At 36.2% G+C, this 144,179-nt stretch overlaps 1 long non-coding RNA gene across 1 annotated transcript; it reads left to right on the forward strand.

The window, feature by feature from the left end:
• Window positions 1-23,145: 23,145 nt before the first annotated feature.
• On the forward strand, window positions 23,146-118,263 carry LOC132709131 (uncharacterized). Its single transcript, XR_009620156.2, has 2 exons — window positions 23,146-24,772; window positions 117,723-118,263. It is a non-coding gene; the product is annotated as an uncharacterized LOC132709131 (long non-coding RNA).
• The last annotated feature ends 25,916 nt before the right edge of the window (window positions 118,264-144,179 follow it).

Here is a 144,179-nt window from a genome sequence, read left to right on the forward strand (position 1 = left end):
AAATAAAGAGAAATTTCTTGTTTTGCCTTAGATTTAATTGAAGCATGAGAACACTGGAAAGCTGCAGGTAATTTCTCAGATAGTCCCTTCTCAGTATATATCATTTCTAAAACGAACTATCCTTCATGAATAAGAACTCTATCAAATAAATAAATAAAATAGAATATATAAAAATTCAGAAAGATTTCTCTATTCAGCATCAGTTTCCATAGAAATGAGTCTTGCTTTGGATGTTATCCCAGTCACCACAAAGGTGTAAACTATAAAAAGGCAGCAGCCTATGATCAGAACCAGCAACTCCTCAGAAAGGAAATAAATATATTGTCCAGAAGACATACCAGAGTAAGAGGTCAAGAAGAAGGATTCTTTCTGGCTACTTATTCCCAAAAGAAGCAAATTAATAAAGAAGCTATTCTGTTTATTGTCTTTAATTCAACATTTGACAAATATATTTATATATGCCTAGAGATATTTTTATATAACAACCCTCTAGGCACACATATGCAAATGCACACAAACTCACACACATACCCATCTTCTTTTAATACATTTAAAATCTGATCTATAATGCAGAAAGCAGATTCTAGGCTTGTTCCATAGACAGCTCCATGGATCATCAGTTCCATAAATAATCTTGCAGCATTTTCTGGTAGCTAGCTGGGCCTACCAACATGGATGTTCTGACTTTGCTACCTATATAGTTAAAAGTCACAATTTAGGATTTACCACAAGAATTTGAAGGGACAACACGCTGACTTCCCTATGCCCTTTTCAGGGTAAATTGCTCCAGCTAAGCCTAAAGCCAAGGATCACTAACACAGGAGGTTCCCAAGAACGGATACAGTCCTTTGATTGGATCTATTCAAAACTGACCTTGCCTCTCACTATTCCTGCACAGGATAAATCCTTATAGTCAACAAACTGCTGTCAACAGCCTCCTTTCCAGGTTATGCCTCTTCATGATTAATTCATAGTAGCAATGTGTCCCTGAAACATTTATTTTAAACTCCAGTAATGTGACAAGGAAATTCTCATATCTTTTAGTGTTAATTTAGCTTTTCTCATCTCCCAGATTGATACTCTCCACAAATGCTGGATGATGATGATGATGAAGATTTCATGTTTTCTTCCTCTGGAAGGTTCTCTCTTATGTCATAATGCTACATCTCTTTTCATGTGTTGCATCTCTTTACCAGTCCTCAGAACAGTGATTACAGATGAGAACAGGAATGATAGGTGTAAATGAAAACACACCAGTTTAGAAAAGATACATTAACCATTGTCCAGTATGTTGAGCTGCTCTTATGTGTTTGCCGGTTTTCAAAGAATTGTAAATGCCCCTAGCATCTAGCAGATCCATTCATAATTCATCAGGAATCTCACTAACTATAATTTAAACTGATTTGTGATGGTGTTGGAAGAAAATGAGGGACACTTGCCATGATATACAGTACAAAGGTAAAAAGTACAGTACAGTAAAAATCAGCCAACATTTTTAATAAAAATATACATAGTTATTTTTTGTTTATAGATTTAACAATTCTTTTTAAATGTTTCCTTGTGTCTCTTTTCTTCAGATAGTTATGCATCATGCCATTTTCAAAATATGCACTGAAAACATCCAAGCTATTTAAAAATATTTTAATTAGGTGGCAGCCTTTCAGCTCTGTATAGAATGATCCTAAGACATTTTTCTGCCTGAGGTAAAGAAAATGCTGCTATTTGCCCCTAGTTCACCTGAATGGGTATCTCAAAGCATAAAATCTCATATTTATTTATGATATATCATATCATATTTATTATGCATGCATAATAAATAAAATACGTAATAATTAGACACCTTTTTTAATAATCAAAGATGCCTCAGGAAACTGTCTCAGTTGGCCTCATAGTAGGGCTGGGTTTGGTCCCCTGGCCTGCAGAATGGTTGGATTCCCTCTCCCGAGAAGGGAATTCTGGACATGGGAGTTACTCAGAACTGGACAGCATATGAATTTAAATAATAATAACAATCCAATTAATAAGCACTATCTTGATGTGGTTGTGGGATTTGTGTGCTGTGGGAAAAATCAGAGCTATCCCAGAGGTTCAACCATACTGGCAAGTCTCCTCGGAGGAGCCCGATAAAGAGTGTTTGTCCCATAAATAATATGGTGAGATGTAATTTACAGATACTCATATTGGCTTGTCATCACCCAAGTCAAAAAGGACAGTTGGAGTTTCTGGTGACAAATGGACTACAGGACTCAGGACTGTTGGCTGAGCCACCAGAGCCAGCAGCTGCAGGTCTCCTATAAGAAAAGTTATTATCTGTTGCAAATATACAAAGATTGAAAACAATGAAATGATATGTTATTACAAATCAAGTTGAAGAGAGTACCTGAAAAGAATGCACCAGTTCTGAAAAGAATAACAACCACAATCAGAAATATCAGAATGAGGGCTAGCAGGTCAATGTCAATTCATGAGAAAAAAAGTATGCAGAATTGGAAGAAGTACAAAGATTGTCCAACGACAAAGAAATTGAAGCCTTGCCTGAAATAGTTCAGAGTGTAGAGGCAAACCAGAGTCAGTTGGCAGTAGATGGAGTCAGCATTGTTATTGAATTGTTTTCATTTCCAAACCAAGGTCCTTCTCTGCCTTCTCAGAAAGAACAAAGCCATATAACTAAATAGCAATAGAACTTAGACTTATATACCGCTTTACAATGTTTTATAGCCCTCTCTAAGTGGTTTACAGAGTCAGCATATTGCCCCCAACAATTTGGGTCCTCATTTTACCTGCCTTGGAAGAATGGAAGGCTGAATCAACCTTGAGCCTGGTGAGATTTGATCTGCCAAATTGCAGTCAGCTGGCAGTCAGCAGAAGTAGCCTGCAGTACTGCACACTAACCACTGTGCCACCAAGGCTAAAGGAAGAAAAACTAAAACAAAGAACAGGAGAGCATCTAGAACAGTACAAAAACAACAAAACAAGGTTGCTTTCATTGAAGCTTGTTCCAAAGAAACAGTTAGCACAAGTTTTAAAAAATACTAATACTGTACTATAAAATATAAGCAGCAGCTCATTGCAAGAAACAAACCAACTAATGTTTTACTTGGAAAAACTTACATCTTCAGTGCTATCTGTAACACCATTAAATATCCACACTTACCTATTCGGTCCTTAGGAAGGACTTGATAAATGGATAGAAAAATACCAAATCCAGTCTAAACATTTGGCTGAGTGTGTGTGCAACCAACCATAATAATAATGATAGTAACTGGCTGGCTTATTTTGGACAGCCAGTTCTTATTAGGTACAGCTATTTCTGGATGCTAAGGCATGGTATTCTTCAGGTTGAAAACTCTAACATCAGTTAGAGAGTGAACAGTGCACTTTAGTGATTAGCTGGTGACAAGCCAAATGTTTTGAAAAATCCTGTCTCCTAAGAGGTTGTGAACTTAACTCCCATCATCCCCAGCCAATATAGAGTATCGATAATGTAACTGTAATATCCCAAATATCTGCAGAGAGCAGACTATTTATCCCTAGGTAGGAGCCAGAAGGGCCTGAACTCTTGCAATATCTAAGCACATTGTAAAGTTCCTGGAATAATTAGCCAAGCTTTTGATCTGTGTAATTTAAAGATCTCACATATGTAGGATTTAAAAACAAGAACAACAAAAGGAAAACTCTACTCTTCCAGTACTTCTCCCCTGTTATTCTACAAATTGGCTAGGCACTGGTCTTGTCAGAATACTTTTCCTTGGAATTAAAATTGCTCTTTACCTTTTCCATATGACTACTCCATACTCAACATAAAAGCTGCTGATATTCATGTATACTTTCTTTCAGAATCCAAAATATGTGAAATGGTTGTTAAATTTAAGATAGTTTACAAGGCCATTCCATTTGAATACTAAAATATTTCAACATGTACCTGCTAAATGTAATGTAAGTGTAAATATTTCAACATGTATTAAATAGAAAATGCTGAACTCAACAAATGCTGAAGTCACTGACCTAAGTTCTAGAATGCTAACTTTTTCCTTCTGAGTCAGTAGATGAAATATGGAAATAAGCCACCAGAAAGTCAGTTCTTACTGAAAGCTCATGCTCAACCCTCCAAACTCTTATTGTTGTCCCTCCAAAATTTATAAACATCTTCTTCTTCTTCCTAGCGTATTCCCACAGGTGCAGGGTCCACTTTTTGGATCATTGAGTGCCACTGCATGGTCAGCTGTGTCTTCAAGGTGCAGGCCCATGGCTTGCATATCTTTGTTGATGGTGTCTTGCAATCTCTGTTTTAGATGCCTGTGAGGTCGCCGGCCATTGACTTCTAGTTGGTAGGCAGTCTTGGAAGGTGCTGCTCTCTGGACATATCCATACCAGCAGAGTCGGCCTTCTTTCATCTTCTCTATAATTAGTGCCACACCAATTATCCAAAATGTATAAACAATTTGGAAGAGTTCCCATTATTAGATACTTAAGGCAAGAAGTAAAAACCCATCTCTCTATCATATCTAGCAACACTTCAAATTTTAATTCCTCTAGAAAAAGAAAATACTATTTCTTGACTTGTGAAAATCCCATTTACTATGTTGGTCGATCCTGTACATTTTATTTTACTCTTAATAGAGAAGCATAGGATTAATGTGAAAAGGAATTTGTACAAACTATAGAGATTTCTAAGAACTAATGATAAACAGTGGGAAGAAATATACATGCATAGAGTTGTGTGCATAAATTCATATGCGCGTGCACACACACATACACACTGTGACACTGATCTGACTGGAATGTCAACAGCACTGCAATGCAAAATGCTTTACAGCTTTACTTAATAGATTCATGTGCATTTTCTACACCAGGAAGGCTTAATTAAAGGCATCCTGAGAACCTTCACATGTGAATTCCCTTGGGAAAGCTTAGCTCTTATCAGGCAAAGGCTATTGATTCAGGGGAAGAGTGTTTGGGCAGCATACACCACCACTGGGATGGAGTTGCTTCAAAGATAAGGCAAGGGCAATAAATAATAATGATTATTATTAGCTGTGTGATGACTACTGTATATGAGGAATGCATTTTTGTCTTTTAACCTACTTCCCCTTTGGGGAAAATGAACTAGCATAGACAGGAAAGGTCATCTAATCTAATTGGAGAGCAGAAACGAGACAGTCATAGAGTGCAAACATTAGGAATGCTTCCTGGCTTTGGCATTTTTCTATTCCCTGGATTGTATGCGTGCAAAGTATGTCAAATAAAAGTGAATAAATTAGTGCCACTTGAAATGCAAAAATCCAGATGACCACTAGAGTTAGAACTTTCTGTATCTCTTTGCTGTCCTCTTGTGGTCAGTCAAAAGTTGGCAATCCAGATATAGACATCTTAAAATAAACATTTAAAAGCTCTGCAGAGTTATTTATTTATTAGACTTTTATCCTGTCTTAATTTTTTTTATAAATAACTCAAGGCACCTAATATTTTTTCCTCCCCTTATTTTGCCCACAACAAGAACAATCCTGTGAAGTACACCAGACTGAGAAAGAATGACTGGCCCCAAACCACCTAACTCTAGTCCACCTTAAGGCAGGACTAGAATTCACAGACTCTTGGTTTTAGGCCAATACTTTAACCAAAAGAATTGTGATTTTTACAAGTGGAAACATTCCAATATGTTTTTGCTAAAGTTCTATGGTTTGCCAATCCCTGGTGGGGGACGTCTGGGAAATTCCATATATGGTTTGATGAGTTTCTTTAGGATTCTCAGCAGAGCACGTACAACTATCTATCTTCCCTAATAACCTCATTGCACATGCTGTGCTTATTATTTTAAATGCTATTTTCCCATTGATGCTCTTTCTGTACTAAATGCTGTTTCCCGTTTATAGTCCCTTTCTCAAATGAAAGCTTGCAAATTGTTTCCTCTTTTTTTTTACATTGTCCTGAAATACTGCTTATTGCTATTTCTCCGATATGTGTGTGACCTTCCCATTTACTGTGATTTTTCTGGGAACTTCTGCATCTCTGCTGATTACCTTATGAGTGCTTACATGCTGTCATGGAATAAAATTCAACCTATTTCTCTGAGTTTTGATAACTGCTTTGGCATGTATTGTTTTAAGTCCTTTGTTGTTAAAAGTCTCATTTGTACAAAAGTCCTATCTCCTGCAAGACTATATATCCAGGGGCATCCATGTGAGGATGTTAAAAAAAATAATTAAGATGACAGCCCCAATTGGGCAATTGACCCAAGTAAAAAATGGATCAGGACTTTAATCATCCAGTCATGGCCACCATCTTGACTTTTGGAATCCTCTCCCTGCATATAAACTCAGAATAACAAGTTGCCATCTGATATCCTACTAAACTATGAGAGCTCCCTTCATTCTGGTCTGGTAGATGTCACCTTATTTAGTTTTCCTTTGATGTGCTCCTAAGGAACTGAGTATTCCAGGGAAATGTTAAGTTTACTTGTCCATCCTTCAACTTTTAGTACAGGTGGGAGGTTATTGTGGAGGTGGAGGGATCTCTACTGATGACCGACTACTCTGTGAAAGAAATAGAATTACACCAGCAACCTGCTGCTCCAAGGCAGACATCTAGAGTCTGTACAACAGTTACAGTCTTCTGAAAAGCACAGATATCCCTTAAATCAGTACCTGGTAGTTAGTTAAATTATGAAAAAAAAACCCAATTCCATCCTGTGGCTAGATTCTTCGTAGTTCTAACAAAAACCCATCATGTTTAGTAAAAAGTCATGCAGCTTTAAAGCAGCTAAAGAATTGATTGGGAAAGGAATTAAGGATGAGTGAAATGTCACACTTAGGCAATGCTAACTTTAAAATATCAGTGTCTGAGATAAATGATGTTAGTCACACTATCAGAGGCTTAGAGGTTTGCTCCGCTAAGGGCCTCTCTCTGTTCTTACTTGCATCTCACAGTGCAATAATAAAAGAGCATGTTTTCCCAAGCCACTTTGATAATAGACCACCTTTACAATAGAATGTAACCTCTGTTAACTTGGCCTCTCTGGATGCTTTGGACAATAGCAACCATCATCCCCAGCTAGCTGACACATCATGCTAGCCAGGGATAATGAGACTCACATGGTAAGGTGCTACATTTCCAAAAGAGAAGAAGAAGAACAAAGAAATGGAAACTATAGTCCCAGCTTTTTATTTAGCGACAATCCCAGGGTTAAAATGAAATGTAGATTAAATCCCCCCACCCTTCTTAAAAGAGAGAGAGAGAGAGAGAGAGAGAGAGAGAGAGATTCTTTGTTCTTTCTTTTGCATGTGTCATCCTAACAACTGTCATGTAAGGTTAATGACAGCCTCTTATTACCCTTGTCAAATATATAATAATGTGGTCCAACAACAGAGCTGAATGGCTGCTGCTTGTCAGATCCTTGTTTTGCAGAGCAGATGGTCACTATATTTGGAGCAGCCCTGCTGAAATCTATCAGCACGATCTGAGATACATGTATGCAGGAAGCAGTTTGCTCTTAGCATGGGTTGAATGCTAAGTGGGGCTCTCGTGAGACAAGCAAAGGGCTCTCCTCCTTCATCTTCTTCCCCCTCTTCTTCTTCTTCCTCCTCCTCCCCATATCAACAAAACAAGGAGATGCAACAACTTCTTTGTTTTTTATTACAAACACAGGCACGTCTCACCTTTAAGAGCTCTCGAGGTAGCAACAATAAGAAACAAACACAATTGTTGTATTATATTATAAAATACTTTAAAATCAGCATATACCTTGCCAGATAAAACTCATAGGCCTATTTTCATATTTTAGAGTTTGTATTGACACGTTAACTACATATTGTTTCTGAATATTTTAAAAATGGATATAATTCCACAAGATATAAATATTCTTATATATTTTTTATATTTTTGTTGACATCATGGAAATCCTCAATACCATTTTCTGCTCAAAAGAATCTCACTTTTGTAAATTGTAATATTGTATCAAAGTTCTGAAGATTAATCACACACACACACACACACACACACACACACACACACACACATACATTATATAAAACTAGGAATTAAAATATTGTGAATGTTAAAGTTTCTTAATGTTTTGAACTGATACCTAAAAGATTCTGCTGCAAGAATTTCTCTGAAATACAGCATTATTAATTTCCAAAATATTTTCCATGTAAAATGCATTAATGATCTTGAGTTTTGGTTTTTATTTTGCTGATTTTGCAGATTTCCAAAATCCCTTATTGTGCGACATCTTTAATAGGCCCAGCTAAAATGTCACAACAATTTGCATGCTTTTGATAGATTTGCATATTTTTGTGACCTTTTAGTTGGCTTAATAAAGATATTACCTTAACATGGTTTGGGTTTTTTTTCTTCATGGTGAGATTCAAATTGCTTTGGAGAATTGCAGACAATGCAATGTAATGCATTTTTTTTAAAAAAACCTTTAAATTGAGAAGGTGATGTGCTATTAAATCTGCCATAAAGTATTCCTTGCATAACTTAACTCTCAGAAATGTTCATTTTCTGTGCATGTGTTTTTCTGTGGGTGTATGGGTGTGTATCAACAGCAGAAAGACAAAATGTGCATCTACCATCGCTATGATGTTTTTCTCTGAATGAACAAGTGCTCTTGGGATTGTTGAAGTTACTTATAAGTACATGACAGTTTATTTCTATGGCAACTGCTATGATAAAACACATCATTTCCCTTCCTGTTGCTGCATCCCTTAATGCAGCAAGAAAAATGTAGTAAAAAACCAAACAAACATTGCTGGATGCAGGCTTGATTTCTCATGTGATGTTTGGCAAGTAAAGAACTCTATCACTCCTTACTTATGGGCATTCTATACCATTTTCTATGCTGCAGTTGCCTAGATTTATATTGAGGATACACATGGCCTTTGAAATACAAGGTGAAAAGTTTTTTTAAAAATGTTTTCACTATCATATTTACTATAATATTAAGCCTAGAAGATTAAGAGTTTATGAATCCCTGCATTGGGACTGGCTTTCCAAATTCCACTTTCCATGCCTGAAAAAGATGGACCCTTAAGTCAAGTGTCTGAACTGAAGATAAGAATGCCTGTTGTCTCCTACAATATATATCCCATTGGACAACTGCCATGGTATAGAAATCCTTGTCTCTTTGCATAGTTCAGGATGGGAAGCAGAGGTGGGTTGCTCCCGATTCGGTCCGGTTCTATAGAACCTGTAGTAAAACTGTCAGGAGGCTCCTCCTTCCTGCCATGATGTCATCATGGTTGATCTGCACATGTGCAGAAGCGTGCGTGTTCCCACTGCGAACCGGTAGTAAAGGTAAGTGGAACCCACTCCTGATGGGAAGGCACCTTCTTTGCTGAGTTCTCTATTCAGATGCTGCAAGATGCTGAACGTAGACCATAAATGCTCAAATTCAAATGACAAAAGCAAGGTTACATCAACGCAGTATCATCTTCACACCTTTTGTAGAAGTATGATATTGAATATATGAATGAAAGGAAAGGAGCTTGTGTCATGATGTCATATTAATATTACTTTAAATTTGATGAAAGCCTTTGACTCTGTAGATGCTTCTGCTCTAAACTCATGTTTGATTTTAATAGTTTGGTCCAATTTCCCATCCACTATTACAACAGCCTTGCCACATTTTTAAATCCTGTGAATTATGTTAATTTGAAGTTAGGCCACATGGCATTGGTGACACCTCTATGGCTCACCACGTTCCTGGTGGAAGAGTGGAACTTGGTGGTCTGGGAATCTCTGATTCTCATACCAGAGAAAGTTAGTGTAAGTAGCAATGTGGTCATTTCTTGGCCTTACTAGAATTTAACTTGGAACCGGCCAAATTTAAATTCCTGCAGGATTTAAACATGGGGACTAACATATAGAAAGGTACCCTGTTTTCCCCAAAATAAGACATCCCCTGAAAATAAGCCCAATTGGGCTTTTGAGCGCATAGCAATAAGGCCAAGCACTTATTTCAGGGTTAAAAAAAATATAAGACAGGGTCTTATTTTCAGGGAAACATGGTAGTAGTCTATGGTATAGGTTCACAGTTAAGTTATTGTATCTGTGGCTTTCTGCTGTAATTCTCTGCACCTTTCTGCGTCTGCTCAGAAATGCAAGACAGGAGAGAATTTAATTAGATATTTCATATAGAAGCAAGGAGCTGGCATTTTGCAAAGCAAAGGAGAAACAAATTATAGTTTAAAATTATCCCTTTAGCTTTCTCTGGGTGACAGGAAAAAATTAGTAAAATAAAACTCAATTAGCAAAAAGGTTGGTAGCCACTTAGAACTCTTGAGGAGTGTTTGTGTGTGTTAGTGTATAACACACACACTTCAAAATGTCTTTTCGATAATCTGGTTTATTCTTCCATGTGATATAGATAGAACGCTGTTACATTTCCAGAGGTTTTTTTTTTTCTTGCATGAAGACCTATCAGTTCTGATTCGGCAATGACATTTTCCCCCATATGTTCTAGCCTTTGGAGACTTTAGTCATAAATGTTTTATTGGTAGCTAAGAGCTTTGGCCAAACATTTTCAAAGTTTGTGCAGAACATGATGCATGGTGGCATCATGTTTTTCCCCTTTATCAATCCTCTTGGGAGCCATCAGGAAGTGAGGGCAGTCATAGAGAAAGCTGGATCAGCAGAACCTGGCCTGTTCTCACAGTTCATTTCTTCTACTTTGCTTGCTCTCTTCAGAAAACAATTCTACAGAACATGGTGGTGGTGTTTTTTTAAAACAACAACTTTAAAACACTTTTAAAACAAACCTTAAATTAATTCAGATGTAAAAGAAAATAGCAACAATAGTAATATTTTACAAAAAATTGCAAAATTACACTTAGAATTGAATTACACTTAGAATTAGTGACCAGGACACCATAATAAATCACAATTTCCTATCATTTGATGGCTTAGCTTAAGTCAGTGCTTCTCAGCTTTGGGGACCAAAGACGTGAAGACTTCAACTCCCAGAATTCCCCAGCCAGCAATTTCAGTGGTAGTTGTAGTCCACACATCTTAAACATCTCCAAAGTTGAGAAATACTGGCTTAAGTCATTGGCTAGAATTGGCAGGTAATCCTCTGACCTTTTTTTGGCTAGGTTAAGATCTTTACTATCTTCCCTTACTTCAAAGTGGTATAAACCATTTTAAGCTACTTTTAAAATGCTTCCTGCTCTTGTGCCATTCTTCCCATGGATTTTCTTACGGATGGCAATTATTGTTGTGCCCACATGAGGTACACAAAATATGCTTCAGTATTTGAAATGATCAGATAAGCATATGGTTAAATATATTAAGTCTAGGGTTATTTTAATTATTTTCAGTTTGGATTTTTCTCATACTTTCTTACTTATTTGATCACTGAGATAGAAAATAGATAGAAAGAGATAGAAAAAGAAGGAAAAATGACAATGTTTTAGGATAGTGTTTCTCAACTTGGGCAATCTGACAATGTGCAGACTGTAACTCCCAGAATTCCTCAGCCAAGCATAGCTGGCTGGGGAATTCTGGGAGTTGAAGACCACACATCTTCAAACTGCCGAAGTTGAGAAACATTGGTATAGGACGCAGGAAGAAGAAACTTGGTGAAAGGTTCAAATGAATTTTTTTTGTCCCATTTGACACTTTTCAGAATCTTTCAAAGTCCCTGTCCTGAAGGAGAATCTGGAGCCTACATTCCTTTTCCATCCATAATTTGAGCTCCTGTTGAGTATGAAAAGCAGTTATTAGTCAGGACAGATTTGTAAGAATGTTTAACATGATCTCTATTATCATCTCCACTCCAGGGAAGCTGCGTTCTTAGGCCAATTCAAAATTCTAAAATAGTTTTCAAAGGCATTCCAAGTACTGTGAAGAAGAAGAAAAAAATAAATACCTTACTGGAAGCTGGTCAAGGTTAGGATAACCTCCTTGGAGGACAGGGGTTTGGGGGGAAAGTACTTGCTGTTGAGCACAAATGTGCATGGAATGCTTTTTGAAAAAAATGTGCATTGACCTTTAAAGAATATGCACACTGCTTAGGAAGTGAATTAGCTGCAGGCAACAATAAAAATGCTTCAGGTCAGCTGGGAATTCAGTGGTGTTTTCCTGCCTTTTCTCTCTTGGAGATTTCGACAGAGAAAGTTTGGTTCTCTAGGACCATTCCTCAAAGCTGATGATAAAAAGAATCTTACCTGCAATTTATTATGGATAAAAGTGAATGCAGTGTGGACTCATTCTTCTTTCAAAGAAACTGATCCCAGTTTGGATCAGAACCATGAGACTATGGTGAGGTGTGTGTGTGTGGGGGGGAGAATCTGTGGCCCAGCTGCCCTTTGAAGATCTCCTGATAAGTCCCAACTTCTTTCCCCCTAAACAGTAGAACGGAAAACATTAAGATAAATTATGCATGGATTGCTAATATTAGCTTAAGAAAAGCAATTTTATCCGGGGAACAAATTCTACATGGCGAATAGGTACCTTTTCCCTCAAGTATCACAGGGAGTGAAGGTTCATTGGACATGCTTTGTTATCTTTGTGAGGTAGCCTGCACAACAGGCATGCCCAGTTTATTGTAACTTTATTGTAAAGTTACATTAACAGAATTTTGCAAGCCTGCATCTCTTCCCCCTCTTTTCTTTACAAAGAAACTTTAGTTGAAGAACTTAGGAAGGAGTCATTTTGCAGACTTAGTGGCTGCATGTCTGTATGCCATTGCCTAGTCCGTGACTCTTTTTCCTGCCTATCAAGGTCATTCTCATATACTCTAATGCCTAGATTCATCATTTTGTTGGATGGATCATAAAAGAGAAAGGTTTAGTACATTCCAAGAACTGCTTATTGAAATGTTGCCTTGCTGCTGAATCTGTGTACTATATGAAGCTGGAGCATTTAATCCATTTATATGATTTCCTATCTTGCAAAAGTAACTCTGGGCAGCCAAAAACATGTAAATAAAAACAATTATTATAAGAACTTTTAAATGAATCCTCTTTGAAGTATGTACAGAATCAATATCCTGATCAAAGATGATTCCCAATTATACAGAGCTTCAGACTATTCATCCAAGCACAGATTACAGTTTCCTTTGATCATTGCAATTATTTGTATATTGCAATAATTCTTTCTCAGTTTAACTCTCTATATATTTAGTGCCGCGTAATGGGGTGAGCTCCCATTACTTGTCCCAGGTTTTGCCAACTTAGCAGTCTGAAAGCACATAAAAAATGCAAGTAGAAAAATGGTGGGAAGGTAACAGCATTCCATGCACCTTTGGCATTTAGTCATGCCGGCCACATGATCACAGAGACGTCTTCGGACAGCACTGGCTCTTCAGCTTTGAAACGGAGATAGTTGGGAATGACTAGCACATATGTGCGTGGGGAACCTTTACCTTTACCTTATATTTAGGCTAACCAGGAAGTCTAGCATCGGGAATTGGAAGCTATGGCCTTCCCAGTGTTGCTACTGCTAGTCCCCAACAACCATGCATGTCCAATAGTGAGGAATGCTAAAGGCCATAGCTCCTCACATTCTGGGCTAATATAATAGAAGCTATGCAATTCATTTGCCTTCAGATCTTGCAAAACCAACATGAGTCTAATTTAAGTTGCGCTATCCATATGTCTTTGCATGAAAACAATTTGATAGCATACTAAAGAAGATACAGATGGTCCCCTTTGATTCAGTCATGCAGTCCAGTTTTCTTTTTCTAATAACAGCAGGGAAAATGCCTCTGGACTTGCATAGGAATACGTCTAGATAATTTCTGGAGCAATTCTCATGCTCTTGGCTATGCTCCATAGAAGTCAAGTTGTTGAAAACTCATCTGACTTGAATTTCACTGTATATTTTCTGGCACTTAGTACAACCTGTCCACTTGAATTAATTGCAAAGTGAGATTGCATTTAATTAAATGTGGCAATAAGTTCATCAAATTATCATCCTTTCTGCAGTCTAGTTCAAAGATCCTCAAAAGTTTTGCGTCAGCGGACACATTTGAAAATTTGAGACCATGTTGTAATCTATTCTAAAATGGCCATCATAAGTCAAAGTATAGGTCTTTTGCAGTAGCTCATCTAGACTCTCTTCCTCAAGATATTATTTACTATTTTAGCTTTTGTCCCAAAGGTGCTTTTTCAAAAGGCAACTGACTTTCTTTGTTTTTCCTGGAAAATGTTTCACTTCTCATCCAAGAAGTTTTCTCAGTTCTGAGTCAGTTCTGAAGAAGCTTCTTGGAAGAGAAGCAAAATGTTTTCAAGGAAAAACAAAGTCCAGTTTCCTTTTAAAAAGTATCTTTGGGCCAACTATGACCTGGATGACTGGGAATCTCCATAGGCATATCTCAGCATTTTTCCCTTCTGTGCTTGGATATATATGTCCAAGCCATGCAAATGCCTCGGCATAGAACATAAAATAAAGCTGAAAACCAGAGCTATGCTTCACAATATGCTACCTTGCCAGACAATCAGGTTTTAAATGAAAAGAATATGAAGCAAGGCTAAAAAAAGTTGGGTGGATCAGTCTATGACCACCACGGGAGGCTTTTATAGGCATGCTGGTGTCCCTTTATTACTGAATCAACTTCTAATGTCAAAAATGACATCAAATGAGATGATGAAGAACAAATTACCTGTAATCCAATAAATTATAATTCACTTAGAATTATAAATTATAATTCACTTGGAGCTTTGCTATTGAAGTCAGTGATCTCTGGATGACATTATGTTTAGTAAACAAAATACAAATGTCCTCACTGAACTGCTCATGAAAAAAGAACTTGTGCTATTTGGCAAAGTCCCTGAAGATAGTTTTTGGTTTGTTTGTTTAGTATTTGTAGAAAACAATTTAAAAAGAATACAAGATACTGCTGTATCAGCTACTTTGATAGCAGGCTTCATCTTGCAAAGACCCAGCAATCTATCTCAAGGCAGCAGAACACTGTATTCCTGACTGAAGCAGGGCTAATCTGTTCAATAAGATTCTTTGCATTAAGGTCAGGGCTTTGTGTGTATGCGCAGAGCATGTGCAGATGCAAGCATTAGTTATTTCTGCTCCTTTTAAGGACTAGAGTGCCATATTATTTCAAGATTTTATTTTAAAGAACACTTTCTTTAGCCTACCACAAAACAAAATAGCCATGTACATACATTGGTATGAACTTACCTACAGCCATTTCAAACCCTGAGGTCCTTGACACAGTTATTGTTGTGTTATAAGCAGTGGTGGGATTCAGCTGGTTCTCACCTATTTGGGAGAACTGGTTGTTAACTTTCTAAGCAGTTCGGAGAACCGGTTGTTGGAAGAAATCCTATTTTGTTGTTTTTTCCCCCCCACTTGACAGGGCTAATCCTGTAAGGAAGGCAGGAAGGAAATGTTCTGGTGTTGTTTCTAGCCTAATCTTTATTGCCCTGCTTACAGAAACTGCCTCTCTGGTTAACCCTTTTTACATTGTAACAGCTAAGGCGAAGTGCCCATCGATGTGGCCATGCCTACCCAGCTGGTCATTAGGGCAGAGAACCGGTTGTTAAATTATTTGAATCCCATCACTGGTTATAAGTATGATAGTCCAAGGCACATGGAAAGCATGATGTGGGAAAATGCTATGTACTTCAAAAGGCTATGACTTTAATGGCATTTTCATAAAATACATAAAGTAGGAACTGTTTTAGTAATTTTGCATTGTGGAATGCATTTTTAACATGTCGTTTGCAATCATGTTTATTCCACAGTAGAAATTTGCAGCATGCCTTTTAATTTACATGGGCTGGATATAGTAATTAAGCCATTTTCTCATTTGTAACATAACTGATTGCTTTTCTTGTGTGCGTGCAAAATAATGTGAATACTTGTCTAAGCTAATCATTCTTCATTATTTACGAGCTTGAGTAAAAAAAAAAAACTGAACTATTCTCTATTTGGAAGTTAGAAAGAGCTATTTCCTAACTCAGAAAGACAATAGAGAATATGTTTGCTGTATACATTCTGAACATGGGCAAGCTGGCACGATCAAGGAAGCAAGCACTTCATGAAGTCACAGTTGTCTTTAATGCTAGTCTTGGGATAAGTAAAGAATCTTGGAAACTGCAAGAATTCTCAACCTTTATTTATATAGTGATTTATTAATGGCAGAATTACTTTGAATGGATAGAAGCACTTTCTCCCAAATTTCTAGGTACCTGCGTTGAGTTGCCATTTATAAAATAAGCTAGTAATTGATTCACATTCTGCTCTTTATTGGGTATATCTAATTTTTCTTTCAGCATCCACACAATATCTCACACATGCAAGGTACAAATAGAATGTAAAACATGTACATTACAGGGCAGTTCAGGTTCCAAATATGAAAATTTTCATCTTTGTTGAGTGTCTTTTCATCTTCTTTGATTCGATGCTCATAATCTTCTCCTTCCATGTCCAATCCTTTCCACCCTCTTGGAAGGAGAAGGAAAACCTGAGGTGTAGCTTTTCTTCACCTTACTCCTCCCATTTCTTGCTTTTTCAGAAAGGCTGGTGAATAATACTGCAGGAAGTTCTCAGTTAACAAGCGCAACTGAGCTTGGGATTTTGGTTGTAGTTAAGTATGTGACCATGTGATGTGACTTGATGTTACAGTGATTGTAAAGTGAGCCATTGTGGTTGGTGAGCAAACCACATTGTTGTTAAGCAAAGCCATTCTCCCAAATAGATAGGGTTTTTTTTGCCAGAAACAGCAAAAATGTTGTGAATCACGTCATATGGATTGCACAATGCTGCAATTAATCATAAAAGCAACCCCATTGCCAAAAATATGATCATGTAACCTGTGGGGGCAATAAGCTGACTTTGTATAAAAAAGAACACAACTTGGGGGGGCCGAAAGCCCTACTAAGCAGGTATATACAAAAGTATAAAAGCTATTGCTTAACACATTGTAAGCCGCCCTGAATCTCTGGAGAAGGGTGGCATATAAATTGAACCAATAAATAAAATAAATAAATAACCGTGTGTGTGTGTGTGTGTGTGTGTGTGTGTGTGTTATGGCAATTGTAACTTTAAAGATAAGTCACTAGTAACTCTGATTAATATTCACCCTGACACCAGGCATAAAGCAAGAGGCACATGGAGATACTTCTCATTTAGAGATACATTGAATGATATCCTACATCTGTGATGGCGAATCCATGGCACATGTGTCAGAGGTGGCACGCAAAGCCTTCTCTGTGGGCATGTGCACTGTCGCCAGCAGCTCTTCTGGTTTTCAATATGCGCAAATGCACGGGCCAGCTGGACTTCCAGTTTCTGGGCTCTGGTGTGTGCAAAGACAAGCTGGCCTGTGCGCCTGCGCGTGCCAGAAACCCAAAGACCAGGTGACCTTCTGGGGCTCTGGTGCGCATGCACACACACGCATTCCGATTTGGTCACTCGGTGCTGAAAACGTTTGCCATCACTGTCCTACACTTTTAAAGGAATTATTTTGTGTATCTTCATGAAGTTTTTTTCATGAAGCTTCGGAGATATTTTTCACGGGAGTGATTACTTTCCTTCATTACACGCAATCTTAAAGTTAATGTATTATTTATTTGTCATAAGATGTGGGTGTGAAATTATTGTTGATTGTCCTCCTTATATTGCATTTCTTGCCATGCTGTATTCCTGCAGATCTTTCATCTGCACCTGATACACAAACAGGAGAAGGAATAATGAGTATAGGGGGATAGGGGAAATATTATGCTCCTCGTGGGCGAAAATTTAACCGGTGTGAAGCCATTTAGAGCCTATGTTAAGAAAACCAGCACAAGAGCCCTCAATGTGGAGCAAAGCAACCATCTCTCTTCCACAACTTATGGAGCCTCTGAGTAGGATGTGTGGTACGCAGCTGCAGATTTATTTATTTATAGTACCAAGCACTTGAGGGAGCACAGCAAGCTGTTTGTGACAGAGGCTTTTTCTAAGTCAAATTGCAGTGACACACATATATATGCAAAAAAGGCCACTCACACCTACACCCCATTGCTACTGTCCCATCTTTGCAAGGTACAATGCTTGATTATGCTGTTTGCCTCAGAGGAGACCGGTTTCCTACAATAAAACAATATAATCTCCCAGGCAGTAAATGTCAGAAATCCTCTTCAAAAAACCTTTTATACAGCTGATAAAACTGGGGCACAAAATCAGTGAGCAGCTTGTAAAAGAGGAGGCAAGGGAGACATATTCACAACAGAAAAGGAGAAAATGTGCAGTGAAGCATATCAGCCAATCCTCTTTCATCTTCTTACTTATTCTGCCTCCTCTATAGCTGTATGAAAATGTTGTTTAATTGGGAAAAGCAATGACAAAACCTGGCTGGCAAATTGGGATGCATCTTGCTAACTACTTTTACTTCTTCTTCTTTTTTTTACCTTACTGTAGTTCAGCAGTGAAGGCTGCATGTCCTTGGCTTCTGCAAGCTTTGGTGCTTTCTATGAAATATTTTCATAGACATCCAAGCAGCTAACCAGTAAATCAAACAATTGCAGTAACCTTAGCTCCCTTGCATATTTGCTTATGGCCTGATGTACTATGTATTCTATCCCAGTTTATTCACAGCTATCCATGTGCTTGTGCTGAGTCCCTCTAATTCAGTCAGGCAGAAATACATATTTAATTTAGTTGGGGTGAAACAGTAGATCTTCATAATGCATCCAGAGACCAGTGATTGGTCCAGGCCTTCGCTTCTTTCTTAAAAGGCTTTTTAGTATCCAATATAATGCCAGTTTTAAAGTATGTTTTACATTTTTTAAACATTCAGGTCAGGGGTGGGTACTACTTATCTTTACTACCGGTTCGCATCGTGCCCGCACGCTCTTCGGTGCATGCATAGATCACCTATGATGATGTCCGGGTCAGTGGGCGAAGCCTCCCTCCGGTTTTACTACCAGTTCTTGCAAACCGGTCCAAACCAGGGGCAACCCATTACTGATTCAGATTTTGATCTTAAATTTATTAATTCTCTTGAATGCTACTCAAGGAAGAAAGGCAGAGTAAAAATAAAATAAATATATAAATCAAAGGGAGAAAGGAAGCAAGTAAGTAAGAAAGCAATGGCATTACAACAATACACACACACTCTCTCACACATACATATAGTTGCAATGCCATTGCTTTCTTACTTGCTTCCTTTTGCTGTGTGTCTGTGTGTCTCTGTGTGTGTCTTACCATACATTTAGCATTATCCCCAAGAATTAAGAGTTTTGAGGAACTGCCATTAAAATTCAAAGTCTGACATATTTTAAAGTTTTGCTAAGCAAAATTTCACAATATATTTGCATATTTGATTTTGGCTACTTTCTAGCATTCTAATTATCAAGCACAGATAGATATAATAATATCAATAGATCATATATATATATGTCATATAGTGAATATAATTACATGCTAGGTTTCTCTTACAGTCTAGAAGGGTATCTCGTTATGTTTCAAATTATCTTATGGGGAAAGCAGGATGGTTTAGAAGCTTACCAAAGGTTACTAGTAGCAGTAATTTTCCTAAAAGTCACAGCTCCCAATTAGAAATAATTTGAAATTCTCTCTTAATATATATTGCTTAACGCAGTGGCCAACACATTCCATAATCTTATGAACCACGCAGAAATTCTGTGACTAACTCAAGGGACTTGGCTTAAAAAGAAATTGTTGCAGCCATTTTTAGTTTTTCTTCAAAAGAAAGAATATTTTAAAGATACTATAGGATGTTTAGACGTAGCACTACATTTCAAGTCCACAAGGAAGATGCCATCTGGGACTCCACATAGAATCTTAAACCCCGTTTAAGCAGCTGAAGATCATAGATAAAATGTATGTGTGCATGTATGTGAATGCACATTCTTCATGTGATTTGAATGACCACAGTGTAGAAAAAAGCCAAGCAGTATGAACAATGTCTCATTTCAGCCAAACAACATGCTAATACATTGTGTTGTAGTGAAGCAGTTAATGTGCTGGATTAGAACCAGGTTGAATTTATCACTGACTCAGTCACTGGAGGCTCAACCTCTCTAGAGAGAGGGGCAGAAAATTATATGTATTATCTTGATGACCATTAGGAGTGGAGTATAATTAGAATAAAAGGATCCTGAAAATAACTTCTTCAATGTGTCCCAGGTTTTCTTTGCTAGAAATTAGAAATAGTGAGAAGTATGAGAAATGTGACAATTGTGGCTCCAATATATGGTAAGAAATTAATAGCTTACGCAATGGCCCTGGGACTCGAAGGTCTTTTAATTTTACAAGAATTGTTCATGGTAAAATTGATCCAGCCTTCTGGGTTTCATCCAGTTATACTAAACTACAAGTCTCATGATTCACAATCTTATCATAGTTCCATGAATCAGGACGGTATCTGGTTGAAGATAGCTAAATAATGTGCACAAGCTGAGACCACAGGGCCATGAATATCTCGCTCCCCACAAAGCTTTGGATGTGGTCCCTAGAAAACTCCAAAGTTACTACTAAGTAGTGATGCTGAATGTGACAGAAGGAAAAGTATTAAATAAATTATGTTGAAATATGGTATTAGTTCTTTTTAATTAAAGATAAATATAAAGAAATTCTCTCTCTCTCTCTCTCTCTCTCTCTCCCTCCCTCCCTCCCTCCCTCCCTCCCTCCCTCCCTCCCTCCCTCATCTATCTATCTATCTACACACACACACAAATACATGAACATGTGTGTGTATAACATGAAGGTTGGGGGCCTGCTTTAAAGCCACATGCACACCTTAGCCTGGAAAAGCAACTGAGCATTCCAGACTCTCTTTTTCCACTGATATAAAATCTTGGTATACCTAGGATTTTATGACATACACTGAAGTCATGGTAGGCTCTCTGCCAATACCATTTGTTCGGGAAATGCTTTGGCATAAATTGAAGTTTCTGGAAAGAAGATTACTGTATGTAATAGTAGAAAGTAAGGATGGGAGTTTCATTTATATATATATATAAATGAGGACTGGGGCTATAAAAAGCCCTTTTTGCCAGTGCCACTGAAATGAGAAGTGTGACTGATGTCACTGGAACTAATTTTAGGGACACCCTTGATCAACTTAGCAGCTGGCAATGACAGTTTCAGTTTCAACCAAAAGAGGGCTCCAATGCTTTGATTTAAGCACCAAGTGAAGCTGTTGTATTATTTGGGATTTAATTGTAAAAGTAAATCTCTAAATTTCATTGCACTGGATTCCATGGAATGTGTTATGTAAAGTAATAGTTTTAAGATTATGTTTCCTATTAGGTTAACCTAAAGGAGGGGTAGCTCAGCAATTAAATCTGAGCTAGTAATGGCTTCCAAATATACAATTTTATTTATTTTTTAAAATCTAATTTATATGGCTGTATATCTCAACAAGTGATTCTGGACAGTGAACAAAGTTAAAATAAAATAATTATTTTAACTTAAAATACATTAGCAACAGCAACCCATTTTTAGAGGTGTGTGGCTATCTCTTACATAAATTGGAGCAAAATTATGGAAATTGTAACGAATAAGCCCAAGCCATCTAGTAGCCATCAAAGTGGAGAAGGATGGCCCAGGCAAAGTAATGAAATACTAAAGGTATTAATTAATAGTAAAGACAGAGAAATATATCCCTTCCCCCATCCCATATTCATGGTAATTTATTTCCCAATGTGGAAATTTTGCTACCACTTTACACATACCTGTTCAGTTCTCCTAATGTAAACAAAAGATGGGAATAGCTACTGCAGGATTGTGTAATGTTTTGGTTTGCTGGAGAAGGACAAGGAAGCCCACGATTCAAGGTTCCATTTAGCTAAAGCTCAAATGGGGGATTTTAGGTGAATCACTTTCTCTCAGCCCATCTGCTTCATAGTTCAGACTGACTACAAAATTAATGGGGCCATAATATATCAACCACCTTGAGCATCTTGAGGAAAAAAGATACACAAAATAAACAAATGAAAAATGCCCATTACAAATATCCATTAAACCAGAGATAGAGTCCAGATTTAGTCATATGCACTGTAGATCCACTACAATCAGTGAGACTTCTTTTACTCATGATAGGCAGTACATATCTGTTTTCAAATAAAATTAGAATAAATAAATTTACTGCATTTAAAAAAGATGTACAGTTGACTTCCATGAGATTCTAGATATTCAAAATATTGCTTCACACAAACATTTTCCAGTGACAATCTTCCAGATATGTCAGTCTTTCCCAAATTCCATGTTAGATGGAATTATGGAAGTTGAAGTTCAATTTATATGCAGGCCATCAGGCTGAAAAGGCGTCTTTTGGTACATTGAAAGTGGGATAGAATGGGAATGAGAAGAAGGAATTATTGATTTCTTTTTTGTATAAAATTTCATAGGGGAAATCTGTGATGTATGTGTAAAAAAGAAAAGAAATGAAATAATTTAGACCAGCAGAACAAATCTAAATATCTTTCTCTCTTGTTCTTAAAAATGGATTTTGGGGGGGCGGGATTATGGAACTACTTGCCTAAACATTGATTCTCCCAGTCCTTAATCAAATATTTGCAGTTTAATACAGGCTAAATTTCTGACTTTGATGGTATTAGCCATTTGCTGCATGAATCTAGTGACCATACTATTCATGGTGCTAAAAACACTGTGTGCTTGCTTACTGATGAAAAACAAGATTCCGTGTGGAAATACTTTTCTTTTATCTCAGGAAGCACACAACTTCTAAGACGAAGCTAAATGTTGAAAAAAGGTAATGGATAAGGAGGTAAAATAATCCTATGTAGGGTACCAATTTGCAAATTAATCAGATGAGGCAGCTGATTTGCATGCCTAACCAATATCACCCCATCACACGTAAAACTGTGGACATCTTATCAAGGATTACCCACATTATGTGGCTTGGTACAGAACAAAGAGCATACTGGATTAAATCTTACATAAATGATTTATTGTTGCATTTTTTTTCACCCCACACAATTGTAAAGGCACCTGCCTGCATGTATATACTCTTCAGAATGAAGCATGTGCAGCAGAATCAGATAATCTGGTGTACCTCTGCACAATCTATTTCTTTTTTCTAACCAGGAAGGTCAATGCAAACAGAAAAGTTTTTTTTAAAAAAAGTATAAGAAAGACATTGTTATACAGAGAAGAAAAGATATGCTATAAAACTGACTACCATAATGGTAAATTATTTTGTACTTTGCCATTTTTTAAAACTTGGTATTAGTTTATGCTCTTTCTTACCATCCTAGAATCATTTTTTTCCGGCATTGTAATTTTTTACACAGTTTCATTTAAGAGTGAACGCTACCACTCTGAGTAACAATATATAAGTGAATCAGGAGAAGGGCTGTGAATTCTATTGTGATGCAGACATAATGTGCACAATATCATGTTGGAATTGCTTTCAGAACTTCCTTAAAAAAAAAAAAGACAAATTTATCATTCATTTTTACCGACCTTCCTTCTTAAATATGAGCCATAGCTGTATGTTCATTCAATTAATTTTACATTGACTTCATTGGGATTTAAACTGCTTCAGTACATATGAGAATGAGACCTACACGGGTATGTTCCTTGTGCATGGCACGGATTTTTGGAGCTCCTGAAAAACTAACACAAAGCAGCGCAAAAACAAAAAACAAAAAAAGATTTGGTAAACAGACCATTATTATTTTCTGAATAACATGGACATGATTTAGGCATGAAGTTTGTTGTGTTCACAACAAACAATATGTATATCTGTATTTGCATAGAATGAGGAAAATCAAGTGTGTATTTCCAGGCCACCATGTCAGGGAACAAAGAATAAATTCTACTGGCAATGGAAAACCTCCTATGCAAAATGCCTGGCCAGTTGTTGTTCAGCAAGGCTTTCATTTCCTGCACTTTTTGTATTTCAGAGGGAATGAGGGCCTCACCTTGGGAAAAATATAAAACGATCTTCCTTTCAATATAAATGTCTGCCCCAAAAATCAATTTCAATTTCATCTTTGTTTCATAAAAAAAAAAGAAGAAGAAGAAGAAGAGAGAGGAACGGAGGGAGGGAAAGAAAAGAAAAGACCTACAAGGCTATAAGTAATAGCTACCCACAGTTTTCTTAATAAATATTTCTGGAGCAGTAAAAAGCTATATGAATGCTTTTTTCTACTTGTGAACTGGCTACACTTTAAAAACATCTATAACTAGATGAGCAGATAATGTCTAGATTCTGATTCCATCATTTCTTTTTCCAGAGATGGCTCCTTCCCCTACCCTTCCCTTCCTCTCCCGCTGCTCTATGGCCCGGCATTTTTTCCAAAGCGCCGCTTTTTGAAATGTGCGAGGGATTGTGTGACATTTCAAGAACTGCTATCAATATGCATCCACAGGTACAGTTATGTCCTGTACAATAAATCATCCATCCTTTGTGTTCAAATAAACATTAGAGGGCCCTTCAGTAGCAACTCCTTATCTCGTCTAGGCAGGATTAGAAGATACGCTCCTCAAAGCCCAACTGGATATATTTTGCTTGCAATCTTGTTTAAATTATCCTTGCTGGATATAAACATCCCTTTCTTTCTAATTTCAGAAAGGGGAAACAATGTTCTCATTTTAGGGATGCTAACTCATCACCGGTCCCCGCCTGCAGCATTTACTCTCTCATTTGCTCAAATGCTGCATTCTTTTAAATTTACTTTAAAAAAAACAAAAAAACCCAACACCCTAAACTGGAACCATGAGAGATTTATTATGGAAAGCTACAGCAAGGAGAAATGTATGCCAACCTTCCCCCCTCCTGCTGCTTCAGTGATTCAAGCATTGCCTCTGCAAAGTCAGTGTGCCGTTAAGGTAGGTAAGTTACGCACACAGCCTCTATCGTTCTTTGTGCTATTATGTGGACTGGAAGCTGTGCAGTTGCCTTATTTGCATCTTTTCCTGTATTGGCATATCAAGTGAAAAAGAGATTGTTGGGGTGGGGTGGGGTGGGGTGGGGTGGAAGAAAGGAAATCCACCAGCTTTTAACAGATGATATTGTATTGAAAGCCTAGCTTTTAATGAAACCACATGTTGGAAATTTTAGTCTTCTGTAATGGTTGATGCTTCTCTTTTCTCTGGAGCAGATTGGCTCGTGCTGCATTTTCTTCTTAACCTAGATTCACATTAAAGGGGTGGCAGTTTAAATGCACTGCCCAGTGTTGCTGACTAATACAACCCAGCCTTATTCTTCCAGCTTCTTGCAACTCCCTCCCATCACCATACAATGCAAAGTCACCGCAACCAGTAATGTGGGCCAGATTCTGTTTAGTTTGATTAAGAAACATCCTCAAGGAGAAGGGCAGGGAAGGAGTCTCTTTGAAACTTCCCCACCCCAGCTGATGGCGCAGAGACAACCACTTTCTAGCTAAATTAGAAATGTCAGAAAATGCCATCAAGGGGAAGGCATTCCAAGAAGACTATTGTGGCTTGCTGGCTTCCTCTCATTCGCTCTCATTCTTCATAATATTAGCACCATATAGATTTAATAATGAGATGACTGGCAACATTTTGATGATGGAGCAGTTTCTATGATCTGCAAAAAAGACAGCATCTGCTTTTCCCGTGTACCAATTAATTATTGATGCAACTGAAAATGCAGGAAGATTTTTCTTCTTTTAGTATAAGGGAAGAAGAAGAAAGGTTGAGCATTTTTGCCAATCGGAGGGGAATTACTGGTATATCATCCTGACCTTGGAAGGTGTGTTTGTGTGTGTCTGTGCATGCGTGCGTGTTGTATTGTATAATGCATGTGCATGCTCAGATACACACACACAACATATTTCGTTCTTTTCTTCTCATCACTATCTCTGCCAAGCAGGACGCTGCTGTGAAATTGTCACTCTTATCTCTGATTTCTATTTTCAATCTGTGCTTTATTAGTGCTTTTAAAAAAACAGCACAATTCTCTACTTACTGTTCCGTACAACAGCTTTCTTCCCAGTGCCTTTTTTACAGTGAAATCTTCTGCTGAATGAAAGAGCACTTCTAAATATATAGGGTTTATTTGTTGCTGCTTGTAAGCCAGTTCATAAGGGTTTTTTTTTTTTCCTTTTTGTTTCTCTCTCTCAGGTTACCTGGAGTGAAATGTTACTCTTTGATCTAATGTGATCTCTTTATCATGGGAAAATCATACTCCATATTTAGTATTCTCCAAATATTTCATTTTCAAAAGAACACATGCATATATTTTATACCTTTGCAATCACCTACTTCGCCATTGGCGATTAATCTAAAAAAAGATCGAATAATTCACTGCCCCATGCCATTCACATATCACTTGCTACCATCTGTGCTACTCAGCAGCAGCAAATGATGGGTAATTAACTCAGTGCTTTTGTCTTTCTGCCTCCAAATGTCTGACACATATATAGATTCAGTTCTCGCTTATATAGCTTTCGTTCTCCTTCCCAATTTGTTTCTCCCTCTTCGTATATACTGGAGAAGAAAATAGTGGAGGCTTTAGATAAAGAAATGAAATGATGCTGCATACCTGACCAGCCTGGGGAGAGGGAGGAAGGAAAAGTACACACACACAAAAAAGCAGCGATATAGTGCAAAGGAAAGAAGAGAAGCCCCCTCCCCAACCTCTACCAAATGCTAAATCTAAGAAGGCGAGTATCTCGCCTGACCTTTTGCTCTCCTTAATATCAAAAGAAAAAAAAAGGAGTTGACAGTGGACAATGCCTGCTTCGAATGCAGAGGCTACCTCCTCTAAAGCTTTGAGGTCAAGGTCAAGATGCAACCATGAAGAAAAGGATTTGCAAGCTTCTCTGTCAGCTGGAGCATGAAGGGGAAGCATGAAAGTGGGGCCATATTCAGGGAAAGTAGCAAGCCTGGACACAAGCTAGTGATCTCTCAAATTATATATTCTCTGCTAAGGTGGTGGAGCACCTTAATGCAGGACAATTGTCTGGATATGCAATCTTGCTATTCTAAGGAAAGGGGAAAAGACAGATATCCAGTGTCATGTTTTCAGCATGTACAGGACTGAAAATATCCCTTTGGTAGATTTAACATGGCACATTTATGTACAGGAGGAGGGTGCGGATGGGGGTGGGGACAGAAAAATCTGGTGTACAAAGAATTTTCATTCTCGAAATCTGCTAGCAAAATATGTTTCAGATTTCAGGGGTGTTGATGGTCTTAAACAAACTGTAATTGCATTAAAAATACAATTGAAAACCCCCACAGCGCGGGGATAAATACAAGAAGTGGCCAGAAATAGATCAATGGCTTTGGAAGCTTATTGGATTATCTTGGACCAGGTGTTATTTCTTGATTTTAACCAACTCAGAAGGTTGTTATTAGAAAGGAGATAGAGGGAGGAGATGCTATGCTGAGTTTATTAGAGGAAGAGCACAGTAATAAACACTGGGTGCATTGTTTTGTATAGGTTCTGGTAGGAAAAGAGCATGTCCTACACATGTGGTATGGGTTGCTAAAACTATTTGTTCTTGCAAATTTTCCCAATCTGGTACTCTTTAGATGTACTATGTATGCAACTCCCAGAATTCTTCTTGACTATGTACATGCTTCCTTGGAATTTTGGAATTTAACATTCAGTACATCTAGAAGGTACTTATTATGGGAAGATTGATCTATTACAATAAAATCATCAACATTATCATCATCATCATCATCATCATCATCATCATCATCATCATCCCAGAAGCAATAACTAAAGTTTTGGTAAAGCTTCATGTCAATTACCAATTTATAACAAAGCATGAAAATTTGGCCTGTTACTTTCAGAAAATCCACATACTGGGATATTGTTGTGGCACACCAGACTCAGAAGATGAGGAGGTTGGGGAAGAACCTGGGCTAGTTTTGGAGCCTGGGGAAGGCTCTGATGGATGCTCAGCATCGAACAAGAGATAGAGCCAGGGCCATCTGGCATTTCCCAGCCAGAGAAGCAGCTGCCTTCGGAGTCAGAGATGAGGAAGAACAGTTGGGGCCTGTTCCAGATGCGCATATGTGCAGAGCAGATAGGAGAGGTGAACAACGAAGGACAATGAGCTGGCTCCGGAACCAAAACAAACATGGATGCTGACTGGCCCCTCCCTGGCTGGGGAATAAATAGGAAGCAAAGGGAGATGTTTGGTTGTTGCAGACAACCATTCGCATTTCTGGAAAGTTTGCTCCTTGTGTGTTTCGTGTGACAAAGACTGCCTTGCCAGAACTGAGGTTTGTCTATTTCTCTGTTTGAACTGACTTAATTGGCAGCCTCCTGGCTGGGAACTCACAGCCTTGCATTTATCATAACGAGCTGATAAGGAATATTGTTTCATTTAACTTCTTGCAGGACTCTTGCCTGGACTTTCTGTTGGTGAATGCAGTTAATTCCCAATGTGTAAATAAAGAAGTTTTTTTCTTTGCAGAGAGTCTGTTTCTTGCTTCTGCGAAGGCTGCGAAGGCCGGGTTTCTTGCTTCTGCAAAGATTATTTGTCCATCTTCCTCTCCTCATCAACTGTTTTCAACAGTACCCTACTCTGAATACATAAATTATGTTTAAATATTAAGATAGTAGCTACATCCCTGTTCCATGAAACTTATGGTCTGCTACCAGAACTGTGTGCAACAGTTCTGCACAGCGATGGTACAGTAAATATAAATATTGCCATTGTATCTTCACTCATGGGTGTAGATATAGCTTTATCAATTATATTTACAACATATGCATTTAAAATTATCACAGAAAATTGTCCACATTTTTATTAGAATTTGTGTATTTCCCTGCTTTAAATGAAAACTAAACAGATTTCTCCATCAATCTACATTTCTTCACAATTCTGATATTAGGACAAGGGCAAGAGAGGAATCATACAATTTAACTCCTCCCCACAACAACTACAGGAATTGCGACTATTGTGTGAAGAAGATGGATTCCAGAACCAAGTTGCTTTTAATTTATTTTCAACATACCCTACTTTCTGAAAGTTGCTGCAAAACAATGCTGTAGTGCAGGGGTCGCCAACCTTTCAGACTTCAGGTACCACTAAATTCATAATTTTAAATCCCGCGGACCACTAATATGAATTTTTTAAAAAGATAAATAGTATTTAGTGCAATATAAACAATGCAAATAATTTTTCTGTGGACCACCAAAATTTTCTTGCAGACCACCAGTGGTTGGTGACCGCTGCTTTAGTGCAAAAATGTGCTATATATGGATCTTGATTTTGCACTAAAAGTGGCAAACAAAAATATGCATATTTGCCAACAATCTCTGTTTATTTCTGTACTTGTAAAAATTTGGTTTAAAAAACAAAGTTTATGACATCTGTCATATATGTTTAATTTATATAGTTACTATTGTACCTTTAATTATAACATACACTCTCACTCTTTTTTGTTACATGCAGTTTTCCAACCCTAGCATGAAAATACAAAACAAAAGCTTTGTTGTCTACATCCCACACACACTTGCAGTATTTTCCATCGTAAAAGCACTGCAATTATCCACATTTTTTTTTCCTCCAAAGCCATTTCAAACTGCAGTGTAGGCTTCTCTTCTGCATAGGCATACTGTTTTGCATGCATTCAATTTTTCTGAATTGGGTAGGATGCAGGAATTTATCATATTGCCTTGCATTTTAAATAATACCAAGTTCCCTGGGTTGCATGAACTCTGATGAGAAAAATCGAGAAACTCTATGATTGTAGAGAAAAAGAGTCAGGTACATGTCACCAAACTATCTATGTGACTTCTTGACTTCCTCCAGATTATATGTTCCTCTTTCAATCAAATACATTTCTATTATAGCTTGCTCAATAGAATGACTTGATTTTGTCATTTAGTGAATGAATGAATGAATGAATGTAAACGACCACTTTTCTGCAATTCTTTGGTGGAAATCATTCTGATACTGATAATCTGGCATCCTCTCCCTCTCCCCTCTCCCTCACTCTCCTGCTTCCTTTCCCTCCCTTCCCTCCCTTCCCTCCCATCCCTCCCTTCCGCTCTTCCCTCTCCTCTCCCTCGTCCCCTCCTCCATCTCCCATCTCCCATCCCCTCTCCATTTTCCTCTCAACAATTGATAAGTAATAAAAGTCAGTTTGTACAAATTGCACTTTTAATGGAAAATAGATGTATTGCAGTGAATTGGGCAATCAAATGCAGCTTCTCACAGCCAAGAGACAAACTGCAAGACTGAGAGCAATAATTCCCTCAGAGAAACCAATGCACTGTGCGTTTCACTGAATCAGTACTTGGCAATTTGATGACCTAGTATTTTTTCATTGAAAGAAAGGAAGGAGAACACAGAAAATTAATGGATGCTAAAACAGGCAAAGAATATCTGGCAATTTTGCTCATTGACTGCAACAGGTAAACCCTAGAATGACAACAGAAAAAATATTAAAATTATTATTGTAATGAGTGGAACACACACACACACACACACAATTTAGTTGTACAGATTAAGAACCATCTTTTACATACATGTAGATTTTTTAAAAAGAGTGCAAATTACCTTTTTCCTCACAACTTTGCTGTTCTCTATACAGCAATGTTGTAAGAAAATCTATAGCTTGAGAGAGAAGTAAAACAGATCCTTCTCAACTTCTCTCTTCACTCTTTCTTCTTTCTTTGCCTTCTTTTCTGCACAGTGTTTCTTGATTGTCAGCAAACTTTTCTGCATTCAATAAAAAGTCAACTGGCCATTCTACAACCATCGTCCTGAAGGAGTTTTCTGAGCAAAACAAGGGGGTTGTGGTAGTGACAACAGGATCTCTGATAGTTCTCTTGAACCTTCTCAAAGTCGTCAGGAGGGAGACCCAGCCACTCTAGTGGATGGAGTGCCCCAGGTGACACATTAGGAAGACATTGTTGGATGGTTGTATCCAATTCATTAGCTGTCCCATCTGCTACTCAGAGTGACTTCTTCATTCCATTTAATGGTCAGATTGGAGATAATTGATCTGCCTATTTATTGGAAGGCACCCAGCAGATCATCAATTTCAAGTCCCTGGATATCCAATAGTTAAGAGTTGGGATGGATTGCAGCCTTTGAAATGTGGCTTTTAAGGAGAATCTTTAAAATCTCTTGAAGTCTCAAAAGAACAAATCTTGAAGTCCTAGAGATAGCACAAGAGAAAAGAAATGTCATAAAAACCATCAAAAAAGGAGCTATTTATAAGCTATTTATGTCTACATTTAGAAGTAATTCTCATTCTATGCAAAGGGCCCTGACATTACTAGAAAGAGCAGTGGAGTAAAAAGAGGTAGGAGACAACAAAATCATGAAGAATGTGCAAAAACAGCACAGAGGCAGACATAGTGAAGACTAAGGATAATCAATCTCCTGAAAGGAGAAGCCACTTGAACTGAACTGAACTGAACTCAGGGAAAATTTAATTTCAATAGTTACATCTATTTATGGAATTCTTGGTGGTTTCTGAGCTTGGTTATTTTCTTGCAGATATTCCATTACCCAACTAGGTGAAATAATCAGCCTCACAGTAATGATGTTACCTAGTTGAGTAATGTTGTATGTAAGCATACAACAGAGCTCAGAGAGCATCAAAGACTCCACAGTTCAACCCTGAGCTAAAGATATTGTCTTCTACTACATTTTTGTTAGATTTATATCTCACCATTTTTTCTAGGAGTAAATAACAGCAGATATAATTCTTTCACTTCCATTTTTTTTACAAGTTGCAATAGTAAATTGGACTGAGAGAGGGAGAATGATTTGCACAAAGTCATCCAGTGAATTTTCAGGGCAATGGTGAAGCCCAGTTGTAGCTCAATTACCATATAATGATATTACATACATATAAAGGAACACGTTTTAAAATACACAAAATAGAGAATATTTCACTGATTGATAACAACTTGAATATTGTAACTACTTTAGCAACTGTCTCTGGAATATTGCAATACATGGCTGCTGATGAATAAAAAATATACGAAAGACACGTTTTATTCTTTACATTTATTTTATTTTTATAGGGTTATTTTCTGATGGTGTCTGGAATAGTACATTTTAAACAAAGTAAATGTTTATATAGTGTGTGATCTAAAAAAAGGAGGTAATAAAAATATAGCCATTTTGAGTTTTTACTCTGTACCTCTATATATTATATATATAGTTTGAATTAGGATTCCAGCATGGCCTTCCATAAATATGATATACAGAACTGGTAAAACAAACCTTCAGTGAGAAAATTTGTCAGTGTATAGCTTCGCACTGCATACGAAAAAATGATGAAGGAATTATAAATAGAATACTTCTCATGCATAGCGATTTCACTTCAGATGTGTAAAATCAAGATTTAGAGGGAGGAGGAGGAGGAGGAGGAAAAGAAGAAGAAGAAATAATCCAATGCCTTTCCTTTGCTTCTCTTCATGCACTGATGCTTTGCTTGTATTGATGATTGAGATCATTTGTTCCATCAACCTCATGTGATGCAGATGGGAGACTGATATGTACAAGATGCCAGCAAACAGAGAAGGGAAATGACCAATGAAAGATGTTACACAAGGAGTCCTGACTGATGGAGAGCAAATAAAAGAAAGCAAATGTAATGTTCCCTTTTCCCTGTCTCTGAGCAGTCTGCTAGACAAATTCAGGCCAGCCTCCTTGGAGAGAGAGGGGGGTGGAATCAAGCCATTCAAGATTACCCTACTTACAAATGAGTAAGAGATTACCTTCCTTGACAATGAAATACAATAGCAGCACTGATCTGAAACTGAATTCTTCTCTTGGCATGCTTTAATTTTATTTTGAGACCTTTTCTGAGCTAGTGACGAGTTGATTAAAGAGGAATTGTCTCTCCCACCCCTTCCTTTCTTTCTCTCTCTCTCTCACACAGACTTGATTGCAAGCATGAGAAATGGGGAATAAAAATTCTGTAGGCAATCTTTTCCGAGCTTCAAATTGCAAAGCTACTTGTATTTATTTCATTTGCCCACATTGTTAATATTTTAAAATAGCAGATTACAGAAAGAACATGGATGATGGGGTGAGTGTGCATACATGGCTGTTTGATCTACTTGCAGACTTTTTGAAGTTTATTCATATATTATTGCCAACGTCAGTTTCCTGGGAATCAGTGAAGGGTACAAATTACAGTGGCCATTGCAAACAATACTACGAAAGGCAATAAATCTATTATTATCATCACCACAACCATCAGCGCTACTAATACCATCACCATTACCATCACATCTGGAGCCCACATTTTAAATAAATGAAATTTCAAAGGCCTTCCAGACAATCAAGCTTCTGGAAGGTCATGAAAAGGAAATCATCCTTATATTTATTCCAGAGTAGAAGAACCCTCATAGAGAATGGCCGCTTTCAGAACTCTCATATTACCTCTTGGTAATTGGGCATTTCCTATTCATGTTCCTAGAATTATCTGGAATAGGTAGCCTCATAGATACCGTCACAGAAGACTTGTAAGTCCATCACCGAACTTTATTTATTTATTTATTTTTATTTTATTTTAAATTTATATACCACCCTTCTCCCTGAGGACTCAGGGCGGTGTACAGCCAGAATTAAAAAACATGAAATACAAATATTAAAAACAATTAAAATATATATAAATTTGGCCCAAAATTAAAAATACAAACCAATTAAAACATTTAAAATTTCTTCTTAAGCCAGCCCGGCTTGCTGGAAAAAGTGGGTTTTAAGGGCACGGCGGAAGGCGCTAAGAACTTAGAAGCATGCCAGTCGTTACCGAGCCTCCTGATACAAAAGTGCTACTGCACCTTCCTTATCTTGCAGCTCTTATTTTTTTCTTTCCAAGTCTCCATTATGTTGCTTTCATTTTCTTCTCTCAGTATACAAGTGACATAGCCTTAAGCTAGAGTCCTAGGTTTAAGGATTCAGTTAATATAAATTAATCTCTGGGTTTTGCTGTTGGACTGTGATTGTGAAATCAGAGGCAAATGTAAAGCATCTGGCAGACCATAGGGCTTGGAGTGAATCTACTCACTTATTCTGTGAGATTCCTTGCCATTAGAATAGATGACCTGGGAAGTTTCCAGGCAGATAAAATCTCATTTTAGTTCATTCAGGAAAGATTCAGCGTACAGGAATCTATGAATTTGTGGATATTTGCAGGTGTCACAGAAACTGCAATTGTGAAAGCACCAACATAATTAAGTACAAAGAAAAGAATATAAAACAGCCATCTTACTCTATTATAGATAAACAGGGAGCTGAGGCGGTAGGACCTTTTCTCCTTTGAAGTGAGACAATAAGTTAGGAAGGTTTGAGTGAAAACAAAGTAGAAAATTGGAGGAAAAGAAAGGAGTAGGTGGTGGAAGGGGGCACAAGAGAAGGAAGTCCCATTTCATCAGCCTGTCCTACCTGGTCAGGCAGGGAAGGTATGTTGAAGATCCTGTCAGCCAAAGAATTCTGCCTGGTAGGATCCAGGAAGAGACCTTTCTCTGCTGTTGCCCTCACCCTGTGGAACACTCTCCTCCCCAGTGGTAATGTGGGCCCCCACTTTCCTCACTTTCTGGAAGGCATGAAAACATAGCTTATGGCCTTGCTTGGGGCACCCAGAGAAACAAAAAGCTACGTGGCTGGTCGACATCCTGAAAGCCCTTCTCCATCTTTTAATTAATTTTTAACATTGCTTGCCTCTTTTAAATTTTATATACTATTTTTACACTGTCCAGAATCACTGTGTGAAGGAGATAGGCTGTTTTAAAATTGGGGAAAAAGTCTTTAGTCTTTGCAGAAAGCGTGGAATGGGAGGTATATGAGGCAAATTTATACCTATGGTTCTGCCAGCAGGCCTGGGGAATCCAAAGTAGGATGGAGCCCATTAAATGGCTTGAATAAATATGTGTTGTCACCAGGATGGGGATGGGTAGGGGGCTATTTTATTATTTTTTATTATTTTATTATTTTCTTTTATTATTTTTATATGATGTTTTTATATTCGTGTAAGCCACCTTGAGTCGCCATCGGTTGTTAAAAAATATGGAGCCCACCACTGATTGTATGGAAAAATAAGAGTTAGCTTAAATGGTTGACCAGTATGGCTGTGCTGGAACAGAATAAAAGAGAAGTTTATTATTCCATTAGCTCACAGTATAGAAACATTAAAAGAGACTTGGGGAAATGGCTGTTATCTCCAATACTGTTAACTTTGCTACCCCAAAAGAATTTAAATAGGCATACAGTTTAATGAGATGATAAAACTCCTTGGCTAGCAATTCAAGTCAATATCAGAGAGCCCATAATATATTAGTCACGTTGGCCCCCAGAATTCCCCATAGGTTAGAAGTAACATTTCAAAATTGTATATTAACAAAATCAGCAGCAGCACTCAGCAATACAAAGCATTTTAAACCATCTGACTGACTAGATTCATTGCTTTGAAGCAGGTCAACACTTTGATTCACAAATATGCATTGATGGGGTGATTAACATACCATTGAATTTTATTGTTGCATTGGCTTTGCCTTTCACTCCTGTACACTGCTGTGAAGTAATTGTGTGAAACAGTGAATAAATTAGTAATAAATAAATAATATTTTGTCAAATTAGATAAGTCCTTTTAACTTTAGTTTTAGCTTCAGCTTTAGTATTTACTGGTCCAGATTCTATTCTATTCTGTTCTGTTCTGTTCTACTCCTTTCTCTCTCTCCCTCCCTCTTTCCCTTCCTTTTTCCCAAGCATGTCTTTAGTTATAACCCATCTCTAAGGTTAGCATGTAGCAGAAGACTAAATGCTTTCATTTTTTCTTGTATCATTCTCAAGGAAAATTTTATGAAATTTCATTTTATAGCCTGCACACAGAAATGTTTGTGGCAGAATAACTGTATCAATTGGTCACTCTGGTAGTTAGACTGAAAAAAAAAGGAGAGGATTTGCTCTGGTCATATTGTTTTGTATAGTTTACCTCTCATTTGAAGCGGCAAACATTGCCCTTATTAAATGAAAGGAGCAGACAGTGCCTTGCATGTTTGCCAACATAAGCAAGATCAAATGATTGCTCATTAGGAAGACGCCCAATTATTTCTCTCTTTTTTTTACTAATTAGAAAAATAATGTCAGCTTTATGATTCCTTTGCAAAGGTTTATGACCCATTATCAGGCACCTGCACAAAAACACTGCTGATCAAAACCCACGACTTTATTTAACCCTGGAGTCATGGAACTGGAGGATCTCTGATCATTTTTATGAAGTTTTCTTTGCTCCTGTCTCATTTCTCTAATTGGGGAACAGATGAAACCTGCAATTTTAAAATAAAGTCAATTTTTTTTCTTCAGATTTCACTGAGAAAGTTTTATTTAGAAGTTTGAATGTGGCCACTTTTGGTTATTTAAATTTTGGAAGAGCTCCTAAAATTAATATGAAGTTAAATCATATGTCTGCTTTATTTCACCCCTTAGAACCATGGATGCAAAGCAGTTTCATAAAGGTGTTTGCTCAAAGGATCATTAAAACAATGTAGGGTATGTGTGTGTGTTTTAAATGGAGATGGTGAAGCTGAAGTTTTTTCCTTTCTGTTACATTCTATCACTCAGAAGACTTTCTAGTTACAGGTATTCTTGACTTACAAGCAGTCAATCTTGACTAATAGTCGCTTAGTGACTATTCAAAGTTATGTCATAACTGGGGTACTTACAACCCAGTTCCTAAGTTCCAAAAGCCACCATCTTCCACAGTTGGATGACCACATGTCAGGTGCTCGGCCACCAGCCCACATTTATGGCTGTTTGCAGAATCCCATGGTCACATGACCACATTTAACACCATTTTTGCTAAAATCTGGCATTTACCTTTTTGTCAGATTTTGACAAAACTGGTCCATAGCAAATAATTGGTTCACTGAACAACTGCACATTTGCTTAATGGCTGTCACAAAAAAAAAAAAAAAAGGTTGTAAAATTGGATGGTTGACCTGTTTTATGACTGTCATGACTTACATCCATAATGGATGTATGGTCATACATCGAGGACTATCTGTACCCACAGTTTCTAGTCTAAAAAAGCCCTATAGAATATTTCTCTTATAATGTGTTCCCCTGGGACTTAATGAAAAGCCTGGGAGACTGCATCCTGAGTGAGAGATGATGGGAAAGCAGGGCTTTCATATATATCCCATAATTATCTTATATATAAATAAGTGTAAAAACAATATGTGCCACCCGTGGGAAATATACTGAAATTCTTTCTCTTTTAGAATAAAAAATGTCTTATTAACTGAAAGAAAATTGTAAAAACAATGTAAGAGAATCTTTTTGTGAGGTGTTAATCAAAGCCTCAAGTTTGCGAATTAACAGCAAAATCTTAAGTGAAAATCAAAAAGTTAAAGGTGTTGATATATGACTAAATGAAAATAGAAAACAATCCCATTGTATGTTTCTACAATAGGAACCAATATCCAGAAAAGCAAGTTAATTTCAAGATTCAAAATAGATGGTTAAATACAGTTATACAACAAGAGCAGTAACACTCCCATTGCTATATACTGACAGGCAAGTAACACTAACTAAATATTAGTGTAGTGCTACCAGTGGGATTACATTGTCCATCATATTAAAGGACCAGAAAGAAACATAGAGTAACAAGACATCTATAATGCTGCATTTCAGCATCCCACAGCTGTTCTATCACATGGTATCTACTTCACTAAAATACTCACTTCACTTTGTCCTGGTCCCTATGACTGGATCATTTACCTTTAGAGCTGCACATGTGTATATGTGTATATATGTATATGTGTATGCATGAACGGTGTGTGTGTGTGTGTGTGTGTGTAATAATATAATATAATATAATATAATATAATATAATATAATATAATACAATACAATACAATACAATACAATACAATACAATACAATACAATACAATACAATACAATACAATACAATACAATACAATACAATACAATACAATATAATATAATATAATATAATATAATATAATAATGTATTTGGACCCGAAATGCTGCTTTGAAAGGGTTGCTTTAGCGGGGAAAATAGGAGGAGGAAGGAGTATTATGCCTATTGGTTGCCTTATCCCAGTAGTGAAATCCATTTTTTTATTGGTTCTGTGGGCGTGGCTTGGTGGGCGTGGTGTGGCTTGGTGGTGTGGCTTGGTGGGGGTGGATACTGCAAAATCCCCATTCCCTCCCCACTCTGGGGTCAACCAGAGATAGTATTTGCCGGTTCTCCAAACTACTCAAAATTTCCGCTACCGGTACTCCAGAACCTGTCAGAACCTGCTGGATTTCACTCCTGCCTTATCCCTTTATTTATAATGTAATAAAGGGATAAAAACCAATTCATCCATCCATCCAACCAACAAACAAACCACTGTATTAAAAGAATTGCTCTCTGGTTCACCTATAGGATTTTATTGCTTTTGATCAATAGAAAACTATTGCAAAATCGCAATGCAAGCTCTGCCTCTTTCAGAGATGGGGGCAAGATTGTAATGTATTTAGAAAAGCTGCAACATTGCTTTGATCAAATTGGCTCTTTGTTCCTGGCACACCATGGGCACCACATCCCCTTTCTCTGTTTGGTATTAATATCCTCTGAAAAGGCATTCATAGCACTGTATTTCTTATTTTATATCAAATCAGAAAATATCTGATTTTAGGGGGATCACTTTCAGGATGCTGCCTCCCAGATACCACTGTCAAATCTGAAAATAAGTTAAAAGCATGTGTTAAATGGCTTGTGACTAATGTATTGCCCTTTTAAATAACTGAGTTTACCTCCATTTGAATGAACAGTATTACCTGTCAAATGGAACTATAGTGTTCACTTTCATTGCATATGGGGTAAAACCCATTACCTTTCTTACAGTGCTTTTACATGTATTGTCTTAGCTGTTCCACCAGCACGTTCAATACCAGAGCCTGTGAAGTTTAATTTAAATTAAACTTAGTTTAAATAATTAGATCAGGTTTGTTCTATATAGATTTATATGTCATAAACTACTTCTGGCTATGAAGCATCACCTCTATACTGGGAAGCCTAAAAGATAAGAAAGGAAATAGAGTATAAGGATGTGGCATTACATCCATTGCAACCAGAAAGGTTGTGTTTACTCATTGATTATTCAACTCTATCAAATATTATGCAGATTATAATACAACATAATAAAAACCCCATGTTTTGAACAAACATTTGAAATATTGTAATATATTTTTTCCTTAATAAATAAAAATGGAGCTTCAGATGTAACCTAATTTATTATTTCATTGGCAGTTTTTCTGGATACTGTATAAAAAGTTAGCGTGAAAGTGTTGAATTGCAAACATGGGATAGTTGTGTCTTTATTCATTATTCTCTTATCTTTCTGACTCTCAACATAGTGGAAGAGAGCACAGTATGGGTCCTGAGAGATAGGCTTAAATAACTCAGGCTTTTCTATCACTGTGTTATTTCCTAAATTAAACTTGATTTATGATTTTTTTAAAAAAAACAGAAGCACTAGCATCAAGAATATTTTCTGATAAAAGTTTTATTCTTAACTTTCTCTCTCTAGGCAATCTTTCTGCTTTATAGAGTTATCTGGTTTTTTTCAGCATTAACATATTCTGTTTTTTGTAAACCACTTTTCCCCTTTCCCATGGTGGCCTGCTCCTTTTGGAAGGCTTACAGCTAGATGATCAATGGCTTTGATTCATTTCCTATGGATCAGTTGATCAATAACCACAGTTTGGGGAAATCAGAGTGCTTGCTTATTTTTATAAATGGAACCAAAAAGACAAAAATAGATGCTGCCGTGGTGAGCTTATTTATGCTTTGGTTTCTGGTTGTTTTTGTTAATTTGTATATTGATCTCTATGAAGCAGTAGCAAAAGGATGTAAATTGGTACAGCAGGCCAAAATTACTTTTTATAAAGACAATGGCCCTCCATGTAACTGACAACATTTGGTTAATTCATTTTTCCTTTAGTGGCTTTGGGGGATGCTATGTTGAGCTTCATAGTCTAACACAAATAACCAGTAGTCCATAGCCCAAATGCAATAATAAGAAGCACCTGATAGATGTAGAAAAGCTGTCATTCCCTGGGCAAGCAAGGTCACTTTAAGGACAGTGCAGCACAATATAAATAGCATGACAATCTCCCTTCAGCCAGGATGATATCATGCTGGCAAAATGATGGTACATAAAAAGGATCTATTTCGGAAGACTATAAAGGAATGTAATTTAATTTCAAGCATTGCACTATTTTGCAAAAAGCTATCAATAGCAAGATACCTTCCCAGTTACATTTCAGTAACAGGAAAGGATCTCTGCCTACAATAATTTGTTGGAATAAAGCTGAATATAAATTAGCCCGTAAATGATATTCACATATCAAATAGGTAGGAGCTGTTCTGTTTGGACAGTAATGGGATACAGTCCAAAAACCTCAGTAGTTGTATTCTATCCTTTTAGGTCTATTTTGAGTCTCTTTTCAAATCTACACTGCAAGTTAAAAGCAAGAGACTGCAACTTAGTGGTTGAAGCGCTATTGAGCGTGCTTCTACATAGCCATTCTTTTCACTCTCCTACAGCTCAAACTGACCAGCTTCAAAATGCTGAGACAAGGCTCTGACAGCAAAACTTCAAGGGGGAGGGAGGAGCCAAAACTCAAAATTAAGGGAATGTTTGTCTCAGCAAAGGATTTGTCTTCAAGCTCTTAAGAGCTTCAGCACATCAAGCAAAAGGACTAGATTTTTTGTATTTTCTTTTATATTTACCTATCCAGCAATACACTCTTTTGGCTTTTGGGTACAGCTGAGTTGTGAGATGTGACAGTCAGAGACTGCTTTTGAAGTAACTGAAGGTGCTGTGTGGAAATGTTCCGAAATAAAGCATTAAACTAAGACCACAGCATTAATGAAGCAGCAGAATATTATGTATGACCTAGTCAGGTAAAGAATTGTATTTAATATATTTAATATATTAAATTATTTAATATATGTTTGCATGATTTATTTTTTCAAAAGTTATGAAATGTAAGGCCCATTTTCTTTCAATCCATAAAAAAATATGTTACAGAATGATTTCAGTTAATACCATATTTCTTCTATCTTTTTTTCATGTAGTGCTTAAAATGCTGTAGGGATACTTGAAGTAACAGATTCAATGTTATGTATAGTATATAATATTAACAAATGATATTGCAGTAAGCACTAGACTAAACACAGAGTAGGACCATTGATATCAATAGGACCAGTTAGTTATGGCTAACTTGTGCCATTGATTTCAATAGATCTCTTCTTACTTTTTGTAGCTAACCCAAAGTCTATGATTCCATATCATGGAGTAGGGCGGTATATAAATCTAATAAAACAAACAAACAAACAACAAACATATGCCAAGAAATTTAAATTGTCCATTTCCATGTGTTTATGGCACATTTGGTTCAGGAAAAGGGCAATATTTCATTCGGCTTTATTAAAATGGAGTCTAAAATCAAACTCTCATAAGTTGCTGGTCAGATTCCTATCCATGTGAATGAAAGAATACTACGTGTCTTCATAAAATCCATACTAGAGGTTACTTTCTGCCAGTTTCAAGAGTAATTTTAAATAATATGTATAACCTTTTGTCACACTGCTGAACCAAATATATTATTGTGTATAATAGTTTCCAATCAGCAAATAAATAGAATTTGCATGCAATGGACAATTTCACTTAAAGACTACAAGACTTACATAAATTATTCATCTTCTTCTTCTTAGAAGAAGACTCAGAAAGTTTTTAAAGCAACCCAAGAGCCTTCAAAACTTGCCACTAAATAGTAAAAGTAGATATTGAGACTAACACTTGTATATTACTAAATTTATTACCAATTTACAACTTTGATTCTTGGAAATTAATACAGTTAATTGCTAATAGAGAGCCAGTTTGGTGTAGTAATTAAAGCTTCAAGTTAGAAAGTGGAAGACTGTGCATTCTATAGCTGCCTCAAGCACAAAGCCAGTTGGGTGACCTTGGGCCAGTCACTTTTTCTCAGCCCTAGGAAGCAGGCAATTGCAAAACATTTCTGAAATGACTGATCCAGGCAGATGCTAGGAAGCAAAACTGACTTGAAGGCATTAAATAAGATGTTAGTTAATTTGATCAAAAATAGAATCAAAATGCTATTTTTCCAGTCCATATCCTACTTTATGAAGTATAGCTTTTGCAGGCCATTTACAGGTCAAGTGTGGCATTCAACACTGAAAGCTTGCAACTTTTAGCATAACGGCACCAGAAGGAGAGATCATTTCCCCTCCACACAAGATTTTTCAGTGTACAGATCATGAATTTTATTAAATATCTTTGATACAAGTTGCAAAAAGAGATTATGCAAATTGTTTATCCTCAATGTTTTTCCGCTCCTCATGAATGTATTTTTGCATGCATTGTTCCAGAGAGTGCATTTTTACTCATATTACTTTCCTTGTAATAATGAGCACCTTGTGGGTGCTCCATCACTGGAGGCTTTTAAGAAGAGACTGGACAGACACTTGTGTGGAATGGTGTAGGACCGTGATGGCGAACCTATGGCACGCGTGCCACAGGTGGCACGCAGAGCACTCTCTGCAGGCACACCAGCCGTCGCCCTAGCCCAGTTCCACCACTTGCACCACCTGCCGGTCAGCTGGTCTTCGCGTCACTGCCATGCATGTGCAAGGGCAGGGCACATGTGGCGCTCGCACTGTATTTTGGGAGTGTAGGTGTGCGCGGCCCTCACACACCCCATTTTGGGCCTGGAAAGCCTGCACCAACCTGGAAGCCAAAACGTGGCAACGGGACACACAAACACATGCCTGACGGCGCTCGCATTGCATTTTGGGGGTTCGCGCACATTCGCTTTGGGCACTTGGCACCAAAAAGGTTAACCATCACTGGTGTAGGCTCTCCTACTTGAGCAGGGGGTTGGACTAGAAGACTTCCAATGTCCCTTCAAACTCTGTTATTCTGTATATGAACTTTGGGACATTTTTCTCATGAAGGACACAAACTGTATCACAATATATATCTAAATATGAATTTCAGCACAAATGCATATTTCAGGTTTTATGTTTTGAGAAGGCTGAAAATAATCCATTTATCCTTCGGATGGACCAAATTTCTTATCTATCCCAAATCATTACAGATCTGATGCTATAAATTAGTGTATGAACTCTATTGAATATACCTCAAAATGTTACAAGAGCCAATAGAAACAAGTTTTAAGAAAGCAATAAAATTAAAGTCTCTTTCCTATTTAATTGTTGATTGAAAAAGAATTTGGATACCATATCTTTTGCAACCATGTTTCCCCAAAAATAAGACCCTGTCTTATATTTTTTTTGAACCCCGAAATAAGGTCTCAGCTTTATTTTCAGGGACGTCTTATTATTTTGGGGAGTGTGGAGCAAGATGGGGATCCTCTTGCCAGTTTACTTGATTTTCAGCTCTGTCTCCCTAACCCTAACCAGAGGAAATGGCGGGGAGCGGCTGTGCATGTGTTTAAATATTTTACGGGGGAGGGATTATTTTTTTGGGTAAGGGCTTATTTTCTGGAAAACACGGTACTCAAGACAATAACAGATACCTGTTAATGCATTTAAATATAGCAAAGATGCAAGCTTTCTTTTGAAATTAAAAGGAACTTGAATTACACTGTCATTACTGTTGGAAAAGATATGTGAATAGTTGGATGCAACATAACTCAATCCCAATCAGTTGGGATTGCTTTACATGCATTCAAGCAAACACAACTCTGTATGGAGATCTTCTTTGGTAGTATTTTCTCAGCAACAAAGGGAGAAATGTTTCCCAAGACCAGTTTTCAAAATTTGTTAATTTTAATTTAAATATATGCCACTATATTTTTATGGGCCTTTTTTATAATCTTTTAAAGTTTGTTGGGAAATTACTTTTTAAAATAGACTTACTGGCAGTGTTGTAACTAAAGAACTAAATATGAAGCTAAGATATAACTCATTGAATAGATTCAGACAAGTGACTAGTTTCTCCTAAGCCTAAAGCATTCTTCTATTAATAGCCATTGATTAACTGTTCAAATATTATCTGGAACTTGCTGAATTTAAATAAGGATTTTACTTAATTTGAAAATTATTACCATAATCAGTGATAACAATAATATCAACAGCAGGGGGCAGCACTGGGCAAATATGGCATTTGGGGCTTGTTGTATTTGGATAGGACACCATAGGGAAATTTCAGGTCTATTGACAAGATTGGGAAGTTTGAAAGCCAATTCAGAAAGACAACGAGTAAAATCGTTCTCTATATTGTTGCCAAGGTGAGTATCTTTTATATGTGTATAGGAGTTTGAAGGCATCTTTGTCATTGTTGCTATTTTCTTTTTTCTTTTTTTATTGAAAAAGTTTTTCAAATACAAATTTTTCCCCCTTTTTTCCTCCCCCCTCCCTAACCCCCCTCCCCCTCCCCCCTGGCTTCTGCAAGATGAAATCCAAATTAATATCACACTATATAATACTTTACCACCCTTTTACACCACCCCCTATATGCTAAACATTTCTTTCTAACATTATTATTATGTCCCCCGTATACTATACATTTCAAAACAGCATTCGGCTATAAAACTATATAATAGATCCTAATTTGGCATTTATTCTACTCATAATCTACCCATTTCCTCCACCCCCATACGTATATCTCTTAATTCAAATCTTTTAAGTATATTAATATCTAAACATAACATCCCTTTTCCTAAACTAAGCAATCAGTAACGTTACCTATCACCTTGTACCATATCAATTTTGTTTCACCCACTTTCCTACAGGTCTACCATACATAATATATTTAACATCTTTATTCTTCTGCCCGTATCACTAAAAGATATTTCCATATATAAATAAACCTTCAAATGACTTTAAATTTGTATTCCATATAGTATCTTCTGTAATGTCTTTCAACTAGATTGTTAATTCCATCGACCATGTTAGGGTAACATCAAGTCCTGCTTCCAACAGTATATTCAGTATCTTCAATTACCATCTGCCCCCATCATTAATAAGTGTTTCTGTATATAACACCCCCCCCGAGTGACTTTATATTTATATTCCATATGGTATCTTCTATAATGTCTTTTGTCTAGATTATTAATTCCAACAACCATGTTAGGGTAACAGCCAGATCATCTGCATGCCCCAATTCCATAGTTCTCTTGCCTTATAGCTCAACATATACGTAATCCATTTTTCAGAGAGTCCAAAATAGAAAGTTCCAATCCGCTCAATCATAGGCCATCTTCCACATCCCAAAAACACCAGCACTGCAGAGATCTGTTATTCTTCTCAAAATAGTATAAGTCTGTAATTTGCCTCAGCTATATTTTCATGTATCAGCCTTCTATAAATCCCGCTTATTATATTTAATCATCTCTTAAATAACTGGCATTAATCTGTTGGCTAAAAAAGAATTGTAGTTTAAAAATTTTTAGTTTTGTAGAACCTGCTTCTTCTTTTCTTAACTTGTTGTGGTTTAGATCTCCACCCTGGTTGCCTTTCTAGGACTTGTATATCAGCTGATTGAATTACATGCTGGTCTTTAACTTGATAAGACATCAAATCGAGATCCAAAGCCGCCTCTCTTGTATTTATAGGTGATCCAGCTATAGCTCCTGAAGGAGAATCCAAAAGCGGCTCATCCAAAAAGCCCTCTGTAACTTGTCGTTTTTCCATTACCTCCATCTCCATCTGCTTGGCCTGAGTTTCAATCTCTTGTTCATTTTGCTTTTCTTTATCCCCCTCCTGTATTCCTGACACTGATGACATACGTGGAGATGTTGGGCCCATTTTAAAAACCTTGTAGTAAAATTCTTCCGCTTTTTCAACAGTGTTTAATTTATATCTTTCTCCTTGATATCTCAATATTATACCAACTGGAGCATCCCACCTAAATGGGATGTTTTGTTTCTTTAATTCAGTCACCAAAAATCCAAAGTCCTTTCTATCTTTTAACATCTTGGACGGCAGCTCTTTATATATCCAGATCTTCATTCCATTCATTTCTAGAGTGGAGTTAAAAGACTTTTGCACAATATCATTTCTTATTCCTTTATCAGTAAAATAAATCACCACATCTCTAGGCAATTGTCTTTGCTTTGCCACCCAAGAATTTATTCTGTAGACCTTATCAATCTTACAGAATACTTCTTCAGAGATGACCTTTAAAATCACAGCCAGAACTTCAGCAGACATCTTTCTCAAGTCCTCTCGTTAATTTCCTGTATTCCCCTCATTCTGATCGCAAATTCCATGGATCTGAATTGCATCATTGTAACTTCATTTTCAATCCTTTGCTTTATATTATCTACATTGTAAATCTTGTGATCAGCTTCCTTCATTTTAGACTCTACTTCTGAGCTATTTTCTTGAATCATTGTCAAATCATTTTCAATTCTTTGTATTTTATTATCCAGATTATGAATCTTATAATCAGCTTCCTTCATTTTAGACTCTATTTCTAAATTGATATCTTTATCCATCTTTAGAATTACTTCTGAAAAGCTTTTCAAAGCTGTTACAATATAGCACTTCAGGTTATCATACTTTTGTTGAACCAACTCTTTAATTTCCTGTCTAAATTTTTCAAGATTCTGGTTCATAATCTTATCATGTCTTGCCAAGTCCTCCACAACAAATTCCTTTAAATCTTTAAAACCATTCTTCTGCATCTGCAAGATCAAAAATTGCTCTTGTGATTTATAAATGGGGGAGCCCCCCCCACAGCTTGGTTGTCTGGCTTTGTCAGTTTTAACGCCATCCTGCCACGCAAACAGACACTTTTTAAAGAAAAAGTCTTCTCTCCACACAATATCAATATCAGTCTCTAAGAAGGAAGAAGCATGAAACAGAAATTTTTCTCTTCTCTTGTAGCCAGCGCTATTGCTTCAAATACTTTGTAACATATTAAGCCATTCAAACGGAAAGACTTTCGCTTTCAGCTTTCTTCTCAAGCCTCAGACAGCCGCCATTTTAAACTTTTTTTCTCCTTTTCACTCTTTCTTCATTCTTAAAATCAATCATAGGGTTGTTACAAATACTTGCGATTTAGAGTCCCAAATCCGGATTTCATCCTGCTTATTCAAGCAATCTGTTAGTTTTCGCTGATTAGGTTGGCAAAGCACAGAGTTCTCCCGAAGCCTGGAGCAGCGGTGAGCTGGATATGGAGCCTCATCCTGCTTCCTCCCCAAGAGTAAACAAAAAAACTCTGGGGACTTCGCAGAGGGCTCTACCTACTCTTGCTGGCTGTCCTCACATTTCCTTAAGGAAACGGAATTTTTCGAGCCGCCTCTCAGCTGTGAAGGCAGCTCTTTATGGGCGGCGGGGGTGGCGGTCCCAAAAGACCGTCTAGCGACGACGGAAGCCAAACCGGAAGCCATTGTTGCTATTTTCTGATTCTGTTATTCAACATAGCACAAATATCCAGAAAATTTAAATACATAAAAACATAGGTAATCTCAGAGTATGAATTTCAGTCTTGGCACTGGATACAATTACTGAAAATAATGATAATTTATTGTACAAAGAAACTATCATTTTGACTATCAGGCCACATCAAAAAAGATCTCATGCAAAAACAGTTTTTAAAAACATGATATTATACTTCAGATTAAATTGTCTAAGAAATTTTAAAAATGAATGCTTCCTGCTTATTTTATTTCATTTGTAGATACTTTTACACAGTATAACTTTCAATGATAAACTGAAGATAAAACCTGAGATTTTCTCCATACACAAACATGTTTGGTTTATGGACAACTCTGAAACTCAATAACCTGCCTAATCATTTTGCCAATACAGCTTTAAATTGGACTGTTTCCCCTAGAAAGTAAATAAATAAAAGCTACACTTGGAATTTAAGTCCTTGCCACTATATTGCTTGGTGACTCAAGTATTGTGTCAAAGGGCAAGTTTGATTCAAGGATGGCCTCAGACACCTGCTATCTGAGGTGAAGGACAAATTAGATTATTCCTGTGTCATGAACTGAAATTGACTGGATTGTCTAGTGAATCGTATTTTACCACTCACAATTCAGCATTCTCCTTTGCTGGAATAGAGTTGCAGACTAATTTGGGAACTGCAAATCATTTGAGTGCAGTGTTTCTAAACCTTGGGAACTTTCAGATAGGTGGACCTCAAATTCCAGAATTTCCCAACCAGCATGCTGGCTGGGGAATTCTTCGAGTTGACATTCACAGATTTGAAAGTTGCCAAGGTTGAGAAACATTGGTTTAGTGGTACTCACAGCTCTTTCCTGTTTTATCATAGCACTCTTCCTTATCTTCTGTGGACCCACAAATGCTGCAGTAACAAGGAACTTCACCATCTTCAGCTAAAACATCAATTACTGTTTGTTTTGGTGATATTGGTAATATTACTTACTTATTAATTAATTAATTAATTGATGTATTATTTATTTATTTATTTATTTATTTATTTTCTACACTTTCCATCTCACCTAAGTAACTCTAGATGGTTTACAACAACATAATAAAACAATATTAAAACATGACTGAAAGCAAATTAAAAAGATAATTAAGAAAAAGTTATGAGTACCACAATCAAACTATTACCGTGTTTCCCCGAAAATAAGACCCTGTCTTATATTTTTTTGAACCCTGAAATAAGTGCTTGGCCTTATTGCCATGCGCTCAAAAGCCCAATTAGGCTTATTATCAGGGGATGTCTTATTTTGGGAAAAACAGGGTACTAACCTTGACCTAATATCATATATTTTTTGTGGTTCTACCTTTTTGTGTGGTTCAGAAACAGCAGCTAACACAAAATGCAATTGCAAATAAGTTATGTGGTGCATCTAACTGAATATATATATATATTGTTGTTGTTGTTAGTTGCAAAGTTGTGTCCGATCCATTGCGACCCCATATTTATGACTGTTAAATAGATTGTTTCAATTTCTGGTGATTATCTGTATGGTCCTAAACAAGTTGGGACAAAGATACTCAAAGTAATTTTTTTCCCAGTGCAATTCTGTTTGAACGCTATCAACATCACAATTCAAATTCATGTCACAACCCAGGGGACAGAAGAGCCCCCTTTTCTGTGTTTTTGTGTGTGAAGGTGATATATGTAAAGGGGAAAAAAGTGAGGGCTTGTGGGGAACAATCACATTTTATTGTTACATACATGATCACTGTGAGGGAGTCTGAAATGTATAGGAGAAGAAGAAAGGAAATTGTAACTCCCTGATGACTTCCCCTGGAAGAGAAGGAGACAGATTACAGAAACTAGGTTGTTGCCTTTTGCTTGGTGTGAAAGGACATGGCTTATGTTATAAAGTGCTAGTATCAGTAGAAACAGTGGTGGGATTCAAAAATGTTTACTACCAGTTCTGAGAGTGTGGCTTGGTGGGTGTGGCTTGGTGGGCATGGCAGGGGACTGTAAAATCTCCATTCCCACCCCAGTCCAGTGGAAGGTTACTGCAAAATGCCCATCTCCTCGATCAGCTGGGCAGAGAATAGATGGGGGTGGAGCCATTCAGAGGTGGCATTTACTGGTTCTCCGAACTACTAAAAATTTCCACTACCGGTTCTCCAGAACTGGTCAGAACCTGCTGAATATCACCTCTGAGTAGAAAGGATGGCTTGGGCTGAGGCAGCCCACAGTAAGGTCATCCTATGTTCTCATCAGATGCTACATGACCAGCTGTAAAGGCCATGCTATAATTTACATTGCCTTTGAGAGTCTTATGAAACATTTCCAAGGTAGATAACCAATAAACTTGTTGAAATCTGGCCTTTTTGCATTCTATTGGCTAAGAGCCCAATGATCACTATTGTTGTGCATGACCATAAAAATATTTTGTTGTACCTGCAGTATCTCAGGTTGCTTTTATTCCTTATTTAAATGGTCTCCCCCTCCCCACAATAGGTTACAATTATGTGACTGCAGCCAACATCTTCAATTTTTTTACCCTCTGTTAAAATGCTACTGGCCACATCCATTGGATATTTATTTGGTATCTGCAATGGAAAGTGTTCTTCATGTATAGTTTCCTCTGGGAAATAAAACATCTGCCAATTCTACTGCAGCTGAAAATATTTTTATTTATCTTGGCATCTGGGAATTATAAGGGCCCTCTGTTTACTGATTAGCGATTTAGTGATTAATGATTTAGGCTTACTGATTGAATAGGGTAATTATATAGCTTGTTTTATTTTATCCTACTGATAAAATGTAACATATCTTATATTCTACTTTTAAAGTGTATATTGGTTATTGCAGTTTAGAACAAATGATAAATAAATGTTTTCAGTGACAACCAAGCAAGTTGATTGTTGTATTGGTTATAGTAGAAGGTTCATATTTTTCAGTCAATATGTGGAAAGTTCTGACAGAGTGGTTGAATGGAATGTGTAAGTTTGTGATGCTGGAATGTACTCCAACTGAGAGGTGGAGGCTCATCCTGGACTCGTGGCAGACAACATACATCATTTTGAAGACTGAAGCAGGAGAAAGGAAGAATTGGAGAATTGGACTGTGTCATGCCCCAGCAGAAAAGGACGCACTGCATTGATAAGGAGTTGTGATGGTTGGAACAGGCTTATGGAAAGGTGCCCAATCCATCCAAGCCCTATGGCTGACTGACTAACATTGACCTTCCACATTTGCAATCCAAGTTTCACTTTCCTAAATCATATTGGTGAAATTTCTTATCTGCTGTCTGATGGATTTAACTGTGGGACAGCCTACTAGTCAACCTGGTAGACTATCAAGACTATGCATTAGTGGTTGATTATTAGGTATATAGTATAATGTGTCAGCTACTAGAGTTGGGAGATTAGTGAAAAAAGCAAGAAAAACCTGGAAAAGGTGGTCATTTGGGTTGGGAAGCTTAAAACAGTCAGATCTGTTTGTGCTGTAGCAAACAGTATACTATTGTAGTAGTGACTGCACTACCCGAAACACCTTAAAGGGCCATCCAACTGACATGTAGGTTATTTATATATTTATTTATTAAATTTATATACCACCCATGTTAGCTGTTTAAATATGTAGTTTATTATTGATTAGATCAATAAGTTTTAATCAGATTGCGTTCATCATCCTTTCTTGCCTACTTTAGGCCAGGACAAGATAACCTGCAAATGTTAATTCATTGATAAAAGTGCTATTTCCAAGCAGGCTATCACAAGTATCAAATCGAAATCAAATAATATCTGCTGATTGCATGAGAGTGTATGATTTTTAAAGTTTGAAAGTTTGCACTTTTTTAAAAATTGAAAGTATCAATAAGCTCTGCACATAATTACATTATATTGCAATCTTGTTTGAGTTTTTATACTTCTTTTTTTTTAAACTAAATCAAGGACAGTTTTTAGTTCAACGATCAGACAAAAGCTTCTAGTTTATTTTCATGATAATCTACCATCAGGTAACAATGATCTTAGTAAATGTCCTTTAGGAAATTTTAATGATATTGAGTTTCTTTTCCACATGGCTATTTTTTTGCCTTCAAATTGGACCCATATCTCTTTGCATTCCCTCAAGCTGATGAGAATGACAGATATATTCCTATTGTGATAAATAAGCAGGCTTTTCAAAGAGATGAAGCGATATGATTGATCTGGACAACAGAAAACTAAAATTAAAAAAGAAACTGCCATACTTATGCCAAAATTTTCTCTTCATATTTTTCATTAGGTCTTGCAAATTGTAAATTTGGATCAAATTTCAAGATTTATGTAATTGTGTTTTCATGCCTTCAAATTAGATTTATCACTAATGTAAGATAAAACTATTGCCATATTTTTTCTATGAAACTTTACATCGATTTTTGTGATGAATTTTAAAATATAGGCTAATAATAGTTCTGCATTCATTTCTTACTAAATCTCAACAAGTACAAAGCATATATGCATTCAGCTATCTATCCCAGGGCTGTCAAACTCATGGCCTGCGGGCTGGATGTGTCACGTGCCCCGCCCCCGCCTGGTTTAGCAAAGGGGGAAAAAGTCCCGATATGTCATGTGATGCTGCGTGACAACATAAGTTTGACACCCCTGATCTATCCCATATAAAACAAAAAAAAAAAAATGTAATGTTATACTATGGGAACAAGAAACAGCACCAGTACTAATATTTAACAAATGACAATGTTGAGTAATGATTATTTGGGTAAAATTAACTATTTTGGATAAAAATGAAATTCTCACCTGTAAATATAATGTTGTCCATGGGGTCGCGATGGGTCATACACAACTTCACAGCTAACAACAATAGCAACACAATTCAACAACCCTAATGTGGCTGTTAATAGTATGTTTATATGATTGAAAGAATTGTAAGTGTATTGTCATACTTTATGGAGCTTTCAGTACTATGTAATACAGTAGTTTTCTATTTTCCCTTGTTTGATCATACTCACTTTACCTAAGCTATAGATGCAACCAAGTGAGCTTCAATAATATTGGAAACATCTCAGAGTCTATAAACAATATGCACATTAGGGAAACAGATAAATATTGCATTCTCACTAATACTAATGCATACAACAGTAGTCCAAGCCTTTTCAATTTCATTGAATTGCATTCTATTACATATATCATTATAATTTATTTATCAAATTTATATAACTGCCCGTCCTCTAAATATGCCTCAAGGCAGCTTAAAGTAAGAACAGAACTATAAATAAAAATCTAAAAACCATTAAACAATTAAAACTACTAATTACTAACGCCATAGAGAGTGCCTTAAAGATCTTACATACAGTACAATGTAGCCATTCATGGGCTTCGCACTTCCCTATGTTCTCCAAGTCTGTTGACAAAATCCAGTTTTAAGGGATTTCTGGAAACCAGTAGGACTAATCTCATCTTGGGTAGGATGATGTTCCATATGGTGGGCATGATAACAGAGAAGTCTCACCTCCTGTTTCACATCGGATGGAACTTTTAGTAGATGGAACCCATAACACACTTCTCATGATGCAACTGTAAGAAATGGCAAAGTGCATCATCTTAAGAATCCTTATGGGAATCATATAATCCAGTATTACGATCTTCATTTTATAAATGGGAGTTTGAAATTTAAACAGTACAGCTTGCCTAAGATCATGCTGCTTGATTCATAGCAATTGTTAGATTCATAACAGTGGTTTATAGTCCATTGCTGTAACCATTATGCTTGGTTACCATTAGAACTATTTCAAGACAAGCTAGAATTTCAAAACGATTTCAGTTTGAAACTCTGGCTTGTATTTTCTCATTGGCACAAATATACATTTGCTCCTCGGAAAAGACATCCAGAATGGATATCTTTTCTGGAAAGACATTTCCAGAAAAGATATAAATTGCCTTGTGTGATATAGAAGCTAGCATCTACTTAATGAACCATGAGAGAATCTGAATGGAGCCAATGACTGCATTGGAAGATCTATGTATTAATTTATAGTGTTTGCATTTTAATGACAATTATGATAGAACAATGCTTCAGCTGTACTGCTCTATTGTCTTTGGGAGGCTCTTGCATTCATACAATAAGCAGACTGTATTATAACAGTTTTCAGCATAATAATGTAGGCAGTAAAATACTTTAAAAAGTGTTTGGTATCTAGGGGCAACATATGTTAATTCTGAATCTGGACCTTGCATTAATAGTATCACTAATTGGCAAATCTGTTTTCTTCATTGAAGGCCCAGCTGTTAGATGCTTCCAAAAGAATGGTATATGGCCATGAAATGTGGATTTAAGTTGGAGGGATGATCATAGATCATCATCACCTCTCAGTTAATTCATACTTCATTACTTACCTGATTTAAATATATAAATAGTAGTACAGAGTTGTCCTAAAGTTTTTATTTATGAACTGGATTGTTATTCAATGCCCTACCCAATTTAGTCTCATTTGAATAAAATTCTGCATACATAATTCCATTTTAATGTAAATTTATTATAGAAAAGTATATGTCTGCCTTTTCCAGTTCTCCATTGTTTCAGAAACATTATACATAACTATTTCTATCACTGCATCATTTTAATAGTGACCTTGGGATGAAAGAAGGACAGCTACTGCTTATGATATGGAGCTAAGTCTAAACCTGATCTTTCTCACTGGAGAAAGTTTATCTACGTCCTTCTTCCTTCCCTCCCTCTCTCCAATATAGGTGTCCATGGAATCTCTTCTGGAATATTAAATTACATTTTGACTAATAATGCCATTTTGCTTCTTCTGATCTCTTCAGCAGTTGATTTTCATCTCTAGCTATGGCATCCTTCTTTTCACATCCAGATACTTAAGTGAAGGTGTGAAATAATGCTTTGGCAGGATTTTCTATGGATGCTGTGTTCCACAAATCATGAATTGTATTAACAAACAGTATTTAAAACTGAAGTTAACGTATCATATTCTGCTGTGAAACATTAATGGACTGCCAGAATCTACCAACTAGATCAAAGAGGAGAAATGAATGCACGGGCTGTAGTTGCAGTATCACAACTGCATGTGCATTGGGACTGAGCTTGCAAACTTCACTTAATTTCATCATGGTTCCATCCTCCAACTACACGCAAGGTTCAGTCTCACAGCATCGCCTCCATCTTGTTATAAGGTTGAGGAACTGTAGCCGTCAAAAAAAAAAAAAAATAGATTAAGGTACAGTTTTTGTTTTACAGCACTGCATGGAAAAACAGTTGCTGCTCATAACAGCTCTGTGGTTGGTTGATTTAAAACAGGAGGACAGCTTCGAATGACACGCAGACTGTTCACCAAGGAGGATATTCTTATCTTTAAGCCTCTCTGACTGGCTGTGTTTAATCGTGCTGAGCAGGCCAAATTAGGCTGCAGTGTTCGGGTATTGCAGAAATATTTAGAAATGGTTCTTCCTTCCCTCCTTGCATTGCACATTGGTTTTCTGAAATAAAACAGGATTAAAACATGGTGCTTAGATCTAAACACATTGTTTAGTTACTAGTGTATATTAAAACAAAACAAAAAAGAAAAAACAATGTTTTTATAATCTTCTTATATTTTGGGGAGGGACAATATTTAGGAAATGGTAGCTTTTCAAAAAAATAAATGAATGAAGCAAAGGAGGGGCACAAGAGATTAGCAGCCCAAAGCCTCAGTGGTTGTCCCGCCCTGTTCTGTGTTCTTTGAATCCAAAAGACCACATTTTGCTTCAAAATTCACCCCTAAGTAATAATCTATTGTCATTTGAAGTAGTCTAGGTCATTAATACAATTTCTGTCATTGGCACTACTCATGCAATTTATATTTTTTTTTCATGATTACGCATTAACATCATTTGTATCAGTTTACATCGATTAGCATAACTATGTAATTGTGCAAATGATGTAAATTACATCAATGATTAAATCCAGCTTTAACAGACATTTTGATTTAACAGATATCTATTTTCCCCATTTGATCTATTAAACCACAACTTTATTATTATAGAAGAATTAAGAGGCATATCATAGAAAGGGACATGGTGGCCATTTCTACTGCCTCAGTTCACATTTTTGTTAGGCAACAGTATCTCAAGTGCAGAGCAAATGCAGTTAATGAATAAAATGACATCATGATTATTATGGAGGCAAATCCCTTGGCACAGGGGTTTCCAACCCCCAGTCTGTGGCCCAGCACTGGATCATGGCCTATTGAGAATGGGGCCATGCAGGCAGCATGGGTGCAAAGTTCCATTTGCACAACGACAAGTACTTGTGCAAAACCATCCTTTCCCCCTTCCGCCACCGCTGCTGACAATCCACAGAGCTGGGAAGGTTGGGGACTGCTGCCTAGCACTTTCCTGGGATGATCATTGTAGCAGGAGAGGATACTGTATGGCATGATGAGCCTCTTAGATATAAGAAAACAAGCTGAAATGTAGTTGGCAATTCAGTCTGAAGGATACAGAGTCTCTCTCTCTCTCTGTGTACATATAGATACAGATACACAAACATAGAAAAACACGGTTGCAAAACATGCTGGAATATTGTTTTTTAAGTTCCATCTTTCTCTAAAGTAATGCCTCCTAGGACAAAAATCTTGCAAATTTAGACTTAAAATAGCAAAAGCTTCTCACATTCTCGTGAAAAATATTATAATACGGTAAGTATGTTTGGACTAAAATAAGTTCCTTTACAGGATTGGACCCTATATCTTTTAAATGCTAACAGCCATACTAGTTTCCTCTTGAGTTCCAAATATATTTTCCTTTCTGGCCACATTTTGTAAACAGCAGTGGGAATTACAAGTAGCTTTTAGGTAAAATAAAATATTATTACAGCTTTGAAAATGAACACCTAAGAAAGTGATGGTGCAAAAAGAACAAATTATTTTTTGTTCCCCAAATCCTTGTCTTCATGTTTTCTAGTTTAGGGTGGAAAGAAAGAAAACTTCACAAATATTTATCTTTACTATTTGCAAGGAATGATCATAACACAAAGTATTTATCCAACAGCTCTGAGCTTGTAACAGTTCCAATAGATTTCACATGTCTTCTTAAATTTCACTATCTTTAGCTTCCTGTTGTTTTCAAAATTGTTTTTCCTCCCTCTTTGAAGGTATGTTCTTTAGAATCAAGATGTAGAATATCCAGGAAATTAAATTACAAAGTGTGCTGTTATTTTCTCACCCAAAATGGCAATGGACTTAATTCACTGTCAGTTAATAGTGAGTGTATCGCCAGTATATTAAGTTCTGCATAACTGCAGTGGCATAAGAGCCATTCACTGAAGCTTAATGCAGGCAAGAAAGTGTGTTAAATCAAATAATATGAATAATTCATGATACAGTGTTTTATAATCTGAGAGATAAACAGAAAAAAAAAGCAAACAAAATCCTAAATACAAAGAGGTTTCCTTTTTCAGGATATTTTGTTTGTAAAAAAAAAAAGTTTCTCTCTATTTAGTAGAGCAGATTATGAAATGTATATTCAAGTCATGAAAACAACACAACAACCCACCCCTGCTCCCAACCTTGCACAATGGTTCTTTCCCCGGACAGAATTTCTCAGTGCCATAAAACAAACTATCTGGTAAAGGCTTTGGTTGTTTGTAGTGTTTTTGAACTTTCTGCTGTCTTTTTGGTGTTGTTAAAACTGGCCTTCCTCAACCCTTTGCAACCAATTAGAAAAGCAAATAAATTATCCACTTTATCTTCCTGCCAAAGAGAAACTTGCATCTGCATTTACTTCCAGGGAACAAGCAGGGTAATGGGCCTGCAGCCTTCTAGTGAACCTTCCTCAGCCTGCCTGCCATTTACATAAAATCCTGGGAAATGGTGGGTAGTTGCCGAGTGTAATAGAAGCATGAGTTGGATTTGCTCTTTGTGGATGTCAAGGCTTGTCTCCTTAAATGCCCTTTTGCAGCATGAAAACATTAGTTGTAGTAAACAGATAAAAAAAGCATTTTGGTCTTATGTGAAATTACATTGTTAGTTTTCTAATGGCTTCAGATGAGACAACAGTAGCTTTCCCTCTTCACTGTCTCAGTTGCTTGGCCATTGCTCGTTTTCTACTGCTTTGAAACGGTGAGGGCAAACAGAGTTCATTATTCTGCTGTATTCCAGGCTGAAATAATTATAAGCCTAGGCCATCTGTGCCTGTCTTTTACAACACTTTCCTGAGGACAAATTAAGGGCACTTGCTTGAGGTCAAAACGCACTCCTGCTGTGATGTCCCTATCTTCCACTTGCAGGAAAAAGCAGAACAGAACAATGCATTTCAAAGGCCTTAACAAAATTATAATTGATTCTAAGCTACAGTTACAGAGTCTGTGCTCAATTTAACACATTTGCATACCCATAATCAAATATTACTAATACAAGCTACTGTACTTGCATAGTGAGAGATAGACATAACTTTAAGTCAAAACCAGTGTTGAATAAGCATATTGCTGATCACCCAGTGGATATTTCCATTGGTCTCTTATGTCCATGTGGCCTACTCAATTTATCTTTAGAGAATCCTCAAAGATGATCTTGCCCTTTTCAAAGTGGTTATGAAAATAAACAGCTTCTCTCCTCTAATATCTAACTGTCCTGTGGTTTACTTTGAGTATATTAATTAAAGAATGACATTAGGACGATGAAGGAAACATGCCTTATTTATTGCAGCACCTACCTTTTGGAACAGCACACTCCGGCTTGCCTGCATTCAAGCAATCTGTAAAAACTACACTTTTCTCCCAGTCTTGTGTTCAGATATTTGGGCTGGACCAGTGGTCGGATTCAGCCAGTTTGCACCACTTCGGGAGAACCTGTTGTTAACTTTCTGAGCAGTTTGGTAAATTGGTTGTTGAAAGAAATCATTAGGGCAGAGAACCGTTTGTTAAATTACTTGAATCCCATCACTGGGCTGGACTCTTTTGAGGTCATATGGAAGAAAGTTATGCTGCTTTCTCAGATGACTGTTGTCTTTTTATGTAAAGCTTTTTAATTTTGTGCACCCACGGCAAGTTGTTCTGGAGTTGGGTGGTCTGGTAATCTATAAATAAATATATAAATTTATGGGATTTGTGCAGCCAGTTGCTCATTTGCAATATTTTTCTTTCCTTTTCGGTCTTCTGTTGTCATGTTCTAATCCATGCATACACACACAACAAGCAGTTTTAATGTTGTATTAAGGCCCTAATGTTATTCTCCCAACTCACTAGCAAGGTGAGGTCTTAATGAGTCAGAATCCACAAAGTCAAGGCACAAGGTCAGCAGGCAAATATAAAGTCCAAGTTCAAGGCACAAATTTGTAAATCCACACATGAAGTCCAGGGTCCAAACACAAGTCCAAAGTTCCAACACAGTATTCAAAGCCAAGGTACAAGTCCAGAATCCAGTCATGAAATCCAAGACCCAAGCATGAGGTTGAGTAACGAGGCAAAGGTTTGGAAGCAGAAGTTCATGAAGTCGGAGCATACACATGGCAGGAAGTGAACACTTATCTCCAACACCACTTTATCCACATGTTGGGCTAAATAGGCACCAGCTGGTGCAATTCATTAGGAGGGGATGAGGCTGCCTCTTCACAAGTAGCCTCACTGACCATTGTTCTACCTCCCTCCATTGGGCTCTACTTGATCTGGGATCCAGACAGGGATCCGGCAATTCCTCATCACCTCTGCTGACTGACTTTAGCTGTGCCTCTTCTCCACTCCATGCCTCTGACTGGTTATCCCTACTTCCCAGCTGCAGATGCATTTCTCCTCTTGCCTCTTCAGCCAGATGTTCATCTGGTTGCTCATTTGCTGGCCTCTTCTCCTCTTGCCCATCCACTCTTGGCATGGAGTCTCCTGTGTCCTCCAAGTCTCCTCTACAACCTGCTTCAAAGTCCCCAGAGCCGGCTCTTCCTTGTCATCCAAACCAGCATCCAGGGGAGCCATTACCTAAAGAATGACACTTAAGTCCCCAAGATTTTGAAATTTATCAGAAATTTAAAAACTGTTGTGCAAGTTGTAGTTGTAGCTCTTCTCTGCAGCATGATTTGTTCCCATGTGGACTAGCAGGGAGAGATAATTGTCAGTGGATTTGATAAGTTTGGAAGTTGTTCTGTCATGTGGATTTTTTTTGCCCCTGGCAGATAGAATCATGAATCAATGGGTTTGGTTGACAGACATTTGTTCTGATGATTGTGGATGTGAATCACCAAGTACAATGATACTCTTTATTGTTTTCTTGCAGGGCAGAGTATATCCCCTTATGCCTTTTGAGGAGCTACCATCCTGTCTCTTGTTCTTTTCTCCTGTTCTATAGGGTCACATTTTTCTATTCCTCTAAGCTCAGACACTGCTTCTTTTGTGAGAGTCTGAAAGATGGTTCTGAGTTCAGTTGTAAAGAATTACTTTTTGTCAATTTAGTCCATGAGCTTTGATTATGTTTCCATGAGAGTGCTGTAGTGCATCTCTTCTTTGATCAGTGTTCCTCTCCTATCAGCTAAAGAATGGCACTTATTACTCCAGTTCTTTGACAGTTTCTTCAAGAACTTTTACAAGCTTACACCTGATGCAAATATACTAAGGTTGTTCTCTGGCAGAAACAGAACCATGCCTCTAGCATTGTACATTAAGTGTGCAAAATCCTTCATTTTGTTTCTAGAGGTATTACTGAGAATATACTATTTTTCTTTTCTTTCTAAACTCTCAGAATAGTTAAGGATACATCATGGACTTAAAGGTTCCAACTTGAATTCACCCATCAAATTCTTTTACTCTCACCTTTTTTGGCCATTATATTCCTCATTTGGCCTCTGCTTAATCATCAGGAAGATATTCCATGTAATACTTATTGCCATTTAGCTCTTGCCTTTTCAAATAACTTCTATTAAGGTCAATAGTTAAAGTTCATTGAATAGGTTTACACATCATACAAAATGCTTGTTTAGCTGGGATTTTTTGAATAAACTGCAGTAAGCTTAATTTATACGCTACTTTAAGTTAACATTAGTCTTTGACGGTTTAGGGCTATACCTCAGCCTCACAAACTTTAACAAGTATTAAGATGATTTTTTTAAATCCACCACTGCCATTTAAGCAGAGAGTAGAGCACCCTGTTATGTGTAATACCTAGGTTGCCATGTTACCTTAGTGACTAGATGGAACCATTTACCTATTTGAATTATTTTAACCAACTATTTTTCTAACATTAGGAGAGAGAGAGAGAGTGAGAAAGAGAAAGAGAAAGAGAAAAAGAGAAAGAAAAAGCAAAAGAGAGAGGAAGAGAAAGAGAGAAAAAGAGAGGAAGAGAAAAAGAGAGGAAAGAGAGAGAGATGTATATATACACACACACATAATATGTAACTATTGGCATCTCTAGACAGATCAAGGAATGGCAAGTCTTTGTATCTTTGTACAAATAGTGTCATGATGTGTATGACATCATCATAGTTTCTACTGGATGCAGGGGTGAAATCCAGCAGGTTCTGACAGGTTCTGGAGAACTGATAGCGGAAATTTTGAGCAGTTCAAAGAACCGGCAAATACCAACTCTGGCTGGCTCCAGAGTGGGGTGGGAATGGAGATTTTGTAATATCCTTCCCCTGGAATGGGGAGGGAATGGAGATTTTGCAGTATCCTTCCCCTGGAGTGAGGAGAGAATGGGGATTTTGCAGTATCCTTCTCCTACCATGCTCACCAAGCCATGCCCACCAAGCCACACCACACCCACCAAGCCACGCCCACAGAACCAGTAGTAAAAAAAATTGGATTTCACCACTGATTGGATGTCTATCTAATTGAAATTATTTGAAAAAGCAGGTAAGCTATAAACTAATTATGAAGCTTACCTAGCCATTGGAAAAAACAACAACACATGGGTTCAGGAATCTGAAATAAATATTTTGGCATATTCCACTTCCCCAACTTTCACAGCAGAAATCAGACACAGTTCTTTCCCTTTATGTTTCTATAGCAGGAATAGATTTCTATATCAGGAGTGCTTTAATGTGTTTAAATGTTTAATATTAAAATATTTAACATTTTAGAAATAATGATTTTAATTTCATCTTTTATATAAAAGAATAGTTATTTCACAAGTTTCTAAAATAGGACGAATTGAATCATCCATTGGTTAGATGTAATAGAGCTAAACTTAAATTGTAGTAATCTGTAAAGTCTTATTAATGGAAGAACCTGGTGACCTAATTATTCAGAATCAATTATTCAATCCCCATATCTGAATTTTAATATAAAATACAGAATTACATAACCCATAGATGTTAAACATATATTCTATTTCCTTCTAGAAGATAAAACCCTATCCCAAAATTTCTAAAAATGTAAAAATATGGCAACAGAGTGTTTTGTAGATGTGCCCACCTGTCCTAAAAACAGTGGATATAATTCTAACAGAATTCTAGAATGTGCAATGGGCCTTTAATGAAGAAAAATGGCTTTTTCATTCAGCTCCTTCCCTGAATTATTCTTGCTCAGTCTATGCAATTAATATTATAGTGCTTTATAACAATGTCTCTCAACCTGGATATAGTACTAGACAACTTTAAGGTGGGTGAGATGGCTTTTCTGGCTGGGGAGTTGAAGTCCACCCATCTTAAAGTTGCAAGGATTGAGAAACATGCTTTAAAATTAATGTAATGATTTTTTTATATTTCTCTTATTAATTCAAAAAAGTTCTCAATTCAATATGATGTGATGGATCCCTATAATATGGAGAAAGTAGTAATTTTTTTAATACAGTGATCTCTTTGAAAGAAGCAAAACTTTGGACTGAAGGACCTTGTGAAAGAACACATATTTCTCAAGAACAATTTATTAAAAGTAATTGATAAAACTATGAAACTAAAAAATATGAATAGGGTTAACACTACTTTTAATTAAGGAGATTGTTCAATTTCATTTGTCCAAATACATTTTTTCTCATTATTTTCTATCTCTGTAAGTAGTCATGGGAGGAGAGAAAACGCTTGCTAAAAGAATGCAAACAAATAGCAATATTGAAGCCAGTGACAAGTGAATGAAAAGCAAAGGCTCCTACGTTGTGTCACCGGTGGATAGCAATACTGAAATCCTAAAAGCTCTTGTGCATTCTTTAGCATCTGTTCTTCAGTTCAGCTGGTGAAAAGTTGCTGTGGAAAAAAGGTTGAGTTGCTCTTATTCTGAAATAAGAGCATGCAATGAGTACTTGCTCTGTGATTGAATTCTGAATGCCAAACAAGTTTCTCCAGTTGATATTCACTGTCAAATTCAGGTTGTTTACAGTGATGACTGTGTTGACATGAGTACTGTGCATCTCTAGGCCAAAAGAATATAAATGGTGAACGAAAGAATGATTTGTGTGAACAAGAATAAAGTAGATGAGCTATGACAGTAATCAAATAGTTTCACCATCTGCTATCAGTCCAGGTTTGGTGCCATGTGACTTTCTATTTTTCCCAAATCGAATGAATATTTTCATGGACATTTGTTTGACTCAAATAAAGAAGGAGAAAGACTGTCATGACCTGGTTGAAGAGACAAAATATAGAGTTCTTTGGTGAGGGCTTTAAGAGACTAGTCTGTCATGGGCAAAAGCAGGGGTGAAATCCAGCAGGTTCTGACAGGTTCTGGAGAACCGGCAGCAGAAATTTTGAGTAGTTTGGAGAACCGGCAAATACCATCTCTGGCTGGCCCCAGAGTGGGGTGCGAATGGGGATTTTGCAGTATCCTTCCCCTGGAATGGGGTGGGAATGGAGATTTTGTAGTATCCTTCCCCTGCCACACCCACCAAGCCACATCACACCCACCAAGCCACGCCCACAGAACTGGTAGTAAAAAAAATTGGATTTTACCACTGGGCAAAAGTGTATAATGAATATTAGTGATTATGTGGAGAAATACAGGTTATAAACAAGCTCATTTCTAGTATTAAAATATCTCTTCTTAAACTGAAGTTATGGGGGCTGGAGACATAACTTTTCATTCACCCAACATGCCTGTCTATTTTGATAAGTCTTATCTGTTATCCAAACTACTTATTTCTGTTTCTGAATAAAATAAGACTAAACAACAATAATGCTATGAGCTCTCGTCCTATCTCCATCAGGTCCTGAACCCATGCATCATCAGTGACATATTTGGATGTTTCAAAAATAGAAAATAAGAGCATGAATGATGAAATGTTAGTAGTTGTCCATATATTTAGTGACATTCCAAAGATAATCAATTAACATGGCCCTTAATTTAATAATAATACCTGTAAATGCTAATAAATGTAATTTCAGATGTTCTCCACTCAGGCAATGGATTTCCCATGTTTCCTTTAAAAAAAATAACATTCAGAATCAAACTGAGACAACAAAGTACCTTTAAATGTATAATTTGTGATTGCCAATGCTTTGTATTTCCAATAATCATTCTGTTCAATTTTGTTTTGGTACATTTGCAGCAATATACATTATATACTGGTATTGAATACCAACCAGTACAATGCCACAAAGAAAATCCTATTATCATTTGTCAGAAATCTTTACTTCTCAGTTTATTGGTCAATTAATGTCTGATGAGAAGATGTGGAAGAAGCCCCAGTCAAAACTGATACTCATTCAAAACTAGATTTTAAGAGACTGGGTAGTGTGATAGTGCAGAACTAGAAGAAATCAAGGTTCATGCTTAGTCTTAATCATGGAAAGTCATTGGGTAACTGTGGAGCATAAGAGTCTCTTAGCCAGGTCTTCTGCATCATGGGAGTGTTGAAGACAATTCTTGTTAAGGGAAACATGATTGTTGTGGTGGTGAAAAATTGGATGTGGGAGTGCTATGTTTGTCACTTTAAATTCCTGTAGGAAAAACAGGGCATAAATAACAAGTAATGAATAAGTGTTATTATTGCAACAACTACATAACTATCCACAAGTGTTTTATACTGGGAAGTATGCAGGAAATTCTAATTTTATGGACCTAATTGAAATACAGAAGATTAATTCATAATTATGCTGACTGAACTCTGAAAAGCTTACTGGAGTGCTAAATTTTTGCATAAAAATGTATAGTACCTAAAAGAATTAGAATATGATTAAACCTATGGGATTGTCCTTTTATTGCTAGCGAGCAAATGGCCTGAAAGAACCTGATGGTGACAAAGGAAGGGAAGCAATGATAACTGCTAATTTCTAAGTAAAGAAATCTAGTATGAATATGCTGCAAAATTTTATTTTGGGAGCAAAGAGACTTTGATGGAACTTTTAGCCTCCAACTATTTTATACGTGTAATTTTTTCAAGGGTTTATAGCTTGGTAGTACCTGAGAACTGAAGAGGGCAATGTACTTGATAGTATAAGTAAGATGACCAATAGCAAAAGAAAAAAAATGAAGCCATGGCATACTGCTGGTTCCTAATGGGGCGGAGAATATTCACCTTGCATTGCACAAGAAGTCCTGGATCTTAGAACATAAAATAAATTTAGTCAGGATCTGTGGAAGAATATATTTGTAAGTCCCATTATAATAATCTGCATAGAGCGGGGTGTGATGCTAGTTTGCCTCCTCGTGGTGCACCCTGGATAGAAAGGTAGTGTGAACCAAATGACTAGCAAACAGTGGCAGCCAGACTACATTGAAGAATTGGCAGTTAATGACAGCTGGCAGTCTGATATCTTTGTAGAACTCCTGACTCTCTAAATACATGGCAACGGTTATGTTGTGTTGATAAGGTGCCGAGCCTAACAGGACATATTGAGGCTGGTTTCCAGAGAGGTTTTAAAAACCACAGCTGTGTTCATCAACCTTACTGCAGCATGCAATACCATGTGGAAGAAAGGTGTGCCAGGTTTTGATCTTCCTCGCCAGCATTGGTCAACTCTGAACAGGATCCGTACCCAACATGGTGTCTGCCAGGATTCATTGTTTAAGTGGGGTCTTGTCTCTACCCACCACTGTGACTGTGGTGCTCCTTGACAAAATATACACCACATTGTGTCCAAATGTCCATCAAGAGCTCACACAAGCCCAATGTCTGATTGAACTACTATAAATCCATGTATTTGCTATACGCTAAATAAAATAAATATGCATAGAAGCTGTATTACTCAACAGAGTCCATTTTCTTACCATATTTCAGAAAATTTCATATGTGCAGCTCCATTTCTTTCCACCATGCAAATATAAAAGACTTAGCTGCAGTGTTACATCCGCCTAATAATTTTGCATTGTAGATGTATACACATATTTTAATGTGCCCTTTATTATCCCTTGATGGATGGGGTACATAATTTAAAATCATTTAGTATAAAGTTATGTAGCAGGCACATCCAAGCAATTAATACATTCCAGCAATTTACAGTAATAATTTACTCTCACACAAAATTATTTCTACATATTTATTTTATTGATTCATTGTATTGCTTTTATAATTTTAATCACATACATTTTAAAAAGGACCTCAGAATTGGACAAAAGTTGGCAGTTGCAAAATCTTGCAAAAAGCACCTTATAGATGAAGAGGCCAAGTGCTTTCATAGGGGGTGGGGCAGTGGTGGGTTGCTACCGGTTCACCCCGGATTGGGTGAACCTGTAGCGGCAGTGGCGGGAGGCTCCGCCCACCCACCCGGATGTCTCTGTACATGTGTAGAAGCTTCTGCACATACACAGAAGTGTTGCGCGTGTGCGTGAGTGAACTGGTAGCGACGGGATTCGAATCCCACTACAGGGGTAAGGTAATTGAGATGTCTAATGCTTCATGTGAGACAGCTTTTTTTAATCACATTCCAAATTTTACTAACCCATATTTTGAAAATCAGTTCTGCAGTTACCTTTTTGAAAACACAAATACATGAAAAATGCAAAACAGTAAGTTCTCCAACACAGTTTTCAAAATGGATTTTGCAGTATCCTTCCCCTGGAGTGGGGTGGAAATGGAGAGTCTGCAGTATCCTTTTTCTGCCATGCCCACCATGCCATGGCCAGCAAGCCACGCCACGCCCACAGAACTGGTAGAATAAAAATTTGAATTTCACCACTGATACATACATACTTGTACATACAATATCCAGGACTAGAACCTCTAAGCTTTTGAATGGAAACACCATTACACAGCAGTGTTTTAATATTTTCCCAGGCTCTGCTGAGTATGTGAAGGTTCAAACTAGAAATAGGGCTAATAAAATAGAATCAAGATCTGACTCTGCATTTATCGGAAGAGTTCCATCTACACTGTATAGTTTGTATATTCAGTTTGATCTTCACAATTTTAAGGAATATGTAAAGATTTCTTTCATTTACCCCATAAAGCTCTTTCATTGGATAGTATGATTAAGAGGAAATAGACCCCATAGCCGTCTCAGTTCCTTTCTTTACATTTCTAGGTACATTTAAATGCCATAATCTAACACAGCACATTATTCCATAGTAGGGCAATATTCATTGTCAAACATACAATTTAACATTAGATCTTATGAGTAACATCAAACTATTCTTTAAGCTCAGCTGCTAGAATCACTGAACAACACAATTACTGGGCAAAACTGAGCACAAAATAAAGCATTCTTAAGTCCACTGATTTCAATGGCTCTAAAACATGACTCAGTGTGAGATAGACTGTGAAATCATAATAATTGGAGATGGCAGACTTCTGAACAAAGAAGCACATGATAAGAATAAGAGATGGAAATCTGGAGAGATTTGTAAACTACAGGAAGCTGGAGGACAAAGGAAGATCATATCCAGATCCTAAATACCTAAAGAAAATAACTAGTTTTAAAAATCTAAGTCTAAATTATACAGATATGTGCATTCTAAATTATTTTGCATATTCACTCACATTTTCTCAATGTGTTCTTTTTCATTGTTTATTTTATTGCTCTATTATTTTACTTCTGTTTATACTCTTTTCATTTTCTTCCTTTTTATTATTGTAAACCGCCTAGAGTAGTCCCATGGTGAGTTAGGCAACAAATAAATTTAACAAGTAAATAAATAAATGATTTATGAGGCCTTATATTATCTATTTAAATTAAATTTGTAATACTAAAAGATATATATTATTTTAGAATGTATATATACTAAGTATAGCTAATAGACATATTATGGGAGTGTACACATCAGCCAAAATCCAATTCAAATTTGTGACTAAAATTTGTAATTTGTCATTTGAATGTTGAATTGAGTTGATCTAAAGATTATTGAGAGCCTGGTGGGTATAGTGATTTACTTCCTAGGCTAAAAACCAGAAGCCAGTGAATACTAGTTCTGTTTTAGGCATAAAAATATTTTGTTATTGGGTCAGGTAGCCTTCAGAAGAAGACCCTGGCAAAGCACTTCAACAAATGTTGACAAGAAATATCTTCAGGAATAAGTGTAACCTGAAGGCACACACATCCACAAACACAAAAAGGACCTTTTACTTCTATAAAACGTGAAGAATTTCATCCAATCTTCAGAACAAGGAATTACCTTCATTCAAAAGTTTGAAGAGGCAATTTGATATATGAAATTATGCATTTCTATTTTTTCTCTTGTAGTGTGCAGTGAAACCCAAAAGTGTCACTAATATACATGACACAAATACAGACATATTAAAGTTATAACACGTTTGTGTCTTTTTGAACTCTCATGCATAGCTATAAAGCCTAAAGGCCAAAGTAGTCCTGCGGGATTTTGACAGCTGTACAATGCATAAACTGTAGTTGTTTTTCTGCTGTACCATTTTAAAATCCTATTGAAAAGACGATATTGCTTGATGAATATTGATTTGATATCAAACTTCTATTATTTATTATTTGTGAAAATTGTAAATGGGTATGGTCATTATTTCTTTTATTTTGAAAACTAAAGATTTATGCAATAAATAATTACATAAAATGGCGTTCATAATATTTGGTCAAACCTAATTTCACTGACTATATATAGTACTTTATAGTATCTATTACCCATAGTAACTAGGTTTACTAAACTAGTATATGTGTGTGTATGTATGTATGTATGAAAATTCAATTGCAATAACTTTACCTTTTATTATTCACTTTATGAATTAGCCCCAATTTACTAGTTTTATTTGTGTCAACATATTTTTGAATACTATTAGCATAATAATCAGACCAGTTCTCGAGTTCCTGAATGATGTGTTAACTTCTGAAGTAAATAGACATGCAGTGTGAAGAGTGAGCTGTCACTTTGGAAGTGGATTCCTCATCTAAATTAAAAAGCAGTTCTAATTGAAAACTGCAATATTGGCAAGATTATGAGAAAATAAAAGCACTTTTCTTTCAAGCAAATGTTCATAACTTTTAACAGGAGGGAGAAGTAGAAAACCTGAAGCAACATAAGAACAAAATCATGTTGCTACATTTTGTAAATGTGTAATTTCAAAATGGCTTCTTGCTTTGCTGGGAAGAACATTGTATACATTGACAAGGTTGTATAAATCAATGATAATGGAAGTGTACGTGTGTATTGATTGTTTTGCTCACACCTATTCATGTGCTTTTCATAATTTTGACCACATGGCATGGATGAATGCATATTACTAGATTCTGCAGGAGTTTTATAAATAGCTAAATTATTGATTTTTCTGTCAAAAGTATTCTGAAAAAAGCTAGTTCATAGACACACTTAAATCTGCCTTAATCTAAGAAAGAGAGAACCACCTTAATGCAATCTGTTTTAATTTATTGGATTAAAAATAATTCTAATCCTTCCTCTTTAAGGGTTAAAACTGAATCATGTCTGTAGCTCATTTCTATAGTAACCACAAGACTGAGACTTTTTTAATGGGCACCTAATAATTAGAAAGTGCTAGAAGGTATAACAATATAATGAATCAAAACTGATAGACTTGTGGGTTTCCATAGAAACATGTATAATTATGATAATCGGTCCCTGGCGTACCCTCAAAATCGTATACATTCAGTTAAACGCAATAAACATTAGGCACTATTTAGTGAGCTGTGATGCAAATTAACAGTGTGAGATACAGGGAGCCTATGAATAAAATTGCTCTACAGTTTATTTCAAACTAATTTCTCAGATTGCTTTAATAGGTATACTGTGTGGATGGGAAGAGCAGAAAACTGTGTTTTGTTACTGGTAACAACAATAATATTTCAAAAAAGTGGACTGAATTATGGTTAATTTACTTCAGCGCATTATAACATGTAGGATCACAGATTGCCCACTGAGAAAATAACTTAGGGGGGTGTCAAATTATTTTTTTAAATGAATATATTTGTATCTCTTCTTTTCAAAGAAAGATATTCCTACTTCACAATAAAAAAAAATAGTGAAGTTTTCCGCTCATGGGTTTATTTATTATTGCTTAATGAAATTACTGGCTTGGCCTATGGTTGTAGAACCTGCTCTGCAGAATGTGAGTACTATAATTCAGTAAAAATTAAAATGATCCTGTATTATAGTATTTGTAGTATCTTGTACACCAAACACATACACACACAAAACAAACAAACAAACAAACACACACATCTAGAACTATTGGATCTAGACTACAAAAATCTGGAAAAACCAACAGAAAAGAGATATAGAAAACTCCTAGATTTTTACTCACCAATTTGATTGTTCTAGTACATAAGAATATATCAATATGTTCCTTACTTATTTAATATCTATATAGGAATCTATATTAAATCAAATAAATAATAGTAGTAGTTTATTAAACTTGTATACCAGTTGAACCCCAATGACTCTGAGCAGCTAAGAACAAATAAATAAAGAAATTACAATAAAATCAATTTAAAAAAAGATAGCAAATACGACAGACCACTTTTGAATGAAAGGAGGAGTCTTATTCTCCCTTCCAAAGGTATTTATGGCAATAATAATAATAATAATAATAATAATAATAATAATAATAATAATATGATACCCTTAAGAGCATCAAACATTCACATCTTCCAGGCCATTGGAAAGAATTCAATAGGTGGATAAAAATGCCAAATCAAGTCTAAACATGTGGCTGACTGCGCAACAAACCATAATATAATAATAGCTGTAGCTATACATGCATGAATCTAATGTCCAGTAAAATGAAAAAGAAAGGAAAAGTCAACAACTATTTACAAATTGGATTGCCTGCAATATTTCCATGAAGACTGAAAAATCACTTTATTAAATAAAAAAGCAGAACTCTGTATAACTGCAGTAAGTATGGCAGTGATCATTCACACTTAACAATTTGTAGAACTGACCTGTCAAACTGGCAGCCTGCGGGTCAGATGTGTCACGTGCAGGCCATGCCCATCCCAGCTCCACAAAGGCAAAAAACACCATGATACGTCATGATACATCATGTGACGCAATCGAGTTTGACCCCATGCTCTAGAGTATAAAGCATGGAGACACTGTAATAGTGTCTTGTGCATACGGGTGGAGATGTATACAAGAGACAAAGAAAGAGAAGGGTTAGTGTGTCAGGCACAGAATTAATTATTGGACCTAGTACTGATTTGAAGGCCAGTGACTGGGTTGGATTTTGATGACTAGAATAAGGATGAAAGCCACATTCAGAAAAAAAAATCAAATCAAAAGAAAATAAAAAATAAAATTAAAGGGATTGTCAAAGCTATCCCACTAATAATAATTGTTTCATACAATCACAGTTAGATTACATTATAAAATATAGAGCATTTGTTTGACAATTATAGCACTAAACTTTATTAATTCATGAACACAAATGTTCACAATAGCTTATTTAACTTTAACAATTTTTACGCTATTTTTCCTTTACCCTTTCTCAAACACCAATTAATTTGTTTTGACAGATGCTAAAATATCTTGTGTATTACAACAAAAGCCTGCATTTTTAATTAAAAACATGGTCTCAAGTTTATTCATTTTATGGCTTTAGATTTATACTTTTTTAAAAAAACAACTATCCTTAATGGTAAATCATATTAATGATAGCTTTAAAGAAGATGTGAATCAAAACTTACATCAGAAATTATGGCTCAGAATTATGCAAAATAGAAAAAAGAATGCCAGAATAAAACTGTTGTTATGAATGTATAATATGAAAAAATGATGGTTGAGCAATAATTATTGTATTAGTGTGGTAAATAAATAGTTTTTTCAACCATTTCAGTGTGATTACTATATTTTTGCTTTTATTAGAACCAATTTACTGCAGTTTTAATAAACTATATAATTGTTACTATGGGTTTTTTCCCTACAGCATTACTGTAGTTTAGTTGTAACTTCATGAAATGTAGTTTCATTATGGATTAGTATAATACTTTCAATTTCAGGTAAAGATAAAAATATTTTTTCTTCTTCTTAGTGTTTTTCCACATGTCCAAGTTGTGCCCTACTACCCCCTACCCCTCCCCCCGCATCAACCAATAATGATCACTGAGATCAGAAGTGACTGATTGGCTTTGACCTAATCCTGATGTTGCGTGCTGAGAAATAGTGAATGGCCAAAGTCAGCCAGCCAGCATTCACGACTAAGATAAGACTAGAACTCACCGTTTCCTGGCTTCTAGCCTATGCCTTACCCACTAGACCAGTCTGACTCTTGAAAGAAACAATACCAGTCCATGATTTAAATTAGATTTTTTCTAGCTTTTTATGTAACATTCATTATTTTCTATTATATGAGAATTGGGTGTTGTTTGTGTGTGTCCCCAATACAATCACATATGAGCAGCCATGATCTTGACTTTTTTGCTCCTAACTCTGGTTCATAATACATTTTCAAGACATATTATGCCCCGGCTTTGTATTCAGGACGCTTTTTACTTTCCATATACCTCCAAAGCAATCTTTCTTTTATGCAGCTTTATAGAATTCCTATCAGTATTTATTTATTAGACATTTTGTTCAGAAACTTAAGGTAACATACCTTGTCCTCCTATCTATCTATTTATTTATTTATTTATTTATTTATTTATTTATTTATTTATTTATTTATTTATTTATTTTTCATATTTCTATGCCGCCCAACTCTCCAAGGATTCTGGGCGGCTTACAACAAAGACAGTATAAACAATATACAATAAGAGACATTAAAAAGCCCATACACACCGCTCATGGCCGGATCTCACAAAGATCGCAGTGGTGAGATCAATGGCTCCAAGCCTGCCAGAAAAGCCAGGTTTTCTGGAAGGCCAGTAGGGTGAAAGCGGTCCTGGCCTCAGGCGGTAGCTGATTCCAGAGAGCCGGGGCAGCCACAGAGAAGGCCCTCCCCCGCGGACCCGCCAGATGACATTGTTTAGCTGACAGGACCCGGAGGAGGCCAACTCTGTGGAATCTTACCGGTTGTTGGGAGCTATGCGGTAGAAGATGGTCTCGAAGATAGCCTGGCCCTAAGCCATATAGGGCTTTAAAGGTAATAACCAACAACTTGAATTGTGACCAGAGATCAATAGGAAGCCAGTGCAGCTCACGGAGGATTGGTATAATGTTTTCCCCCCTTCTGAACAGTTTTGCTGGGTGAGAGTAACTGACCAAGTCACTTAATAACCTTCCACGACTGACATTGAGCAGTAGATTTCCACACCTGAAGTCCAAAATGTTTGACCATTAAATTACGTCAACTCTGATCAATGGAACTCGTGAAAAGAAGAGTTAAAAAAATTATCAACCTCCCCAAATTTATTGGATTTTGTTTCATTGTCAACAAGTATAGCCAGTCCTCATGTTAAGAAACCATCATCAATTTGGAAAACTGAATTCATTCAATGACCTAAGTCATAAACCCAGGATCCTACATGCCCAAATCAGGGGTGGATTCTACTTACCTTTACTACCGGTTCGCAATGGGATCGCTTGCACATGAGCCTTGCTTCTGCGAAGATCACTTCTGATGACATCAGGGTCAGTGGGCGGAGCGTCCTGCCAGTTTTACTACCAATTCTATAGAACTGGTCCAAATCAGGGGCAACCCACCACTGGCCCAAATGTTCTCCCTGTTTTCATTTCTATCATTGTTATTTGTTTGCACAGTAAATTAAAGGTTTCCCTCGCACATATGTGCTAGTCATTTCCAATTTTAGGGGGCGGTGCTCATCTCCATTTCAAAGCAGAAGAGCCAGTGCTGTCCGAAAACATCTCCGTGGTAATATGGCCAGCATGACTAAATGCCATAGGTGCACGGAACACTGTTCTCTTCCCACCTAAGGTGGTCCCTATTTTTCTACTTATATTTTTAATGTGCTTTCGAACTTCTAGGTTGGCAGAAGCTGGGACAAGTAACGGGAACTCACCCCATTACACAACACTAGGGATTCAAACTGCTGAACTGCAGACCTTTTGATCAACAAGCTCAGCATCTTAGATCCCTGAAATTAACTATTTGGGTAGGAGACTTTTTTATGAACAGTTTTTATCTTCATCATAAAAGCTTAAATGCCTTTTCCCAATTCCATGAAGGTCATTTCTTCTATTTGTGGAATTCTTCATTTGAATATGGGCATGATGGTTAGAAGGCTACAATTAAAAAAAAAAACCATTTTAAAGCCCTATTTTAATGCTTCCCTTAATAGTAGTTGGAATGAAAATCATTTCATAGACATTTCTGTTGACACAATACATTTAGTTGTCAAACGTATTAGATCCAATCATGGAATATGACATTTTAGCTCTTATTTATTCTTTTCAGCTCTTATTATTTATTTCTCAATCTGCAAAACAACTGTATTCTGCTTCAAGTAGGTAGATGCTTCATAAAAAAAATAGTAACAGTTTCCTCCAAATTGCAAGTAAAGAACAAGTGTGTTCCATGAGTTCTATCCTTTCAAATCTTGGGTTTATTCTTTCTTTATCTTGCTTACTATGCTAAACTGACGTCATGAATAGCATAAAAGAGTGGATAGGGAGGAAGTCTCAATGAAGACAACCTGGACAGAGCAGTATCATTGCCTTTTGGAATGTACAGGAGGTGTGAGAAAAAAAATCCTTTGTACTGAGTTGGATAGAAAGATGGAAGAAAGTGTGTGGAAGACAGTAAGAATGGATGTGAATATGAGTGTGTAACAAATTACAGAAAAAAACCAGTGGTGAGCTGCTGCTGGTTCAGATTGCTTCAGGCGAACTGGTAGTTCCGACTGAACTGGTCCCGCCCACCTACCCCCCGCCCTATTCTGTCCTCTATTTCTTTCTTTCTGGCTCAGCTGATTTGCGTGCCTCCACTGTTCTGTTTACTGGGGCTGCCTTAGAAGGTAAGCAGCTGAGCTTCAAATTGCTGTATTTTGAATGCTGCATACAAACGCGTTAGGCACATGCGCAAAGCGTGCATTCACCAAACCGATTGTTAAACCAGTTGCAGCCCACCACTGAAAAGAACATGTAGGTTGTCTCTGTATGTCTATGAGAAAGAGACAGAGAAAGAGGACTTTTTTCTTTCATTCTATATCTTTCTTCCTTGCTCCAATTTTGTCTTTAAAATAATCATATTTGGGTTCTTTCTTGATTTATTTTGAGGAAGAGGAGGCAGAAATAATGATCGAGGAACCTGGTTATTCTATTTTGATCTTTCTAACATCACTGGTTGGCAAATCAAACATTACCCAAAGCATATTCTGTAACTCTTATAAGAAAACTTACATATCGTGGAAAGAATAAAAATACAATAAATACTAAATAATAGCATCTTATTCCTCTCATTTGCTTAATTCCATGTCCTGCAGAAAAATAGAAAGTGAGCAATACCATTCTTATCATTCTTACTGATACACTTCCAGTAATGTGGTACAATTTTCTATATTTGCTATAAATCTCTACATTTAAGGTAGAGAGATCAGCTTCATCCTGCAGTATTAAATAACTTGTTTATATGTAATCCATACCAATCATTTTTGAAGCATGATTTCATCTTTCTTTAATGAGAAACAATACCTTTCATGTAAGTTTTGCTTTTTATACAATGGTTTTAGAGAAACTATTTGTTAGTTTTTATCATTACCATTGGATGCTGAATCTAACTATAAGGTGTAATATATATTTTAAAATATTCATTCTGATATGTTAAATATCTTTTGTATGAACCAGCTATTTCTGATGTAAACACAATCCTAAAATTACAGAAGATTAAAGGAACATGCCATGCAAATTTTCAGTCTTGAGATTCAGCCTTCAGCTGGATCTTTTTCAATACTTATATTACAAATCAATTATTGGTGAAGCGTTTCCAGCATTAGCTGTTTTGAAACATCTTCTTGCTGTAGCATTTCCTTAACACTCTGCCGATAATAACAAGGATATTTAAAGATGTAATTATGGCATAAGCTTTGTCAGACTCACAGAATAACAACTTGGTGGGATTTTAAGATATCACAAGATGTTTTATTCTTTACAGCAGCAAACTTACCTGGCTTCCAACTGTCAACAGTGAATTTGATGTTTTAGCCCTTTGTATTTCTAAGGCTTATAACTATAGCATTTTCTTAGTTCTCAAATATGGGCATCTGGTCCAAGCCACAGTGACACTGTGGATATCATGACATAATTGCATTAATGATGTAAATTACGTAATGCACATAATTTAACTCTCTTGTTTTCCCCCATTGCTCCATGGATCTCATGTACACAGTAGACAATTATGCTATATGGACTTACCTTAAGTCAGAGTTCAAGGCACAAACAGAGCGATAAGCATATCCATCTGAATAATTTTACAGTCCTTTTTAGATCTCTGTGCTAAATGAATAAGACGTTTGGAAAATATTTTTTCCAAGGATGCTAAGATAAATCTTTCTACATTTTTATGGTATATTTCCTGTGTTTTTAAGGGCTGATCTTCATGAGCAATTTGCTTTAGTGAAATATAAATCATTGATCATTTCTAAAAACCTAGACCCACAGTGTATTTTTGCTATTACTGCTTCCTCTTTCTGCTCCCTCTTTTTTGCTATATGTCAAAAGTAATGTCTTCTGCTGGCTTAGACAAAGCTGTCTATCTAGTTTCCCCTACCTTCCATTCTAATTGAATCAGTGGTGATTCAATTGGTTCTAATCAATTTTACCACCGGTTCGCATCACGCACACGCTTCGCTCACACGTGTGCCGAATTTGCGCTTCGCACAAGTGCATTGAGAAAAAAACAGCTGAGGCATGGCAATCCCCTCTGCCGCGCCTTACAGCTGACCAAAAAACAAATGAAATAAAGGTAGGTATAGCGTGGGGGTGGGGGGAAAGGGCCCAACTGACATTCAGAGTGAACAGGTTCACTCTCCTATGACAATTTCCACTACCAGCTCTCCTGAACCAGGGAGAACCGATAGCAACCCACAACTGAATTGAATCCTACTTATAGGAATGGTACTTCCTTCTGGTCACATGTTGCTGTTCTCATGGATAGTGGTAAAAAGGTCAGTGTTTCTTGTTTTTTTTCTTTTTCTTTTACATTTCACTGATGGAATAGTGATCTGTCCTGTTACGATATTTTCAGGATCAGACTCAATAAATAAGTTGAGAATTAGAAATTCAAATAAATCACTGTTTATTTACATAAGGCATTCTATATTCACTGAATATTCACAGATAGAAGCACAGAATGGACGTATGCAGCTCCTTATATATACAATGGGTGGAGCTAAATATGGAAGTGGTGAAATATGAATACATTAAGAAGTGAAGAATAAGTTAACCCCTGATACCCTGTTCATGTACTATTTACATAATGGAGAATAAGGCATTTACTTGTGACAAATCCCCCTCTAAATGCCGATTCGATATATTACAACAATTACATTCAGATTCAGAACAATATAAGACATGTAATTTAGAAGTCAAGTATTTATGTTGCTTAGACGGCAAAGGCTTTGTTAATATGTCAGCTATTTGCTCTGATGTTTCGCAATGAACTGCTTTGATAAATCCATCTTGAGATAATTGTCTCACATGTTTAAACTTTATATCTATATGTCTGGACCTTTGTCCAATAGCATCAGACCTAGATATTTCGATAGCAGCTTTGTTGTCTTCATGCATAATAAAAGGCAAAATGGGTTTCTTCCAAATATCAGAAAGTAAATCGTTAAACCATACAAGGTTATTTGCTGCCTTAGATAGACAAACATATTCTGCCTCTGTTGTTGAGGTGGCTACTAGATCTTGTTTGCCAGTATACCAGTAAACTGGACAACCGTTAAGGAAGAATAAATAACCAGATGTGCTTTTTCTACATGAGGTATCGCCAGCCCAATCCGCATCGGCGTAACATGTGAGGATGGGCTCTTTGACAGTATTAGGTTCCAATAACAAACAGAAGTCTAAACTATTCTTCAAATGCCTTAATATCCTTTTGACAGCTTCCCAATGGTATAGTGATGGTTTGCTAACGTGTCTGGACAATAAGTTGAGAGGCAAAGCAATATCAGGTCTAGTCCAATTGGAGATATAAAGAAGTGAACCTATGACTGACCTGTAAAATGTATTATCTTTGAATTCAGGGGATGATTCGTCTGTATTCTTCAAAAAATCAGTTTGCATGGGAGTATCACAGGGCTTAGCATTACTTAAATTACATTTATTCAAGAGCTCTATGATTTTGTCTCTTTGAGAAAGCTTAAATCCCCTTCTGGTTTTACTGATTTGAACACCAAGATACTTATTTACTTTACCCAAAGATTTCAATGAAAAATGTTCATTCAGTTTTGTTACAAATGCCTCTCTTCTCTCTTTATGTTTACCTATGTACAAAATATCATCCACATAGATCAATATAAATTCTAGGGAATCATCCTCTTTTTTGACAAAGAAACAATTATCAGCAGTAGTGGCATTGAAATTCATAGTTTTGAGTACTTTTACTAAACAATCATACCATTGTTTACCAGATTGTTTCAACCCGTATAAACTTTTATTTAGTAACCAAGTTTCATTTTTGTTTGTGTATTGACTGTGGGGTGCTCTTACATATATTTCTTTATCTAATTTTGCATGTAAATACGCAGTCTGTATGTCGTATTGGAACACATCGAGGTTGAGTGCTGATGCTATAACCAGAGCTGTCTTGACACTCTCTGTTCTTACTGTGGGGGAGTATGTGTCTGTATAATCCTCGGGATATTTCTGTGCATAACCTTGTGCAACTAATCTAGCTTTGTATAGACTATTGCCTCCCTCTAAATTTTTAATTTTATATATCCACCTAGTGCCAATGATGGTTTTGTCCTTTGGTGCAATTGTAGGTGTGAATACATTTAGCCCTCGTAAACTATCCATCTCTTTAGTCATGGCTGATTCCCATTTTTTCTTTTCTTCAGGAGGAAGTTTTAACACTTCCTCATATGTGTTAGGTGTTGGTGATTCTCCATCCATATACATTACATAATCTTTGTATTTGTTTGGCACTTGATTTCTGCTACTTCTGATTGCTCTTTCTGGTTTACTATCATTGTCATGTAAATACCTTGCTTCCTTTTTAGTTAATGAATCTGTTCTTATTTTGTGTTGACTGTTTGTCCATGTTTTGATTTTATTTTTATGCGTGTTGTTACTATGTTCTTCTCTAGTCCTTTTTTCTTGGAGTTTAGTGCCTGGGTTGGTGTTTGGGAATATTTCATTAAGATGTATTTTAGACCAGTTGGCCTGTTCATGGAACACAGCCGTTCTGGAAACTATAAATTTGTTATTATTATCGATAAATCTGTATCCTTTTGTACCTGTCTCGTATCCCATGAATCTAAGTCTTCTGGATACGTTCTCACCTTTGCGCCTCAATTGTTTAGGTATGTGTACGTCTGCAGTGACTCCAAATATGTGCATGTGTGCTAATTTTGGTTTCCTGTTATACATTGCTTCATACGGTGTCTTATTTACAATACTGGACCAAGTTCTGTTTTGTGTGTAATTAGAATATTGTAGGGCTTCTGACCAGAATTGTTTACCTAAGCCAGCATCTTCTAATGTGCATCTAATCATGGCTTGTAATGTTGAGTTCTTTCTCTCTACCACTCCATTCTGGAATGCAGAAAATGGGCTAGATGTGTAATGTAACATTCCTTTGTCTTTTAGCCATTGGGAGAATTCCTTAGACATGAATTCACATCCCCTATCTGTCATGATTTGTTTTATTTTAATATTGTGTTGTGTTTCTATACGTTTGTAAAACTCCTTAAATTTCTGAAAGGTTTCATCTTTATGTTTTAATGTGTAAACAAATCCATAACGACTATAATCATCCACAATGGTTAGAAAGTAACGTTTTTTATAAGTAATTGATGGTGTTAATGGACCAACTAGATCCATGTGTACCAAATCAAAAATTTTGTTGGTTGATCTCGTTGACTTTCTAGGTCTGGGACTAGTTTTGAGCTTTGTAGATTTACATACTGAGCATTCCAAATAGTTTTCACAATTTTTTATTTTAACACCTTCTGCATGTTCAGTCATCTTTTGCACTACAGGAAAACTGGCATGTCCTAATTTCCTATGTAAGACATGAGCACACTCATCGTGAATTGGTTTACCTATTTTAGGTTTTTTTTCATTGTGTGTATCTTTGTGATTATGAGTTACTTCACTTCCTCATTGTCACTGTTACTATTGTCTCCATTATCTATTTCATTGTCATCTTCCATATTTGAATCAATGTTGTTTAACCATTTCTCCTTTGTCATTAAATAAGGTAGACCTCCTTTGATTATTACTGTACCTATATTTGTTCTGTTTTTCTCTAATGTTGCTTTTCCCTTTGAGAACACAATGTTAATGTCAGAATCTCTGCTTAGTTTTATTGCACTAAGTATGTTATGAGGTATTTCAGGTATTAGTAATACCCCCTCTATTTTTCCTAGCCCAGGTAAGATTACATTCCCTCTACCTATTACTTGAATCTTTTCTTGATTAGCTACTTTGATTACAAATTTATCTTCTACAAATGAAGATAATATATTTTTATTATTTGTAGTATGATTAGTTGCTCCAGAATCAATAAGCCAATCGTTGTTCTCTGGTTGTTGTATGTTAATGTTGTCATGTTTGTTTAGCCCATTCAGTGAACCAGACTTTCTATCCTTTGAATTATCTCTGCCCCCTCTATGTTCTCTATAATTGGGTGGACTTCTATACCTATGTCTATCAATGGAAGGCTGTCTGTTGTTGTACCTATTTCTATATTCTGACCTATGTCTTTCTCTTAGAATTTTAGGACAATCCCTCCTATTATGTTCTTTGGACCCACAATTGTGGCATCCAAATGGTTCATGATATCTTTCTTGAAATGCTACCTTTTTATATTGTTTGTGTTCTATGTGGTTGTTACAACGACTCCTCCTTGAATTGTCTTCAGCTATTAACTTGTTAGATAGACTTTCTATGGATAAGTATCCTAGATTGATTGTGTCTAAATGTGACATATAATTATCCCATGATGGGTCAAGTGAGTTGATGATAACACTTTTCATCGTTTGATCTGAAATTACCTCCCCCCTTAAGTGCAGTTCTGCTCTAATTTTGTTTAAAGATATTAAATGTTCACTTATGGTAACCCCTGGCTTTATCCTAGAAGAGAAGAAATCTTTAGACATTCTTGTGGTAGTGGCTACACTTTCACTGTGAAACAAATTAAACATGCATTGAATAATTTCTGAGACAGTCAGATTTTGCTTAATACTGTGATACATGGCAGGAGATACACTGGAAATTAATAAGAAAAATGCTCTATGGTGTAGGCAATCTAACTTTAGAGTCCAAGGTCTTTTTGGGGGGTTAGTAATAAAAAATAGTAAGTTTTCTTTCATAAAGACAACCTGGAGCTGCTGATACCATTCTTGCAAATTAATGCCATCTATTCTCAGCTTTGGGAAGTCATTGGGTAAATTCCCAACATTGTTGGGTTCATTACTTACAACGGGAAGTAGTCCGTGGTCTTGCAAATGTTGAAAGTTGCAAAACGGCGTGGGGATGCTCGCAACGAGTTTGCATGATTCTCTCCGCATCTCATGTCTTCCGAAGTTGTCTGCGTAGTCTTGCACATGCGCGTTGCTCATTTTGTTCCTGGAGTCATCGTGAGAGGTTCTCGCTGCTGCAGCTCCCTCGCTTTGTTCTTCTTCCGATGAATCAGTCTCCGGCTCGATTTTTGGAGTCCTGGTGATAGCGGGCGCTCGTTTTCTTTCGCTGAAGGCGCTGGTCCTTGGATTAGTCTGCGGCGTGGGGTGGTATCTGCAGGGCTCTCTGGGTTCAGGCGTCGATGCTCTCGCCGTCTGGATAGGAGCGGGTAGATTTTGAGGCATTGGCTCGCTTGCTTGTTTTTTTGTTGATTTTTTAGTGATGTTCAGTTTCGGTCCAAATGCTGCAAAAAGCGTTTTCATTGCTGACTTTACTTGCATGTCTATTGAATCTTCTTCGTTCTCTGTGTCTGATTCTTCTGAGGTATATATTTTTTTCTCTTTCATTTTTGCATCGAGTAAGGTTTTTCGCGCCAGATATTTTGAATCCTGCTTTCTGATTGGCTCTGCTTCGCTCATCTTAGGGGTCTGTTGAAACCAAGATGGCTGCCATTCGAAATTTTGCGCGGGATTGTTGGTTTTCTTCTTCGCTGCATTTTTATCTGCAAGCATATCACTCACTATTTTTGAGTCTTTTGATTTTTCAGTAGCGATGTGCTTCTCTCTCGCTGCTCCGTTGTTTTTTAGTATATCTTGGAGGTTCGCGACGAGACTTTCATCGCTCTTTTGGCTTTTTAAAAGTTTTAGTATCTCTGACCTGAGTTCGTTGTTTTCTATTTCGTTTTCTTCTTGGTCATCATCTTCATTTATTATTTCTTTGTTGTCTGTGGTGTATTCTTCAGATTCTCTCGAAATTGCATTCGTGGACTCATCGATTGTTTCTTGATCCGCTTCCATTTCTTTGCTGTATGCCCTGGTGTTGGGCCTATCTCTTTTAGACATATTTAAGTTTTTATTGAGTCAATTCAACCATCCTCTGCTACCAGATTGTTACGATATTTTCAGGATCAGACTCAATAAATAAGTTGAGAATTAGAAATTCAAATAAATCACTGTTTATTTACATAAGGCATTCTATATTCACTGAATATTCACAGATAGAAGCACAGAATGGACGTATGCAGCTCCTTATAAATAGAATGGGTGGAGCTAAATATGGGAGTCGTGAAATATGAATACATTAAGAAGTGAAGAATAAGTTAACCCCTGATACCCTGTTCATGTACTATTTACATAATGGAGAATAAGGCATTTACTTGTGACATGTCCCTTCCTTCCTTCCTTCCTTCCTTCCTTCCTTCCTTCCTTCCTTCCTTCCTTCCTTCCTTCCTTCCTTCCTCCCTCCCTCCCACCTCCCTCCCTCCCTCCCTCCCTCCCTCCTCCTTTCCTTCCCCATAAAATAGTGAAAATAGGGTCTTTCTTTTTTAAAAAAAATCATATGAAATTGATAAGAGTTTGCCCCTTTCTCCTTCCAGCCCAAGTGACATGAAAGATGGAACATTTTCTGTGTTCTTTTATCAGTTCAGGAGGGTTTACAAAAATTGGAATCCAGCAGTCAGAAACTATGGTAAACATGGTTCAGAAAGAACATCAAGCCATTGCCATGAACATAGAAGATTAAGGGGATAAAATCTGGAAAGGGGTTTCTAAAACCAGCTTCAGACCTTGTAAAATCCCATCATGTTTCTCTGTCCTGAAAGTATCCAATCTTTTTATGCAAGAAACAACTATTAAAGTAGTAGCATTTATACAATATGAAAAAAAAGGTCAAACTCCTTAATGAATAGAGGCTCACTGTGTTTGTTTAAGCAATTTTTTGAATTGTTTTCTAAGATATCACACCTCTAAATTATAATGTAGGCCCATGTCCCCTGTCCTGTTAGCCTGATGTTCATGCAGATCCATACTTTCATAGGTCTACTGAAAAGTGATGCACCATAGAACCAAAGGGAACTCACAGAGCCCCAGCCCTGTGGAATGAACTGCCCCTGGAAATGCGTAAGATCTCCGACCTCCGGGTATTTCGTTGTGCACTCAAGACCCTGTTGTTCCGCCAGGCTGGGCTATCAACATAACAATTTTAAATTGGGTTTTAAATTCCTGGGGTTTTAAATTGAGCCGAATTCATTTAATAATTTTAAACTATTTTAACTGATGTTGTCTTGTGTTTTTAATAGGCTGTACACTGCCCTGAGTCCTTCGGGAGAAGGGCGGTATAGAAATAAAATTATTCTATTCTAAATTATTCTATTCTATAATGTTCCTCCCAAACAATCTACTATATTTGGCTTCTCATGGTCTTAACAGTCACTAAAATATTACACTGGATTTTGTATTCCAGTTGGCATTATTGTATAATTAAACCATAAATACTATTTCTCCAATTCCTTTTGTGGCTGTGAGTGTGTGCCTTTGAGTCAATGCTGACTCTGGGCACCTCCTTGTAGCAGTGAAAAATTGATGGCTTACATGGATTTTAAATATCTTTAAAAATCATGAGGTTTGTGGAAAAAGTTGTATAATTTTATACAACTGCACTTCAGAAAAACCAGCTTTGTCTAGCAGTTAAGCCACAATGCTACTACAAACTAGAGACAATGAGCTCCACAAAGCTCATGATTTTGAAACCATTTTTAAAACTCAGGTAAGCACTCAATATTTTCAATGCTGCAAGAGTGAGAAAACAAATACTGTGCATTTTTTTTATTTTTACTGTCCAACAAAGCTGCATTTGAAACCTTTACAATAGTTTCTTTCCATTTCCTTTTTTTCTTTGACTTATATAATCTATTTTATTTGCCATTTTAATATATGTTTTATAATTATAAATGTATAAATAAATACATTTGTGTATTCACATGTTGTGGCTTACCACACTGATTTGCAGAAAACATTTCAGCCAAATCTCTGTACAGAATGTTCAATTTAAGCTTCCAAATTAAGAATGTGAATTGGGGTGATCAATACGCTCCAAACACTGAAGGGTTTGGATATCTAGGGAAAGGAATGTGGCACTTCAGGCTCACAACTACTATTTGTAATTGTGCAGTGATTTCTTTTAAATCATTGTATGCTGGGAGATATAGTTTATTTATTTATTTATTTATTTTATTGAATTTCTATACTGCCCTACTCCTGAAGGACTCAGGGCGGTGAACAGCCATGAAATAAAACACATACATATACAAAATTTAAAATCGAATAAAATGAATTAAATAAATTTGGCTGAATTGATACCCATAATTTAAAATACCCATATTTTAAAATGCAGTAAAAATTTAAAATTTACACTTAAAAGGAAAAGATTTAGGCGAGGCCAGCTTGATGAAATAAAAGAGTCTTCAGCTCGCAGCGGAAGGTGCGCAGATCCGGAATCCTCCGTATCTCTGAGGGGAGCTCATTCCAGATCATTGGTGCCCCCACAGAGAAGGCTCTCCCCCTAGGGGCCGACAGCCAACATTGTTTGGCCAACGGCACCTGGAGGAGCCCCTCTCTGTGGGAGCGTACTGGTCGGTGGGAGGCTATTGATGGTAGTAGGCGGTCCCGTAAGTAACCAGGTCCTAAGCCATGGAGCGCTTTAAAGGTGGTAACCAGAACCTTGAAGTGCACCCGGAAGACCACCGGGAGCCAGTGCAGCTTGCGCAGGAGAGGTGTTACATGGGAGCTCCACGCTGCTCCCATAACCACCCGCGTGGCCGCACTCTGTGCCAGTTGGAGCCTCCAGGTGCACCTCAAGGGGAGCCCCATATAGAGAGCGTTACAATAGTCCAGACGAGAAGTGACGAGGGCATGAGTGACTGTGTGTGTCTGCATTGCTTCATTTAAACAATATACTGGTAATAAGCATCCAGTCTCATTCTGGCCTGATGCATCTTGTTTGCCTCTCCTAAAGTGTCTGTGAGGTGGGATGGGGTGTGAAAAAGAATTGGCATCAACAATTCAAACATTTGCTTTTGTGTAACTGGCATGCAGAATCTGAAGGATGTGTATGTGCAATATAGACATATTATGGATATCCTGATTAGATGTGACATCTTGTAAAAGTATAAAAATCATAGTCCTGAAGTACAGCAGGAATTTAGCAACACTTCTATAAATGACGTTTGCTATTAAAAAGAGACAGCAGATCTCAGATGGAGAAGTGAAAGATAGCATAACCACAGTTAGTAATGGCAGTCCTGTTGCCATTTCTGGCTGATTAGTCGATGGGAAGAGCAGCCAACAGCAATACAGACATAAGTAAAAGTGAATATTGCAACTTATTGCACCTGAATTCTTCACCTAATTTGAAGCCACATTTTTCATATTATACCCATGTTCCACAAAGCAGGATTAGAGAAGAAAAAACACCTCTAATTAAGACTTTTACAATGGGGGGGAGGGAAATAGTAAATCTTACACAATTGCTTATCACCTTATCAGTTACATGTTGAATGAAAAAATAGCAAGGACAATCCTTATACTATGAAAATGCCAATCCCTCTAAAGCTACATTGTTTTTAAAAAGCAGACCATCCTATATTTTATATATAATTAAGCAACAGTGTGAATTTATTATTACCACAGCATTCAAAACACAGGGCTTATTCTGTAAATTTCAAACACTTCACTAAGCAGATCACAGTGACCAATGAGAAATGAAGTTTGTTTAGGTCCATTCCCAATGCAAAGAACTTGATTTCCATGCACCGCATCTTTTGTATAAGTTACATAATATTTGTAAAACAGGTTTCACAAATGGAACTGTGATTGCTTCTTTGAAAGAGTCATTTCTTAGAAGGAAACACAACTGAAAGTACACATTAATGAACATACCTGAAAATACATTTTATATGTAATTTTAGTTGGCAAGGTACATCAATAGGAACTAGATAAAATTAAACCTGCAACAGTCTAGGATTTGTGAAAGTAAGAGCTTTTTGTTCACCCTGATGCCAGATCAAAGAGAACACTGAGAGTGAATTCTGAATAGTAGCATTCTAGGAAATCTTCTAGGAAATGTGTTTGCCTCGTGATGCTCTTTGCTGGGGTAATGCAGACTGTCAAAGGCAGAAAACCATTTGAACATGTGCATTTGAACACCTTATTTTAGTAAGACTCAATAAAAATTCAGACAAGTGCTGAAAGACAAGACACAAAGCAGGCAATCCTTTCCAAGATGAACTATTTGGTACATGAGCTTCATTGTGTCATCTTCTCTCCTTCATTTTTTGAAATGAAGGAGAGAAGATGAATTACTATGGTTGGCCACACAGTTGGATTTTTACACTGGATTTGGGGGTTTTATCAAGTCTTTTCCAAGGACCTGGATAGGCAGACATTGTTTGATGATGTTAAAGGCATAGTCTCAGGATGTAAGCTGTTGTAAGTAAAGTGTGTTTTGCAATTGACTAATAGTTATTTTGTCAGTGCTGATGGTAATAATGGTATTATCTTGCTTTCTTTTGCCACAGGCATTCTCCTTTTATTTGCAGATCTCTGAATTTTGTGATTTTTCTCCAGGTATTTCCCTCCCTTCCTCCCTCCCTCCCTTCCTGGAGAATGCTATTTTGTCATCTCTTTGCAGCAAGAATCTGTTTGGAGCCAAACATGGACAGTCCTTCTCTCCTTTTTAGTCTGAAGAAAAGTTCCAATGAACCAATCCTTTCACTGGCTTCTATTTCAGCCATGTATGTTGAGTCCAGGAAAAAAAAGTTGTGCTCAATCTAATACTTTGTCCCAGAAATCTGTGACCTTCTGGATTGTCTTGACCACTGAGGAAGGATATGAATGCAGAGTACAGGTGACAGACCACACAGCAGTAAGACCTCTGCCCACTTTTCTGGGATTGACTGGTTCAAACTTCTCTTCAGACAAGGTGAGATGTTTCCCAGTCAACTCCACTGGATTTGCACAATTCCTAACAAATTCAAGCAACTTGAAGGAAGATTCTGGTCACCTGAAACAGAGTGACTGGCTAGCTGTCTGTGAACACCATAAGAACCGTCTAACTGCCACAAAGCAAATCTTAATGAAGCTCTTATCAGTAGTCAGTTAGTTTTATCCATCTTCTATGTCTTGTGACACCTTACTTGTCTTTTGTATCATTTTCTCTCTCAGAGCTCCTCCATAAACTCTACAGGATCAACAATCAACAATCACAGAAAGTTTGCATTGATGCAATCTGATCCAAGGCCCTTGTTACATGTTCATTTCATGTGACTAAGCCTTATAAACCTATACTATACTATACCTATACTTCATCCTCAGAAATAACTACAAGATCCCTCTGAAACCCCACTGGGTCCATTAGTCAGCTATAGTCAGGCCAATCAAATAGACTTAATTTCCTGCAGTATGTGTACATGATGTATGAAGCATATATACAAAACATGCATAAAATGCATATATAAAAACGGGATTTAATGACAATGCATAATTCCCAACCCAGGACACCCAGATACACAGAGACATTGCTGTACGTGGATATATTTAACTGACTGTTGCAGCAACTCAAATGAAAGAAATATATTTGAGTATGCAATTATTTGATAGAAAGAAAAGGAGTAAGGGGATTGTTAGTAGTAAGAATTTGATCTTATCTTTATTTCAGCTCTAAAACATAAGTCAAAATGCTTATCTAGAAACCTTTAAAAACTCTGATCAATAACAGTGGGAATTGCAGGTATTTAAACCATCCCTTTGTGTCCCTGTATTGTTCAATGAATCCATTATAAGCTTACTTTGATGTACAAAATAAAAAAAATAATAATTAAAAAGCATAAGAATTACTGAGCTGAAATTTAAATCCCTGAGTTCAAACTAAGATGCCTGTAGTATAATTCACAGTATAATTTTCTTCTCCGTTAGCAAGAGGAATGCACAGAATAATAATAATTATTATTTTGGCATTCTGTATCTTTGATTACAATTCTTAATTCTTCAGTTTTATACTAGAGACTGTATAACTGTATCGAGAGAAGCACAAAACATTTAACAGTAATAATTTATTAAATTTATATGCTGCCTGACTCTGGGCAATTTACAAATAGTGACTGTAGACTAGAAAGACTAGTGATTCTCTTGGAGAGGAACTATCACAAGTAAAAATTTAGAACAATAACAGTCCAACCATTGAGAAAGCCAGTGATGGATAATATTTATTCTGGTTGAACATTTCCATGCAATGCCACAATGTAGGTATGGTGGTGGACAGTACCCGAGGTGGTGCAATACTCTTTCAGGCCAAGAACTACTGTAGACTAGCATTTTATTTGGATAAGTGGCTAAATGGATGCTTCTGTTTCTGAGATACACACCTGCAGGAAATGGGCACATACAAATTTCCCTTGCAAACAGAATTTGGAGGCGTGGTATTTATGGAGCTAAGATAACACTAAGTCTTTAGGATAAATAGCTGGCCAGAGAGTATTGGCAGGAGGACATCATAGAAATGCTATATGTATGTATGCATGTGTCAATAAATAAATAGCTGTTTGTATATCTGTCTTCCATATATGTATTGAACCCTCTTTTAAAAACCATCCAAATGATTGGCCATCATAATGTCATTCAATAAAGGTTAAGTTGTATTGTGTGAAGAAGTAATTTCTTTATGTCTGTTCTCAATCTTCTTATGAGCTTCTAGTTTAACCTATAATTTAACATTCTCCTCCTTCCACCGCCAGCACCAATGGGATGGAACTTACAATCTCACTCCAGATCTGTAGCTCCTTTTTAGTCTCAGTGCTTAAACTGGCACACTGTTGTAACCTTTAGAATTCTTTAGTTCTGTTAATACAGTTTTATTAGCTTAGTGCCAATCAGGTTTCTAAACTATTTGAATTATTACAAGATGAATTTTGTTTGTACTGAGACTAAACCTATAAACAATCAGTATTGTCAAAGGTATCTATGAAAAAAAAAGAATATTAGATTCATGTAGGGGATAAAAATAAATAAATATCTGATCCAAATGTGTGCAGATTTGAGTTTTGCATTAATTTCTGGTATTTTTGTTCTTCTAAAATTATTTGTTTTCCTAGAACTATTTTAAGAATTTTAGAGGAGAAATCTTAATTTTTATTTTTTTTAAAAAAGGTAAAGTCTGTTTTATGTTCAACTCCTGGTGATTTTAAGGCCACATTCCTCTAGTTAGCATAGTACCAAAGCTGAAGTAAGTTCTCATTGGCTTCTTCTAGAATGAAGTCCTTCATTCTCAATACCCCTGAATGCTAGTAGGACTTGAAGAATTATACTGGACATGTCCAAATTCATAATATCCATTAACCACGAATATTAATATATCCACAGTATGAGAAAGGAGATGGTATTTATCCCAGAACTCAATGTGTTGATCAATCAAGACAGTTGGATTAATGAAACAAAGCTGGTTTTTTTCCTCCTCTTCTAGATTTTTAATGAGTTGGCTCCTCATTCCGTTCAGTGACTTTCTTTAAAAAATTTGAATCACATTTATTGTAAACTTTCAATCAGCTGCTGTTTTTTTTCCAGATTATTAGAAAAACAATGCACGCTTACAACACGAGACAAGATTTCGCTGAACCATCTGGGAAAGTACATTTCAACTAAAAGCAAAGCCTCAGGCTTTTCTGCAAAACAAGGGAGAATTTACCCAACATGATATACAGTGTGTACTCCTGCAGATAGTTCCTATGGCTTGGCTCCACAGTCAATTATTAGATTACCATCATTTGACTATTGTGACTATCTATCAAATGCACCTTTCCCAGATGCTTGTTCACATTATTTTGGACCATAGTAATTTACTGCATAGGCCTTGGCAACTTCCCATGAAATCAGCAGAACACAAGAGCTTCTTTTTATGCTCCTTCATTGTGAAAAGGCCTCATGCTTACCTATTGTATATTTATTTCCAGAATTATGTCATGCTATTTTGGAATCAGTGCACTCTTATATAATTTCCTAATGCACTGGGAGCATTCTCACTGACAAATATATTTCACCTTTTTTGGACCTTTATTGCATTGGTAAATGCACTGCCATAAATAATTCTGTAAGTATTCATTAAATACTGCTGGAAAGCAGTGCATTAATTTTGCCTGGGGGTACCAAGCTGTTTCAGTAGCGACAGCTGAAATCTTAGCATACTTCTCCAGAAGTAAATCAAACTGAACTGAATATGGCTTCATTCTGAGTAACGTACACCACTGATCAAATGGCTTTTAACAGTACAACATCTACTAAACCCTTTGAAACAATAGTTCAGATTTTTAAAAGGATTCATAAGATTGCTAATGCACATTATTGAGTTCAAATTCGGTTCAGAGTCACCTTGCAATATAACAAGGAACCCATGCCAGATCATGAACTCTTCAAAGCTCTCAAATGTTATTTTTCAAAGGTTGACATCTTTGCATTCATTGCATCTGGGAATGAATATTGTTGTCTGAGATAATTTGTGAACCTGCCCAAGTGGAGTGTCTTAATGGAACCTCACCTTGGCCTCACTCACCTTCCATTATGGTGTGTCTGCTCTGCCCAGGATGACTAATGCACATATTGCACATATTAGCCAGAATGTTCCTTAGTGTGTGATACAAAATTTTTCTAATCCCTACATTTTGTAGAACAGAAAGTAGTTTTATAGATCTTCCAAAGATCGGTTCTTCCATATCTTGTTTCCTTATCATTTAACTATTTCAGCAAGTAGCAATTTTGAAGATCACAGAAACAATAAAAAAAATTATTAGAAGATAAGTATTTTTAATGACTTGTAAAATTTTATCTCAAATAATGGATTGCAACAGCCTTGCTACAGATGTGGGCTTCTAGAATTCACAGAAATAACTATGCTGGCTGATAAATTCCGTGATATGTATTAGCCAGAGTATTCATTGGTATGTGATGCAAACACATACACATATGCATATACAAACACGTGCACATGTGTATGCACACACACACACACACAAACACAGAATGTCAAGTCAATCAATCAGTCCAGGAAACAATTATTTTATTGGTTTTGGGATCCAATAAAAGTAAAGTACTGTAGATCATTTTTAAGGAGCATAGAAAGAGACTGAAGAAGAAAAAAAAGCTGTGCTTTCTTGTTCATGTGTGCAACTTTTGAATAATTGATTCAGAAAAAGAAAAAAAGATTTCTATGATAACAACTATTGTATCAAGCTCAGTTGTATGAACAGGCACAATTATTGAAAAACATGTTATCACTTCTGTATTCATACCATTGCTTGAATTTTAATGAAGGTGAACTTCTGTTCATTAGGTTTTGATCATGTTTTGATGATGTTGTACACTGTACACTGTGCTAGTGATAGCAGGGCTTTATAAATAATTTATTAATTATTATTTATTTAGCTTCTGGAAGGGAACAGCTTCAGAGGCAGAAATAATCTTCACTCTCAGAACTGCTTTCATAGAAAAGTCATTTAGGTGGAGTATTTAATGTATTTTTTTAGCTGTTTTTAATGAGATTTAGCAGCTGGAAGCGAGGAACAGACTGAAAAGGAATATTTGTTTGATTGTTGGTGGATCACTGAGTGGCAACTATATTCCAAGTTGTTAATATGTACCATACACTGATAACTCCATATTGTTTTCCCTGCCTTTTAAGATGCCTTATTTAGCAATGCTATCAGGTGCTATCAGGGATCTAAGATGTTGAGCTTGTCGATCGAAAGGTCAGCAATTCAGCGCTTCAATCCCTAGTGCCGCATAATGGGGTGAGCTCCGTTATTTTTCCCAGCTTTTGCTAACCTAACAGTTTGAAAGCACATAAAAAATGCAAGTAGAAAAATAGGGACCACCTTTGGTGGGAAGGTAACAGCGTTCCGTGTGCCTTTGGCGATTAGTCATGCTGGCCACATGACCACGGAGACATCTTCAGACAGTGCTGGCTCTTCAGCTTTGAAATGGAGATGAGCACCGCCCCCTAGAATTGGGAACAACTGGGACATATGTGCGAGGAGAACCTTTACCTTTACCTTTATCACTCCTAAATTCCTAGGATTACTTTTCCCAGTGAATCACTTTTTCGGAATCATTTCTCAGATGATAAATCAGTTCCAATACTCTATATATGATAAAACCTTTGTCAGAAAAATCTCAGATATAATTGTACTTCAAACATTGGCATGGGCTTGATTTCCTGTTCTCTCAACAAACTCCATGAGCCATCACTCTTTCCTCTCTTATCTCTTCTTTCATAGCCATGAAATCAGAAGCATCCACTTATTATTTCAACCAAATCAGAGTTGCTTGTTACAGATAAACTTGGGGATATTGTGGCATATTTAAATTGTATTAATTGAGAATAATCCAAAATGAAATCATGGATTCAGAACCTTTTTTATTCTATTCATAAGTTTGGTTTTTTTTAAAAAAGGTTCTTTGAATTTTGTTGGAAAATGAATGAGATAGCCTTTTTATTTTTCCTCTTTGCCAATCAAATGAGAGGAACAGAAGAGCATGTTGTAAGTTCACCAGGCTCACCCAGATTTGTTTAGTTTAAAGGAAATCTTGGTTTTTAATATATCTGAAACGTTATTTAAGATATTCACATATGATGCTTCACTATATAAACAATGCTGAGTATACATTATCTTAACAAGATTTGCAATGTTATTATATTCTTTACTGAAGATGAGAGCTAAGCTAATGACTTGTCTGAAGCTATCTGCTGATTGCTTAACAAAATACATTTTGATCCAGTGTCTTTAAGATTCATATCTTAGATTCTTTAGTTATTGACATGATCAACTTGCTGCACTAAATTATCTCATATATGTCAGAAAGTACAACTGAAATTCTTACTCTGAGAGCCAAGACCATATAATTATATCAACTTTCAATTCTGGATGTCAACAGAACTTGGGTCCTTTGATTACTAGCCAAAGGCAGTATATATACCAGTTATTTAGATAATTAAAAGATTATCTAAACTTCACGTACTATTTGTAAACTTTAATACATGGTAGGCGCTGTAACACATTGATTGATATGTCATGGAACAAAATGAAACAAATGCTTAGATTCTGGCATACGACCTGCTGATTTTTAAGGCAGATTGGGCAATGATGTATGTATGTATGTATGTATATGTATGTATGTATGTATGTATGTACGTATATATATGTACACACACACACACACACACACACACAATATATATATATATATATATATATATATATATATATATATATGTGTGTGTGTGTGTGTGTGTGTGTGTGTGTGTGTGTGTGTGTGTAGGTCTTTGGTTATTCGGGTTTTCTCCCGCGTAAAATTGGAGGTTTCTTGGCAACGTTTCAACAAAGTCTCATTCGTCATCTTCAGGCTGGTGTTCTCGGCTTCGTGCTTCTAGGAGCAATGTGTGTGATCGCAGCTGTTTCTTCCTTTTAACTGCCAATGGAGGTGTGAACTGATTGGGTGGGAGCTTGGCTGTGTTCTGATTGGGCGGAGGTGTGTTCTGATTGGTTGGGGGTTTGGCTGTGCTCTGATTGGATGGGGGGTTGGCTGTGCTCTGATTGGATGGGCGTGTATTCTGTTTAGGTGGGGGCTTGGTTGTGGTCGGGTTAGTCTGAGTAGCAGGGGGATTTGAGCTGGTGAGCTGTGTTGCTGTTGTTTGGCTTCGTGTTTGTGGCTGTGCCACCTCTTCATGGTGGGTGTCAGTCTGCTTCATGTATGGATTGGAGGGGTTTAAAGTGGCTAATGATGCAGCTGTGGTCTGGCTTCTGGTCTGGGGTCATGCCTCATCATCAGTGTTGGTTTGAGTCTGGTTTCTGCGTGGATGTGTGCTGGTTACATCCTGTGTGGCTCTCGTGAGTGTGGTCTGGTGTCATTCTTTGTGTTAGGGACTCATTTGTCAATAAGGGCGGGTTTCCAAATGGCTGGTAGGCGGGAGGTATCATCTCATTTATTCATGCTGTGTGGACGTTTTTCTATCTCGATGGCTTCTCTGATTATTCTGTTGTTAAAGTGTTCAGTTTTGGTGATAGTTCTGGTCTTTTTAAGGTCAATATCATGTCCTGTGGCTTTGAGGTGTTGGACCAGGGAAGAAGTTGGTTCCTCTTTTCTGACTGAGTTCTTGTGTTCTTCAATGCATGCATTTATTCTTCTTTTGGTTTGTCCGATGTATGTGGTGGGGCAGGCGGTGCATGGGATTTCATATACTCCTTGATTTTCTAACTCAATTTTGTCTCTGGGGTTTCTAACCAAAGACCTACATACAAACACCCGCGAAAACCTCAGAAAACACACACACACACACACACACACACACACACACACACATATATATATGAGTGTGTGTGTGTGTGTGTGTGTGTGTGTGTAGGTCTTTGGTTATTCGGGTTTTCTCCCGCGTAAAATTGGAAGTGTCTTGGTGACGTTTCGACGAAGTCTCATTCGTCATTTTCAGGCTGGTGTTTTTGGCTTTGTGCTTCTAGGAGCAATGTGTGATCGCAGCTGTTTCTTCCTTTTAACTGCTAGAAGCACGAAGCTGAAAACACCAGCCTGAAGATGACAAATGAGACTTCATCGAAACATCTCCAAGACACTTCCAATTTTACGTGGGAGAAAACCCGAATAACCAAAGACTGACATACACACACACACACACACACACACACACACACACACACACACACTGGTATATCAGGTATATCAAGCTGAACTCTGGTTGTTTAGCAAACTTTAATTTCATTGATACAATTATGGCTCTTGCTCTTTTCACATACTCTGTAGACAAAGTAACATCCTATTTATATGCAATCTGTGTTCTTATTGTCCTTCATAAATGATTATATTTTGAGCAGAGTACTATGACCCTTACTATTTCCTCCTCCCTGCCATAGTAAATCACTGGATCCTGATGGCATCCATGCAGGAATCTGTAAAGAAATCTAATATCTAACTGCTGAACTCCTAAAATATAATGTAACTTGTCTCTCAAATCGGTTTCAGTGCCAGAATACTGGAATAAAGATAAAGTACCACAAATGTTTAAAAAGAGACCCAGGAGAGATCTGGGAAATTATTAGACCAGTCAGCTTAACATCTTAAGGTCACAGTAGACAGCTCAATGAATATGTTGACTCAGTGTGTGGTAACTGTAAAAAAGGCAAATTCCAGATCATTAGGAAAGCGATTGAAAATAAAGCTACCATCACTGCTTATATACAAATCTACGGTGTTACTTGTATTTGGAATATAGTCTGTAATTTTGATCACATTTGAAATAGACTACACTAGAGCTGATAAAATATGGCATTTACATAATATATATTATTGTTACTTGATTTTTAAAAATGAGATAAAATCAGTTTGTTAAGATTTATGGTTAACAGATGCATGCCAACTTCTAGTAAGGCTTCTGAATTACTACTTACTCCTGTTCTAGATTACTGCTTCTTCAATATTAATTAATGGCAATTAAATAATAATCTGGAAGCCGCATTGGCTCTTGGTAAAAATTATTAAATTCTCTTCCTCAGAAATAGTCCTTCCATGTAACTGCACTTCTGGGATCCCTCTTGGCTAGTTCTGTCCACTTCCCAAACAATCTAGCAGCCTGCCATTAACCAGATTGGCTGGCTCCTACTTCTTTTGTCTAATAAGCAAGTCAGAATTGCAACTTCTTAAAGAAGCTTCCATATGCATATGCCTTAATATGCTATGTTAGACTGAGGTATAGGCATTTCTTGTAATTTGATCTCTGTTCACTTCTGTAACATTTCTATTACAGATATTGAAGTGATCTGTAGCACTGACAACAGCCAGTGCTGATATATAGATTATTCTATCACTCAGAAAACAAAAACAATTCTTGTATTAGGATACCAAAGAATTATTGACTGCCTGGTAACAATTGGTTTTGTTGACTTTGGAAAAAAAAAGAAGAGGTGTGCATTGCATGAATACTTAGCAGGTCTGAAAAACCCCTCTCTACTTAATTAGGCATAAAAAAGCTTTCATTGTTTTTTAACTGAAATATCTTAAATGGATAATGTTTGAGAATATTCTGTATGGAACATGTGGAGATATAATTAATGAAAGCTATATTTTTTTTAAAAAATCAGATTTGGGGTCAATCCTGAGAAAATGCAAAGCTGAATCTGAGAAATGTTTATGTACCTAAGGGAATTTATAAGCTTTTTCCTTTTGGCTGGAGTCCATCTTATATCCTATGCCAAATTACAAAGTGCTTTTGAAGTTTTTAATATGACTTGCTAACAGCACAGTGCTTAAGAAGGGATGTATAACTTTTGCCTTCAAGAATTCCCCCTGAGGTAGAGCAAATTATTTATAGTAAAATTTTCCAAGTTGACTTCAGATATCGTTAATAGATAGGCTCTGGCCAGTGGCGTAAATGAAGATTTTATTAATATTATGGTACTCTTAATAAGACTGTTGCAGGCAGCTCTGTGATTTCAAAACTTCAAAAAGAACCCTGTGGAAGAACACAGAAATATATTGCTAGAATTAAGAAAACCCTCAGTTTATTCTGATGATTGTTAATTTTCCAATTTATACATGTTATTAAGCCACGTGGATTGCATTGAAAAAGAAGAATTTCAAATACAGTTATTTCTTCTGCATCACGACATCTGAGGAGGACATATCTTTCACCAAGGCTTTGTTTCTGGTGCTTTAACAAATAATGGAAATATTTAGCTTCTTAGATTTGTAAAAGAAAAATAAGAATACAAATATTTTGAATAAATAATTTATTTTGGGAAAGCCAGTAAACACAAAAATTGATCTGTTAGTTGGTTGGTAAGAAAGTTTTCTGTTACTAACTTTCTTTTGCTTCTTCCATTCCTCCTTTTGTAGCAATGCAGCACAAAAACAATCCTTTCCTCCCTCTCAATGGGTTATAATAACTGAAAAAAGAGCATATAGCAGCACCTTTTCTCTTTTTCTTCTCCTTCAAAGGCAGTATTAGCTTGTATAGAGACCATTCAAAACTGGAATTAATAACAAAAATTAACCTTTGAATTGGTTGAACAGTTGAATGAATGGCATATTTTTGCTTCATAAAATAAAAAAATGACTGTTAAATGAACATTAAAAATAGAATATGCAAGGGACACTAAAGGCTATACAATAAATAAAATAACTAGAAAATGAAAAAAATAGTGGAAAGGAGGGTGCATAGAATATGGCCCATTTTAGGGTTGAGAGAGAGACAATGGACTGAATAAGCTCTAGAATGTACCATTTCTGGTAGCTTAAATCAGGTCTGCTGGATTGTATGATCTGCCATCAAGAAAACTGAGAGGTACACCAACTGTTTTAATTTAGGATGTCTATTTGTCAATTGTTTTAAATTTGTTTTTATTGATTTGTTAAATTAAAAATATGATAGATTTGTACTACAGATATAGTGTCTGGGATATATATGGGAGAAAATTTCATAGCTTTCAAGACAGTTCCCTTTCTCTCCTTGAATACAGACTTTCAGTACTGGACTAGCAGATATAGGTAAGGAATCTGCTATCTTCTAGACATCCTCATTAGACAACTTCCATCAGATTTAACCAGCGTGACCAATGTGGAAATTGTAGTTCAAAACAAAAGGCATAAAACTGTCAACATCTAGTAAAGAAAATGTATACTTGATTATTCATGCAATAACTACAGCTAGAATTGTATTTGCACAAAATTGGAAAAGTGAAGAGATCCCTACAGATGAAAATGTGGTTAAGAAAATATTAGTATGTACAGAAATGAATAGATTAACACTTGCAATTAAAGGAAATGAAGAAACTGATTATTACCATATATGGGAGTTAATTTATCAGTGGTTAGAGAATAAATATGAAAGTAATATATTATAAAGGCAAATAAAAAGAGAAATGTTACAATAGTAGATATGTTAAGTATTAGTAGTAATATAAAAATAGATACAAATAATGAATGTGGTAGTAAACTTTAATTGTTATGACACAAAATATGTATTCAGATGACACACTGTTTAATGAAAGATGAAATGTTTGCATTAAAAGAAAATAAAAATTTTTATTTAAAAAAACTGTCAACATCTTTTCAATATAAACATAAACTGTGACACTGAGAGATTCTATAACTATGGATTTCTGCATAAGGGTAAATGTGTGAAATCTTCCTTCATACTAATTTGGAATATATGGTGACCAGGATATGTCACAGGAGGCACATCAGCATGAAGATAGGAGGTTACCAAGTATTTGTCCCTCCCCTGGTTATCTTCCACTTATGTGATCTTCAGTTCCCACACATGCCTTCATCCATACACAAAGATGCTGAAACTTTGCTTATCTGGAAAGCATCCAAATTGAGAAAGTCTAGCTTAGCCTACAACATTCCATCACCATCTTCCTATGTTTGATATCCAAGTGAAGTGATCCCACAAATAAACTTAATATCTTGAAACACCTTTTGTTTTGACTTTCATTCAAGTTTACTCCAAAGCTTCCTCTGAGAATACATGATCTTTTTGTTTGATTGGCATTTTGGTGTATCACGAGTAAGGATTCTTTTATTAATATTATCTTTAATACTACTAGATTTTGCTTATCATCTATTATATTTTCGTATATTAATACTTGTCTTAATGTAACTGATGGTGATCTCCTGAAGGAAAGGCCAACTATAAAGCTAAGCAATTAAGTGTTCCTTCCATTGAGAATTATATGAGAAGAATGAGATTGTGCTCATCAGCTTAAAATGTTCACTTAAACAATTTACCCTTCACTTTCCATGAAACTCAGCAATCCAAAAAGCTATCACTCTAAAGGTGACAACAGCAAAATAAAGAACTGAGAAAGTACACTTTAAACATTCTCCAATTTGTCAAGATTAAAACAAAAGGAGGGCTGCATAAATCATAATGAAGAAAGAAACAAAAGAAATGTGTCAAAACAATATAGCTTGATAAAATCCTTTTTCCAAAGGTGTAAATTGCCAATCTGACATAGCTGTCTGCCTAAAATATCCTATTTAGCAATGAATTTTCCCCTGAAAAAAACAAAACATATTTTCCTCTCAGTTTCCAGGAAGGGCAGAATTTTAATCTGAAGTAGATTTTGAATAGAAAAAATAATAACAATAATCCATCAAACAACAACATGATCTCTAGGTCTTGGGAAGGACTTTGGGAATGCCAAATCCAGTCTAAACATCTGGCTGACTGGGTGACCAACCATAATAATAATCCTCGAGTGAGGCAGTCTTTGACATGGTTGTGGGCCTTGTGTGGTCTGAGGAAGAGGAGCACTATGCCAGAGGTTTGATCATACTGTTCAGTCTCATCAGAAAAGCCAGACCAAGAGTGCCGCTTCTATAAACAATGTGGTGAGACATAATTTACAGAAACCTATACTGGTTTGGTCATTGCCCAGGTCAACAAGGAACAGGCTAGGTCAGGGGTCGGCAGCCTTAAACAATCAAAGAGCCACTTGGACTCGTTTCCCACAGAAAAAAAAGACACCGGAGCCACAAAACCTGGATGGGCGTGGCCAACTCAATGTCACTCACTCCCACCCAGTCACATGACCCCTCTAGCCGTGCCTACCCAGTCACAAAACCTTTCTGTCTTTCCCTATCTCCCCCTCTCCCCCTCTCCCCGTCTCTCTCTCTCTCTCTCTCTCTCTCTCTCTCTCTCTCTCTCTCTCTCTCTCTCTCTCTCTCTCTCCCCCTCTCTGTATATATGTGTGTGTGTCTCTCTCTCTCCCACTCACTTTGGGCGACCATCTTCCTCCTCCCACTCCTCTCGTGATGCCCTGGCTGGCCGTGGCTGAGCTGGGAGCATGCGCACATGTGGGGAGACCCTCCTTAAGCAAGCTGCTGCCCACCCCATGTGCACCTTTCCTGAGCTTCGGTGCTTGCTTGAGGAGGGTCTCCCCATGTGTGCGCATGCTCCCAGCTCAGGAGGGAAGGAGAGTGCAGGAGCAAAGCTGCCCTATACCTGCCTTCATACCACATTTGCCGGTAAAGCAGCTTTCTCTTCCTGCTGCTTCGGGCTGGAGTCCAAAAAAAAAAGTAAGAGGGGCAAGGGTGGGGCCAACCAGTAATGGGACAGGGAGCCACGGCAGAGGGCCCAAAGAGCCACATGTGGCTCCAGAACTGCGGGTTGCCGACCCCTGGGCTAGGTATTCTAGTTCCTGGATATATGTTGATAGCTAGGCTACAGGATTCAGGTCTGTTGGCTGAGCAACCAGGGTCAGCAGCTGCAAGACTACTGGAAGAAATATATAAGGACTGGAAACAAAGAAATAATGATTTATCGTTTGATATATAAATGAAACCCAACAGGAGAATATCTGAAAAGAATGTACCAGTTTTGGAAAGAGCAGCATCCAGAATTACAAAATAACAGAATAGAGGCTAGTAGATCAATGTCAATTTATAATACCAAATAAAGTATCCACAGAGTTAGAATTGAAGGAATTGCAAAGGTCTACTCAGGGTGAAGAAATTGAAGCTCAGAAGTAGGTCAGACTATAGAGGCAAACCAAAGGGGAGTTGGCAGTAGATGAAGCCAATGTAACTGCTAAAATGTTTTCACTCCCAAACCAGCCATCTTTCCTCTGCCTTCTCCATCCTGCTAAGATGAAATACAAGCAAGCTAGAATAGATGAAAGAAAAAAAAGAAGACGAACAAGAAAACCAAAGAATACCTGATCAAGAAATATCACCTAGAAACAAGGAAAATTAAGGAAGCACTGGAAATATCAAAGCAGCAAATAACAGTCATAGCAAAGAAGATCAGATGATCAAAATTGCACACTATAGGCAGAATTTCCAATTTCACTCGAAGCAGAAGCATTTATACCAATCCACAAATGCAGAGACTGCAATGAACCAGTCAACATCTGAAAAGAAAAAAAAAACTAGTGCAGTTCTGGGTGCAGCTATAGGACAACCTAAAGAAAGACAGCAAAAATGCAACTTGAAAAAAGAAAGTATATAAGAATGAAAAAGCAGCAGAAATTAAAGAACTTGTAATAATAGCATAAATGATGAAGAAAAGGGCAAGGAAGTTCAAGAATTGGTCAGCACCAGATAAACATGAACTGCATGTTTTTTGGTTGAATCATCTGCCGATCTGCACCCACTCATTTCTAAGCAGTTCAATTTTTATTACTGAAAGGAAATGAAACTGAAACTTAACATCTAACAAAGTCAACATGATCATGAAGAATCCAACAAAAGGGCAGCACCAGGCAACTACAGGCCAACAATCTGCTTACCAACAATTTTCAAATTGCTAACTGGTGTGGTAGCTGATAGCATCTTCTTGAAAACAAGCTTTTTCTACTTGAGCAGAAAATAAACTGTCCAAACAGCAGAGAAATAATAATAATAATAATAATAATAATAATAATAATCAGCTTCTCATTGACAAGATGATTTTGGAAAACTGCAAGAGATGGAAGACCAACTTGAATATAGCTTGTATAGATTGCAACAAGGCATTTGACTCCCTGTTACATGATTGTATAAAGCCTAGAAACCGAAGTCAGTAGAAGCATCAGAAGCTTTTGCAAAGATCAATGTCATAATGCAAGACAAACTTGCTGGTCAATGGCAATAGACTGGAAGAAGTTAATATCAAAAGAGGAATCTTTCAAGGAGACTCATTATCATCAGTACTGTTTGTTATTGCATTGATCCTTCTGTCAAGAATACTGAACAAGTCAGGCCATAGCTATCAAACATCAAAAACATCTGTCAGGCTATCCCACCTTGTTTACATCAATAATATGAACCTATACCAAAAAAAGCATCTGAAATAATATCCTTGCTTAACCCTGGCCTTATACAAGAAATTACAAGAATATAATCACAACAATTGTAATATAGTTTGAACAGGGCAAATGTTCCATCCTTACTATCAACAGAGGAAAAATAGTAAAAAGAAATCAGGATGCCCTATGGAAATAACTTCAATCATCTAGAGGAAGAAGATCATTACATGTACCTGCACATGCTTCAGGTTGTCAATATCAACCATCCTGAAGTCAAGACAAAGTTAATAGTGAATACATAAAAAAGATATTAGAAGTCCAAACTCAGTGAAGGAAATAACATCAAGGTAATTAAGACCTGGGCAATTCCAGTAATTAGATATCATTGCTATATCATCATCATCATCATCATCATCATCATCATCCCTTGCTCTGGGAATTTAGAATTCAAATAGACAGGCACCTGTCATATAACACGCCAGACTTAACAACTGTTGATAAGAAAGTAAAAAAAAAAAAAGTCTGGGTAGTGGATGTGGCAGTACATTCCAAATCCAGTCTGAACATCTGGCTGATTTTGCTACCAACCATAATAAACATAAAAAGAGGATTGAGCTTTATCACCAGAAGTACCAAAGTTGTTGTTTTCCATCACGCATGCCATCACTCTGAAACTCTCTGGCTATCCATACTTTAAGGCAAGTAAGAGGAAGAATTTCCTCCAGATGTTTTCCTCCGGATTGAAAGCCTGGGGTGCATTGGCCAAAAGTATGGTACACAGTGAAATAAAGGACATTGGCACATAACATATATTCTATTTTGAAATCTATTTCAAAAGCAAATTGTATTTCATCAAACTGAATGGGAACTGATAGAAAAACAAAGAACTATTTTTCTGCAGAGCATTAAAGGATTAGTATCTCATCCACTGAAATTAGTTAATACATTTTAAATTGCTCAGCAATAATCACAGGTCATCATTATTTTAAGGAATGTTTTGCCGGAAGATGTAGTGTTGGGTCACTACTATATTTTTCGTTCAAAACAGTATGATCCTGTAACAGGGTATAAGTTACTTAGTGGCTTTTAATCATAATGAATATGTACAATCTCAAGCAAACTACTGAATGCCATTGAATGAGGAGAAACTATGTCTGCCCCAATGGGTTTTCAAAACATTGTACATTAAGGAAAACAGGATGCTAAACTGAGCTGACATTTATTCTGATCCAGTACAACTTTTATATTCTGATATGTGATTCTGAATCCACAGCAAATTCATGTGTTTGTCTTAACCTTCCTTTTCCAAATTACTTAAAGGACTTTGGATGCTTTCAATATCATGTTTTAAACAAAATGTAACAAGCAGAACAAGCCTGATCAAGATCCAAGAAAATCATGAGGAAAGCACAATAAATTAACCTGGAATCTACTTCTTGCCTTAATCCAATCCTTCAGGCTACCATTCTTACAATGAATGAATGTTGTTTTGCATTACTTGAATTCAGCAAGGGCAGAGACTATCTAATGAAGCAGCTTTTGACTGACTGTTGCTTTTCCTTGGATGAGATATATGCCATCTGTCCTAAAGCAGATTTTGGGTTAATTAGTTTACTAATGTCAGAATATATGTGTTATCATCAATAACTTTTTTAAAAATAGTTACTGCTAATAATCTATCACAGTCTCTATTTTCTGCATGACCTTATAATCTTTCCCAATGGTCTCTCTTTCTTTCTTTATGACACATTTTGCATCTAATGAACTGGATTATATATTAGTGATTTTAATTGTCTTGTTAATACTGTGCTTTATTTAGTACTGCTGTAGCTTTTTAAAGGTTGCTAACTGTCTGAGCACCTCACCAAGAGAAAGGTATGGAATATATAGGATAAATAAAAATATAAATAAATCTTAGCCATGATACATACATTCATTTTTTCATGTATTAATTTGTTTAAACAATTTATATAGTCACCCATCTCACCATAGATGCTGGGTAGCACACACAGAATAAAAATAAAAGAAACAGTCTTTAAGATATTGATAAGCAATTAGGATAACTGCAGACATTTTGGACTATAATTCCATGTATCTAACCATTAGCCACATTGACTGGGGCTGATAGGAACTGAAGTATAAAATACATACGGATAAAACAGAATAATACAGCCAATCTAACTTTCAAGTATACATGCAAGTATATAAATATACATGCAGTGTATTATTTAACTGGATTCAAAAAAAACAATTGTCTTCCATGTGATGGATCTTTTTGGTTCTTGATTAATTAGATGGAATTTCCTCTTTTTATTTCTTGGTATTCTAAACTATAGCACTGTATCTTAGCACTCTATTCCTGTAAAGAGCAATTTGACTGAAATTTTTTTTGCTTGTCCTCATTTTTCATAATAAATATTTGGTGGAATGTTCCAGGAATTAAATAATAAAGAGCCATTACATCAATGAATGCAACAAAACTGAATTTTTCCACAAGATAGATGAGGACAAGAGAAAGGGAAAGTAAGAAATGAAACCTTAGGCAAGAAAAGTATAAGAGGGATGGCTGCCTGAAACTGACCTTTATGGGGAATTGGCGTAGGATCTGTAGGATGACTACAGCGATGGGACTGAATGATAATTCTAACAAAATCAGAGTAAGTAGAATGAAATATGAATTTAGTACAGGACAGAATTCCAGGAAATAAGTTTCTGTTGTAGAAAAAAAAGAGATGAAAAGAGACTGGAGCAGGGTTTTAGAAAGAGAAGCTGAAAAAGCAAGAGTGCTTTGAAAGAAGGAGTAAGGGCATTTTGTTTGTTTAGAATTTTATTTGTAATATGTGTTTGAACCTGTACGTTGATACACACACACACACACACACACACACACACACACACACACACAACCCTGTTAAGCGTGTTGGGCAGAGAGCGAGTGAGTAGCCCAAGGTCACCCAGCTAGCTTTCATGGCTATGACTGGATTTACGGTCTCTTACTTTCTAGCCTGGTGCCTTAACCACTAGATCAGGCTGGCTTGTAACTGACCAACTCACATACCCTCTCATAGAGCCTTGGTAGTACAGTGGTCTAAAGCACCCTGTTATTAAGACTAGCTGCCTGCAATTACTGCAGGTTCAAATCTCGCCAGGCTCAAGGTTGACTCAGCCTTCCATCCTTTCTAAGGTAGGTAAATTGAGAACCCAGTTGTGGGGGCAATAAGCTGACTTTGTATAAATATACAAAAGGATGAAGGCTATTGCTTAGCGCATTGTAAGCCACCCTGAGTCTCCGGAGAAGGGCGGCATATAAATCAAATAAAAAAAAAATTGTCATAAGACTTACATGAGTGTACATCATCCTTATATATCCAGTTCAGTTATATTCATACATCTTGAAAAATTCATCTCCATTTAGAATCTTTTTTTTTAATTTTTTATTTGAAAATACAAACTAAACAAAACAAATCACGACAAAACATACAAAACATGTAAGCATATAAACAAAAATTCAAATATATATCAAGTTTATCGTAACTGTACTGTATGTTCTTATTTGTGCTTTTGACTCCTTAATATTATTAGTCTATCTCTTATGTCTATTTTGGTGGTTCGTTGTTAACCTATATTTGTCCTAATTTTCCTTTCTCTGCCTTCCAACCAGGTGTACCACTTTTCCCATACTAAATAGTAATTGTGTTCTTTTCTATTTTGTAATTCCTTTGTGAGTCTGTCCATTTCTGCACATTCCATAATTTTTTTAATTACTTTTTCTTCAATTGGTATGTTGCTGCTTTTCCAATGTGCAAAACTATTCGCGCTGCTGTCGTTATGTGGATAATTGAGTATTTGATTTCCTTTTCATATTGTCCATTTATTATACCTAATAGAAAGGTTTCTGGCCTCATCTCTATTCTTTGCTGGGTTATTTCTTCCATTTGTTTTCTGATCGTTAGCCAATATTGTTTTGCCACTGGGCAGGTCCACCACATGTGATAATACGTCCCTTTGTGGAGTTTACATTTCCAGCATTGACGGAGTGTTGGGGAACATTCTTGCTAGTCTGGCAGGTGGGAGGTGCCACCTATAAAACATTTTATATAAGTTTTCTTTATAGGGTACAGACATTGTTAACTTATAATTTATTGTCCATAATTTTTCCCAATTGTCTAATTCAATGTTGTAGCTGAAATTCTTTGCCCATATTATCATATTTTCCTTAACCACTTCTTCTAATTTGTATCCTCGTAAAAAATTATAAACTTTTTAAATCAATTTATCTTCTGGTCCTTGTAGAATTTTATCTAATTCGTATTGGCCTTTTTGGAATCCGAATTGTGTCAAATCTTTTTTATACCTCGATTTTATTTGTAAGTATGGCCACCAGTCAATGTCTGTACCCATGTCCTTCAATTCTTGTCTCATTCTTAGTTCCCCTGGTTGTTTAACAAGTCTTTGTATGTTTTCATTTTGGTGTTGTCCATAGCATTTGGGTAGATCTGAGCTTCCATAGTCAACAACCATTCCGGGATTTTATTGTAGTGTGTTTTTTTGATGCCCTGCCAAGTCTGATATAGTGCGTGTCTAATCATGTGCCTCTGGAAATATCCATGTTGTCTATTGGTGCCCTCCCATAGAAACGCATGCCATCCTCGTTCAAGGTCAAATCCTTCCAAATTCAATAAACTTTGATTTTCCATCCATTTTTTGATCCAAATTAATCCTGATGCTTTATAATATGATTCCCAGTCTGGTAAAGCCAATCCTCCTCTTTCTCTTGTATCCTGCAAGTGGTTTATTTTAATTCTTGCTTTCTTGCCTTGCCAACTGTAATCTGATATTAATTTATTGAAGTCCTTGAAGAAATTCTTCCCCGGTTTTATTGGGATCACTTGGAATAGATAAGAATTCGCGGTAGAACATTCATTTTAATTGAAGCGATCTTTCCCAAAAATGACAACTGTAGTTTTTTCCAGGCTTCTAAATCTTTTTTAATTTGTCTTATTAATTTGTCATAGTTATCTTCTCTAATTGATGAGCTTTTATTGGTGAGCCATATTCCTAAATATTTTACTTTCTTTGTCATCTGTATGCCTAATTCGTCTTCTAATTCCTTTCTTGTTGGCTAGTAAGGTTTTTGGTCAATATCTTTGTTTTTTGTTTATTAATTTTGAGTCCGGCTACTCTCCCATATTTTTCTATTTGATCTAATAATTTGATGCCGGTTGTTATTGGTTGCTCTGTAATAAATACGATATCATCGGCAAAAGCCTGTAATTTGTATTCTTCCCTCTTGATTTTTAGGCCTTTTATTTCGTTTTCTCTTCTAATTTCCTTCAAGAGTATTTCCAGGACTGATATAAAAAACAGGGGGGACAGAGGATACCCCTGTCTCACCCCTTTTGATATTGGAAATTGTTCCGTTAAATCACCATTTATTGCTATTTTTGCTGATTGAGAAGAATATATTTTCTTTATCATATTTGTAAATTTAGTGCTGAATTTCATATCTTCCAGTTGTAGTGTGAAGAATTTCCAGTTTAAATTATCGAAGGCCTTCTGTGCATCTAAAAAAATTAAGGCCGATTGTTTATCTATATTCATTTCATAATATTCTAATACGTCAATTATTAGTCTCATGTTATTTCTTATCTGTCTCTTTGGTAAAGCCGTTTTGGTACGAATGAATGTATTTATTGATTATTTTCTTAATTCTTTCTGTGATGATTGATGTAAATAATTTATAATCCATGTTTAAAAGTGATATCGATCTATAGTTTTTAATATGTGTATGGTCAGGCTCTTCTTTTGGTATCAATGTGATAATGGCTTCTCTCCAAGAATTGAGGATTTTAGCTTCCAAAATTGCATCATTAAATACTCCAAGTAGGATTTTGTCTATTGAATGTTGGCAGTTCTTGTAAAACTCTGCAGGTATTCCGTCCGGACTCGGGGTTTTGTTTATTTTCTGTTTCTTCCTTGCCTCTATTACTTCTGTTATCGTAATTGATCTATCCAACAAATCTCTATGTGCTTCTTCTAATTCTTTGATATCGGCTTCATTTAAATATTGTCTGATTTCTTCATCTGAGGACTCTTCCTGCTTATATAGTTTTTGGAAAAATGTTCTTGCTATGTTCTTTTGTCCTCATTCCTGTAGTGTATTTCTCCTGTATCATCCTGTAGTTGATGTATTGTCCTTCTCTCTTTTTCTTTCTTCAGTTTATATGCCAACCATCGTCCCGTCTTATTTGCGTATTCAAAGTGGTTTTGTTTCACTAGTTTGATTTTCCTAGCTATTTCTGTTTGTGTAATCAAATTTATTTTATGTTTTATCAGATTTATTTGTTCTTTGATCCTTTTATTTTGGGGTTCATTCTGTAGATCGGATTCGTGCTCTTTGAGTTCTTTCAGCAAATTATCTCTTTTCTATTGTTTTTCTTTGTTTTTCTTCACCAAATATGCTATTGTCAATCCTCTTATATAGGCTTTTGCCGTGTCCCACAGGTTTTGAAGGGATGTTTGCTCATTATTGTTGATCTCGAAAAATATTTTCATTTCTTTTTCTATCATTTGTATGTATTCTTTATCCTTTAAAATTTCGGTGTTCATCATCCATCTCTTCTTCTTCTGGTAGCCTTTCCATATTATTTTTAACATTTAGAATCTCTGTTTGGTCAACAACCTTAGTCTTCCAACAGAATTTTAAAAAGATGTACCTGTTTTGATAGATGGATTATATAGCTATTCAGGCTGCTTCAATGATACAAAAGAAGGATTTAGAATTCTTGGGAACATGTATAAATCACCTGTTTTTTTTAAATTAAATCAGCCACTATTTATAATAGTGTCAACTTTAAGAAGTGTAGATCAGCTCCCAGAATTCCCTAACCAGCATGCTCAGCCTTTCTGTTAAATTCTTCCCGGTTTACTCAGTGGAGGCAATTAAGGAGCACCACCAGCATGTAAAGTGATTTCAATCAGTGAAGCTGGTGTCCCCTCTGTCTTCCTCTGGTGCATCTTATCCTCTGGCTCAGTACTGTAGGTTCAGATCTACATATGATCTGATGAATGAATGACAATCTTCCATGTTAGACCATGTGACCAATATCTGACAACCTAGTCCTGTTAGCAGAATTGGCTTCTCAAAGCAGTGTAATCTCCAAAACCATCAAGTGTTAAGATGGTTATTGTGTTATCAGTAATATAGTGAATTGTCCCTATAGGACGAACTCTGTTTATCATTACCACCAAATAGGAAGCCCAAGCTGATTGGAAAAGGATATTTAAGTCAGTCAATGAACAAGACCTGAATGCCATGAACCTGGTGAAACAGGAATGTTTGTGTAATTCATCAAGAGTGTTTCCTCGCCTCTTTCTGTGAAGGATATAACTCAAGAGAGTTCTGCCCAAGAAGTCCAGGAGTGCATGGAGTTTGAACTGACAAATAGTTGATAAAACATGCAAAGGTGCCTTTTGAGATCAGGGAAATTTACACCACATTCTACAGATCTATATAGTTACGATGCCAGTGCACCCATCATAATCATATTCTACAGCAACTGAAACTACTTGGGTAAAGCTCATCCTTTATAAAGTCAACCTTATTGTGAATAGATCAAACCAGCTATGGATATTTGATCTGTTTTGTAGCTGATTCCAGATCTAAAAATTGTGAAGTAAAGATTGCCTGCCCATACTAAAGACATTCTGACTTCTGGCAGTTAGTTCCAACTACTATTAACCATCTCCCAGTAATCTAACTGTAGTCCTCCTCTCAGATTCCATGCTCCATATATTGGACATAACTTGATGAGATATTATGGACCTTTGTTATTAACCATCAATGGATTCTTAAAGTGCTATGATTTATACACCTATGGCACTAAGACTGGTTGCTGATTGCTTGCTATATGGTGATGACTTTGATGTATGACTGCTTTGGTGGTGATTATCCTGTGTGACTACTTGATAGTGAATTCTTGCCTTAGAAGATGAACCTACAAACAACATTGCTTTTCCATATGTTTATAATGTGCATCTTTCTAATAATAAATGATGAATAGCCAAGGTCAAAAAACACCGATTAAGAGACAACAAAAAGCAGGCAGATGCACAAACCCATAAAAAACAGAAATTGCTTTAATTATTACAAAAACGATTAAATTATTTTTCGAATTAAAAAGGATTCAATAATGTGCTTTGTTCTGAAGCTTATCTTTCACTTCTTGCATAGCTATAATGGAAATGCAATTCTTAAACTTATATTTAAGGTATTAAGTAAGGCTGTACTACATAGTCAACAACTTGGAGATGAATATAGAAAGAAAAATTAATTTAAGATGATCTATTGGGCTGATTGTATACAAAACTGTTTATACCTTTGTGATAAAAAGAAATATGTTGGCATTTTTAAAATGGTTTTGATTTTTATATGAGTATTGGAAAGCCTGCTGAATTTTGCCCTCTCTTGTCAAAGATATATTGCATTAAGACAGATAACAGACTGCACTAGCTGTCTTGATGGAAGTTTTGTCTAGCAAAATATGGATATTTTGATATTTGCAAATATTAAAAGATTTTTAAAAATAGAAAAAAACAACTCTCAAACTTTATTTGGACCTTTCTGAGCACATGCAGTAATTTGGTTTCACCTAATTCAGAGACTAACTGAGAGAAATACATTTTGAATTATGAAGACCAATTGCTTAATGTATAAACAGCTGGTTGAAACTAATGCTACTGCAGCTATAAGACCACTCTGGTCAGACGAGTCTTCTAGAGCTCCATCTCAATTTATAGCCTGCTGATAATTAGACCATTCATGAATAAATAAGGTTTTCTTGAGAGAAAAGATGTGAAGTCATGGAAACACAGCCAGACTTTTTGTTAGGTTGACTATCTTCAGTTTGTAGCTTCTATATTGGAAGTATTTTCCAGCAATAGAAAATACATACTACTTGTTATTCTCTTTCCCCCCACCCAAATCTTGGGAAAAAAAATGTGTAAAGAGCCTTTAGACTCTGTCTATCTGTCTGAAAACAGAATGTATAGAACCAGATCAGGTGTGGAGGAAGAAGGTAGCAAAAGAAAGATAAGTTCAGCAAGGGTCCATGAAGGAGAAAAAAAATCGCCTTCATTCATGAAAAAAATAATAATCCCCCAATGTATCCATATGAGAGATAGAGTGGAAGCAATGGCATTGGATGCTTCATTTTAAAGCCCCTTTCCCCTAGTCACATGACCTGGAATGGATCCAAGGTCCACACATATGCATACAAACCAGAGGTGGGTTTCAGCAGGTTCTGACCAGTTCTGGAGAACCAATAGCAGAAATTTTGAGTAGTTCGGAGAACCGGTAGTAAAAATTCTGACTGGCCCCGCCCCCATCTATTCTCTGCCTCCCAGTCCCAGTTGATCAGGTCAAAATGGGGATTTTGCAATAACTTTCCCCTGGATTGGGGAGGGAATGGAGATTTTACAGTATCCTTCCCCTGCCACGCCCACAAAGCCATGCCATGCCTACCAAGCCACGCCCATAAACCGGTAGTAAAAATTTTTGAAACCCACCACTGATACAAACAAATATAGATGTAATAAGAAAGGACAGCAGAAATACACAGATAGAAACACAAGGTATGGATCAAACCCTCTCAATTTCTACTGAGACCATCCCAATCTCCCATTATCCCCAGTCTCCAATCATCTCTGTCTATCTGTCTGCCCACCCACCTGCCTGCTTGTATCTCTCATGCACACTGATTCTTCTCTAAAATGAAACACAGACACAGCATATCTTCACAGAGAAAACACTATGATGTTCTCTTTTATCAGTATGACTACTGGTCATATTGATAAAACTGAAGAAGCAGTCCCATGTTTACTTATCCACAAATAAGTATAATGAAATGTATTTGTGACTCAGTATGCCTAAAATTGCACCACCAGTCTGCTTAAAAAACCTAGCAGAAGTCATAAAGGATGTGAGAACAGCAGTTAATGTCATTTTTTTTCAAAATAATCATGGGACTATTAGTAATTATTATAATTGTTCAAATCATAAACATGAAAAGCCTTCCATCATAGTTAAATCAACTTACAATTAATTCATCTGAACAAAAAAAAAACATTTCCATAATGGCTTTTTATTTTCCATTAAAAAATAATTGTCAGTATTTTTGGGGGCGGGGAATTATATTCTCTTCTAAAATGACAACATCCTTAACTTTGTATGCTCTTTTTTGAGATTAGCATCATTATATCCTCTCAAGATATAGAGGCTTATCCCCACACTCTGTAATTACTTTAATTACAGGATAATTATATAAATAATGCATTTGAACACAGACTTCACTTTCTTTAGTTTATAAATATTATTATGTTTTCAGACGCATAAACAAAAAAACATTTAAGTTTATCTAAAGAACAGGTGAACTGACTGCTACTGAAAAAGGAACAATGAAAACATGATTATTGCAAACCGTCTAACTTGCAGATCATTATGAAACAATTAGATGTGCACATTTTCCAAACATTTAAAATAAACTGAATAACAAGAAATCCTAATCGTAGGTTTGGAAACAGGTTCTAACATCATTTTTTTTGTGGATGGGATAAAATTGACAAAAATAAATTTGTAATAGACACAATATCCTACATTTTAGTAGGCAAAACCAGGTGTGCAATTTCTGTGACATAAGAAAGAAAGGATCACTAACTACAAGTAATTTATGCTAACACCAATTACGTATCACTTTTTATCTTCTTCTTTTCTTTACAGATAACTATATTTATATACTGATTCTAACTTTAAAAAATATTTTAAAATACTAATTTAATTCTGAGGTTCCATGAGCCTCATTTAACAGCTTTATGAGATTGTCAACAGCACACCAAATACCTGATTATACTGAAGACCTGCTCTATGAAAAGTTTGAAGCGGTTTGGTTAAAAAAAGTTAAAGAATAGCTTCCTCAAATATTTGCAAAGCTGTCAGGAAGCTGAATAATGGTTTTCTGTTATATATATTACCAAAATAATAAATTCAAATAAGCACCAAGTGGAAGGGACGCTCAGTGGCTAAGATGCTGAGCTTGTCAATTGAAAATTCAGCAGTTCAGCGGTTCGAAACCCTAGTGCCGCGTAATGGGGTGAGCTCCTGTTCCTTGTCCCTGCTTCTGCCAAACTAGCAGTTTGAAAGTACTGTAAAAAAAAAAGTAAAAAAAAAAATGCAAGTAGAAAAATAGGGACCATCTTTGGTGGGAAGGTAACAGCGTTCCATGCGCCTTTGGCATTTAGTCATGCTGGCCACATGATTACAGAGAGGTCTTCAGACAGCGCTGGCTCTGAGGCTTTGAAACAGAGATGAGCACCTCCCCCTAGAGTTGGGAACAACTAGCACATATGTGCGAAGGGAACTTTTACCTTTAGACATTCCAGAAGTTGAACAGGTCGCTTTAGAAGATAGATTCATCTTCATTTTTAAAGACTAATGCTATGTCCCTCTACAATGTCAAAGATCACAGTATATTTTTGTAGTACATAAAAGAATCTGAAGAAAATTATCTTTATGACTTTTTGATGAAAATTATTGGTATCAATCTGAATGAAAAATGAAAAGCTATGATAATCTACAGGCTTAATCCTGCCTTTGTGTTGAAGTGGATAGACAAATTTTTCTAACTAGGAAGTTTGGGTATAAATTGCTCTTTTACAACATATGGAAGAAAAGAAGGGTTGCAGGATTAGGTAGGACCTCTTTGTCCAGTGACTCACTTCCATGTGATTGAAGGAAGAGTTTTTTAAACAACCACTCCCTTCTGCTCAAATTGTAATTGAGCCACAAATTTGAATCTTGCTATGGAATCCATTGTGGTTTTTGTTTCTGAATGACACATCATTCTTAATGAACCTGCAGCATTTCGGTATGCACATTTATAGTGCCACCTGAGAACTGTTATTTGGGCTTGAAGAAATATGGTGTCCTTTCAATAACAAACCCTCAAAGCATTAGTGATACAGAGGCTTTTCAGTGATACAGAGGCTTACCCTTACCCCCTAAACAAAGACAGCTTTTGTTTTTCATTGCTCAGGAGTCATCTTATTTTTTGTCAATCCATTTCTGCTTCTATTGTCCAAAATCATGTCAATTTCAGCAACCAAAATGTTCCACAGTAAAAAGTAGGAGAAATGAACCTCCTACTTATATATATATCTCCTACTTATATATTCCAAGAATGCTTCCTTCATTTCAGCATCTGATCTGAAAAATGGAAAATAAAGTTTCTGTAGGTGGAAATTAAAAACATGTGTTTGTCAAACACATTGGTGATAATTATGAAATTCAGAGCAAAAGGCCTCTTCACATATTAAAAATAAACATTACAGTTGAATAAATTCTCCAACTGTATTTGTTTGGTTCTAAGCTCTTTCTTCTTAATATATAGTTCCAATGACAGCTTATTTCTGGTCCTACATGCAGTAAAGACAACATCCAATAATTGTCTACATAACCTTAACATTAAATTTAAATAATATTTTTAAAAATGGCATAAATGTCATGTTACTGCAATTGTGTGAAGGTTTGTAAGGAATGGAGTATAAAAATAATTTTAACGATCAATTTCATCATAACCTCAAAGACTAGGATATTCTAGACTAGTTTCTGTTCTTTTTTACAGCAATTATAAATACACTAAATTTACCTCTTATTCTACAGTTCAACAAATCTCTTTTCTTTTTTAATCTATTCTGTTCAATTATCAAAATGATAAATAATAAATTTATTTTTTTCTGTTTCATGCAAAAGATGTAGAAGAAATTTCCAGTCAGTAATAAAGATAGATATTATCTTTTCTCTAATCAATGAAATTAATTTAGCACGTTCCATCATCTTTGCCAACCATTTCGCCAAATGATTCCATCTTTCTGCATACAGTAATTTCACCACATTTGTCATTAAAAAAAACCAAAACCAAATTTCTATGACTTTTTTGTAACTGTTTGTCCACCAGTCCCAAAAAAGAAAATCTCTGGTTAAATTGTATACTAATTTAACCACTGGAGGCACAGTGGTTAGAATATAGTGTTGCAAGCTAACATTGCCCACAGGCTAGAGGTCAATCCTGATGGGCTCATGGTTGGCTCAGCCTTCCATCCTGTCAAGGTCGGTAAAATGAGTACCCAGATTGTTGGGGTAAATATAGTGGCTTTGAAAACCACTCAGACAGTGCTTTAAAGCACTTTGGAGCAGTATATAAGTCTGGGTGTTATTGCTATTGCTAGTTTTTTAGAACCACTTAATCAGTGATGTACTTGAATCCAGAATTTTCTAGCTTTTTTACACATTCACCAAACATTTTTATAATGTTATTGCTTTTTAACACAATAACAAAAAAGATACAAATCTCTGTGTCTTTAATATAATTAAAAGACTGATAGTGCAACATTAGAAAGATAAATATATAGCTCCATTTACTCAGTGAATTGAAACTTGATTTCACTTGCTACTTATGAGTAGATTGCCTATAGATGAAGGCTTTGCATGGAGAAATATAATGAAATACTGGACTCATATAAAAATACAATATACAAAATACAGTATGTTAAAAAAGCATGATAGCTATATAAGTGTGTTAAAATGAATATATGTGTGTGAGTGTGTGTTTAACAAAATGTTTGCATTAGATAATTATATATAGAATTTCAACTGTTTACTTTAATGACATATAATACTTCATATTTTGGTTTTTTTCTATTTATTTTTTCATTTATTTTTAAGCACTTTTTATGTATTTTTATTATACTCACCCTTTAAATATTATAAACTCATTCGTAGAATGTTAAAATCCATAAATACTTTTGTCTATTTCAAATCTCTCTAAGAATTGTAAATATGAGAGCTATTGACAATTATATCCGTCTGACACCAGTTCTTCTCTTGATTTTATTTTACTTTGTCACTGTTTTTCCTGCTCTAAAAATTTAGATGTATCCTTCTGCCACTGTTTCAATGGTACATCAGTTGTCAAAACAAGTATTGCCTGGAACAAAAATTCATTTTTATCACAGAATTTTTCCCCCATAATGACAGTTATAATTTCTTTTTAAACTTTATTCCATAAACATAATTATTGTAGAATAAGAGAGTTTATACTGGTTATAATTATACCCAGTATTTTACCATCTTCTCAATTTTAAAACCTGTTTTATTCAACAGTTCTGTTTTATCTTCTATTTTCATATTGTTGTTAGCATCCTTGTCTTCTGTTTATTAATCTTAAAACTGCTAATGTATCAAATTCTTTTAATTTGTTCATTATTGTTTTAATTCCCTTTAAAGCAGGGGTGTCAAATTCAAGGCCTGTGGGCCGCATCTGGCCTGCGGGGTGCTTAGATCCGGCCCATGGTGCCAGCCTGGAAACAGCAAAGGACCAGCCCACAGTGCCTCTGCCAGTGAAAACAGAGCTCGGGGATGCTGCGTGTGCCCCCCTTGCCCCATTTTTAGCAACAACGGCCTCTGTCAGTGAAAACAGAGCTAACACCCCCCCCCATCGCCACACTCCCCCCCAGCCCTTCAAGGTCAAACACAACCCAGATGCAGCCCTCAATGAAATCGAGTTTGACACCTCTGCTTTAAAGGATCTTCCAAAACCAACAGCAATCATCTACAAAAGCCCTTATTTTATAATTTTAATTTTTTAAATCTTTACTCCTACAATCCTCTCATTTTGTCTTGCATATCTGTTCAATTCCACCAATGTGTTAGCATCTGGAATTTATTTATTTATTTATTTATTTATTTATTTATTTATTTATTTATTTATTTTTATTAGTTTGATTTATATGCTGCCCTTCTCCAGAGACTCAGGGAGGCTTACAATTCATTAAGCAATAGCCTTCATACTTTTGTATATACCTGCTTAGTAGGGCTTTTTTTTGCCCCCCCCCCCAAGCGGTGTTCTATTTTATACAAAGTCAGCTTATTGCCCCCACAAACCGGGTCCTCATTTTACCTACCTTGAAAGGATGAAAGGCTGAGTCAACCTTGAGCCTGGTGAAAATTGAACTTGCAGTAATTGCAGGCAACTGGCAGCTAAATGCTACTTTTAACAGTAGTTTAGTCTGCTGCGCCACCAAGCTCCTATAAATTATTTAATTTGAAATTTTGCAGAAATTTAATTTCCTTGGAGTTGACTTGGGGACCAGTGCCTAGATTTTCAATATAAAAAGCAATAAACATTATTTTGGAGGTGGGCAATTTGTTCAGAGGCTTTGCTTTGTTGAAAAGATACAAACATTTTAAAAAATCTATTGATTTTGCTTTGTTCTATATGATGCAAGCCAAACTGCCTCCCCTACAAAGGCATCTTGCATTTGGAGAATTATTAATATTTCTATGATTGCTGTACAGTTTGATACCATTTACACTGATTTATGCTTTGTAATAAATTTTAAATATGATTAAATGAACACCAAATCTGCCAAATAAAGGCATTGCTACTTATTTGGTTTTAGAGATAAACTGAGTTCAATGAGGCATACTTTCAGAAACGCATAGCAAATCTATTTCCAGATAGATTAAATAATATATTCTATGGGCAGCTTCTTTTGAAAAGTTTCCAAAAGTTTTAACTACTAGGGTACACTGCCCAAGAAATGCCATGATATCTTTCTGTGGTGTCATTTATTGATCATGGCCTTATTTAAATTGTATTGACTATTGGCTTGTTTACAGATTCAGTTAAATGTAGAAGGAGCTATATAAAACTCTGAACATTCTGAAACTTGGATGTTTCCATTACAGGGCTGGAGATGGTACTGAATATCACCAATGCTCCAAGCTGGACTGTGAAACTGTATGAAAACTTCCCAGAAGAAGACAGTGGCAAACAACTTTCATTCTGTTCCCAGGAAAGCGAAAAGAACATGTCCATGTGGTCATATGATGTCTCAGAAGCTGGGCTTTGCAATCTGCAGTTAAAAATAATACAGACCGACATAATAGAGGGCATTATTTGTGATATCACAATTGCGGCTGTCAGTTTTGGAAGACAATTTTCTTTTTGCTTCTAAACTGCCACATATTTTAGCTGGGGAAGTTGGGAGGGGGTTGTTGTTGGAGTGGTAGAAAGTTAGTCATAACAACATTCCGTATTCAAGGACTTTTGCCTGCATCTGATGGAGACTGCCTGAAGATTGTATCTGGTGGAGTGTGAAGAGTTGATTGGACAATGTGATGAACCTGTGGGTGTGAACTTTAGTTGGATTGGGAAAACCTGGAAGCTTTCAGATTCGGGTTTTCCCAGATGTGCCAACATGACATCTCTAATAAATTGGAACTTTGAGGAACCTCAGGCCTCAGAGCTTTATTTTGTTGAGGGTGTTCCTTGGAACCCTGACAGCAGCCCCGTCTTCTTCTAAGACATTAATTTGTTCTTTTCTTTGATATCACACAGTCAAGCTTTTATGATATTCTGTTCAGCTTTTATTACATTATAATTTGTCCTGTTTATTGAACTGATATCTTTCTCTGTTCCGGCAGCTGGTTGTTAAATTATATTTATTTATATTAAAATAGCTTAAATGTAAAAAAAAAAAATGTAAATACAGTGTGGATAAAGCAATTAATGAAGAAGTGAATGATTTCTACTTCTTAAAAATGAGAGTGTTAGCAAAATTTGTATTTATGATTTTGTGTAGTCTCCTTGCTTAATAGAAAAAGGCATCCATAACTAGGAACCCTAAAATAGGATATAAACTGGCATTGTTAGGGAAGGAAAGGTAAGAAAAGATTCAGTCTTCCAATTGTCTGCTTTTGTTAGTTCCTGCTGGGTTCTTTCTGAGTTGGCAACTTGAGAGCAATTCAGGTACTATTATTAGATAGGAGTAATTTCATAGTGCCGGAATTAAAGACAAGAGGAACATTTTTTATTTCTTGCTAAAATCTACTGTCTAAGATTTAGAGCTTGGCTGTAATGTAAATTTCCATTCTCTTGATTAGCTTCAGGGAAAATAGACCCAATTTTCCAACTGTAACTAATAAAAGGGGTCAACTTTTCTTATGATTCCAAAATTGTAATGCTGTATTTGAAATTGGATTTCATTCATATATACTATGAATCACTGCAGAATGAATATGGCAATAATTCCAGAAAACTAAAATAATTGTTTATTTAAAAAAAGCATATAATTTCATTCATTTTACAATAGTCATTCAATAGCTTAATTGAAACAATTATAGCCAGTAGTGGAAGTTGTGCACTTTATCTTGAATCACATTTTAGTATAAATCCAGCAATTCTGCTTAATTGAAAAAGAATAGAATAGAATACTTTATTTGGCCAAGTATGATTAGACACACAAGAAATTTGTCTCTGTGCAGAAGCTTTCAACGTATATGCAAAGCAACAGAGTGATAATAACCATAATATGTATGGGTGACTTCAAATAATTTTAATAATTTTTAATTGACTTTAATTGAATTTTAAACTGCTTTTAATTGTTTATGTAATTCTTTGTTTTGTTTTTGTAAGCCACCCTGAGTCCTACGGGAGAAGGGTGGCATATAAATTACATAAATAAAATAAAATAAAATAAAATAAAATAAATAAATAAATAAATAAATAAATAAATATGATACCAATAAGAGAGGGTAATAGAGAAGATAAGAAGGATAATAATATCCTATACAACATGGGTAAATAAACTTAGATATAAAACAATGCTGTGGGAATTAGGTTTTTCAGCAGAATGATGGCAGAAAAAAAACTGTCCTTGTGTCTAGTTGTTTTGGCATGCAATGCCCTATAATGGCTTCCTGAGTTGAGGAGTTGAAACAGTTTATGTCTAGGATGTGAGGGGTCTGTAGCTATTTTCTCAGTCCTCTTTCTGACCTGTATAGTATACAGGTCCTCAATGGAAGGCAGGCTGTTGCAATTGTATTTTCCGCAGTTCAAACTAACCTCTCTTACTCTTAACTGTTTCCCCCCCACTTTGATTTTATTCTATCTTTTTGCCTATATGCTCTATATCAGTGATGGCTAACCTTTCTGCCATCGCGTGCCAGGAGCGGGAGGGGAGGGGGTTTACATGCATGCGTGCCCACAGCCATAATTTTATGCACCCCGCCCCGCGCATGAGCACATGACCCCACCACTCCTGGCATGATGGCATGATGGGCCCATTTCTCTCTCTCCCCAGGCCCCAGAGCCTTTCTAGGAGCTTGGGATGGGCGAAAATGGCCTTTCCCACCCTCGGAGGCCCTCTGGAGGCCGGAAATGGCCCATTTGCCAACTTCCAGTGGGACCGGAAGGCCTGTTTTTTGCTCTTCCCCAGCCTCCAGAGCCTTTTTAGGAGCCTGAGAAAGGCAAAAATGGCTTTCCCCACACACACCCAAGGCTGGAAACAGCCTGTTTCCCTACTTCCAGTGGGCCCAGATGGCCCGAAAATCAGCTGGCCAGCGCATCCATGCACACTGGAGCTGAGCTCACATGCCCACCGATATGGCTCCACGTGCCACCTGTGGCATGCGTGCCACTGGTTCGCCATCACGGCTCTATACAGTACAATTTTTGTAGTGTATTTTATCCATCCTGATTTTTTAAAGCAATAATTCTGTTATATGCCTTTTTTACTTCTTCATTGCATCACTCGATTAAGCATCCCTCTTCATATTTTTCATTAAGGGTAATACCACACATATTCTCTAGCATAACTCTATTCAATATGTTCCAAGTAACATCGATGTGCTCTTTCCTTTGGTTTACTACTGATTGGAAAAAAAGTAATATATATTTTAATTTTTTTTGTATAAGATTACTACCTTTTCCGCATCAATCATTCTATTTTTACATTACTAACTTTCATTCCTTTGTTTTTAATCCAGTTCCCAAATATGGGGAAACCATTCCATCACCCATGTACCTTTGTTAGTTCTCTCAATATTTCATCATAAACAATAAAATCAATCATGATTTCAGATTTATATTCATGTCCTTACCTAGTAAAGATATAAATAATTGAAACAAAGGATCTTTTTCAGACAAATGTCCATCAATCAGTCACTACTTGTATTTATTCTTGGTTCTCCAAAGAGTTAAACCACTTTTTCTCTGGACTCTTGTCTTATCTCATTCCCAGTCATGTTAATTTTCTATACAATGTTCAAATATCTAAAGTTCCATTTTTTAAATCAAATTTCATCTTAAAGGAGGAATCTTTTTGTTCCTTGGCTCCAAATGCCCACAGGTAGGACTCATTATCACCAATTGAGCCTAATTAGTCAGAAGGACTCTTGGTTTTAAGCATGGCCCTTCTTTTCCCTGGAGAAAATTCTCAAAAGTACTTTACATTCCATCACCTTTAAAATTCAAGGCACCCTCAGAACAGGTTTACAGCATGCATAATTTCTTGGATCAAGCAGCACAAGATAATAATATTCCTATGAAGTTGTAAATGTAATCAAATCTCTGTTCTCTGTTCTCTGGGTGCAATAGTAGTTAAGGAACTATATCAAGATTTCATTGTGCAAAACAATGAAGTTGTTTTAAGTTGTGTATTTGTTCCTGGGAAATAGGAGTTCTTTCTTGTACCACCAAGACTGCATACTTTGCTGGTTCCTGGTCAAGATACCTTGTACTATTCAGAACAGAGGTAGTTAAACTGATATCAAAGAGCAATCACAATATCTTCCAGATTTGTTTACCTAAAATTTTCCATGTGTTCTGATTCCAAGGTTGCTGTAGTTGATTTTTTGGAATCAATTTGAAAAACTCCTGTTTATGAAAATGTCCATTAGTGAATTAGATAATAATACTGAACAATAAATCCATAAACGTATCTGACATTTTTATTCGGCTTCTCAATTTGCAAATGTTTTCAGCACAGCTTTGAAAAGATGGTAAGGTATTAAAATTATTTACACTTCTTGTGGTGAAGGGGAAAGACATTTATATATTTATTTACTTTTTCTTTATTCTTATTTTTTTCTTTTCTATTTTTTCTTTGCAACACATTCCTACAGAAATGTGGGAATGGAAAGGTAGAAAATGAGCTAAGTCTAACAAGGAAAGCAAATCTCGCAAAAACAAAATGTCTTCAAATATGTCAACAGAATGTTGGTCCAGAATGCAGCCGTGCAAGCTGTCGTGGGTGCACCTAGGTACACCCACATTACACCAATTCTCCGCGAGCTGCACTGGCTGCAATTGGTCTCCGGTCACAATTCAAGGTGTTGGTTATTACCTTTAAAGACCTACATGGCTCAGGGCCAGGGTATCTTCGAGACTGCCTTCTACCGCATAACTCTCAATGACCGGTAAGATCCCACAGAGTTGGTCTCCTCTGGGTCCCGTCAGCTAAACAATGCTGGCTGGCAGGCCCGCGGGGAAGGGCCTTCTCTGTGGCTGTCCCAGTTCTCTGGAACCAGTTACCTCCTGAGGTCCGGACCATGCCCACCCTATTGGCCTTCCGAAAAGCGGTGAAGACCTGGCTTTTCCGGCAAGCCTGGGGCCGTTGATCTCGCTCTTGCAATCCGGTGAGATTCAGCCATGAATGGTGTGAATGAGTTTTTAATGTTTTTAATGTTTTTAATTCTTAAATGTTTTTTATAATGATTTTAAATGCATTGTGAGCCGCCCTGAGTCTTCAGAGAGGGGCAGCATACAAATTGAATTAATAAATAATAAATAAACAGCAAGAGGAACAAAATGCAAGTGGTGATCGAATGGAGAAATCTTGACAGGTAATCAAGAAAAAAGAGAGAAACTCAAATTCTCTTCAAAATTCTCATCAAAACAAAAGGTGATTCCATAGCACAGACTGGAAATCAACCCAGCTGTGCAGTGTAGAGCTCAATAAGGATGTGGGAAAGGGTCTTCCAGCTAATTATAACTGACTAAGTCTCCAGTCCTGAAGAGATACACCCTGGTATGCAGAAGAGATTTGCTGAAGAACTATTGAGACCTTTGTCAATTATCTTTGAAGAGTCCTGGAGAATTTGGAAGATGTTACAAAATACAGCAAATGTGTCTCCTTTTATCTTCTGATAAATCTCTAAAAAAGAGAGAGAGAGGGAAGTGAGAAAAAAAAACAATTTAAACATCTATTATCTCATACTAATATTCTCCCATATACCTACGCTGTAAAAACATACAAAAAAGCAATGACATAAACAGAGGAGGCAACAGGACCATTTCAGGAGACCTAGTCATCAAGGGGATCAGAAGCAGTCTTTTGTTGCGTTCCTATGCTATAAAAGTTACAGCAACACTTTAATTGTATTTAAAAAACTATTGTAAACCAGTGCAAATATGTTAACATTGACATAATATGATCTTAACATATATACATGTTAGCAGCATAGATCCTGCATTTTTGACACAAAATGTTGTCTGCAACCCTTTTCAAAGGTTCTATATACACAAGGAAGCTAGATCGCAAGATAAGGTAGTCACAACTACATAGTTAAGTAGATTATCCCATCACTGCCCACAATTTAAACATTCATGCTTTTACTGAGACTTATCCATACTGAGCAAGGCTACATAACTTGAAACTTCAGAATTTTAGGCGTAACTCTGAATATCTCAAAAATTATCAAACTGTAATTTTTAATAAGGGACACGGTGGCTTGGTCGCTAAGATGCTGAGTTTGTCAATCGAAAGGTCGGCAGTTCAGCGGTTTGACTCCCTAGTGCCATGTAATGGGGTGAGCTCCCGTTACTTGTCTCAGCTTCTACCAACCTAGCAGTTCGAAAGCACGTAAAAAATGCAACTAGAAAAATAGGGAACACCTTTGGTGGGAAGGTAACAGCATTACGTGTGTCTTTGGCGTTTAGTCATGCTGGCCACATAACCACGGAGACATCTTTGGACAGCGCTGGCTCTTCAGCTTTGAAACGGAGATCAGCATCGCCCCCTAGAGTTGGGAACAACTGCCACATATGTGCGAGGGGAATCTTTACCTTAATTTTTAATACACAACTACAAAACAATTAGCAGCACTATTTAATGTAATTAAATATAAATTAAATTAAATCACTGCCTGTTTGGAGTAGCATACCACTCAAAGGCCAAGTATGGCCTCTGGCACAGAAAATATCTGCATCCTAGCTTTGACACAAGAAAATACTTCCTTGTGGCACACGGCATACGCATGGAGGAATAACATTCCAACCATCTCTGCAGCTGAATAAATAGAAAGGGGATGAGGAGAAGAGAAAGGAGGAATTGCCTTTCACCACCATCTGAGAAAAAAAACAACTGTCCATTAGTGAAGTCTGTGCCTGCTAGATTTAATATTAAAGCACTGCATATTTATATGCTACATATGAGAGTAATTATTTCAGAGCAAGATCCTAGAATAAGCTGAATCCATTGTCCAAGATCGTCAATCTATGCTGCTCTAACATAGTGCAAAAGCAATTAGTTCATAAATGGTTTATAATTCATTTATATTACAGACCTTAGAAACATATAAAATAAATTAAAATATATGTATTTCGAGGCACATGCAAAAGTAAATATTAATGATAATTAATGATAATTATATGTTATTATATAGACAAAAATATGTAAATGCAGTAGAAAGAACTTGATCTGATTAGAGGTCAACGTCTTTGGTTATAGCGTTATTTATTTTTCAGAAATGTTCAGTCATAATGTCTTCTCTCTCATCTCTCTTTCCCTCTTCTACTGGAATCTTAAATGAGATTAATTTGTTGCAACCAGATTGGGAGGCTAATGTAGACCTCAGTGAGACTTTGTGCTCAGTCCTTCATCCCACCCTAGTGTGACAAAGAAGGACACTTGATTTTTAAGGTATCTATGTGGCTTCTCCAGCATCTTGTAATGCATAATGGCAACACAAAAACTGAGAGAGAAATGTTACCTCAGCTACCCAGTTTTATTTATGGGACTCCAATATTTTGAAGAAAGGCATCTTTCTTCAGGAGGCTATCTGAAACAAACATAAATTTGCAACTCTAAATAATATGTCTATAACTATAGAGACACAAAGACGAAGAAAGTTTTTTAAATGTCAAGCAGTACTTCAAACAATTTGTTCAGGATCTGAAAAGGCTGCAATAAAAGACGGGAAATTTATTTCTTCAGATGATTATCAACAGTTAAAATCAGAAAATTTCAGCTTCTGCCTTCTGCTGCTGCTCTAAGTTAGGTTGCAATAGCAGCAATATGTCAGTTTATTATTTATTTATTTATTTATTGGTTTATTATTTATTTATTTATTGGTTCGATTTATATGCTGCCCTTTTCCGGACACTCAGGACAGCTTACAATGTGTTAAGCAATAGCCTTCATACTTTTGTATATTTATACAAAGTCAGCTTATTGCTCCCACAATCCGGGTCCTCATTTTACCTATCTTGAAAGGATGGAAGGCTGAGTTAACCTTGAGCCTGGTGAGATTTGAACTTGCAGTAATTGCAGGCAGCTGGTGCTACTTAACAGCACTTTAGTCTGCTGCGCTACCAAGGCACGGGACTCTTATATCTTATTCTCCAGACTGATATCATGTGGTGTTAAACGATCTAGTTTATGAATTTATTAGTGTTCTTATCAACTGTAACATTGCTGAATCAGATCAGATAGACATAGACAAAATTAGAGCAACAGTTTTCCTGTTTGTTGAGGTTTTATTTTCCAAAATGGCATTCCTGTCTGTTTGTAAATGGATTGTTTTGGAGGAAATTGTATCTTTGAAATGAAAATTATTTTAATGAAATTTCCTATACATTTTTTCACTATCTCTATTGACTAGTGATGGCAAACCTATGACACTTATATTTAAGGTGACACACTATGACATTTTAGGAGAGATGCCAGCATTCACTAATACCCAATTCTGGAAATCATACTCCATTCCTGTGCAATTTTTAGAGGCTATATTCTTTGTCTTTACAATAGTTCTTCTAGATCAAATAACAGTTGTCATTTGTGCATAACAACTCTGGTGTCTTATGACTTCCTGTGACATTAAACAGAGATGGACTCCCCCTCTCCCCAGATGCAAAACATGGTACATTTTATACTCCAGAAAAAAAGGTTATCTACAGGACAGATAGTGAAAATTTTCATAGTAACTTCCCATTCAACAAAAACCTCTAAACATACATTTCTTACCGAACAAATATTAATTCGTTCACATAAAGGAATTTTCCCCAAGCTCTTTTTATTGCAATTTTGTATAAATGATTCAGCAACTATCATCATCATCATCATCATCATCATCATCATCATCATCATCTAACTGTAAATAGAATTATAATCTTTTATGTTTGAATAATTAATATTTTGAATAACAATTTTTAAATTATTTATTATGCTACAAATAATAAGATATTCTTGTGCGTTTTAAAGATATTGAAATAATAAAAAAGAAAACTACTTTTAATAGTTTAAAGACATATTTTTGCCCTTTCATTTTTGCACTTTACCTTCTTACATTTGTAGTATAATGTGAGATAGTGGATATTTTTAAGCCACAGCATGCTGCTCTGTGAAAAAAAATTTAATTGTTTTTCTAATCTATGAATTAAAAATTGAATACCACTGTTACTTAAAATTAACCTTACTGTTCAATGAATACAAATACAGATATTTTTTGGGGGGAGAGGGGGTGGAATCATCTGCTTTTATTATGAATTCAAAAGAGAGAAAAAAAGAAAAAAGACATTGCATTCTTGGAACAATATATTTTTGTGCTTGAAAACTTCAAAACAATTTGATTTCTCTATTAAAAAGTTAAATGTTAACTCCATATAAATATAATGTTTGTCTCAAGGATGTAGATTCTATCCAGTTAGTAATCTATGACTGACCCTTTCTTTCCTTATTTGCTCACTTCTTTTTCAGATCTCTTATATGTATTCCCAGTGTTTGCTGATGGCAAATTCTTTATTCTTTTAACTTTTTTCATGGCACAATCAGGTCACTGCATTGGCTTTAAACCAGGGGTGAAATGCTCCTGGTTTGGACTGATTCGCCTGATCCGGTAGCGATGGAGGCGGGTGGTTCGGAGAACCAGTAGCAAAAATGCCTGCCCCCCCCCATGCCCAGCTGAGCCGCACAATCATCAGAGTCTTTTTTTTTTTTTTACTTTTAAAAGCATTTTTTCTACAACCTCTTCGGCCGAAAAAATGCTTTTAAAAGTTAAAAAAAAGCCTCTGATGATCGCTCAGCTCAGCTGGGATCGTCAAAAGCTTTTAAAAGCATTTTTTCTACAACCTCTTCAGAGGTTGTAGAAAAAATGCTTTTAAAAGTCTCTGATGATCTCAACTGAGTTGCCTGATCAGCAGAGGCTTTTTTTCTTTTAAATGCATCTGACGATCCAAGCTGAGTTGCCTGATCGGCAGAGGCTTTTTTCTCTTAAATGCCTCTGATGATCCAAGTTGAGTTGCCTGATTGTCAGAGGCATTTAAAAGAAAAAAGCCTCTGCCAATCAGGCAACTCAGCTTGGATCGTCAGACGCATTTAAAAGAAAAAAAGTTTTTTTTTCTTTTAAATGCCTCTGACAATCCAAGCTGAGTTGCCTGATCAGCAGAGGCTTTTTTCTCTTAAATGCCTCTGATGATCCAAGTTGAGTTGCCTGATTGTCAGAGGCATTTAAAAGAAAAAAAGCCTCTGCCAATCAGGCATCTCAGCTGGAATCATCAGAGCCTTTTGAAAGCATTTTTTTTACAACCTCTTCGCCGAAGAAGTTGTAGAAAAAATGGTTTTAAAAGTTTTAAAAAATTGGCCACGCCCACCCAGTCACATTACCCCCCCCCCAAGCCATGCCCACAGAACCGGTAGTAAAAAATTTTAGATTTCACCACTGCTTTAAACCAACACATCTGTTCCTAATAAGCAATGTAACTAATATTGCTTAAGGTTCCTCAGGGGTGTCAAACTGGCGGCCCGCAGAATAGATGCATCACCTGCAGGCCACACCCTTCCGAGCTCCACAAAAGGACACTCATGCTCTATGGTATCCTAACTGTGATTACAACAAAATCTGTTTCTCTCTCTCTTCTGTCATTTCCCATACCATTAGAGTTGTTTTGTGTACAAGAGATGGTTAAATCATTTTAAAATACAAAAGAATAATTTTAATTAAAAATCAGTTAAAATTTTAAATTATTCAAATGTTCATTCAAATGAATTTATATCTATCCCTAATTTTGAGAAATATCCAACAAATCCAACATTTTTTAAATTCTGGCATCTTCCAATCTCTCCATTTATTTTCTTTTTAAAAACTTCTTCTATCATTTTTGTATTTTATATATTTTTCTTCTTTGAAGAATTATACACTTGACTCATCAAGCCCATTCTTCATATTTTCCTATTTTGCTTCTACTGAGTCCTTGCATGAATTTAAAAGGATGCTGCAATGATTTTTTTCTGAATAGTAATAATAAATGAAAGTTGACATGAATCAGAAAGTCTAGGATAATCAAGATCTAGAATAACTAAGATAAAGCCAGTAGCATAATGGTTAAAATTGTGGACTGCCATATTACTCTTAGCATGCTGCTTAATTCATGCACATTCATGAACATTTCCAACCTGGGTTATTAGGAAATAATATGGAATATTCGCATGATCACTATTTTGAGATCCTTGGAGAATGAACTATCAAATATAAGAAACCACAAACATTAAAAAAAAAAAAAAAAGCTCTCAAGCTCCATCGTTAAAATCTGGCTTGCTGGAATTTGGCCACTGTCTTCCAATGAGGACAATAATTAAAATTTCAAATGATATGATGTTATCTGGATAGGTTGTTTTTTTTAAAGAACAACAGCCATACAAGAAGCTGCTGGACTCTACTTAAAAACCCATACATAGGCACAACACATTGTTTCCTTTATAAGTCATTTAAATATAGGAAATTTTTGATCCACAGATATATAGCTTTTCTGTCTTGTACGTATATATATACATATACATATACATATACATATACATACACATATACATATTGTTAGGAAATAATTTTAGCTAACTTGTTGGGTTGGCAATATATAAACCATTATATAGCATTATAGCTTTAAGACTGCTGTATTGCATCATACTGTGTCCTGATTGGTTAGCTCTGTAGCCAATGTCCTTAAGAGGGAGCTAGAAACATGATTTGTTTCTCTTTGCTTCTCTTTGCTAATCGTTACTGTTTTTGCTGTTTTGCTACTGTTTGCAAATACAGAAGAACTGATTAGTTTGTATGACTACAACGAATGGTAAGAAGACTTTGTTATTGGATAATCCCTGGACTATTGTTTTACTATCTACTGCTTTATCTGTGTATGACCTGGACTGTTTATTGGACTGTACCTTATTACTATTTCCTGAAAGTAAACACAACTCAGTGTATCTCTGTGTTGGCTGTGTTATTTCGTAACTACTCTCAATCGCTTTCATGTGTACACGCTTGCTACTCAAGGGTTGCTCTGCGAATTCCTTAACACACACACACACACACACACACACACACACACACACACACACATAAAGTGTTTTTCTATCGAAGCACCTGGTCTACCCCAATATGGGAGGGAACATAGTGCTTCCCTTTAACCTTTCAGCTCCAATCCAGGAGCCCTCAAGTAGTCACATTCATGACAAACCATTTTATACCAAATTTATATTTGCTGATAAAGAAATAAAGGGAGACTAGTATAGATCTATTTCAAGCTATTTAGCTCTCATCAAAGGTGAAAGGGAAGCAGTATGCTCCCTCCCATATTGGGGTAGACCAGGTGTTTCAATAGAAAAACACTTAATCTCTCCCCTGGCTCAAGCTGATAAAGGGAAGAGAATTTGTAGCTCAGAGGTTAATACAACTGCCTAATATGCAGGCAGCCCAAGTTCAAATCCAAGTAAGGATATATATATATATCTGGATCCCATTTAGGACCACTTTATATTTTCCTTAACAATACATGTCAAGCCTATATAAGAAGTGATCACCTTAATCTTTGAAAGGAGATCTATAGCTGGTAACCCATCTAGCAGTGAGACAGATACTCATCTGTGGGGTCCTTTGTGCTTTCTGGACTTAGTTGTTTTCTTGAAGATATCTCATTATCAAACTATAGGTACCTGGTGTTTATAGACTATTATTTTCAGAATTCCATATTTCTTTTCTAGCCCATCTGGTTTTAGCTTCTATATTATCAATATGTTGTACTGTAAAACTTGTAGGAGAACAAGCGTTCTCGAAATATCCTTCATTAGGGATAATTTGGAATGGTAACATATACAGTGGTCATAAAGGGGGAAGATGATGCAGTTTTATATAATTGTTATATCGTTGTATAATTATTTTAATAGCAATATCATGCATCTCATCACCAAAGAAAAGACTGCAAGCAATTGTCTTGTCTACTTACTGGGCCAGCTGTTCAGTTGCTAGGTTGATAGGAAATTCAACAACTGTGCTCTGCAGCAGAATTTGGACTGGAAATACTTTCCAGTGGGGATGTCTTTCTTGCTAGGTCTTTAGGTCATTCTTTCTTTCCTTCTTTTGTTTGAAAGTTCTTTATGCAACCTCTGTGGACCTTTTTCTGTCTTTTTCTTTCACCTTCTTTCACCTTCTATTTTGTTTTGATGTTCTGTTTGCTTTCCTACAGCCCAGATGATCATTGATGATAGCAGGAAACTATCTTGAGTAATGTGGTTGAGAGGAATGCAGAAATGGTCCAGTTGAAGTTTATTGCCATTAGTAGTTAGAAATCAATTAGCTGAGCCAGAACCTACCTACCTACCTACCTACCTTCCTTCCTTCCTTCCTTCCTTCCTAAATGTGGTACCCATATGAATCTTTGAGGGTAGATCATGCCAGGAAGCAGAAATTGAAACGGTAGATGCACTGCCTGAATCTTTAATTGACAGGACCCAGAACATACTTACTATGATAGGACCAAACCAGATAGGCAAAAACAACTGGAGATAAGTATTCCCTCAGAGAGTCAGGTTGCATGACACAAAAGTCTTTAAAGGTAGTACCTTGAATTTCCCCTCAAGCCCTATAAATAAATGCAAGTGTATCTATCTATAAAGCTTGATTCCTGGCTAGAGTTCAGTGTGGTCCTCTGGGCTGAAAAAGTTGCCTAGTCTTCAGTAGTGGGTTTCAAATCCTGTTGCTACCAGTTCGCTTGTGGGCATTCACATGCGCGCATGATGCTTCTGCGCATTTGGACAGGTTGGCAGAGCCTCCCGCTATCATCGCCCAATCCGGGGAGAACCGATAGCAACCCACCACTGCTACTCTTATTTTAGAGTAAGAAAGAAAACTCACTTATATGATGGAACTGCAGGTAAGCATCTAAATAAAGTATAAAGAATTGGATCACACTAAAATCAGAGTTTACTGATTGAGTGCCAAGTTTTTCTTACCAAAGGGATTTCCCCCCCTCTCCATCACAGACTCCATCTGTGTCAGTCATCCTGCCACTTACAGTTATCAGGGCCTGCAGTGGTGTATTTTCCACAGCTGGGACTGCAAGGTTCATATTTAGATGTAAAAACTCTATTAAATCAGATTCCTCTTTGGAAGATATTTTTTTCTGGGTCTGGCTCTATCTTATGGGATGCAAACTCCTCTATGTGCTTAGCTCCTTAAAACATTGCCAATGAGCAATTTATTTCTTCTTTCTTAATATGCATTGTTGCTCTCTTGTTATATTGCATCTGTAGTACTAATCAAGGTCATGACATTTTCTCCCAAACACTAAAATATTGATCCTTCGCTCAATTTTTTTTTAACTGAAGCAGCCCAGAAATCATTAAATATCAATAGAATGAAAAGTGGAAAATAGCAAGCAAAAGCTCTTTAGAAGTCTCTCATCAGCTTTAAAGAGTGAGTACCATTCAAATACTAACCAAGTTGGGCTGTAAATAAATTACTAAGCTTTATTTAAAGGATGATGGAACACTTTTCACATAAGAGCAACATATGTCATCTCATACAGCAAAATAGTGAAAAGACAGATGGAGACTATTGTTGCCTTCTCCCTACAAAGAATCTGTCCTGTGGAGTCATGGTAGCCACGAGTTCTAGCATATTCCTGGCACTACTTGGTCATCAACCTGCAGTTGTTGAAAAGGATTTGAATTTGAATGTTCTATAGTTCTAAATTTATTGACTGATTGATTTTATAGCAACAGCACCTACTGTATATACTGCTTCAAAGTTCTTTATAGCACTCTCTTAAGTAGTTTACAGAATCAGGATATTCCTCACAACAATCTGGGTCCTCATTTTATCTACTTCAGAAGGGTGGCTGGCTGAGTCAACCTTGAGCCTGTCAGGATCAAACTACAGGCTGTGAGCAGAATTAGCCTGCAATACTACATTCTAACCACTGCACCACAATGACAATTATATACCACCAATTTTGGCAAAGTTCAAGAACATAATAACCTGTCATCTACTTTTTCCTTTCACAAGAATCCAGTCAGGTAAATTATGCTGGGAATTATTGTTTTAATTTCATAGATAACATCACATCCTGTCCAGAAAGTTGGAAGACTGAGTTACAGCCTTCTGACCCTTCATACGTTTGACTACTTCTGCTATGCATTAACATTATATGCATAAAGATCAATAGGCATATATTTATCCTCAGCAAATTCTGAAAAGAAACCCATGAAAATTAGGACCCCCAAAATAAATATGTTGGTCACATTATTTTTAAGATTCTCTATAGCTATTTTAACCCAATTGCCTATTTCTAATTCAACATAGTTCCTATAATTTTATACACATTTATAGTACATTCAGCTGTTATAACTACAGCTTAATAAATGTGAGTAAAGTATGACATTATGGATGCATATCAGCTGTAATTATCAGGTAGTATCAGGTGATGGAAAAGATTATAATGCTCTTATTAGACTGATTTGGGGTTAAATAAACAATCTGAACTTCTGTAACGAAGTTTTCCATTTGCATTCTTGTTCTACTCTTCAACTGAAAAAAAACCAGAATTTAGTCCTTGATATTCTGTAATTACTAGCGTTACTTTCGATTAAAAAAACTATTTGAGAGCATTTATTTGAATAGAACAAAACATATAGGCCTGCTGTCAATTTTTTTGTACTTTTATTGTGTTATAATGAATGGGAATATCTCAGATAAGGATTTTATTTTATCATACAAAATATATTAGCAGCAATGGTAAGTTTATTGACAACTAGCAATTTACAATAATAATGAAGACAAAGAAACTAGGATCAAGTTAACAAAGACATTTATGAAGGGATACTTCTATTTTCATTCTAGCACCACCTTACAATGTTTCACTAGTGGATAGGGATGAAACATTTTAAGACCATTGTTTATCACATTGCATATCACAATCTCTCCAGAAAATTTGAAAACATTTATTTCAATCTTTGTCCACATGCACATTTAGATAGAAAAGTTTTTGTTTCAATGGAACCTCCACCACAAGATGTTCAGCATCAACATAATGGAATGCTTAATGGATCATAGGAACACAGATCATATAGTAAGAGGGAAAACAAGGCCATTAAAGAAGAGACTCTTGAGTCCAGTGGGGTGGGTGGAAAGGCAAAAAAGAGACTCAGAATAACTCCACTTAATTAATATATTAGGTATAACTTGTGCAGAATTATTTTGGTAATGTTCAAGATTCTATTACCTTAGCCTACTAGCAATAAAGAAATCCAAGTAGCTCTTGTTTCCTGAGTGACAGCCTTGTAGAAGTACTGCTTAGCAATCCCTAGGAATTATATATATATGACAAACCTCATCTCTCTCAACTGAAGAATCTGGGGGTCTCTTTAGAAGAAACTAATCATAAGGGAGATGTATTATAATTGTAATTGTTCTTTTGCTATTTCCAGTTTTATATCTTTATATCTTGATTGAAGATATCTCATAGCAGTCTATTAATAAACTATAATTAAAATACAAAACCTTATACATTTACAACAAATTAAAAACTTTTAAAAGTAGGATGGGAAAAAATAACAATTCACATGTTTTATTCACTCTGCAAAAATTGTTATTAAAGCATTCTAATCATATTATCTTCTAATCATTAGAATGATGGCAATTTTGTTCTAATACATGGAAGACATCAAGGTACAAAGAGCTGAAATCTACAGATTCTGAAGATCTTAACAATTTAAATCCAGGGGCTTAATTACGGTGATATGTATAATAACCATTTCAAGTAAAGCTCTAAAAATTAGTCATAGACAGAAGGAGGACACATAATGTACTGTGTGACTTGTAAGAAAGACATCCAAATGTCCTATTTTACTATTGCCTTTTCAATAAAAATTATGCAGGAAATTAATAAAAAGATGTTTTCTTGCCAAAAATGAATTGCATGAGAGGATAGATCAAGGAGAACTGTCCACTGCTTTACTAAGATATAAAAACTTTGCTACCTTGAGGACAGCAATCTGAATCTGTTCATCCTAAGCACTGATTCATTTTCCTAACTATGTCGTGCTTGTGAATCTTGAGGTTAATTTATTAGATTATTCTAATATTCATCAAAGACTTTTGGATGTACCAGCTCTTCACAGTTTAATATGTTCATTTGTAGAGAGCAGGTAGGAGAAATGAAAACTAATTAAATGATTTATTAAAAGTCTTTATTTTTTTCTCCATTTTTTTTTTCTGTCAGTCTCAATTTCTTTCAACTTTTTTTCTGGATGAGGTCAGTAAAGAAGCCTGAAATCAGTTTTCAGTTGCCAATATTTCATCTTTGATTCTGGACAGAATGTCACTTCCCTGGACTGAGCTGGTGTGTAATTTGAAGGTCCTCCTGGCTTTGCTTAGCTTTGCTTAAGGACCAGGTAGCAGCTGTGATTGGGAGAGAGGGCTTTGCACAGATTCATCTAGTGGACAGTTTGCACCTTTCCTGGACTGAGAGGCCTTCTCATGATCATTCATGCCTTGATCAGCTCCCAGTGGTACTCGACTACTTTGTTACTCACCAAATTTGGTACTCAATACCTTTTAATGCAATTTTTTTTGCCCCAGTACTCATCATTTGTTTGGTACTCAATGCACAAGCTAGAACTTACTGGTGTCAGCTGCCTTTTCACTTCATTATTCCTTATGGGAAAGATTTGTTTGGTACTCATCATTTTTGGTACTCATCTCACCTCCCGGAATCAATTAACAATGAGTACCAAAGTACTAGTGTAATTAGATTGGTTGCTTCCTTACACCAAGCTAATTACAGGAGAGGTTTTTGCACGACTTATTTGCCATTAAAGTATTTCATTGTTAAGCATGATATTTTGATAGAGTCAGAATGAGTGGCCAGCTTTGACATTTGATGCAGAGGGTAAGGTAGTATTCAGGAGTAATTTTCTATAAATTGGATTGAAAAATTGTTTTCACTTATTTCAGTCATTTTTCATGGATCATTAACTGCTGAATAGATCAGTCTAGTACACTTTATGTCAGTTGTATCATGGATGATGGTATAAGAGCATCTACTCGTACGAACTGCTGACATTCAGTTGTTAGTTATAAAATGAAAGCAACGCATATAATTACACTAATAGATAGCATAATCTGTTTTAAAAGTATTTGCTGTTATATTTTCAAATCTTAAATGACTAAATTATCTTCTTTGAGTTGATTCCGCATTCAGAAATATAACTGGGGAAGTCAGGATACCCCAGATTTTTATTATTGACTTACAGTAGATAAAGAAATAAAGGGAATATTATAAAAGTGGAAGGAATGCAAATTGGATAAGAAGAGTAATACATACCCCCCTCCCCGCGTGCAAATTAAAAATAATACTGAAAGTCTAGAAGAGATAGGGTGTAGATTCTTGGTTTGATGGCATTATACATGACAAGGGTCTTAGAATAGATAACAAAACTAAAGATGTGTAGACAATGTGATGTGGCTTTCAAAAACTGTAACAAAATTTTAGAGTGAAAACATAATCATAGTTATAGATGGAACTGACTCTATGCTGCATAAATCAAATAGCACACGACTACAGCTCTGGGAAGCATCCTTTAAGAAAGGTTCAGACAGTTGAAAAAGATGCAGAATAGTGTAAGGAAGGTTGTCAAGAGATAGGAAAATAAACTGTTCAGAAGATGGGGAAACAAACTTTGCTAGGAAAGACTAAGGGAACTGAGAGGAAACAACTGGGGAAGTTGAAGATATATAAGATAATGAATGGTCATGACCTGTTTTCTATAATTTTAGACTGTATGACATAAAACAATGTCATTGTTATGGAAAGGCAGATTCCGGTTGAATGTCAAAGAAAATTTCTGAAAAGTCAGAATACTTGTAGAAACTACTACCTCTGGCAGTGACTGGACTACCTATGAAATTAACTGGCTGTAAGAAAGTCAAATATAGATACACATTGGTTAGATATTGAATAGAACAGTGAGTTGAACTTGATTACCTAGAAAGGACATTGTAAAACTCTACTCTAAAGTTAATTTGTCTTAGAGACCTAAAAATGTAAAAGAAAAAAATCACCAATGTTTAATCCTATTTTGAATTCCACTTGGATGTTGCCTATCAGCTTAGTGTAGTCATGAAAATGTTCTGAATCTGAAGTGCTGTCAAGCTGATTCTGAATCTTGTCTGCTCTTCTATGTGCAAATGTTTCCTCTTTTTTTTATCTGCTGCTGATTTATATATGAACCAACCAAAAGTCAGATTCTTAGCTCAATTATCCTTCAAAGATAGTCTGCAAACAATCAATATAGTTTGCAGACTATAAATCCTTCATTATTAAATACTTTCACTCATGAGCACTAACATACCTTTCATAAAGTTATAGGATATAAATGCAAGCAAACATTTTTAGCAGTAGAAACATTGCATTCTCCCCCTATTGCACCAGGGGTCCATAATCACAGGTCCATGGACTGGCCCCAGTCCACAGATACCAGCAAGTGAAGCCCCATCCATGGGATGCCGGCAGCACACAAAACCATGGTATTTTCTAGGTATTTAGCCTTAGAAAGTTTCAACATGGATACTTCCATTTTTTAAAGTCAATGATTCATTGACATATTTTTGTTGTTGTTATGTATATTGAAAGGGCATTGCAAATGCAGACAGTGAAATTAACTTATGCCCTCTATACTATATTTTTCTTTTACATAATCTATGCCTATATGCTTTGCATAAAGAAAAGAGAGAGAAAGAAAGGAAGGCTTAACTTTTCTATTCTGTTTATTTCAAGCATTAGTAACAAATAGTAATGACATCAGTTAATTAGATTTTGTCCTGAGCTGACTGCAATTTCCATTGAACAGACAAACTACATTCTTAAAACTGTTACCAGCAAACGCATACTTTGTCCAACATCATGCAGGACTTTATCCGAACAAACTTTAACTACAATAATACTGAGGATCTTATTTTAGTTCATGCATGTAACAAACAGAAGCCAAGTGCAATTTCCCAACTATTAATTCTGTTGCAGTTGACTTCAGACCTTACCTGCCTTAATCTGTATATTCACATCCAAGACATAAAAACCTGTTGCAGTTTCAATTCATGGCATTATTATACCTATTAATATCTGTTCAGTCACCTGAACGACCATAGCAATAACCTCTGCCAAGAAGAAAATGCTTTTGCATTTCCTTCTTGTATGGGCTCTGAATCTCACAAGGATCATGCTGAAGGAAACAAGCACATTTATCAACTATCTACATCCAGTGATAGCACTGTATTTCTTATTGCTCAGTCTAGATTATCTGGTACCACTAATTCTATTAGACAATTTGAAAACCCACCTCTGCATGCAGCACCAGTATGCAAAGACTTGACTGTGTCTTTTGGGATCTCTTTGAAAAATTGTAATATGATACGTGATAGAAGCTGGAAATTATAAATACATTGGAAATATTAATCTTGTATAGGTTGAATAGGTTAATAAAAAAGGAGTGTTTCTTTGGGCTCAAAATCTTTTTCTTTAGGATAAATGTCATACCAGTCAAACAATCATTCCTTAGCTCCAGAAAATCTGATATGATAGAGATGATTTAAGTTGGGGAATAATTCTAGCTTCCCAAGCTAAGTATCCTCAAAATGCTTGCTGTGAATTGTAGCCCAGATTATAAAATGTATGTGTAATTCACTTTTCCATCAAAAATTAAGATACAAATAATTCTTCCTTTTGTGACAATATCTGTGTACAGTGCTGTTCATTGTCTTTTGTCTGTCACACTGAAATCTCCTTGAAAATTACATGATGTTATGTAACACTTCTATATACAGTATATTTACCTATAAATTGCCTGAGAGCAAGTCATTAGTTTTGTAGGGTCGACAACTAGATAGTATCCAAGTTCTACAGTATTCTCCTGTTTTTTTTTTTTTTTTTTTTTTTTTTATGAAATAGTGAAAACCTTTGATGGCATTTATCTTAACATCAGAAAAAGAAGCATATATTAATGAAATGTTCTCACAATTACATGTTACAATACAATCATAATAAAAATAGTAAATTTCTAGTGGTCTACTCATAAAGGTAAACTAAGCAAAAAGGGAGTAAGATTTAGGAATAAAACAGAGTTTTGCAGTATGGAAAAAGAAGGCTGGGTGCTAGCTGCCTTAACAACCTCGCATTGATTTTGTGACTATGTCAATTACTTTTGGTACATGCTTTCTTCCAGACTCTTTTTTATTGATCCTTTGGTTACCTATCTACATGTTCATCCTTTGAGTTTATGTAATGAGATGTATAGGATGGGACAACTGTCTCTCTAGCTGAAAAATAGGTACCACTGAGCAAAAGAAGCCAGAAAAGTCTTATAACTAATCAAATAGTCATGATTAAGTAAAACCAAAACCCCCTTGGTCAGTAATGTCAGTTACTGTTGCTCCAAATGTTCTAGTGTCAAAGGCATTGGAAGGGATCAGAAATGATCAAGGACTTAAAGATAAAATACAAGATTTATGATATGATAAACTGAGAATGATCAAGTGATCTGAGGCCTGGAGCCTGAAACCTGGATCATTTGTGGAAAATCAAAAACTTTGCAATCAGAATAGAGCTGGAAGGGACCTTAGAGGTCTTCTAGTCCAGCCCCCTGCTCAAGCAGGAGATCCTATACCATTTCAGACAAGTGACTGTCCAGTTTCTTCCTAAAAACCTCCAGTGATGAAGCACCCACAACTTCTGAAGGCAAGCTGTTCTACTGGTTAATTGTCCTCACTGTTAGGAAGTTTCTCCTTAATTCCAGGTTGCTTCTCTCCTTGATTAGTTTCTACCCATTGTTTCTTGTCCTGCCCTCTGGTGCTTTGAAAAATAAATTGACTCCCTCCTCTTTGCAACAGCCTCTCAAATACTAGAATACTGCTATCACATCCCCCGTACCCCAATCCTTGTTTTTTCTAGCCAAGACCAAATCGTGCAACCATTCTTTATATATATTAGTCTCCAGACCATTAATCATCTTAGTTGCTCTTCTTTGCACTTTTTCCGAGTCTCAACATCTTTTTTGTAATGTGGTGATCAAAACTGGATGCAATATTCCAGGTGTGGTCTTAGACTTACCCCAGTCTGTTGTTATCTGCAAATTTGATGAGTTTTCCTTCTTTCACCTTATCTAAATCATTTATGAAGATATGGAAGAGTACTGGGCCCAAGCCAGAATCTTTGAGGTACCCTAATGCATGCTTCCTTCTACTAAGGACTACATGTTGTGTCAAGTTGATCAGCCAGATATGAATCCATCAGGTGGTGATGGTGTCTATTCTACATTTTTCTATCTTACCAAGAAGTAGGCTATGGTTTACTGTGGTTTAAGTCAACTTTGACTTAAGTCAAAGTCAACTTTAAGTCAACTTTGTCCACAGTATTTGCCTTATTCACTCATTTAGAAACTTTGTTGAAGAATGCAATATGATTTGTCTGGCATGATCTGTTTTTGACAAAACCACATTGACTTCTAGTAATAACTTTGCTTGTTTTCAGGTGTTCACAGATCCATTACTTATTTTTTCAGGATCTTCCCAGGTATTGATGTCAGGCTGATTGGTCATTAGTTTACTTGATTCAATATAATTAAGAAACTTGATCATGCTGTTTGACAACTAGTTTTATTTATTTATTTATTTATTGGATCGATTTATATGCCGCCCTTCTCCGGAGACTCAGGGTGGCTTACAATGAGTTAATCAATAGCCTTCATACTTTTGTATATACCTGCTTACTAGGGCTTTCGGCCCCACCTAAGCGGTGTTCTTTTTTTATACAAAGTCAGTTTATTGCCCCCACAATCTGGGTCCTCATTTTACCTACCTCGAAAGGATGGAAGGCTGAGTCAACCTTGAGCCTGATGAGATTTGAACTTGCAGTAATTGCAGGCAGCTGGTGCTACTTAACAGCACTTTAGTCTGCTGCGCCACCAAGGCTCTTCATATCTTTTCATATCTTTTTCATATTTTTCATAAGTTTTCATATCTTTGGTCTTGCATCAAGTACTGAAGTCACATACTTTCCTCACTTAATCGAGTCAAATGCTCAAAATGTTCAGAGGAAAGTATATTTTAGCCGAGTGGGATAATCTGACTATTTAAGACTGGCAAATTCAAACTGTTACAGAATAACAGAGTTGGAAGGGACCTTGGAGGTCTTCTCATATTTCCCATTAGCCCCAGGACAAGGAAAAACATGTTCTGCTTTTATTAAATTTTCTGTTCCTCACAAGCTACAGATTCTGATTTTGGCTGCCATATCCATCAGAATTTATGCTCCAGTTGTTTTCCTTTTCTCTCTCTTGTGGACAGCCAATTATCTTTATGGGTTGGAGATGTTGGCTACAACTTCATGGTCACAAAGCAGTGAAGCATATCAACTTCTATTTTTATTTATTTATTTGGATGGATTTTAACTGCTCAGAGATGCAAGAATGTGCTGGATTCTGTCAATCAGATTTAATTACTGTAATGCTTCTTTGGCAGGTTCTTCTTAAATGGTCTTTCTCCTATGTAAAATGATATTGATTGTTACCTACATTGGATTTCATCAGCACATTGCTTCCACTTTATGTAAATTGTGAAAAAAAAAATAGAAACTAAATCAATTTTTGAACAGTCAAGTCAGCTGGGAAAAAAACTGTTTCTCCTTCTTCACCTTTCTTAGATTGGTCAAAATTTCTAATTTTCTGAAGCATCTCTTACATAATGCAAGTTTGAATACTTGACAATTAACGTCTATAACAATTCTATACAAGTTCAGTAAAAAATGGTTGCTTCATATTGAGAAGAATATGATATCACATCTCATGTATGCATTTATTTTTAGTCAGATATTCTTATTCTCCTTTCCCATTAATGAATAAATAAAATTATTTTTCCTGTTGTGAAAGGAAAGTACTATTTGATTTTTTTTCAGTCAAAGGAAACTCTAACATCTAGCATATTTCAAAATCAAGAAAAAAGTGACCTTACCATGAAATGAAGTGACCATCTCAAGCAATAATACTGAATACTGAATATTGAAATACTGAAAGCTGGTATTGAGGTGCTGAAGGAGAAATGTGGGTACCCATGTACCCACAACTCTGTTTCTAGCTCTCTGGGATACTTTGGAGAGCACCATTCCATTGCTCAGGTGGAAGAAAGTTTCAGTTCCCAACAAAGACAGTGTTCCTACAGGAGAGGAAGTGTCATCTTATTTTTCAACTCAGAAAGAAGGAGAGTCGGGCTATTAAAAATGACATTAAACATCACTTCAACACTTTTACATCCATGATTTATACTCCAATCAAATATGTTCAAACCACTTTTTTTCCAATAAGGTAAATAGAAATAGTATGTTTTCTGGTAAAGATAATTTTCAGTACTGTCTTAAATTTAATAGCATGGTAGAGAAGGCACAGTAGTAGAAAAATTTCAAAGGTGAAGTTAAATGCATAGAAGTCCAATTCGTAGAAGGCAGTACACATGACAAAGCACCAGTATTATGATTTTGTCTACCACATATATAGAACTCACATGAGTAATTCCTAAATATTCTTTTTCTATGCCATATTCCCAACTTTTTTTCTAGTGTAAATATGATCATGCACAACAGTATGTATAAATATGTGCTTATTCATTTAGCAAAATAGGTTATACGGGAGATAATTGTAGATATACAAACATTTTCTTTTTGATATGTATCCAGTCTAACTTTTCCACTGGACATTTTATATGAGCACCTAATGGAAAGTAATGGAGAAGTGGTCAGTTGAGTTTCCATAAATTGCTGACAATTGCATGCTGCACAGATATTAAACTAAGCCACGTTCAGTCAGTAAGTTTATGTCTAAACCACAGATTATAGTTTACAGCACAAACTATATATTTTTCCATCTTGCATAGTTACGTTGCTTTAATAATTAGTAATTAGGAAGGACCATACTTCAATACTAGAATATCTGTCTAAAGAAAAAGATGCTAGGCTTCATTTTTGATATTTCCAATTCAAACAATCATATAACATATAATGGGAAAAACTTCCCAGGTAGTACCAAGAGCCTTGGTAGTACAGTGGTCTAAAGCACCCTGTTATTAAGTTGGTTATTAAGACCAGCTGTCTGCAATTACTGCAGGTTCAAATCTCGCCAAGGCTCAAGGTTGACTCATCCTTCCATCCTTCTAAAGTAGGTAAATTGAGGACCCAGTTGTGGGGGCAATAAGCTGACTATGTATAAATATACAAAAGAATGAAGCTATTGCTTAGCGCATTGTAAACTGCCCTGAGTCTCCGGAGAAGGGCGGCATATAAATCAAATTAAAAAAAAAAAAATCCACAGTGTTGTTCCCAGACAGAGTACAGTATTGATCTTGTTGATCAAATTATATGGCTTGGTATAATAATGTAATATAGCTTCCTGAAATTTTACTGATTTTCATTCAACAATACATAATTTTTATTGGTGCAAATTTGCCTTAATCCTGAAAAAAAAAAAAACCCAACATACTTTATTTCGCAAGCCATTTAAAATCTCTGATTTGCCATTCATTTCTTTGGCACTGCAGTAGAATATTTGCCTTCTGAGCAGGACCCCATTCATCAAACCTTTTTTTTCCTTCTGCCTCTAAGACTCACTTGCACTCTCAAGGAAAATAGATCATTCCTTCACAACAGAACTGTAGAACAAGAAGAAAACAAATATCAGCCACAGTGGCATTGATGGCAATTTTGGAACCAACATATTGCTTGCTAAATAATAGTTCTCTTCTTTTCTGGAATTTAGAAATACTATATAATCTGCATACAATAGACACAGGTCAACTTTTTATTCACAAGGAAATGACTGTATAGAGATGCAGATGTCCAATTTTTCAGGATGTTTTTAGTCTAATCAAAGCTGGTTCCCTAAGACTTAAGAACAAGGTTTTTGAAAGTGCTGCTTCTAAAGGTTTGGAGATTATAGGTCCCAGAATTGTCAATAGGATTTCTGGGACTTGCAATATGTGTGAAGAGCAATCAAAATGAAAAATGTTAACATAAAGAATGCCTTTATAACAGTGGAATCTGTTAATGAAATTTCTCTTGAAATTGCTTTGATATTCTTGCCATTTGCCCAATGATATCAAGATCCAACTATTGATGTTTAGATATCATTATGGCTTCTTATAGATAACCATGATAGTTTACTTACTATTCCAGAGATTTTGAATGCATTAATGGATTAGATTAGTTTAAGATATTAACCAAAAGAGTTTTAAAAGTCTTCCCCACCATCATTATTCATTCTGTATAATTTTATTTTTTCATCGTTTGAAGAAGGAGGAGGGAAAAACACCCTGCAGTCTGTCTCAAACAAAAAGTTTGTTCTTTTCCTTTTCCACTGGAGAAATTCATGATAATTATTCTTCTGCACCTGCCTAATGGGGCTGAAGTAATTCAATTGTCATATTGGTGTAGATTGTTGCTTTGTGTAATGTATCACCCCTGCTGTTTCTCTTTTAAAAAATTCTATACTCTTCCATTATTCAGCAAGGCCTAATGATTACTCCAACATTTGCACAGGCTGCACTATTTTGATTTTAATTGACTTCACTCTTTTAATTAAATATATTTGGTTTTTAATGCTTTTGTTGACATGCATGGTTTTGTCTTTATCAGTAGTTCTTTCCATTTGCTTTCTAGTGTCTATGGACTTTTTATTAATGGCTCATTTTAAAGAAGAGGGTTGCACTCATTAGCTTTTGTATTTATAAAAAGCTTGAATAGTTTAAAGATTATATGAGAAATACTGAATTTGGAAAGAT

The sequence above is a fragment of the Pantherophis guttatus genome, chromosome 3 (assembly GCF_059756535.1).
Source record: "Pantherophis guttatus breed Tessera chromosome 3, ASM5975653v1, whole genome shotgun sequence".
Taxonomy (NCBI): Eukaryota; Metazoa; Chordata; class Lepidosauria; order Squamata; family Colubridae; genus Pantherophis; species Pantherophis guttatus.